Raw genomic sequence first — 144,179 nt, 5'->3', positions numbered from 1 at the left:
TAAGAATTTCTAGAAACACTGCAATGTGTGATTTTGTGTACCTTACACAACAAATTTTGTATAAATACGCTATGAAGTAATTAAAAACTTAATAAAAAAGAAAAATATTAAACTTTGGGTTAAAATTTGATTTTGTATTTGGGAAATTGTTTGCAAATGGGCTGTTAGTGGGTTAGTACTTATTATTATAGTAGGTATTCTAATTAACAGGATTTTCTGTGCATTGAAGAATTACAACTTTTTTTTTAGGATCTGACAATGCAAAATAAGAATACATTAGATAGTTATCAATTACAATTGTTATTGCAATGTGCTGGAGAATTTGGCTATGGCAATTGGGAAGATATGTGTAAACAATATAATACAATTATACACATGGAATATCCAAGAGGAAAACGCACATATTTATCAGCAATGAGTAATTTATTTTTATTTAACTTTCTTGGCATATTATTACAATATTAAATTTAAATTATGTTACACCTATCAACAGTGGCACAACAACCGGAATGATGGCAATGCCAAACATTAAGGCACCTGGTTTTCAAAGGGTTCTATGTCCTTTTATTGACACGAGTAGACGATCATATTTATACAACATCAAATTTGATTTATACTTCTATTTCCAATTAATTATCTTACTCTTAACTAAAAATCTATACTTTATACACTTTAAATGAGTCTAGCGGCAAATCCATGATGGCCGGGGGGGAGGGGGGCAAGCACTGTAGTTGCAATGATTATTATATAATCTAAGACCATGTTTATGAGACTTTTGTAGTGGATATCAGGATACTTTTAAATTGTAATAATTTTGTACCGTTAACATTTTTGTGGTGTTATCGCTTTTCACAGAGTTATACGCTCCATGTGCGTATTGTTTTTCTATTTATTAAATTAAATTAAATAAAGTGGGGAGAAGATAGAAAGTATTTAATAGGTAAATTTTTTCGAAATAAGGACTTAATAACATCATACTTTGGGAGGAGGGAGATTGATCCACCCTCAGGTATAAACCTAGTTTGGAGGCAAAAAATATAAAAAAAAAAACAACTTGCCTATATTGACCATAAGTTAGGAATGTATTAAAATGTTAAGACCCAGGCTTACCTTTTCAAAATTCAAATTGCGCCACTGTTTCTTTCGAGGGTACAATAGATTTTTTATGTGTGTAAATAGTTAAATTAATTGCTTCTATTTAAATATTTTATTTCTAAGTACCTACCTTAAACTTCCTTTTTTATTTTCCTAAACTAAACTTATAACTTTAAAATAAGAAACAAAATAATAAACATTAAATCAACTTCAATATTAAGAGTATTGTTTGATAAAAATGCTTACTATTAGTTTTACATATTAAGGCAATTTGTTAAAATTAATATTGATAAATATTTATAAATAGAAATTAAAGAGGAATATGTACTTCGTTTTATTCAAAATCCTATTTTGCGTGGAACTTGGTTACCATCCTCAATTACAAGACCTCAAATACCTGATCGAACAAAACGTATTGAAGGACCTAGATGCGAATATGAACATGTTTTGAAAGAAGTAATCAACTATTTTTTTTTAATTTTATGTTTATTTAAAATATTTTTGATTATATCTTAAATGATCATCTACTTAATTATTGTTTTCAGCAACTTCCTATTGAAGATTTGGATATTTTTTTTTATCCACCTGCACTAGATGATGTAGATGAATACAAATGTACCATTGAAGAACAAAACATTGTAGTAGATGATTTATCTGAAACCAAAAGTAATTTTAGTCACAAATGTCTTTGTTATGTCAAATGAAATGTCTTATCTGTCCTAAATCCAAAAAAAATTTTTGAGGAAATTTAAACTTTATACTTTGATGACTGTATGTACTAAATACTTATAGTATACCTAATATAATAAGCTCAAAATTAGTTAACAATTTTTGAAAATTATTGTCTTAATGTACAAATAACATGAATTTTATTCAAAATTACATCTTTATTTTAAAAACCAGGTTTATGCTAATTGCTTTTTAAATATTGAAATTATTTTGTGCTAGAGAAATTACTAAGAAAATGTTCTATCATTTAGTTTTCCTTCTAGGTCTTTTTAATTAGTTGTGCAGATGCTACACAAAACTTTTGAACCACTGTCCCACTAGTACCGAAAAATGTAATTACAAAGGAGGTACACACAATTCAATATAAAGAATTTAAACTTCTTATATTACTATTACGTTTCCTTGATCTGTAGAAAATAAAAATATCATTGATAATAATTTAGTAATTTTTGATTACATTAAATAATTTTATATTTATGCAAGGCTGGGAATTAACGAGTTAAAAAGTTAATTTAATTTAAAATTTTTAACTCTCCTACATAGTTACTTTTGGATTTTCATTTACTTAGAACTATAAATTTACTAAATTTATTTTTGAATTAATGTGGAATTCACAAATTAATTTTTTATTTTAAGAATCAAGTTAAGTTAAGTTATTTTATTTTGTTTTCAATTGTATTACATTTAACTATTTCAGCCTATTTCGTTTTTATGCCAATAATATTTAAAATGAATGTTAATGTTGAACATTTTATATTTTTTCAATCTAATTTATTAGTAATAATAGATAGATAGTAACTATTGTTCTTTTATTTAAAAACAAAAACTTTAATGAAATACATACTATATGAAAATACTGTATAACATATAAACACTATAGTCTATAATTTAGTTTTTGGTTGGTAAGATGTAAAGAACATTAGCGTTGTATAAAAAAAAATACATAATAAATAGTTCAAAAAAATGTTTAACTAAAAAACTAAAATCTTACTTACTGAGTTTACCAAAAATTAAATTATCTTTTAACTTTTCCTTATTGATGCATATTATCATTTTCCTATTTAACTAAATAAAAAAAAATCTTATAAATAACTTAACCAGTCGTGTATTTATAACACTATAAAAACGTAATTTTTTTTTGTTTTAGGGAAGTGTTTAGTTTGTACATACTGTCAAGATGAATTTGAAGTTATTGGTTATCGAACAGACAGCCATAAATTTTCAAATTACAAATTAATTACTGTATATACCTGTTGCTCAAATAAACAGACTTGTGAAAATTTTTATTTATGTCTAGTGGTTAGTTATACATTTATTTATGCATTTATTTGTTACATACATGTATATTAAAATAAAATTATTCTACATGCTTGTAGTGTTTTGCAAGTGGAGCTGAAATTGGAAAACATAAAAATAGTCATGGCTATACTTTGATAACTGAAGTGAAAGTTTGTATTTTATTTTATTTTATTTATTCTCTTAATTATGTTTTTATTTTATTTATTTCAGACTTATTCTAGTGATGTTTATTTTCAAGGATCCAATTGGACTGCTATAGAAGAGTTATCATTTTTGTATGCCCTAGAAGAGTGGTTAAGTGAGCACTCTGATAAATTCATAGATCCATTAAATTCTGAAAATTGTATTACAGATTGGGATTCTGTTGCTCAACATATAAGATCAAAAAATGTTACTGGTAAGCTAAGAAGTATTTTTAGAACTACAGTTTTTTATATTTATTAAGAACTAAAAAGTTAAAAGTAACAAACTTCTAAATCATAGGTATTTTAAAGTTAAAACCAGAGTGTGTAAACTTAAATGTCTCATTTATATATATCTACCTAAAAAATGTGCTGGTTAATTGCTGATTAATTTTTTTTTATTGTAATCCAACTATTATAAAACTATACCTATTTAAGAAATAAATTGAAGATTAATATTTTTTGAACTTAAATTTTCATTTCACAATCTGTAAAATAGATAATGAACAAATTATTAGTATGATACCCATGAAAAAAATACATGTTTCAAGCAATAAAGAATCTTTATTGAACATTTATCCTACAATGTTATGTGATATAAACAAATATCTAGCTCGTTGATAACGCAAGTGGCAAGCCACATTCAAATTTTTTGTTGCCAGTCTACAACCACTTCTTTAAAACTATTTCAGTAACCTTCAGAAAAACTTTGAAAAAATAGTTGAAATAATAAAAATAAAAATAAAGATAGCTGTAATTTTAATAAATCTCACGTAGAATTGTTTTTTTAATGCTATTATTTATTATTTATCATGGCTTTCAAACATAGTACACTATTATAATAACAGTTCTTTTTAATTATAAAATTTATTGTATTTACAAAATGGTTTTGAATCATTGAAGATGTGTAACTTAATGTGTAACATAGAAATACGGGAAGTAAAAAAAAGTATATCCTACATTTAGCAAATAGTGGTTGATGTATTTTAATATTTTTTTAAGAATTTGTTTATATAAATTTATTATGTTGGTTTAAATTTGTGATGTATATTTAATATTTTATATATTTTATAATTTTATCCATATAGAAGCAAAAACAGAATTTGAAAATTTAATTTTAAATCAAAGAATTTGGCAATTTCTTGAAACATATGCCCATGTTGAACCTTTAATTACATATGAAGATGCAGTTGAGATGGGATGTTTCAAAACTTCAAGTGTAAGTAAATAATATATATTTTTGAAGTGAAATGGTGAAATTGGTGCCCTTCTTTACAGAGGGCACCAAAAAGAAATAGATTATAAACCATTACAGTCGGTCGCACGATATATACAATAGCGTAATGATCAGTACCATGAGATATCAACCACAATGTTGCGAGTTTGATTCCAGTCAGGGGAACTAGCTTTTTTGGCTTTTTCTCTGAAAGAAGTTTTACTTCATCAGTGGATACTTGCAACACTCATTTTTATTTATCTGTGCATAAACTTTGGATTTTGACAGTATTAAAATTTTTAAGCTAGTTTTCTAGAATTTTTATTTTATAATATTTAACATACTCATAACTCAATTCAAAATTTAAATACCGCAAAAACTACAAATGATGCTCTATATCAAGCGTGCCCAACCTTTTTCAACTGGCGGGCCACATTAAAAATTCATATTCATAGTTTTTTTGTTCATTCTGATAAATACAATACAATGTATAATATAACCTTTGTTCACTGAATATTTCCACGCTAGTCGCTAGCTAACAATTTGTTTTTATCATTAGAAACTACACAATTCTAAGATATTTTATAATTCTTAAAAGATTAATAAAATAAATTTTTTTTTTAAATTATTATTTTTATTTTTATTTATACTGTTAACCTATTACAAATTACCTAATTTTATAAAATTTTCATGTGCTGTTTGGAATACTTCCGAGAGTTGGGCACGCTGCTCTATATTATATTATTATGATTAGTTCTACTGAACACAAATTTATTATGTTTTAAATTTTTAAGAGGGAGACAACATGTCATGTTCTTCTCTTAAGCATATAAAATATAGTATGATTTATGTTTAAAGCCAAAACATTGGTTGATTTTTGATTTTAGCCAAAATTATAATATGATAGTCAATAGTCATACCTTTTTTGAGTAATATTGTACATTTTAATGATTTTGACGTAGTTATTTTATGTAGGATAAATAAATGTATTTTGGACACTCAAACATACTAAAATTATGTTCAGAGCTTCTGGCCGCCATTTAACATATTCCCCCCCCCCCCCACACACACACACTCAACCTCACACACTCACACTTATAAAAGATTTGCATATAAATTATTTTATTTTATTTTTAAATTAACAATATTAAATAAGAAAATAGTCAACTACATTGATATTTATTAACATAAATTTACATAATAGTCAATAACCGTTTTAATCAAATATATAGTACCAACAAAGTTATTAATTTATTACATTTTCTATAAACCAAGAATATAAACGTTATTTGTTTTGTATTTTTGGAATATTTGTCTTCAAGTTAGAAAATATTCTTGTTTATAACAATTCACTTTGGATACTTTTGTATTTGACACACAAAAATGTACTATTTTATAAAACTTAATAACATTATACATTAAAACCTATAAATATTTAAAATAATAAAACATTGGGAAAAAAATATTTTTTAATTTAATTCAACTTTTCTTTAAATAGTTGATATTTTTCTTATTAACAAATAAATATAATAAAACAAAAAAAGAAATGCTTAAAATTCAATTTAATAAATAAATTTATATCATTACCTTTCGAGGGTGTTACTTCTAAATAAAAATAATATTTGTATTGTTATTATTAAATTAAATAAATAAATAAATAAAAAAAAATACATTTAAGAAGATGTATAAATTAAGAATATAAGAAAATACAATTTCCCCAACTAATTGGATTTATGTTTAAATATTTGCCGAACTTAAAGATTTTAAATCATATCTCTGTCTAAAAAGTTGTCGATAATACTTCTAAAAAATGAAATGAAATAAAATAAGTACTTAGTTTAAAGATAATATAGACTTTTTAGTTAACTTCAAATAAGATATATGATTTTTATTTAATGTTTTTTTATAATTGTGTCAATAAACAATAAATTTTATATTATTAGATTCAAATTTGATCGATAAATACCAACAAATGTTAAACTTCTTATATACTACCTAGATATTCTTTCAAATAATTATGTTATATTAAAACCTAGGTTACGAACTTACAACTTTTATTAATATATGAATATTAGAATTAAGTAAATTAATTTAATTTTGTATAATTATAATAATAAATAACTCAGCGTAGAATTTCTAGAAGTTCTTGAAATCCGTGAATATGATTCATGAATAATGCTGGTAATTGTTAAAAACCGTTAAATAAGCTTCAATATACATAAAATAATTAAAAATATGCAAAATAAAGCTTTATAATTAAATTCTCTGTACTTTGAAACTTATTTTATACCACTCTGCTATGTTTTACCATATCTATGATGGATATTCAAATGCTATAAGTCCCAAACCCCGGTACATACTTTATTTATACATTGTTAATAAAAAAAAATATAGTATGTATAATAACATATTAAAATAACATTTTACATTTTATAACTATTATACATTTTAATAATGTAAAATATTTATGGTTTTAAATATTATTTAGTCTCAATTAATGATGTATACATCAATAGTACTATTTTTATTTGAAGTTGATGTATATTTTTATTGTTTATAATGTCTCTTGAACGTCAACAATAATTTTAGATTCTGAAATTAATTTAAGTTTCAGGTCCAGTTGATATTAAATGTCTTACAAAGCACTAAGTTGCAGTGCAATTTATCGTCTTATATATGTGTCTTTATAATCATTAATTGATGTATTTTTGTAATGACTTAAATTTACATAATTAATTTTTTGATGCTTGAGAATAATGTTAAATATAATATTAGGTAGGTATTATAAATTACATTATTGAAACTTGACTAACCTGTGTTTTTGAATGAGTATAGGTAATTTATTTTCAACTTTATTATGCATGTTTGCATGTAATTTGGTTTTTAACCTTATAAGAATAATTTAATTATTGCCTATTTTTTGAGCAACGTACAAACAATTAAAATTTAAAAATGTGTTAAAATCCCAGTTTTTTTAATATTTAATTTTTCTTTCATTAAAGCATAATATATATTATAAACTTCCATCAATGCCTGGAACACAATTTGATAAACTCAAATTAGTTTTAAAATGTATTCTGAATTTAAGTATTGTAATGTTACTTAGCTTATTAAATTTACTATGTTTCAATTTTTCCATAAACTCAATACAAAAATTAATATTTTTATTATTAATTTTATTAATTTTTTTTTTATATTTTAACTAACAAAATATAAAGTCTAAAAATATACCTACCTTTTTAAGTGTTGCATTAAATCTCTATATTGGTACTGATAGCTAGTTATCTAATTATTTTATTGGTAATTGTTTAATAATTATTATGAACTTTTAATTACGTGTAAGACTAACTAATAATTTATTTTATAGATAATAACAGATACAGGAGAAGGAATTATAGTTAATGAAAAAAATATATGGAATAAATCAGATTTAGAGTTATTATTAGATTACACGGCTATATATGGTTATGGTAATTGGGAAAAAATTTCAGAAGAATTTAATAAAACTAATTTTTATGAACATTTTGGAAAAGTTAATTATTTTATAATAAGAACTCCTGAAGGTATAAACTACATTTTTTGTTAATACTTTTTTGATAAATGTTGACTGTGTATATGACTATTTGATTTTTTAATATATTTGGTATTATATAAATATATTATATTTAAAAAAATGTATTTTTAATTATATGTTGAAACTAATCGCAGAATATTATTATTATTCTAATTTATGTATTTATGTTTATCTAACAGAAATAAAAAAAGAGTATTTACTTCGATACTTTGATGATCCAATCAGGCGAGGAACTTGGAAGCCACCATTAAATAAGCCAATTATTTTAGATCGTACATGGTTTTTTAAACAACCTGTTGAATTAAAGTACCCCGTAGTGGATCATAATTTATTTGCTGATACTAGTTATAATTACATTACTGATGAATTTGAATATGTATGAAAATGTCTTAAAAATATATATTATATTTTATTGTTACTGATATAAACTACTTTAAGCTTATTATTTTGATTAGCCTTACATGAATATTGCTGAATCTGCCTTGGACAATGTGGAAGATTTCGAAACTAATTTAGACGGTTATCATTCAAAACTTTCTATGGAAAAATATAATGGCACTACAAAAGATATGATGGATACTAAAGATACCTTTGTAAGATATACCATCATATAAATTATAAAACAATATATTATTTATATTATTCTACTTGAAATAAAGGTGTTCTATAGTACATTTTTATTATATAGTATATTATATACTAATATAGTAATATACTCCTATAACTGCTCTTATATGAGTCTCAGATTTATTTAAAAAAAATGTTTTTATAAACATTTAATTTAAATTAAATATAGGCAAGTAATATTAAATAGTGATTAACATTAAAAGATATCATTCAGTTACATAATTTATTTATATTATAATTTATATTTATCTTATGCAATTTTTTAGAAATCAAAAGATCTATGTACGAGCACACTGTTCAATATTAAAAAAGGTAATGTAGTTGTTCATGAAACATTTTACTTAACATTTTACTAACTCATTAATGTTACTAATGTAATTAATTATGTTACAGTAAAAGCATTAATTGCTTTAGAAAGGTATAATGATATTTTGTGGGATCGAAGAATAGCTAAAAAATGTGTTCACAACTATAGATTGATTGAACATTTTGCAATGTACAAAAATAAAGATTTACCAAAAATAAAACAATTGTAAGTGTGATAATTTATAAGTATACCAGAAACTTAAAACATAAATTTAAATACAAATATAATATGATTTTACTTTACTAAATAAATTATTAAAACTAAATTTACCTGTACTTTAGGTATATCATTTCCAAAAAATTATTTTAAATTTTATATCTACAAATAAAATAATATCTATTACAATTATTGTTTATTCTTTCTCAGTGGCACTTAACCATAAATTATAGTTAGATATTTACTAAAAAAAACTACTCCTAATTTATAAGAAAACATTATTTTTATAAGTTTTGGCCATTATAATAGGGTCCGAATACATTTTTAAAGTTGCATTGTATCGAGTTTTAATTGAAAATATGTTTAGTATTATATATTTTTTTACATTTTTAGTTCTGAACAAACTTTTGTGGAGCGTTTAGTGAAAATGTCAAGATTTATGAATATTGACACTCATAGGGCCTTGATTGAAGGAGTAAAGAATGAAAAACTGCTGAGACTGCGATTAAATGAGTTAAAATATTATAAAAAGATTGGTTTAACAAAACTATCTGAACTCAATAAGTTCAATAAGTTTCAAAAACATATATGTCAAAAAGTTAGTGAAATTTTTGTAAGAATTGTAGCACTTTTTGATCAATAAGATAACGTATATTGAACATCATTATTTACTATTTTTATTTTTTTAGAAACTGTCAACACTTCTCCATACTGAAGATTCATTGGATCTTGGATGTCAAACATTTAATGAACTTCTGACTCCCTCAGGATCTAATGGAAATGGGTAATTATTTATTAAGTCAATATATTCAATATTGGTCAAACAAAAATATGACTATCCATTCTTTAAAATTTTTACTACGTATATGGATCAATATTATATAATAATAGTATAAAATATATTTTTTAACTAAAGAGTAGGGCTTGTCGAATTTGAAAGCAAATGCTTTCAAAAAAAAAATTATAGATATATTTACATAGGTAACTATGTACAGATGTGTTTTTCAAATTTTATAAAAATGGAATAAATTTTATTTTATTTTGCTTTATTGTTTTTTTATTCTTATTTTTATATTTTGTGTTATTTCCAATTTATTACAATAATTGTGTAGGTGCAAATGTATAAGAGTTAACAATGTTTGATGTTATTTTTAAAATAATATAATTAAAGTACACACATGCATCATAAATGTTGATAGATGTATCAGTAGTATTAGTAGAGTACTTGTCAGCTACAGGCTTATTAAGCTTTATCACTGTACCTATATTATATGGAACCTAATGTTATAATATAGTATTAATTGGTAGATTATGTTGAAGTACAGCGGTTTTCAACCTTTCTGTGTTCGTGACCCAAGATATTCACCCAATTCTTCGTTGTGGCCTTTTTGAAAATAATGTTCAATGGGGTCTACCCACTCACTCAACCACCTTATTTTTTTCAATAACTATAACTAAGAGAAACTATTAATCTTAACTTATTTATTTATATTTTTACTCATATTACTTATATTCATAACATTTTTTATAACTAACATTTAAGCAATCCATTAAAAATTATTTGCGACCCTAAGATTGAGAACCATTATTGTATTTTATTGATAGTAGGTACTACATAGTCAATAGTTAATTATTAAAAACATAATACATTTTTTTATTCCTTAATTTTACATACAAAATTACTGCTAGTTTTAAGTGTCCTTTAAATTATTCGTTTTCCCCCAATATCCAAATTTTACTACGGGTATGAATAGTTTCATTAACTAGTATTTTTAAGTAATATAAAATTCAATGGTTGCTTATTTATTAATTTTCAATTATAGAAGTTAACAATATAAACTTAAATTATTTGTTTATTACAGCATTTCTTCACCAAATACTAAATTAGTTACAAATTTTTAAAAAATAATAAATTATACAAAATTATTTACTTAAATATAAATCAATTTCAGTATAATACATTATTTATTACTTATAATTTGTTAGTTATTCGTATACGGCAGGCAAGCCCAACCCACTGCCCGCGGAAGTATTCCAACTGGCCTGTGACCATTTTATAAAACTAGAAATTGTTACAAGTATAGATAAAAAAAAAATAAATTTATAATTAAAAAAAATAATGTTATTTTAATAAGCAGTTAAGAATTATAAAATATTTATCAAATTTTAAGTATATTAATAGTGTATATTTTATCAAAATGAACCAGTGTATACAGCCCGCAGTATAAATATACATTTTAAATGTGGCCCGCAAAATGAAAAAGGTTGGGCAGATCTACTATACTGTATACATTATACCCTTACTCATTTCACATATTTTCAATTTTGTATAAATTTTATCACTATTAAAGTCTAGAAATAGTGCAAAATACATTGAACATTTTATTTTTTTATACTATTCATGACATTTTTTAAAATGCACCTATTAAATTCTAGATGTAGGTCTTAGAATAGGTAAATATTTATAATTACTCAGAAATTTTTATAAATATTAGAATAACATACAGCATATGTCGCTTGATTCTTAATTATTTAAAAATAAACATACAGTTTATACAATATGAATTTAATTTGTGGATGTACAAACTACTTACTATACGTTATTATATTGTACATTATCATTTTCAAATTATAATATTATGAATGACGGATACAAAAGCATGCCAAATATGTAAAACAAGTCTGAAAATAGCAACTGTAGTTTGTAACCCATTAAAAGTTTTGAATTTGTATGTTAATTTTTGATTATTAATAATGGAAAATTCATTTTATAATTGATAATTTCTATATAAAAAAATTGTAAGATGACCCTCAAAGTTTTCATCCATAGATTTAACTATTTGAATAAATTAAAAAAATTATTACTGATTTCAAGAACTTAAAATGCATAATATTGATTTGATATTTATAAATATTAACAGTGTTGCAAAAAATAATCTATACTCCGACCCACGAGAGTCTGACCGTAAACCGCACATCGATACTGATGCTCGTGAGGTTTGCTAGCCAAATTTTCTCCCACCATGGTACCATTCCCACTACTCGGCAAGCTTAGGTTAGCTCAGGTTAGCAAGGCAGGACTGATGCGCAGCGACAGACGTGTTTTTGTGGTCGGTTTACGGTTGGACTCTCGTGGGCTGGAATATAGTATTAAATATCTATCTTATTTTCATAATGTGCATGTTTATTATTTCAGTTATATTCATAATACAACTTAAATACAAACTATTATTTGAAAACAAAATGTGAGATACTAAACGTAAGTACAAATTGTGTATATATTAAATCCAAATGTAATCTTCTGATTGTAATAAATTAAATCAATTTAAATATCATCATTAGTACCTAGTGTAGTAATATTTGTATTTATATTGATGTTATAATAAATTAATTTTTTTTGACGTTTAAAATTTTTGAATAAACTTATTGTGTATGTTAATTATTTTATTTTATGTTGTAGACTTTAATTTTGGAGCTTAAAAATATAATAAATAGAAAATACACCATTTTTTTTAACAACAGAAATAGGTTTTTGGTTTTATAAAATATGTCAAATAATCTTCACATGATATCTTCTTTGAATAAAAATTTAAATTGTAGTTATAAATTTAATATTTATTAGTCAAAAAGTTTCTATTAAGCATTAGTATTTTAAAACTATCGTTTGTCGTTGGTCTTTTTGACCGGGGTTATTTTTATCTTGATTATTATTTAATGGTATATTGAAACAATAAAATTGGTTATAATCCAATACCTATCATACACGTGTAAAATTAAAAAATATAAAAATTATTAGTCCATAGTTTGTTTATTATTATTTATTTAGTTTGTCTAAGAGTATAATGCACCTTTACCTTCAAAAATAAATTATTTTGTTATATTATATTCTTTTTTCGCTAGTAAGGAGAGGATTGGGCTTTTGGGAGTAGTCCTTAAGGTCTGAGGGTATAGTATATAATAATATGTAAATTGTATAACCAAGTATGTTAATAAATTAACTTTTCAGGATTAGAAAAATAATTTCTAATTCGTCAGTTAAAAAGACCAACAAAACCCCTCATCAAATATTTTAACATGGCACCTCTCCTGGGTCAAACATGGTTCTTCAGGAAGATTTTATAAAAACCAATTCTATTATTTATATAATTATTTATTATTTCATATAAATTAACTGAAAGTTCTACAACCAATTTTAAAGTCGTCATAGAATGTAAAGTTAATTATATCTATAAAATTAATTTATATATCTATGAAAGTATTTCTTAAATAGCTACTTTTTACTTTCTTTTTTTAAGTTCTTTTGGAACTTTTGATAGAATTGATAGTTGTCTATGAACAAACCTTATAAGTTATAGCTTATAATTGAATATATTATAATCTCTTTATAAAAAAGTATTGGGTATTTTATCTTTTGCTAACTATAATTCTATAACAATTAAAAAATAATAATACAAAAAAATAGTAAAAATGATGGTTGGAAAACAAAGGGATAAAGTCCTCTAGTGTAATACAAATTAGTTAATATTATCAATTATTAAACTTTTTTTTTCTAAACTGCATTGTTTGAAATTATTTCTCAGTTATGAGTACTTAATAGTGGATTATATTTTTATCTTGTTTGTTATTAAAACCATTATCATGATATTTTTGTTATGTTATAAAATACATTATAGTTGTTAAAAATTTAACATTTTTTATCATGTTGTACAATTAAAATGTATGATAGTAAAAATTATTGAATTAATTATAATTATATAGGTATAAGTTCTATTGCCAAATATATTATATTAAATGGCTGTAGGTATAACTTATAAATAAGCATAATTGAATGGGTACTCCTCACAAGGATTAATTTTGGTATAATAATAATGCAATTATTTACAATATTGTTGTGTTTTATTAACACAAAGATTGAATTATATTGAAATATAGAATAGATTAAACAATCAAAATAACTTTGATGATATTATTATATATTGTTATTAATTTAATTGAATAACATCTACTGTAAGAGGTACAAATGCGATTCAAAATTGGTTAAAATTAGTATTTATATTAGTAATTAATCAACACATTACATTATATAGGCGAGTTAAAATAACAATAAGTACCTATTAAAATTTTATTGTTGATGATTGAAAAATAACAAGGTGTATTCATATATATTTATTTTTATTTAAAACTTACTTACATATAGTTATGTGATTGTAGATATTGTTTTTATTCTGTGTGAATTATTTTTAAATGTATTATACCTTCTATTATTTTTCTTAAAATTTGTTTTATGCTCAATTTCACATGTGTATTCTCCTATTTGTTATTCTATTTTCTAATTAATTTCCATTGACATGTAAAATATTAAATCCATACTATACATCCAATATCAATACAATATAATCTAGTTTTTTATTTCAATGTATTACATTTTTGAATCAATGAGGGCTAAATTGATACATGGCAAGGTAAGTATCTAATTAAATAAGTTATTATATACTATCAAAAATGTATCCATGTTTAATACCTACATCAGAACGAAAATATAATACATTCAGAGTTATAGTAAGGGCTTGGCGAGAATGGCTCAGGCAAGGGGTGCAAAAGTCAGAACAAAATATATCTATGTTATTATTAATAAATAATAATTTACATTTTATTTGGAATATTCGCGAAATTGTTTAACTCTTATAATAGCTATACTAAGAGTGACAAATTATTTTGACGCTACGTGCCAAAAATTACCTCTTTTTTTCTAACGTGCCATTATATTATGAAAAGAGACATAAAAGCAGAGCATTCCGCTATTTATCGGTCAATAACGATTATTCAATTGTATCTGTAAATATTAATACATAGGTACGTTATGGTGTAATTTATTATTAAAAATAAAAATTATATTTAGGTATATATTAATTAATATATTATATAATATATAATATAAATATTTAATTTTTCGTGTGCCGTCAACATTTTTTTGCATGCCACCCCTCAGGCACGTGTGTCATGAATTTGCCATTCCTGAGCTATACTATTATAGTGTATAGTGTATTTTGTATAGGTACATATTACGATATTTACACGTGTTGACAGAATTGTACCCTACACCCGCCTACAGGAGACGATGACAGGATAGGATGATGGGTGGTTGAAATACAAACTTAAATGCAAACTGGTTTAAATTTTGACTGTATTTGCCGTTTATTTATACTTGCACAAAGATGTTGCAAAAATTTAAAAGATAAAGTGAATTAGACTACCTAGACCAACGAAGTTTGCTGGCTGTTAGAAAATATACGATTGCTTGGATATTTTCTAAGTCCCGAAAAACCCCGTTGATCGAAATAATCTAAGCCCAAAAATGTGATTTCTATAGAGGTCTGGTATGGAGGTGCTCGTCCTGACTATGTGGAATCGCGTCTGAAGATGGGCTGTTTCGGGTCTCTACTATATAGAGCGAACCCTCTACTTTACTTGTCCCTGCAAATTGTGCCGCCGTTCCCACATTATTGAAACAATTATTTGGATTATATAATAAAAACTTCGGTCCAACCATTGTAAACTGTAATCAATAAACAATAAACAAAGAACAGTGTAATCTGTCTAATATAAAGTACTAAGTAGGGTACATGCAAACGCATGAAAATAAATAATTACATACTATTTAATATAGTATTGAATGTACTTTTTTGAGTAGATTCATGGAATAATTGTCGTAGACATAAAATACTCAAAATTGCTATCTTCAAAAGGCTACCTTGGAACTAAGTCTGACCAACAAATTCTGATTGCACCATTGTACTTAACTCGTTGAAATATAATATAGGTAGATGTTTTTGAAAATATTATTTTATATAGTTTCAAGTCGTTTACAAAACAACGTTTTTATCAAAAAAAATATTTTTTATCCTTATAATTTTTTAAGTAATTTACTTTTTTGAATGATAACATAGAGTTTTAATTTCATATTCCAAAGCAGAATATTTGTCTAAGTATTTCGTGACGTCATGGATTCATTCGCCGCGGCGGCGGCCATACATAGCGCACAGCAATATTTATCCATTTTTTGGTTTAACGTAAAGTAACTGGTAATGAACTTATTGTTTTTCGAATAACCTAACCAAATGTGTTTGAGAGTACCTCATAATCTTTCTATTCGTATAATTATATCACATTTTGGTCTAATATTAATAAAATAATAACAATTATAGTATTATAATACACCACTGTCATAACTATTTATAAGTTTATTTTTAATTTTATATGATTTTATGGATGTTTAGTTTTCATAACAATATAGTCATAGTCGTAGTTATAAATATCTTTATGATTATAATGATATTAATATCCTTTATTTCGTGTTAGTAGTAAGTAAAGTGTCACAGTATCAGTATGAAATGTTAATGTGGTGCTTTTTATTATTGATTGTAGTGCACAATTTAGTTACACGATCTAATATAATATATTTTTTAATGGCCCTTTTTTTTTTGAACTAACAGTGGATGATCTGGGAACAGATATCCAACCACAATTATTTTATATAGGTACCAAAAGTATTTATTTATAAGACTTACTGTTATCAGGTGTACGAGTTGTTATTCCAGCCTGTGTTGTAAAAATTATTAGAGACAAATATCCAGAAATGAATGGGGTTTATGTTGGATTCAAAAATGGAAGTAAATTACCCAATTAGATGAGAAACATTTTATTTGTTATAATTTTAAATTTATAAAGAATGTTTTGATTTGATTTTAAAATTACATCTTGGTATGTAAAAAGTATTCAATGTATTTTATTTAGTTTTTAGTACAATAGTAATACTAATAAATATTTTTTATATTCCAAATTATAATTGTGTATATAACTACAACATAGGTAACAATAAAACTAGTGCTTGTAAGAACTTTACTTAGTACCTACTTAGAATAATATTATAGAGTATAAACATAAACATATGATCCTTAAAATATTTTTAGATACAATTTTAAAATACATTTAGATACAAGTATTGAAGTATTAGTGTATTACATATACATTTCTTTTGTTTAGGTATTAAAACAATATTAAAACTAAAATCTTTTTTGATTATTATCGTTGAAAAATCGGGAATATTTTTTTGATCTCAACTCATTTATATCTGGTTTTGGAGTAGAAACAATATTCTTAGGTACAGCCGGTAGGGGTATTAATTGTTCTTCTTGACTTTGGAAAATTAAGTTTTCTTTAGCCTTTTCTTTAATATTTTGAATTATTTCTGCACGCCAATCATTGGTTGTAGATGAATATCGATTTTTAAATGTATAACGCCCCAAGGGTTTAGATGTTACGGACCTTGTCAGTTTTTAGTTTTTTTTAATTTTTTTTTCTTTTATTGTTAATTAAATTTTATTTGTTTGGTAAAAATGCGTGGACAATTAATACTAGGCTCCTGATATATTGTTACAATAGCAGTTGAAAAACATTAAAAATACATAGGCACAATTTTTTTTTTATGAGCATTGAAAGTTCGAATTTTGACAAAATGTATCAAATTTAAAATGCAATAATTATTTTGTAGTTAAAAATATATAAAATGTTCAACTTTTATATCTAAGGATTGAAAATTTAAAACAAGGATCCACGTAAATAAGTTATATATAAATTACTTTATTCACAATAATATCATCAAATATACTTAGTAATATCAGAGGCTAACTGACCTTCGTCGTCTTCGCTCAGAATCGTTTTTCTTATACCATGATATTATATCATTAAATTCAAATATAACACCATCCATTACAGTGACCAACTTGTAACCTACTGTACAGCAGAGTGACACCCACTTGCCCACCTTTATTATATAAAAAATTATATGTTATATATTTATATAAAATTATTTAGTGAATGCACTAAAGTTTAAACAAAAGTACGGTAAAATAAACGAATGAAAAACACAAAAAAAAGATATTGTTTCTTGGGTTTAAAAATCAATATAGACCAATCATAAACCTATGTATTTAATAACTAAACCGAAATATCACAAAAAACCTACTTATGAAATGCTTCTTGAAATTTTAAATAATTTAAAGGAATATTGCATTATGGATAAATACATGGTTTAGTCAAATTAAATTGGAGTATCGTTTCTAATATAATACAATTTATTTTTAATGACATGGATATCAAAATAACTATCGACTTATATGAACCAAATACAAATATTGTTTCCTTAATTGAACCAGTTAATATAAAAATCCTGCAAGCACTGGACAATTATTTAAAAAATATAATATCCACTTTAGAAAACCCCGAATTAATTGATATAAAATGGCAAGAGGATGCAAAGTCATATAGGTATTTTACATAATAAAAACGGATTAATTTACTATAAACAAATAATTAAAGGCATTCCTAAGTCAGTATCTATTAGCGAGATTCCTCTATTCCAAGAGTACTTTCTAACAAGTAATATAACATTTTCATGATAGTAAAATGTGCTCATTTAGGAGTTCACAAAGTTTATAATAAAATTAGGTCGAGATCCAATTGGCCTATTATGCACAATTAATATATAAAATCATATGTTACTTCTGTGTCCTTTGTCAAAAAACGAAAACCAGATACGAAAAATGCTTACGTATCATATTAAAAATGGGGGGGGGGGTGGTTCCATTTCCTCTAAAAACGAGATACCGTTTACCTCCACTGTCCATTTTCTTCCACAAAAAAAAGGTTGGTTTCCATTTTCCTCCACATTATTTTAGACTGAAATTATGTCTATTTTTCTCCAATATTTAAGCCAGTGTTGTAGTACGTTCCGTATTATAAAGACAGAGTAAGGCTAGGATCCAGGGCTTGCAAACGTTATAATAACGTTTTATTTGACAAAAAACTATTGAAATTTGTAAACGTAATTATAACGGAAAGCGATAGGTAATCAAAAATAATTAAATACCACAAAACAAAACATAACGATTAACAAAATATATAATATATCATTGAACAAAAAATAACGCCAAATGAATTATTTTAAAATCTATTTATTTAAAAGGTCTATTGATTTCGTAGAAACATTTATTTCATGCGACAATCTAAGAATTGATATATATATATTATATTTTGTATCCGGGCCATTACCTACCCGAATTAGTTATTATTTTTAAATTTTAGAGGTATTACACTGTTTTAAATAACGATAAACGCGAAACGTTTTAATTGTGAATAACATAAAACAGAATTTTTCTTTCAAATGCAAGCCCTGCTGCTAGGATCACATTTTCGGTTGATACATTCTGGTATTGGCTATATATCTATATCATCTATCAATTAAGCCTAATAAAGAATATTTTTTTATTTTTTTGATATGCATAAATTATTTATATTGACTATTTTATTATTTTATTTATTTTGGAGGGAAATGCACAATGGAGGAAAACGGTATCTCATTTTGGAGGAAAATAGCTACGGCCAAAAATGGAATACTTTTTTCGGATATAACAATTGATTATGTCGGCCCCTTATAATGACTTCTCGAGGTTTCCAATATATATTAGTATACTTGTAGGGTGACTAAATACTGCGTAGCAAAAGCATGTAGAAATGCGACAACAGCATTCTAACTAGATTTATTATTATCTTACGGAGCAATGAAAGTAGTCAGGTCAGATAATGGCACTCATTTCACTGCCTAAGTAATTTCTGTCATTTTAACCACTTTAAATATTAAGAAAACAAAATGTATTGCAGCTTATAGTACGACAAGTCAGGGAGCCGTAGAAAAACAAAACCCAGTTATAATCGATATGGTAGCTCCATTATGCAGAATAATGAAAAATAGGCTGACGTTGTAAAAATAGTTTTACACGTTAATAATTCAGCAATAATTACTGGTTATACTCCATTTTATTTGCTCCATGATTATGAACCTAGTTAAATTTTTGACATTGCAGTTATTCCGAATTCATTAGAACACTCATTAATCGAAGAATTAAACAAATTACAGAAAGTGCGTGACACTATACCGGAGGTATTAAAAAACTTTTGAGAATCAAAAAATAAATAAAGATAAAAATAAATCACTGATCAAACATAGGTTTTAAAGAAGGCGAACAGGTCTTAGTAAAACGGCAAACATACATTTTTCGATAGATATGATGAAAAATAATATCCTATAATAAAGAAATGAAATACAAATTCATATTTAATAAAATTACCTAAGCGTGGTAAATAATAGATGTGCCAATTCATGTACAACAAATAAAAAAAATGTATCGATAAAAGACACCAAACGCAAATACGTATTATTATTCATAAAAAAAACCCTACATCGGCATAAAATAAGATGATATAATATTACACCTATGTCCTATAGCGTGTTTGTCATATTAAATTACATACAGATTAGTCTCACGACAACCATCAGTCAAACACTATTGTTCTTACATTTTTAGTATGTGAATTTTTTTATTGAAAAATTATTTAAATGATATTTTAAATTTAATTCATCCTTAAATTAATATAAACTTTTTTGAATATCATTCCATGTTGGACAATTCATCAGTTGTGTCCAACGAAATATTTTTAGTTCTTCAAATGAATTTCCCCACTTCTCAATATACAACAAAAATGTGTCATAAAACTGGTTAGTTTGCTCTATAAATTGTTTTTTCGTGCATTTATTTTTGTCTCTAGTTCTAAAAGCATCAAGTTTACACTGGAAGTTAAAAAGTTTTGTGTTTTTCAATTTTTATTTTTCCACATAGTACTTCTAATTCTTCTGATACTTCACATGCAGATATGTTGTCCCCTTCTATATTTTTTATAGTGTTACAAACGACTTTTAATTGACTTTGTATAAAATTAAACCATATTATTGCAACGGAGTCACTAAAAAATGATTTTAAAATGGTTGGGCATTTGTCCTGAGTGTCAAAGTACAATTTTAAAGCTGGGTACATTTCAATAATTCTGGAGACTGCTGGTTGTAAGGATAGCCATCTTGTCTTTACACTTCCAAGTACGTTTTTGTATTGTGTATTTGTAAAATCACAAAATTCTTTTAATGCTTCCACTCTCACAGTATAAATATAAAAGTATCAAATATTTTATTAACGATACATTCGACATCAATAGGTAAGATATCTGTACTAGTTTGCATAGCGTTGTGCAGAATATGAGCTGCACAACCAATTCCAGAAATGTTAGTATTTAAATTATTGTTTAAAATCGTAAAAACATTTTTTGTTCCCCTCCTTGCAGCACCACCAAAATTAGTGTTACAGTTGTCACCGGTAAATGCAATAATTTTGTGAGATAATTTATGTTTTGTTAAAATTTCCATAATATATGACGACAATATATTCGAAGTTACTCCTTTCAAATTTGTGAATTCTAGCACTTTTATTTGAACTCCTGTTTTAGGATCGAATTATCGAATAAGAATGGGGACAATTTTTAAATTCTTATGATTTGAAGTGTCAATCATAACTGTCGCAAAATTAACAGCTTTTAGTTCGTCTATTATTTGATCCATTGTAAAAGGAGCCAATACATTTAGAATAATTGATTCACACTTGGTACGCGCACAAGAAAACTTTTTTTCATGTAACTTTTTTATTAAAGTAGTAGTACAATCCATTGACCTAAAAGAATGGTTTTGTACTATAGTGTGAAATGCGAACATTCCCTCTTTTGCTGCAATTTTTGATCCTTCACTAGTTAAGCCAGCTGGCCCTTGTTCAATAAAATGTGAGGTTACCTTGTCACTTTTTGAAGCACTAGATAGGGCCGACGTATGTTTTTTCTTTTCCATAATAATATGCTGTTTGATATCTGAGCGTCATCTATGTTCGATTGAAAATACTGCCTTGCTCACCGTACAAACACTTTTCCAATTTCTTCACATTTTTTTAGGAAAGTAAATTCAGACTGTAAAGATACAGTGAATGTACATCTCCTCTTTGGCATTAAAAAAAAAAAAATAAATAATGCACCAACTCACAAAAATTGAAAGAAAAAAGACGATACGTATAGTGATTAGTGGCTATAATAAACTCAATCGCTTTACTGTTCGTACGTTACTATTCGACATATTTTGTTGTTCTACTTTTTGATTAAACAAATCAATATAATAATATCTAAATATATCATCGATTATAAATATTATTATATATTTTAGTTCGTAATGCATATGCTATACGACGTGTATCATGCTTATCTTATTTTATTATTACTATTTGTATTGCTCGTCGGCATCGACACTCGACGTTCGTTCCACGGAAATTTTAGTCTGTTATTTATAACTTTGGTTTCAAGTCTTAAAAATAGACTGTTTTATATTTGGTTCATACATTTATTTTATACTTTTACAAAAATTCATAAATTATAATTTAATTATATGAAAATAACGGGATGAAAACGGGACTATCTTCTAAAAATGGGATAAAAAGTGTCCCGTTCGAAGTTTTTCGGGACAACGGGACATAATGATAAACAAAGGGACAATCTCGTTTCGGGATGTATGGTCACCCTAGGCTACATACCAGACGTTTCGGAAATATTATATTACCAAAAATAAAAATAAAAAACGAAAAAATTCACTTTCATACAAAATAATGTAATTACACAAATTAAACATGTATTCCAATTTTATGAGAATGTTTTTTACTTCTTTAGTACTTGTCATCGTAGAAACAGGCAATAATAAATGCACAGACCATAAAATACACTTCAAAAATTAAGTTAACCACAGATACTTTTAAGTTAATAACCTTCGTCAACACCACAAACTATGAAATTAAATATAACGATTTAATTGAAATAAATAATAAGACAATGACATTTTGCATAGATAAATCTATAGGAAACGCATCGAAAATTTGTCAACAGTTTAATGGTCTAATAAACAACACAATTGCACAACTAAATAAAAGATTTATTACTTATAATACTCTTAAAACACATAAAATAGCCAAAAGAGGTTTAATAAATATAGTCGGTACTTTTGAAAAATGGGCCTTTGGGATATTAAACGAAGATGATTTAACCGAAATTGATGAAAAAATAAAAGCACACACTGGACAAAATAAAATAACATTAGATTTAATTAATATTAAAATAAGAATAGTCCAGTCAACGCTAAATAATTTTAACAACGTAACTAAAACAATAAATGAAAACAGTGGCGTATTTACGGGGGGGGGGGGTCAAGCGCCCCCCCCCACATTGACTCGTGCCTCGTACATGTTAAATGTTGTGTTTTTACTTGATTAAGAAAAACAAATTTTATCATAAGATACAAAGGATTTTGTAAAAATATTTCGAAGTTTCAGTTATCAACATTTTCAATTAATATCGTGATTTTTTTTTGTTACGAGTTTGGTACCGAAAATGGTTTAAAAATACCGAGATTATTATTTAGTTCAAATATTTTGTAGTTTTGAACATTGCCAGTATGTACCAGAGAGATCTTTTTCAACCTTAAAATCCTCAAACCTTTAGGAAATATTTTTTATAAAAGTTATAAGTTATAACATAACTATATTAGATTCTGAGCAGAGTGATAAAGCTAGTGGTTTTACTATAGTGTTAATTTTTTTTTATCCCGTATACAACATTTCTACCAGAAGGAGTGCTTCGATTTCAATACAAGTACCTTATATTTTAGCAAATTGGATCAAGATGGTACTTAAGGGAGGTGATTTTTTGATTTTCTCAATAGTTATTTAATGCCACGGGAAAAACCACCTAAAAATGGGATTTTAATTTCTAACGCTTTGTTTATCACCATAAAAACAAATGAAAAAAACAATATATTTCAATATTAATTCAATTTTCAGGCTATAATAAATAATAACAATATAAAATATCCAGACTGACAAACCGTCTCCGCTCAGAATCGTTTTTCTTAAACAATGATATTGTATAATTGAATTCAAGTTTAATACAATCCATTATACATTGACCCACTTATAACTTACTGTACAGCAGAGCAACGTCCACTTACCAGGTTTTTTTAATTTTTTTTTGTACATATTATTATTTAATAATTTAAAACTCAAACATTTTATATCGTCTTATAAATATGATATAATTATTTAATAAAGAGTAATTGAGTGGTATGGGGGGCTTAGTCTCCGTGGCTCTGTTTTTTGAAAATTATCTGGACCCTCCCTATGACAAATTCCTAAATACGCCTTGAATGAAAATACTATTAAGTTAAAAACAACGTTAGACTAGCTGATATGTGATGTTAATAATCGCATAATGCAGAATATACAAACGATAGACATTTCGGAGACATTAACACAACATTTAATATTTTTCAATATAATATTGACCGAATTTAAATTTAATCAGAGATCAACAGCTGTGTGTTGGTAACCCAATCTACCCCTTGGTATTTCAACGTGATTTAAGATTTCTAGCGTTATCAAATATAGTCCTTCATTTTACAAACAAACTTTTTTACCCCAGAATCTCCATCTATCTGAGTTTGTTCGCTATTTCGAGATAAGATGCTAATTTGGTTATTTTAATCCTTAAATTAGAATATATTGGTTTATCGTATCCGTATCATGTGAATTAATTATTATATTTATACTTCACTTGATAACATTTTCAAAATATTTTAACTCGTTTTGAGCTGTTTATAGACATTTTCAATTTTTATTATTTTTTGTTTTTTTTTCTATAAATGTCAATAAAACTATATTCTTTTGGTCAAAATGACATTGTTACAATATCAGATATACAAAAGTAAGAATTTTTTTATAACCATTTAAATTTCAAATTTTGACAACATTTCGACATCATATTGAATATTTACAAATTATTTTGCAGTTAAAAATGTATATAATACTCAATTTTTATATCTAAGAATTAAAAATTTAAGGTAAGATTATATGTAAGTAGTTCATACTGTGACCAAAAAACTAGAAAATATATACTCTCAGTTTTTTTTATAGTTATTTGAAGTTTAAGTTTGGTCGAATTTATATGTTGAAACAAAGAAGAACGATTTAAGTTTTGTGTTATAATTTGAAAATATTACTCGTGGGTGCTTGAAACTTCTAAAGTATATTATTATATACAAATAATATTAATTCAACTTACCGTATTAATAATATCTATATATTTAATTGGACAAGGTGACTGACTGACTGATCTATCAATGCACAGTTTAAACAACTGGCTTCTAGTGAAACCACAACCGTCAACCATATACTGAGCTTTCGTTGACCGTCGACGGACGGTACAGAACGCGTCCACAGGTTGCGGATGAGTCCAAGTCGGAACGCCCTGCAAAGGTCCGTCCCCGGCGTCGGCGGATGAGTCCAAGTCGGTCCGTCCCTGGAGGACAAGCGCATCAGTAGGGGTAGAGCGGGAATACTTGAATACCGCTCCGTGGACAGCTACGATTAAAATATAACCCGTAGGCTCGGACAAGATACCCATCGGGCCGGGTCATGGTCACCCGTGGGGCTACCGACCCCGCGGGTGGTGTTCCCGACACGAGTCGGGGACACAGGAGTCGGGGTTTACTCCATCCCACAGACGTGCGTCTCAGTATCAGTTAGATCTGTTCGTGTCTCCGGGGTACAGTGGTTCCGTTCGGACCTGCTTCTGATGGCACGTCTCCTTAGAGACTTAGAGTCACGTGGGTGGCCGTCGAACCATGTCGTACCTTTGACGGTTTATAAAAGGTAGCAATTTCAATTAATTTTTTTTTTCGGCAAAAATGTATTTAACCTACTGTAGTGCTAATGCGTTTTAATAGTAAAATAAATTACTTTACTCACAATAATATCATAAAATATACCTACGTACTAAGTAATATTATAGCGTGCCAAACAGTCTTCACTCAAAATCGTTTTTCGTATATAATGATTTTATATCATCAAATTTAAATTTACCACATTAATTACAGTGACCCTCTTGACACAGCAAAGCGTTACCCACTAAGGTACCCAACAGCTTTATTTTATCATACATTTTCAATGAAATTGTTATCGAATATAAATAAAACACTGATTTGCAGTAGTTTAAATAAAAATTCATTTTTTTGTATTAGTAGTTAGTACCTATACTTATATCGAGTTCATTACCAATATTATTAGATCAGTTTATTTTAGAGGATGTTACTAAAGGTAAATAATTTCAACTATTTATAACAATGCACTTAATTTGAAGATTAACCATAATAAAACTATAAAAGACAAGTTGCAGAAACTTAATATGAATAAAATTATACATTATATTGATAACAAACAGTTTAAAAAAAAATCTTATCTTATACAACGAGTGTGAAATTTGTATTAATTTCTTCAAGTGGCTTATTAATTACTTCTTTGCAAACTTTTTGTGCCCAATCATTCTCCACTATAAACAAATCAAAAGAGTACATTAAAGAACAATTAATATTACTAAATTGTAGTTTAATAAAACAATAACCACATATATTAATACACGGGTAACAGGATAAATTATATAAACAGCTAAGAAATATCCTAATCGATTATATAAGAATTGCATACGTAAAAATGTTTAATTACAGCTGTGACTAATTCTGAGTACATTTACAATTTAATAAATAAATTCAAATATAATTAACTATTTTATAAATAGATACCTAAGTACAGAAAATACTTAATTTATTCAGTTCTAAGATTTTTTTGTCACCAACATATTTTTCAAACTAAGTTATGGAAATTTTGAAATTTTAATTGATATTTTTTAGAAATGTTCATCTATAGGTACTGCGACACTCAGAAACCACTACAGTCTTACTCTACTATAAAGTGATGTACCTAAACATACGTTGTACTGTATTTGAATTTAATATTAAGTTTATCTTTAGACTATAGTTCAAACGTTTTATTTAGGTTTAAGCTTTAAAGTTGGTATGTTAAGGCAAAGGTTAAATAGTAAAATCAATTTTATTATTGTAGATATCAGCTAGGTCCTAACAGCGGTTCCCAACCCTGTGTACGTAAAATAATCTCAAGATGTACATGGGAAAAAATTGGGTAATGGCGGAAAAATGTTTAATTTGTTATATTTAAATCGATTCGGTTTGGAAATATGCAATTAATTTTATTAAAAATGAAGAATTGTATCTCACAAATAAAAACTTAACCATAAACTTATCTTTTAGATATTGAGTAAAGAATGATTATAATGAAGATTATAGAATTCTATGTGTTTATAATAAAATAATATAGTAGGTTAGGTGATTGCGTGCATTGAACTTTGTCCGATCGGGAAGCGATAACAATATTATTGTCACATTTGTATACCCGGGTAAAACCACAGATTATAATAATTGGTAAAACTCAATTATTATAGGTATCGGCATATAATCAGTTCATCAATTGCTTAAAAATGTGATTATTCTATGTGAACGATTCTTATTTTTATTATATATTTATATAACTCGATATTTTCATCGTTTTGAAATTTTTTATCGGAGGTTGATTAATATTCATTTTATTTTATTGATTTTTTTCGTGTGTTTTAATACAAAATATAAAAATATATTCATTATTACATTGTATTGTATAATTATTATTTTTTATTTCTACATTTTAAGGGCAGTTATGTGAAAAAAGTTTAAAAGTTATAATGAGGGGTACATCTATCAAAATTTTAAGCTTAGGGGATATGGCAGACAAAAAAGATTTGGAACCGCTGAGAATTGAGATAGGAAACTAAACTTTAAAGTTAGCTTAACTGAAAATAATTCATATGATATCACCATTTTATAAATATGATTCAAATTTGATATGTCAAAGCTTATATTTCCTTTTTAATATTTGTAATTATGTTCTAATTCTCAATAGTAGGTTCCTACTATTCATCATTAAAAATCTATACAACGCGATATTAAGTAATGATAACCCAATAACGAGGTACAATCAATTGTTTGTTGTAATGTATTCTGAAATTGGTCGTTTGGAAATTTAGTAGTTTTCAAATAGACCCGTGTTGAAAATTATTATAAATTAAGAAAACTATGTGTGAAAATAATTATAAGTTATGTATATATTAATATTCTACCACCTATTAAATATGTTCCATGTTTTATTTATTCTATCAGTGGAGTCTTTATATGATATGTTTCGTAACAGCTTATTATAAATAACAACTAAGATATAAAATAAAGATTAATTATGATTAGCATTTTATTACCGTGTGCAGGGAATTGTTCTGTTTAGGTAAAGTTACATTATGTTATTAATACGTATAATTAGATGAATTAAAATACGGAGTTCCTGCAAATTATTTTGATGGGGTGGGGCATTTAGTAGGAAACAGATTCACGGGGGCCTTGCTCCTATACCCCATATCAGTCATATGTCTTTCCAATAAAATATTTTACCTTTTTATAGAACTTTTTGTTATGTTGCCAGACTGAATAAAATGAATAAAATCTTTTACGAAACTAGAAAATAACTTTATTAAAGTACCGTCCACCTTCAATTATGGCGTAGTTCTTGTAAAAAATAATTAGGTACAAATTGTAATTTTGAACCATACACGTACTAATGTCTAAAAAGGTCAATTAGGTCAATTTTTCCATATTAAGATTTTAGAACCGATTATACCAAACATCTAAATCCACATGTTCCATCTCTATCTGTTTTTTATTTTCATAAATATTCAGTCGTACATTTATTTTTGTATGCGTTTAATGTTTGTTTTTCAATATTTTCAAAGACATTTGTTAATTAGTATTATCGGAGTTATGAGCAATTATATATACATTTTATGATTAAGAAAATGTGATGCTTTATTCGAATTTAACATTCAAGCTTAATTGTTTAAGACAATAGCACTTAATAAGTAAATATCTCAAATTTAAAAATAAACTATTATGATTTTTGAAAAATGTTCTGTTTTAAGTACCAAGCTGAGGTTACTTTTGATCTATATAGAGGTATAGAAGAATTTTTTGGACAAGTATATTTATCCAAAAACATGTACACAGAATAAACGTAGAAGAAGAAATAATTATCCTTATAGAACTAATAGATCCCTACACTTAGAATCTAAAATAATACTTTAATGTATATTTTATTTAGTCATATAAAAAGGTACTTATTATTTTTGATATTAATTAGGGGACTAACACCCGTGAGTCCCCACCCCGATCTCTACCTATGTACGTATTTCATATTATACAATGTGTTCCGGGGTGAAGTGACCAGTCGACGACATATGAAAGTATACCAAAAATAATGAAGAAATACCCTTTTTTTCACCTTGTACACAAAATTTCTACCAGAAGGAGTGCTTCGATTTCAACATATAGTATCTTATCTTTTAGCAAATCAAGAAGGTTCTTTAGAGAGGTCATTTTCTGATTTTTTCAATATTTCTTTGCCACGGGAAAAATCATCATCAAATTACAAAAAAAACACTAAAATGGGATTTTAATTCCAAACGCTTTGTTTTTCAATTACCACCATAGAAACGAATAAAAATAAAAATAACGATTTAGTTATTTTGTTGTAATCTATACTAATATAAAGGTGTAGAGTTTGTTTTTTTGTTTGGACGTGCTAATCTCAGGAACTGCTGGGTCGAATTGAAAAATTATTTTTTTGTTGGATAGTCCATTCATCGAGGAAGAATATAGGCTATATAACATCACGCTACGATCAATTATTAGAAGTGCTCAAACCAGGATTTTGATATTTACGATGGAAATATTTGTTATTGGTTTATTAAATTATTTATTTATTAAATAGTTGCTATTGGTTATAGGAGGAATAATTAATAGAAACAGTATTTATTTATTATTGGTTTCCATTGGTTAATCGGGCAGATCAGGTACAAGTATGCATCAAATCATATTTCGCACATTGCCTACCAGGGTGGCTGAGTTGCACTTACTACAGTGAGTTACACCAAAAAGGAGTTGAACACTCACAATTTTTTTAAGAGTTGTCATTTTTTACGGGCCATGAATTGAGCAGGATCAGCTATATTATATATAAATTAATGTTTGTGTGCAGATCTCTGGAAGAAGATATACTAAATTAAAAAGGGTTAAATTTGGTTTTTTTATTCATCAGTATTTAGTACAGTTAGGTTAGGTTAGGATTATGTATTAATTGATTATATTAATCCACTGTATTATATTATCAAAATAAACTTGGTATAACTTTGATACTTAAGAGTTAAATTATACACTTACGTACAAACAGCACTGGGTCCGCGATCTACCGCAGATAGATTGCCTACCTGATATCATACTGCTGCGAATCAGAATTTTTATTCCAGGCAACAGAAAAGTTAAGATAAATTCTGAACACCATACACCGAATATTAAATAACGAATTGAACAAAGTTTGAGTCATATAGAGTTGGTACATTTAACGGGCAACGAAGTGCACAGGATCAGCTCGTTTATAATATTGATTCAACTAACAGGGTATAATAAAATATAATAATAATATATAATATCCGGACTGACAAACCACTTCCACTCAGAATAGTTTTTCGTATACAATGATATGATATCATTGAATTAAAATTTAATACAATCCATTATAGAGTGACCCACTTGTAACCTACTGTACAGTAGGGCGATATCCACTTACCCGCTTTTTTTATTTTTAAGTTAATATGGGCAATTCATTTTTTTTTTATCAAAACCATACGTATCACGCATTTGTTTATGTATCTTAAAATCTTTTCTAAATTGTTATCTAATTTTTTTTTTTTTTAAGGTTGTTTAATTTTCCCATGAACCAACATACGCAATTGAACTAGAAATGTGCTAATTATTTTTATTAAATTTAAAAAGTAGAAAAAGTAGACAAAAATTAGCTTTAAAGTAAAAAAAAAAAACCAATCTTAAGTGTTTTAATTTTTCTTCATCAGTTTTGGTATACTTTCATATAACGTTGGCTGGTCACTTCACCCCGGAACACATTGTATATCTATTTTTATGTAGTTACTTAATGATTTATTAATTAGACTAGTGAATTGAATTGTTGTGTTATAAAATTTAACTGATAAAAAATAAGAAAATAGAACATTATATTATTTATAAATGTATAATATTATATTTTAAACATACTCAAACATCCTAGAGTCAAAAGAATAATTCAGTATATTAGTATAGTAAAAATGTTAATTGTATAATATGATGAATTTAGCACACCTCCAACTATTTTTTAAATATAACTACCTATGTTTAAACTTGAACATATTATTTTCAAAATAAATTTAAGTTATTACATTTTTTTTTATATATAAAAAAATTTCGTTTATTTTGTGAAAATGTACAATTTGTACAATAAATGGTACAATAAGTAAATTTGCATGCATGAATATAAAATGAGGCATTGGTTAAAAGACAATGAATAGTAGTTTCACATTAGAAATCCCTGGACATGGATGGTAATTTTAGAGAGAAATACACGTTTAGTGTCATGTACGGTGAGAAGATCTCTGGGCCATTCGCGTTTCAGACGTCTGGCTGGGTTGCCCAGAAGAGCATTGGTATGAAGTTGAGCGATGCGGGTATTTGAGTTACGTTCCATACTGGAGTGTAGGCGTAGGTAATATATATGTGATAGGTAGCTGTTTGTTTTATGGCGGAAATTTGAAGGTCATTAATCAGAGCAACATTTGTGACACACAAAGAGGCTTAAGCAATCATACGAAGGTAGATGGCTTGGAATGCTTGTAGGTTAGCTGTTCAGATGGGTTTGAAGTAAGCTACTTGCTTCGAGGGTGTCTTGAGAAGATGAAAGGACTGCGGTGTCGTCGGTATAGGTCCCTATTAAGATGTTATCCATTGTAGGAATGTCAGCTATGAACAACGTGTAGAGGAAAGGAGCGATGTCACTTCCTTGAGGGACACCGGCTTAAAATGTTTTGTGTGCTGGAAAATGAAGTTTTTCATTTATCTCTAATTGTTCTGTTATTTAGATATGATTTTAGAAGTAAATAATATGGTGCCGAGAATTTTTTTTGGGTTTGAATAATAAGCCGTAGTGCCAGACGGTGTCGAAGGCTTGATCTGCGTCGAGAAAAATAGCTGAGCAATATTTTTTAGTTTCAAGAAATATAGCAATGTGGTACTACGTGGCGGAGTTGGTAAATAGTCACATATTTGGCTCGGAAACCGAATTGAAAGATTTGAAGGGCATTTATTTTAAGGGCAATAGTCACAATTGTGTGCGTTTTTGGATGAATGGGTGGATATAAACATTTGCTTGAATTTTGAGGATGAGTGGTGTGGGTCGCTTAGGTTAGAAATATTTTTATGGATATGATTGGAGAGGTTAGATAGAAAAAAATCAAGATAGTCACTGTGCTGGTTTACGTAAGTTGGTCAGTAGGTGGGGGGAGGCATGAGAAATAAATGTAGAGCACTTGTTTGTTATGAAGTTGTGTAGAGTGTGACCTCTGGTGTACTTTGAGCGACAGCCCGATGCTTTGTTTTTCACGTTAAAGACGGCACCAATGACGTGTGTGTGATTTAGTGTTTGAAGGAATAGTGACAGATATTCTGCAGGAAAAGGTGATCCTGAGGGAAGTAGGCAGATGCAATAGAAATAGGTATGGAGTTAATATATATAGATGTAGCGACTATCAGTCATTGGGGTTATTGGCTTGGAGACAGTCGTACACAAACATTTTAAATTTTGAGCTTGAGGTTCATTTCATTTATTATTCTATTTGAAACATTGTTTAGATATTTATTTTTGATATTATTAAGAAAGATAACATGCATTAGTTTTTGACTTATTTTTGAAAAACTATTAATAATCAATAAAATTACTCAATTTAAACATTTTCAATAAACTCAATGATGATTATACTTTATCATAATCTAAAATAAAACTATAATTGCATATTACTATTATATCTCGTTCTTACTTGCTAAACCTATAATAAAAGAAAAGATTAATATTATCGTATTTATAAATTATTTGTATTTTGTTTAATATTTCTAAAAATATTTTATTTCACAATATATTTTATTCTACATTGTAACAATAACTAGTACCTATGAGGTGTTAGAACTACAGTTTAATGTTTATAAACATCACTCTATCAAACTAATAGTGAAAATTAAACAACAATTAATTTAGATGCTCACTTTATCAATTTTTTTAATCAGACAATACTATAGCAACAGAACTTTATAGATTGTATGTTTATATTTTATAAAAATATTTTAATATTCACAGTTAAATTTGTGAAACATGATATGAAGAACTTGGTAATCTGTTTGGTATTCGGGTACATACCTACTTTATAATCAAATATACTATAGTCACAAACCTCCACACTAAATTACTTATAACTATAGGGCTCGTATTTTAATGTAAATTTTTTAATTTTGAGTAATCTGTTATACAGATTTTATCCTATTCTTTACATATTCTATAACATTTAATCTATAACACCGATAAAATAATGACTAAAGATCAGCTACGCTGACGAATAAGCTATAATATATAATCAATAATTTAAAATACCTAAAATTATCCACTGCAATCAAGATATTTAATGTTATAGATACTAATAGGTTCTAATTCAATATGTTTGTATGCTTTAATATAAATGTATTTACATATTTCAACCATTTTAGCATGTGTTTTGGTGCACTAAATATATAATTTAGTTACATAAATACATTCACATTCAAGCCCTACTTATAACTTATCAGTTAGGTATCTATATATTTGTATGTTATCATTATATTATATTCTTACACCATTTAGATGGGCCAGTAATTAAATCACTGACAATCACTGAAACAAATTATAATTATTGAATTAAACGAAAATGAAATATTTGTTTTATTGTCATTAATTTAATAAAATTGTAAGTTAACTGTTTAAGGTAAGTATAACTCATGGGGGGAATCACGTTTGTTCTACGGTGACTGGGAAGTCATGTTCAATCTACCAATGGTAAAAAAACGTTCTGGTGACAGTGGTGATACTCTGTTGTTAACCACTACTGTTTCTCATACAGTCAACGGATTTTTTTTATGTCTTCGCCACACCTTTAAAAAATCAGGAAGGGTTCGGAGAAACTCATATATAACTGGAAGGCTGGTAGTTAGTCTGAGATCCAGAATGAATTCCTCAACTGGGTCATCCAGACCCACTTACGATCCGTCCTTCGGGTTTTCAACACTTGCCTTAGCGATGTTACCTTACTGGAAGATGATAATTCTTCTCAAGAGGGCTGATCTATCCTTGGACATTCCCTCTAATTGTCTACTCTACACTCCGGGCAACATATTGAAGAATCTACTTCTCTAGAGGCTTCATGGTCACCTTTATGCTAATGAAGGCCACCGGAGAGTTCCTAAGGAGTTTGTTATTCAGGCATCACCATAAAATGTGATGTTACCTTCGTCGCTGACATCACTAAAAAAATGATGGTGTGTCCTGTTCGCTTTAATAATCCGTGTAAGTCAGCACAATAACTGTAACATTAAACTCTAAGTTCAACCTTGTATAACTGCCTCAATGAATAACTGCTTTTAGAGTGCAAGATGCCTATAGGACAGTTTCTAACGAGACCTCGCTCCTGTTGGCAGGCATGCCTCCAGTGGATCTCCAGGAGCAGGATATAGTCTGGGACAATCTTAGGCACACCCGCCAGTATCTCTCAAAATACTTGCAGAAAAATCAAGACAGAGGAACGAAAATCAACCTGTGGTAAAGCAGATGAAGGTCTTCCACCGTGGACACATTGTCTTATTTCAAACATTGCTAGGGAGCTGAAGAAGATAGTCCCTAATATCCTTCTAATCGATCATGACGCAGGTGATTTCTGAACATGGGTGCTTTCAGAACTATCTTCATCACGTGTGTACGGTGCCATGCACAGCCCATGTTCGACGGAAACTATGTACTTAGTTCTTCTATTTCAATTGGGTGGTGCTTAGAGTGGACTTTGAAACCCTCTTTAATTGTCCAACGTCTACATCTAATACCCCGGAAATTTTCTGTGAGCTGGTGCTTAATAACCTACCAATTAATATCACCGAGAAGAAAGCTTTCCAGAGCGAAACAAAACAAACGATTTCGATCTTTTATCTATTCAGTGAAATAAAATTTAAATAAACAACATTGACGCCAAAATACAAAACGTATGAACTTGACGATCCCACGTCATTTGGTCGCAGTAAAATGAGCGTGCGTCAAAAGAGCGCAATTGGTCGCAAGCAATTTAATCAGATAAGCAAAAAGAGCGCATATAATAAGAGCGCTAAGTTAATTAAAAATACAATTTTTATAAAATCTAATCAAAAAACCAAAGTTATTATAAAAATACAACTTTAATAAAATCTAGTCAAAAAATCAAAATATTATATTTGTAGTTGAACATTTTCAGCAATGCCTCTTAAATATCCGTCAATAGGTTTAATTTCGAATTGCAATACCAAGTTTTTAATCCGTAGAGCTGAATGTTTATATTTTCTTTTTTTAGGAACTGAATATCCAGCAATAATTGCTTATTCAACTTTGAATTGATTTAAATTATCTTCTTTTTTCAATGCGTTGATAAATGTCCATATTGGACGGGTGGACTGCATTCAACATAGAATTAAAACCATTATGCCAACCTTCTATTTCATTGGGAGGAATGTCGTTTTGGATTAATTTATGACGTCATTAATTAATAAATAATGCAGGTCTTCTATTACCTCTCCTGTTTGATCTACCAATGTATGCATCTTCAAAATAATCTAGGAGTTCAGTTAATGAGTTTTGATTTTTTTCGTATAACTCTGTACTAATTAATGACTTAAACCAATCAATAACTTTATTTTCCGGGACATAAGCTAATGTCAATAATTTACGTAAACATAATGAAAATTCTGGGTTTTTTGGATATTTTTTTTTTAGTCCCAAACTTTGGATATGACGCCAAAAAGATTGATTTAAGCGAAAAAAAACAACCCTTAACTTGTTTTTCAGGGTAAACATGTACTACAGCATTCATGGCAGCCATTTTAAAATCTAACATAAAAAGTTTTAGATTAAGATTAGATTTAATCGAATTTAATGCCACATACATTCAGTGATATGTATCTTAGGATTTATCGTGCAAAAGAACGTAAACTTATGGTATCACATTTGCATCTATAATACTACTAGCTGATTCCGTGCATTTCGTTGCCCATTGAAAGTGCCAACTATAATATTATGTTTTATTTTATATAATGAATTACTCGACGTTTCCCGCCGATCAGTAACGATGCATTCCTTCGTGATTCGTATTGCGTATCCTTCGTCTGCGCAGGATTATGTCTGCATAGTTTATATTAGCGTGACGTATAAAATAACTAACTTTATTTCATTTAAATTATCACATAAATAATTTTTAAGTCGCGTTTGAAAAATGTAATAGTCACACTATAATAATGTAACAATATTGTAAACATAAGAATTACGGTAACTAAGCCCTGCAGAGCCCCATAATCATAGGCCTATAGGTAGCTACTGCAGTATGCTTCTATAAACTATATTTAACGATTTTTTACCTTCAGCATAAACATGCAGAATTTCCGCTTTTGAAACACGTGAGTAAAACATATAGAGCTGACCATAAGAAAAGCATGGCGTTCTCAAATGTATGCCTGCTACCTTCAATGTTTGACCTTGCGATTTGTTGATTGTCATTGAAAATGTGACTTTTAATTGGAACTGAAGGCGTTTAAAATTGAATGGGTATGATTGGTATGTACGTTATAAAAACACTGGCTCCCTTGACTTCTCCAATTAAAATTCTGGCCTTCACAATGTGCCTTCCTAGTTCGGTAACTCGCAACCGAGTACCGTTGCATAATCTTGGCGCGTTCAGGATACGCATTAGCAAAACTGGTACACCTACCTTTAATTCCAACTTGTGTGAAGGCACCTCGGATAACTGTTTAGAAACTCTACGGGATAACTTGTAGTGTCATCGGTTGACATAACTATATCAATGGAATTATACACTGATGTTTTGCTGTTTATATTGGCCAAGATTTTTATATTTATTTTCGCAACAGTCTCATATTTTGGTGCCAGTATGGTTCTTTCACACAACCAATAATCGTCAAGAATATATTGTTTCAGATTATGAAACACTTGTTCAATAAGTTTGTCTTCTGTCTCCACAGCATGACGAAATTGCTGTGTGAAAATAACCGTGCCTTCTTGGTCTTGTATCTATATTGCCTTCACCAATATCCAGCAGTCTTTAAGCATATGTAACCGATTCGACATCGCTGAATAAATGGACTCACATGTTAATGGTAAGATTAATCCTTTCAACTTTAGACACATATATGAGGCTTTTAGATATGCGTTAATTTCATCTGCTGCTGTGCCTCTCTCGATAACAGGGAAAGTCTGTCTTAAATCTCCCGCCAATAACACTACCACACCACTCATCAACTTAAAATTGCTTTGAATGTCTTGTAAAATACGATCAAGCACCTCAATTGTCCGTTTGTGTGACATTGTGCACTCGTCCCACACGATCCGCTTACATTGTTGCAACAGGGCGCCGTGGGCACTGCTCTTACTGATAATGCACGTTGGGGTTTCTGCGCTTGCCAAATTAAGAGGTGGTAATTTTAAAACCGAATGTGCCGTCCGTCCACCACTTAGCAATGTTGCAGCGATTCCAGAAGAAGCCACCGCTAATGCAACATTACGGTCCTTACGAATTTTTGTTAGAAGCAAATTAAGCAAAAATGTTTTACCCGTACCGCCCGGGGCGTCAAGAAAAAAAGACCGCATTCCCTAAGCTCAACTCATTGTAATATTTTGTTATAAATGTATTTCTGCTCGGGTAGCAGTCGTGGTTCAGTTTCTCTGACCTGAGAGTCTAATAAAGCGGTATAACGGCTCTTTGATCAAATCGGTCGACAACTCTCCTCGACGCTGCGGTGTAGGCATACCGAAGTTGGACAATTTCTTACCGGAAATCGTTATTATTTTGTCCTCTATATGTCTCAATGCTTCATTCAAACAAAGATCATTGTTGACGTTATCCATCCTTTCAAATCCATGCAAGATATCCTTCGATAACGCAGCTTTATATTTATCCCATAGTTGAAGAGGATTGGATAAACCGCAAGTGCATATCAATATTGCAAATAGTTTTCTTATTTACGAAGGATGGCGACACAGCACGGGCTCTTCCATTGTGGCATCCCAGTAGCTGTCATTTTCCAACAACCACAACTTCTCACACGTTTGTCGAAAAGTTTCAAGTTCTTGGCCGTCAACTGTTTTTAGATCCAAGAAGTTAGTGGGGCCCTGTACTACATTCAGCAGCATTCGCAAACAGTAACATTCGAAGTTACTAACATGTACTGTGTAAATACGCCAAAGAGAATCTCCAGCCTTCACACCTGGCCAGCCGTCTACAGGTGTTCCTTGCAAACGACGTTTCCATTGTTTCGCCAACATGTTCCATGTATAGTAGCGTGGTACGTCAACATAAAGTCATGTTTTTGCAAATGCGTCATTTTGGCAAAGCAGGAAAAATGCAGTTTGTGCCGTCTTAGGTGGTGCGGCCATTCTCTCTCTAAAATTGTTTTCAGTGAAGTAAATCCGCAGACCATTGGGCAGATGAACCAACAAGGTGATTGACTGTTGGGTGTCTCTCATGCAGAGGCAGACCCAAGATCTGCCATGCTGCCTCGTTACTGCTAACATACCTAGCGGCTATAAACGTTTGCACCTCATCTCTCGGGTTAATATTAATATTCCCTTGCTTTCAAATGTTAAAAATAGTCTGGTCGTTGCCTTTGTTTATATATTTACAAATATATTTTATCGCCGGTACCGTATTGCAAAACTCTACATTTATATGAAAATTAAAAATTTTAGAGAGAAGAGGAGAACATGGGACAATCCAGCTATTGTCAAACAATACCTCCTGTGTTCCACCTCTGGTTTTTATTGTTATCGTACGGCCGCCATCTCTTGGTGCTCTACGCCTGTACAGAGGATAGCCTTTTTCGTTAGTGTGAGTATCTTTTAAAAGCACCCTTGGATACCTTTTGGTGCATTTTCCTTCCTTCATGCATGGTGATAAGGGATTTGGTGCACCACAGGGACCGTGAATCATATTTTTGGTTTCAGTATCGAGGAGTTTTCAATCACTTTCTGGGTTTGGTATCTTCGCACTTATGACTTCGTCAATTTGGTTAAGGCGTAATTTTTCTATCAACCACAGCAGTAAGTGCACATGAGGCAGACCTCTTTTTTGCCACTCGATCAGTACATGTAGCAGTTCATGTCTCCAAACATCTAACCTTTTGTAAGTAGATCAACCAATTTTTGAACTTTTATTTTAAATAATCTGGCTGTTAAGGCATGTCTGTCCGTTGATTTTTGACCTAGAATGAGCTCTTTAGTTATTTCTGGCCAAGCGGGATTACATGTCATTGTAATAAACAGATCAGGCCTCCCATAGTTACGCACGTATGTGAACGCATCCTGCGTGTACTCATGATAATATCTCGGGCTATTTACAAAATATGACGGTAGTATTACCATTTGACCCAAATTGTTTGGATCTAAATCCGCATCACTCCTAACCGCGTCTTGTAAATGTATATAGTTTTCTGCTCGCAGTTTTGTTTGGTTTAAGGCAATAAACCGTAAGCGCTCACCCTCCACTTTGACATACATGTCCACCAAAAACTGTAGAAAGAGGAGTCTACATCTAAGCAAGAAATTAAAATTGTTGCGACGTACCATCATATGATACGCATAAAAGTCTTTGCATGACACTTTTTTGTTTGGTATTGGTTGTTTTGTAACTGGGTTTGTCTGAGGAATATCAAAACTGTACCCCTCCTGTCCTTTCCAAAAAATTATCGGGTACTCAAGAGCATTATAAAATTTATTAGTGTCCGGAACTCTAGTGAGCCGGCCATTGTGCGCCTGAATAACAATGTCCCGAGACGCAGTTTATTCACTACTAACTACTACGGTAGCTATTTCGTTTGTTGTCAGAGCATTGAATCGTATTTCATGTTCACCACGTGGTACACGATCTGGGTGTATCACAACCTTGTAATTATCGCTAGTCATTCTATCTTTAGCAATTTTATATTCTTGCACTAAAACGTTGTGATTATGTAAAACTTTTTGTATTTTTTGAACTGTGTTTCTTTCCACGCCTGGTACGTACTCAGAACGTCTATCAACTTGTGCTTCCTCATCACCCATGAAATAAATTTGCAAAAATTTTGGTTGCGTATAGCAAAGAGCCAATTGTGTGGTATATTTGCCCCTGGATTGTAAAACTCGGGCAAAATCCTGGCATCGACACAATGTTATCAGCTCCAAAAGATGTCATATGGAAGCATGTATTGTGTATTTTCTTATGTTTTTTAGAAAACGGCTAGACTCTTCTGTTTCATTTGAAAAAAGTTCTTTAAGAGGTTCAACAGGCTCGTCTATTGAAGGAATAGTTACTTTTTCTCCCAAAATACACATGCGTGAAGCTTCCTCTTTCCATTTAAGAGCAACGCAAAATCTGCATTCTTCATTCATTACTTCTATTTTTATAACCTTGAGGCTTTCGTAATCAATAGTCTCGTCGTCCTCAAATGCAGCTTTATCGAATACCCCCCACGCGTTTCTTGTAAATATTAGTCGTCGCCGTTGTGCCTTTTCAGCAGCAGGGCGTCAACGGTTTCTGTAGCTCTTTGAGACGCCATGTAATACGCCTACTGAAGACGCCGAGCTGGATACTGTTCGGGTGTCTGTGTTCTGCAGCCCATTGAGATGCTAGATACTTAGCTTGCTGTCGACGCCTATCTTGGGACAGCTCTATGAGTTGTCTCACGCTCTGCCTGTTCAAGCCTTCGCAGTTTGGCTTGTGGAAACATCTCGTTAAGTCTAGCTACTTTCATAGTTCGAGCTTTATTAGAGCTTTGAGAAAGATTAAACTTACGCTTTCGCGGCATAATTCTTAGTACGTGCTTTTTCTACACTTCCGAAAAATACAGTATGGTGGTTATTATTATATTTATACTTTAAAAATGCTATACTCGCAAACAATTCTAATTTACTAAATGGAAAACAAAATCACGCTTCCGTGATTGATTAATTGTTTTTTTTTTGCTAAACTAAATAATTATAATAATTAAATTTTGTTTTAAATTAAAATATGCAACTTCAGGCATCTAGAATTAACGCAGTATTAATGTATATAATGTGTTTTTTTTTAATTTAGTATATAAATGGAAGGGGAGTTTTGTAGATAAATATAATTAATTGCCATATTATCTCATCGATAAGATTAGATAAATAGGTTCCTCCATAATCATACGTAATTAAGACCCTTAATATCGACCATTATCCAATTTGATGGCCTAATTATTTTATAATAGTAGATAACAATTCTAAATTTGAAGAATCAAGTAATTTCGAGTAACAAAATTAAAATGTTTTATGATAAAAATGTCATAATTTATCAAAATTATACAACATTTTGTATATTTACTCATTAAATATTTTCAAGAATAATTTTTTTCTATCACTTTTTGTTACGATCGTATTGGTTGAGTAAGCAGGGAACTTATTTGTCACCATTAGGTGAAAAAATAATAAATATAAATATGGTTTTTTGGCCAGCTATTTTCTATTTTAAAACACTGTGGGCGTCCGATCGGTATGCTTGGGTATTTGGAGAGGGGCCCATGCTCGGTGACGGACGAGTTCTACGGTCATTATGCACACATTTACACGACCCGCATGCACATACATAGAAAATTGTATAATATATTGAACTCCTTAAAAACGGTCGGTAATTGATACCACTTAAGAGGGCGCTACGCCGCATGCGTTCTCTTTATCTTACAAACGCATAACATAGCAAATTTTACGCTAAACAGATCACACTCACTTCGTTCTGTTAGTTTAAAAATTAAATCGAATTGACCTCTTATACAATTTAAAAGTAAGAATATTATCTAATGAACCTCGTAGGTTTTTTTATATTTTAATTTTAAAGCATATTATAAGTATTTTAAAATTGTAAATTGTTTGTCCGTTTTAAAGTACTCAGAACTTGTTTCAAAATTCAAATATAAGAAAATAAACTATGAGGTTCACTAGACTATAATCTAACTTTTACATTTTATTCATTCTAATTTTTTAATTAACAGAGCTAAATGTGATGGGCTGAGCGTACAATTTGCTATGTTAAGCGTTTGTAAGACAGAGAGAACGCATGCGGGTGTAACGCACTCTTAAGAAGTAGGCAATACTAATTCCTATTGTTTACAGATTGCCTAGTGATTTACATACAATTTTATAATTATTTATACATCGTTATAGAATATTCTTTTTATAGTATTTGGTCTATAGTTTTTTCACATTAAAAATTACGTACATTCTTTAGCCGCTGTATTAATATACTTGATATATTCCTCTATAAATCCTGAAAAAACAATTGCATATGAATTATTTTGTTTGGTCACACTAAAAAGGATTATTTTTACTCAAGAACCAATTTCGTTTTCCATACTGTAGTATAATAGCATTTAAAAAATGTTCCTACTAAGAGTTAGTTAGAAAATGAGTAAAATGTATATTTTTTTGTAGTAACAGCAGCTTCTGTTATACTAAACGACATTAACATATCATCGGTGCCGGCCCAATGGATTTCGGGTCCCTATGCAGAATTTTGCAAGGTCCCATATTTATTTATTTTTATATTATTTTATATAGTTTAAGGTCTAACCTACCTAACCTACTTAGGAACAAACAATATACGACGAGATACTGAAATATTCGGTGTATTAAGTATAGCTTTTGTAAGTAAATTTGAAAAAAAATATTAGATATCGGCTATCTGTCTTGTTTTTAAAATGCAGATAAGAATTTTTTAATGATTCTAACATAGAAAAAATGTTGTAATCTATGAATAAATGTGAAATTTGGTTTGGTACAAAATAATATTAAATTTTTAAAATATTTATTTCGTATATTTATAGATAAAAGAGATGCGCTTGACATATCTAATTGTAATGTGTATTATCATGTGCGTTACATTATGCATGTATCACTATCGGGGACATACGGACGTATCATCAAGTCAAGATATTAAAATATCGTTCACATATTCCGTAATCCATGGTCAAAAATATTTATTTTATGTAGGTATGTATGTTAAATTTGAACGAAATAAAAATGATAAATTGAGCTGCTCTGTGTCCGTACCGCTTGCCACCACCCCTAGGGCCAGCACTACATATCATAATCATACATTATAAGAACATTTATTTATTTTTGTCACAAAATGACTCATCAAATCTTTAGGGAAAATGGCGATAAGTTGCCAAGTATGTAAAATGTATGAAACTAACTTGTAGATAATCTGATCAACTACCTTATTCTATACTGTATTTCTGATGCTAATTTTATTTGTGCTTAACACCCTTAAAATATGCTCTGAATATTCCATTTAAAACTTTGTAACATGATACAAATTTGTTTTTTGCTAGAAAAAGTAAATCTATATATTATATATTATATATTGTTAAAAGTTCTTTGTACTATTCTTATGTTGAATCTGGTTTGAATATTTTGTTCATTGATAAGCGATTTTATCGAGCTCTGCATATCATAGTCCTATAGACTATAGAGGACCAGAGTGACTAAGGCTACAAATTTAATTTCAAAATTATTGAAAACAAAAAACAATAAATCTCAATGTTTTAAGCAATGTAATGAACGATTTTTAATTTTTTTTTTTACTATACAGATTTTTATTTGCAACGAAAAAATCCATACTAGGAAAATAGACATCAATGATTTTTTTCCAGACAACATAATAATATTATAAAATATAAAGAATAGACTAATAGTTCTCTAGAGCCAAAATATGCACAGATATGCAAAATACATTTTTCTTCAAATTCTACAAAAATTGTCTTATTGTTTACCCCCATTGAGCCTCCTAAAGATAATAAATAAATGTGAAAACTTAAAAATTTGCTCTCTTATAGTAATTTATTATATAATATTCTATATTTCAATAGGTACTCGGTTATTAGGAAAATTTATATTTTTATCAATCTAAACATTTAAGTTAGATAATAAATTAAAAATATTCTTAACTATATAAATTATAATTATGTAATAATGTATTTAATATATATAATTGCAAACTGAAATATAAATTCAATTATTTTAAACTAGTTTATTATACGTACGGGTTTCAGTCGTCAAAAAAGCAAGATTCTCATCTCCTGTACGATCTAAAAAAATGATTTTTCAACAATTTACACTATACTTTAATGCTTCTAGACAATTAAGGTAATATATAACCCATAATATAGGTATTTAATTACTTCATTATTAATATAATGATTGATTATAAATTCTTATTTAGGCCAATATTGTTATTATCTTAATTCATTATTATACGAAATTATAGACATACATTATGTATTATTAATTAATATAAAATTATCAAAACGCATATGATACTTACTAAATCCATGAACTATTAATATTCCTATCATTACAATTAAACACATTTATTAGGTACTTAATACTTAGTGAGTAAATAAAATTCTTTAAAATACAAACGTAGGTAGCTAACACTATTTACTATTTAAAAAAACGCTTGCCAAGTCAGGGATCGGCATGTAAACTTTCTTGATTTTTATTTTTTAGAAATGTATTAACTGATAATCACACCCAAGCGGTATAGCAATTTAAATCCAGAAAAATGCCGGTGTGAACAGCCCCACAAAAAATCATTTTCATTTTCATTTAGTGAGGTAGATTTCCAAAATTGGAGGACGGATTTTGTTGTTTGGAGTCTTGTTAGATTCACATTGGTTAGGAAAAGTGCAGTAAAGATTTTCAGAACTTTATCTTTAATAGTTAATTCATTACAGAACATTGAAAAAAATTAAAACAAATTTTATTGGATGTTTTTTGATGTTTTTCAGCTTTGTAGTAAATTAACAATTAGAGATAAAGTTCTGAAAATCTTCACTGCACTTGTCCTAGCCAATGTGAATCTAACAAGACCCCAAACAACAAAATCCGTTCTCCAGTTTTGGAAATCTACCTCGCTAAATGAAAATCTAGCGAAAAATAACTCTTTTTTTATCTGTGAAAAATTAAATATTTAAAAAAAAAAATTTAATTCAACATTATATTTATATACGGTTCGTAAAACAAATCATAAAATTAAAATTGTGATATTATCAAAAAAATATTGTAAATAAAATAGAAAAACGATAAGATCAGTCCTAGATAGGTATATCGCAGTGTTGGGAATTATCTAGATAAGATTTTTTGAAATAAATTATCTTTTAAAGTATCTAGATAATTATATTACGATTTATCTAATGTTTAGCTTAGATAAAAAATGGGCTTATCTAGATAAATATTATAGTGCCCCAAAATTACAAAACTATAAAACCAATGTTACTAAAATTCTAATATAATATGAATAATTTATAAAATTAAAAGAATATATATTTCTTGTTATTATTTCCAACGACAATATTACGATAATACGAGAACCTGCATGTGGGCTTGCGCTATACATCGTTCTCTACTAGTTGTTCGATCCTTTTGACCACGGAGCTGCCGCCGTCGGCGGTCGCGCTGGGCTGACCGCCACGGTAACCTGGTTCGGGGACACTACGCGCCATCGGCTGTAATTTTGGACAGACTGTCGCGGTCGCCGTTACCGGCGCTCGGCGCCGGCGAACCCGTCCGTTAGCATTGTATCCTGCTCCGGTGTCTACGTGTGTGTGCGGTTTTGCTCGTCCGTACAGTTTTTGCTCCAAAACCACGTTTTTGTGCTTAGCTCGTTGCCGCCCATGTTCGACGGCCATTACCAGTGATATTGGGTTAATATTTAACGCCCCGTTGTTCGACGTGTTACTACTGTTGCTATACAGACTGTCGCGTTTCGTTTAACCGTTACGTGCAACCGAATCCGTTGCTCCTCAAGAGGTTTGGCTGTTGTCGGCAGCTCCGCCACACTACTCAGCGTTGATCCGCACCAGTCCGGTACACACGGTCGTGAACGTACTACGACCACCCGAGATATCCAGCAGTTCAGCCGTCCGTCGCCATCTCAAGCCGTCACCTCAAGACCACATCTGGCAGCAGCTGTGCAGGCCAGTCTGTGATCTCCGCCCTTTTACCTTGTGTACCTAATAATATTGTTTCATATGCCCTGGTATTAACATAGAATATTAATACACACGTATATCTTTACCCTTTATATAAACTTTGTTAATTATTGAACATTTGCCCTACCCACAAACATCCCGAGGACCGTGTGTCAGGCGACAACCGGAACACAGGATCGCCGGGGCAAACACTAGCCATAATAAGCATATTAAAATTAATTAGTTATAGGTTTATTTCCCCATTCATTTTAAAAATAAATTAAAATTAACTTCGTAGAACTGTATTTCAAAGGCTCAATTCGTTGTTATTATAAATATTATGTCATTATACTGATATAAATTTAATAATACAATATTGCTAAAAAACAATAAAAATAAGTGTAAAAAAATTATATTTATCTAGATATTTATATAGATAAATGTATTGATGTATTTATCTTTATCTAGATATATTACATTTATTTTATCTTTATTTTTATCTAGATAATATTTTGTTAAAGTTATCTTATCTTATCTAGATAATTTTTTAGTTATCTATTCCCAACACTGGGTATATGTATATTTTTTGCTCCGTAATAATTGTTTCCATGTATATTGTATATTAATTGTATGTTATGTCATATTATGTGATGTTATGTTATGTAATGTTCGAACATTTTAATAATTTATACGTTAATACTTTGTAAAATGTATGTTTATAACTTTTATTTCATAACCAGTAGTAGATAATAGATATACTAAATACTTGTAATCGTATGCAATATCTTACCAACACACACTAAAGAAATAGAAATTAGATTATTATTATTTATTATAATTTTTAAATTATTTCACGGAAATTCAAGTATTACTAGTTCAGTGGAGTAATCCCAGGTAATACCACAGATATAACAAAATCAAAGACCACGAACTCTTGTTGATGACTTCAGTAGTTCAGAATAATATGACGTAGAAATATGGTGTCCCATCGCCCGGTGCAATAACATCACGATAGCCTACCCAAATTAACCATATTATGTATCATAATTAAGGGCAATAGATTCATTATAAGCCGATCGTAGCATGACAGTGAGTAAGCCAACTATCGTCCAGATCAATCATACTTGTAAGAAAAACTTTTATCTGCAACGCTTTGACGTAGAAAGGAGGGTTAGGTACCATTAAAACCAACATACATCATGTGTGATCAAATTAAATAGGCTACTGGTGAAGACGCAAATAATAATATTATCTTAAAGAGTATTCCAGCAAAATACAAATAATATTGGTAGAAATGTACACAAATATACGAAAGGAACATATTATATCTAAGCCATTACTTGACAGTTAGTCTTCACGAAATAATGAACGATAATTGTATTAGACTAATAGACTTAGCTACCTACCAGAAGATGACTTAGGATTATGAGGACCTAAAATGTTTCCCATAAAGACTTACAAAATACACAAATTTAGTATATGTTAATACACGATGCGGTGATCTATGACTGTTGACAGTTATTATTAAGGTGACCTTTTTAATAACACGATTGCAAACGATTATAGTATAACAATCCCTCGAAAACGACTCGATTCCATTCCTGAGAATATTATCTAAATGAAACGTAATTACCTATAAATATACCTTAAACCGTCGTGTATTTGATACTCACACGAGACATCTGCACAATAAATCGATCATAAAATTGATAATCAGTGGATTCGGTAGACTGCGTTGCAGAATTTGAAAACGTTTCACTACATTTCGTTCAAAAAAGTGTCATTTTTTGAGTACGAAATAATATCATTTATCATATAGTAATCGTCCACAATCGTGTTTCGTCCACTTAATGATGTAGTGCTTGGAAAAAACATAAATGGAAATGTCTACATTTCCTAGAACTAGTAGATACTTTAAAATAAATTCGAAGAAGTCGAAATAATATATTTGCTCAAAAGTCATAACGTTTGAAATCAAACAACGAGCAAGAAGAATAAAAAGTACTTATAACAATATTAATGGTATTTACTAATTATAGGTAGGTATTTCCCTTACCATCAAACAAGGTTTTTTCGAATATAGCCGGATCTGTGTACGAAGCTAAAAATTAAATTACAATTATTACTCAACAAAATAGGTATATAAGCATAATATATACGCACATCTTCTTATTCTAGAAAATTTTAATACAGAAAATTAGTTTTAAATTCTACGTCGTTGCCATTATTTTTTACTCATGTACAACAAGGTGTCATTTCAACTTTTTGATAGGCATGCTAATACTAGGCAGGCCAAAAATATTTCAGCAGGTCAATGTAATATATTTTACTACCTATATAGTTATTACAAACAAATGTATTAATATATTTCATCTAATCATCTGATATAATATTATGAATATAGTGTACCTAATAATACTAAATAAGTACTTAAATATTCCAAAAAAAAAAATTAGAAGGGTGTGTGAGCCCACCATTACTCTCTGGGGAAGTAAAACTTCTTTCTATTAGAGCTAAACAATCTAGAAAGACGCAGCTGTTCAGCCTTAATTATTGTACGACACATATTACCTTTTCTTTTCATAGTAAAAAAAACAACAACTCAAAAATATTAATGGAAATAAAAAACTGTGATTATAGTTATTTTTATTATTACGGTTTTATATATTAAGATACATATTGTTGTAACCCTGGGAACCTGCGGTCCCCACAATTTTATATATAGGTATATAATATATATATATATAGGTGTACAATTTGTACGTTTATTTTAATTAATAAATAACTCAAATGTTAACTATAACTTAGACAAATGTTATTGCGATAGAAACCTTCTCTGTGATATAATCTTTCATTAAAAAAAAATTAAGACTATCGGTCGAGTAGTTTCCGAGAACATTAGCATCAAAATAAATAAATAAACACGTGTCGTTTCATTTTTCGTTACGGTTTTTTTCCACCCACAACTGAAGAAAGAAGTTTTACTTCAAAAATGAATTAATATAGCCTCCTAGTTTCGGGAATAAACGCCTTGTCGCACTGCCAGCTGTGATAGCGTTGTGCTGTTATCTGACTGATAGTATGCAGCGTGCGTATTTCAACGGTCATCATTTTTGTATTAATTATTTAATGTATTTTAATTTTTTGTAATTCGTTCGTAAAGTTTTTGTACAGCTTTCAGTGCCACCGAAAGTCTGTATTTCGACGGTTTAAATGTTTAAGGTGGTACTGATAGTATTTTCTTTATTTATGTGGTTTTTCATTGGCTGTCTAATTTTCATTTTATAAAAATTCAGCTAAACCTCAAAATTCATTTTTATACGTATACAGTAAAATTATTCGTCTGAGCTGGTGGCTGGTTAGTCGTACGTTCTCGGGACTGTCACAATTTTTTATTATTAATTATTGTATTTTTATTGTGTAAGTGTGTGCATCCCGTGACGGTAGCGTTTGGTCTGAAGCCGCTAACGGACACCAGTTCTACAGGTAATCGGCTGACAAGCTGTACAAATTAATTTATTATTATTCATTATCAAGCTTCAATTATTATTATTCAATGGTGGGTGCTAAATAAGCATCTCACATTTGTGCTTTAATACATTATTACATACATTGTATGCTAAATAAGCATTTGTTTTTATATTTATACTATATAATTTATTGCAACCTAATCAAGCATCTCACATGTTATGAGTGTTGGGAATTATCTAGACAAGATTTTTTGAAATAAATTATCTTTTAAAGTATCTAGATAATTATGTTACAATTTACTAATGTTTAGCTTAGATAAAAAATGGGCTTATCTAGATAAATATTATAGTGCCCCTACAAAATTATAAAACCAATATTACTAAAATTTTAATATAATATAAATTATTTATAAAATTAGAAGAATATATTTCTTGTTATTATTGCCAACGACAATATTACGATAATACGAGAACCTACATGCGGGCTTGCCCTATACATCGTTCTCTACTAGCCATAATAAGCATATTAAAATTAATTAGTTATAGGTTTATTTCCCCATTCATTTTAAAAATAAATTAAAATTAACTTCGTAGAACTGTATTTCAAAGACTCAATTCGTTGTTATTATAAATATTATGTCATTATATTGATATAAATCTAATATTACAAAAATACTAAAAAACAATAAAAATAAGTGTACTATATTTTTAAATTTGGAATTAAAATGTATGTTCTGACAGATTCATTGGGATTTGTTTTAAAATGTATAATATTTTATTCTGGTTCAAATGATACTGAAGTTGGAGGTAAAGGTCATGTAACTAATGTTGTGAAAAAATTATTAGAAGGCAAATTAGGAGTTGGTCATAGCATATACATGGATAATTATTATAATAGTGTGGAGTTAGCTCAATACCTTTTAAACAATAATACATATTGTACTGGCACTTTGCGTGCAAATAGGAAGAATAATCCTCAAGAAGTAATTAAAAAAAATTTAAACAAAGGAGAAATGATTCAAAGGTTTACTCAAGAAGGTACTTGTATAATGAAGTGGAGAGATAGGAGAGACGTACTTGTAATATCAACAGAATATGATGGAACTTTGGTGGAAGAAATAATTAATAAAAAGGGAAACCAAATTACAAAACCGAAAGCTATACTTCAATACAACAAGTTTATGGGGGGCATAGATCATTCAGATCAAATGTTATCCTATTACTCATGTGAACATAAAACTATAAGATGGTATAAAAAACTAGGTATTCACATTCTCAAAATTATTTTAGTAAACAGCCATAATTTATTCAACAGATATAGTGGATCAAAACTTAATTTATACGATTTTCGTTTGTCTGTCATTGAAACATTGATAAAAGAAGGACTGGAAACTACTTTAGCACCACGTTTTACTCCTCAACCCAAAACAGGAAATCACTATCCTAAAATGGTCGAAAGAAATGAAAACAAAAAGAAAAAAGTTCGTCGATGCCAAGAGTGTATTAAAACCAAAAAACATTCGGAAACTGATATCTACTGCCCAACATGCCCAGGTGAGCCTCTGTGTGTACCCATGTTTCAAAAACTACCACCAATAAATAAAATTATTGTTTTAAATGCTCTACAAATTAAGAAATTGTTATGTTTTTTTTAGGTTAAGAACAAAGGTACTTTTTATTTTATTTTGAATGTTGTAATATTTTATTTAAAGGAAAATACAATAAATACATTGAAAGTTATAAATGTTGTTTTTGCTGCTAATTGCTAACAAGAACAGGGTAGTTCCAGAGACTTGATGGGTTGGAGGGGTTCAATAATAGTCAATAGTTGTAATATGTTTATAATATTTTTTTAAAATATGTATGTATAGTAAAATATATATATATATCAACATAAAATTTTTAGAAATGTGGCTAAAGGTAGGGGGGGTACGGACCCAAGCCCCCCCCCCCACCACCCTGAAACCACCCCTGAATATGTAATAACCCTTTGAAAATAAAAATTACGCCCTTTCCCAGAAATATTTATGAATAATTACATCACCAAGTGCGCCTGTCGGCGATATCCGATACTAATAAATTGTCCGAATTGGTGGCACGCTCCTAGAGAAACATCGATATATTTTGTGACGCATCGAACGTGTCGCAACTAATTATTTGACGCAGTGAATGTGTTAATAATTATTTTGAAGTTAAAGATTTATAAAATGTTCAACTTTTATAGCTAAGGATTGAAAATTGAAAACAAGGCTCCACGTAAATAGGTTATTTATAAATTATTTTATTCACAATAATATCATCAAATATACTTGATAATATCATAGGCTGACTGACCGTTTTCGCTCAGAATCGTTTTTCTTATACAATGATATTATATCATTGAATTCAAATTTAACACCATCCATTACAGTGACCCACTTGTAACCTACTGTACAGCAGAGCGACATCCACTTACCCACCTTTTTTATATATAAATATATTGACAAAAAATAATAATACAAATCAACAACCATGCCCGATTAACCAATAGCAACCAATTTATAATATATAATATAATATATAATATATAATATATATAATATATAATATAATAATATTATTATTATTTTAATCTGTAACAATAAACTAATTTTTTTTTATTATTTAGTTTAATTTTTTTTGACAGATGGTGCCACTGTTGTATTTTTGAGACCCAGATTTCCTACTTTTCCTTAAATTTTCTTTCACATAAACCTTCTCCGTTATATACTCTTTCATTTAAAAAAAAAATCAAGAAGATCTGACAAGTAGATCTAGAGTTTACCCTGTACAAAGATTTTCATTTCACATTTATATAGTTAGATTAGATATAATATACATTTCATTTAAATTTATTTAAATGATACATTAATAATATCACATGGCCATATTTCATCCATTAATTGATGGATACATACATTTATTTTAAACTTTTACCTTCGAATTTTTCTCTTGCTTCTTTCGAATATCCGTGCATATAACCTAGTAAAAATAATATAATATCAATTTTTACATCACGATGATAGCTCAGTTATTTATTATCAACCTTTGCGTGTCTTATACCATTAAGTGAAAATCTTACGTACATAACCTTATGCATATTGTTGGTTGTTACGTAAGCAGCAACAAAACTGTGATTAGCAAATTCGGTCTTTTCCACTACTCTAGATAACCGCACCAGTTCGTTGACAACACCTCGCCGTTGCCGGTGTCATGCGACGTGACTATTGTCGTTTTATTCTTCGTTTTCCGTGTTTTTTGTTGTGCGTTGTGTACTTGTGTCACCGTCGTTAACCCCGTCGTTAAGTCACTGTCGAAACTACTGTCACCGAGGTCAACGCACCACCACCGGCATTGTCTACGACCTACGTCTTTGTATAAAACTGAGAAACTGAGAATTCTATCGCCTTACTTATTCTATACAGTATCTTGGCGTCATCGGACCTTTGTCCTAAATAATAAAATCATAGTTTTTTAATTATTCAGCTTCTGTAGATTGAATTTGGATAAGTGACGTGGAGTCCGAAAAAATCGGAACAGGCAATCCAAGCACATTATGTACAGTTTTTCCATTAGGAAGCGATATTGCTGGCACACCTGTAAATGACATAGTACAAACCTTTTTACCTCTACCTTTTAGAATATAGTAAAGAGAGTCGTGTCAACAAAAGTTTTCCCTGATCCACTTGGTCCATTCATGTAAAAAAATGTACTGGGATATTTAGATCTATCTTCCGCGAAAACTATCTCTATAATTTTATTAGCAATAACTTTTTTCTTTGTGCTTAACTACATATAGTGACGCTGTCCAATTTCTTAGTAATGTTGAAGGGGTATTTCGTCCATATTTGGATTTATCATCACTAATTTCGTAGTCAGTCGCTGATGTTGCGACTATTGTGAGACAGTACATTATTTATTTATTATGAGAATTTGAAATAAAATGATTTCATTGAAAATCTTGTGATAGAGGATATTTAAACTTTTCCCATAGTTCTCCCGGACTATTTGGGTGACAGTGTACTAAAATACTTGCAAATAAACATCTTAATTGTCGTGGCATCATCCATATTTCCCCTTCGGTCATCACACGTTCCCATTCTCGATCGTCTTCAATATGGCCTAGTTCTAAACATGATCCATGAAATGTATCACAGATTTTATTGGTGACTGTCCTTAATTCTTCAAAACTCGTAGCTTCTTTAACTGTTAATAACAACAAACGAAGATGAGACAGTTTTATTTGACTTGGACTTATTAAATACATCAGTCCAATGACATTAAATTGGAATACGTATTTGCCATTATTTTTTCGAACTATTAGATTCTCTTTTAAAAAAATAATGTGATAGAATCTCAGCATACGTGAGCTGTTGTGCTTCTTGGTCACGTAGATTAAAATTAAAATATTCCATAAGCATAGTTTTTTTTCTAGTGAATTCATTATAGAATGTTCTGTGGCTTCCTCACTAATGATAACAGATTGTTGATTTGATAAGTGTACTGGTAAATGCATGATCAAATGGCTTTTTTCTGAAAGGGTCTGCCCAAAATTCGATCGCATCCTTCAACATGGCTGAATTTACTGGTATTTATTTCATTTTGAATTTTGTCATGATTTACAAAGCTTATATTACCTTCGGTTCCATCAGTGATTATGTCCGCCGAAGCATCATGACATTTATACAGTGTGATCACGATAAGTGGAAACACTCAATTACTATGTGCAGGCTTCATATATTTCAATTCTGCTTTTTTGGCTAAATAATAAACATTATTATACACATTTTCAAATAATTAGACTATTTTTGTGACAGTTCATTTTGCGCATGCGCACAATAATTTTTTTTTTAAACGTCATGACCTATATTTAACCACAAGTTATTTTTTTTTGTATTTTTTTAATGAATTTTAGTGGTTGAATTTCTTTTCTAAGTTAAAAAATGGCCGAGTTATGGTAATTTGATTTTATGTTATTTGTATGGGTATAACCGATTATAAAATACGTAGTTAATAATAATAAATACATAAAATAAAAATACAATCATGCAAATAAGTAAAAAAACACTGTTTGTACCGTTCTGGTTAACTATCCAATTAGAGTTACGTATTGAAACGAAGTATTTAGTATTTTAATACATAAAAAAGACGTACGCTTGGTTGAGTAGTTAGTACACCAGTCATCAGCTAAAATACAAAAAAGTAAATATAACATTTAAAAAGATACCCTAATCGAAGAATTAAAATATAGTACATATTTTATTTCGTTACTCCTCTTTTCCTACAGTGTGTGGTGCTGCCACCATTAGGCCATGATATGACGTAAATTGAGGAGTGACAAAAAGTAGGTGTCTACTCAAAATAATGAGTACCAGAAATACTATGTGCCTATCGATAATACTAATGTGGTAGCTATAATAACCTATTTCAATTTTTTAGTTATATTAAAATATAAAATATTCAAGTTTTTCATACATGTGTGACAAAATTGAAAATAAATAATAAAATCATTAACCAACTTCATTGCATGCATAATACATTTTTAAATCTATAATGTAGATTTATTTAATATAAATGATAAACCCAGCGAAATCTTCTCAAGCTTCTGTCAACATCTCCTTGTTTCATACATCTCAGTTTTTCCAAATAATATTCACATTTCAGACACATTTGCTGTCTCAAACAAAGTTCATTGCATAAAAGGCACTTATTATATTTAGAACGAAACTATGGTTATAATTATTATATATAGATATTATAATAAAGGTAAACATTATAAATATAAATATTGGAGTATCAAACATTTTGGCGAGTGTGATATTTTAAAATATTTGTATTTTATGGAGACTGGATTTTATTGCCAAAACGAATAGTTGTTGGTCACAATTTATTCCAAATAATTAGCCTAGCTAAATAGTTTAAGGGGTGATTTGTAAACTTTTATTAAGATTAAAAATTAGATTCTGGTTTCTATTAGAAATACTATGGTCTAAGAACCAACATTGTAAATTTTAAATGTAATTTAGATTGTTTTGACTTATTTTATAATCAAAACCGGTTACAATAATTTTCCATGAATAGTTTGGGCAAATTATACTAATAGTCTCATTAATTTTATTCCGTCACTTATATTCTCAACCTTCTCTTTTGCTTTCTAGTACACCTAAGATATTTGCTTCAATTGTTTCATTAAAAAAATATAATTTTTAAATTCTCGTAAATCCAATATTTACTTAATTTTCTGCAAAACTGATGATACACTATTAATTTTGATTTTGTTTTATCTGATATACCATTTTTTTCTCTTTCATTAATATTCCTAAAATCTCCTCTACTGCAATATTTTATAATTCACAGTGTGTTTACACTCTATTCAAAATATCTGTAAAGTTAGGTAATAAATATGGATAAAAATTATATCTTTTTTTATTATCATACGACTAAATATCAACACTATCCTACTTTACAATAAATATTTTGTGAACACTTCACTGATCCTTTTCATAACCATTTGGTACCCATAACTAACTTTTAGATCTTTTTTTCTTCTAGGGTATCCAAAGAACTTAATGAAGTATTGCATAAACAAAGTTCAAATCATAATTTCAGCATGCTGATATTTGTTATCAGTTCCGAGCAATATATAAATACTAGTCTAAGAAATGTTTAAAACTAGTGTTAAAAGCATTTAAAATTTTTTTATCTCTGGCATCTAAAAAATTCTAAGATTTTGTACGGAAAATTGCTCACATTATATAGTTCTAAAAATATTATCATTAGATGGCTCAATATTAATTCTTGTGAAATAGAAACATTTAATATTTAAAGATATATAATTTTTAATTTACTATGGCTTCATTTTTGTAGATCTTAGGATATAAGTACTTTTCCATTATTATTAGTATTACTCCTATTTTAATTAGGTAGATTATAATCTGAAAGCGCATTCTTGGTTACAAAACACAGGCCTATTAACATAAAGGATATTCTTCGTTTTGTTTTTTACTTTCAGTAAGTAAAACTACCAACTATTATAATTAACACATAGAGACGATAATAAGAACAATATAACCGTTCTAACAAATAAACAAATAAATCAATGTTAAATTCTTAAGTGGACGCTACACCCACATATGTTGACTCTGTATTACATACGTACATCATAACAAGGTTTACGTCAACGTCGTCAACAGTAATCCATTTTACTCTGTTATTTTTAAAATTAGAAGGAATTGACCCATTGTAAAATTTAAAGGCAAGATTATTATCCAGGGCATCTTGTAAGGTTTTATTGATATTGTTATTGTTAAGTAAGTTATGATCATTTTAAAATGTACAAACAATAATGTAGAGTTCCTAACCTGCGAGATGCTCTAGACTCTAGAGTCTAGAGTCTAGATAATAATCGTAACTTCAAATGTGCAAACATTTTTTTTTTGGTCAATTCAATTTAATTTTAAAAATAACGGAGTAAAATGGATTATTGATGACGTAAAATTTGCTGTGTTGTACGTTTGTAAGACCGAGACAATACATGCGAGTGCAGTGTTCTCTTAATACAATATTTATACGAAACAATTGTTCAGCATGACGCCGTTATAACCTAACGTTACAAACGAACGTTACAGCCAAAAGTCACAGTGTTTTTTTCTAGGTACCTACAAAAAGAAGTTTCACTTCAAGACAAATTATAAATAAATTTAGGTTAGGACCATGAGTCAATATATTTTATTTTTATTTTTTGGCATTAATATTAATAATACGTACACGTTGTAGGCTTTTTCTGAAGGTCAGCAGTAAAATATTTTAATAAAGCTGAAAATAATTGTATTTTTAATTTTGATAGAATATGTAATTTTAAGTCACTGAATCTGAAACTAGTATTATATAGTATATAACTGAGAGCTCGCTACTCTAGTGCGTAGATATTAGATCTGTATCTCTACACGCTATAACAATCTGTAATTTACTCAGATAAATCATTCAACGGATCTGGTTGCCGGAAAAGGTATTTAACTTATCCGAGGATACATCATTGCTTTTATATATTAAATGAAAACATATTCGTAACGCGTATTTTTTCTTTATACAAAGATATTATACTCACAAGGTTGTTTGTTGGAAAAAGCATAATTAGTTATACCATGCCTATCTGAAAAATAATGGTATTAATGTTTTTATTACACCTATAGTAGTTTAAAATAGCTATTAAAAACACACATTTTTAGACCAATTTATTATTTTTAAAAAGAAAATGCGATATATATTAATATATTATTAAATTTAACTTCTTTATTTTAAATGAGTAGTTACAGGCCCGTATTTAGTGGGGGGAGTCAAGTTAACCATGTTTCCTGGGCCCTCGGGGTGGCAAATTGTTTGGTCCATTCAGGGAGTGGCAAATTTATATTGACATATTATTATTGTGTATTAATTGTATGTACTAATGTTTAATATAATAATACTTTCAAAGTTTAAATTTTCCTTGGAAGTTATGGTTAAAAAAACATTAACCTTTAATAATCTGGTTTTTAGGTTTAAAATACCAAAAACAAAATTTTTTTTTATTTGTAAATGTCTATATTCATCCTTAAAAATTTGGTGATCAGAAATTACAGAATTTACATGTCGTAATTACTTTTTATTTCATTGTTAGGTAATAGAGTAATATTTAACGAAAAATCCCAACGATATGTGAACGGCTGGAAATACGCAAACCCATGGACTTGGTACTTATGTAAATTATAAACATTATGTTTTTATTTAGAATTGACTAAGTACTTACAAATGAATCCTCTCGTTTTTAGTTCTTCTATAATGACAATATTTTTATATTTTACTAGTGATTTATTTAAATTAACTATTTTAATATAATATACTAGCTGTCCCTCCCGGCGTTGCCGGGGCATAAGTCACCTTTGTTACTTTCGTTACCCATTAAATGTTCAAACTGTATATGAATCAAACTTTGTTCAATGCCTTATTTAATATTCGGTGTATGATGTTCTAGATTTATCTTAACTTCTCTGTTGTCCAGAATAAAAGTTCTTATTCGCAGCAGTATATTATCAAGTAGGCAATCTATCTGCGGTAGATCGCGGACCCCGTGCTGTTTGTATGTAAGTGTATGATTAAACTCTAAAGTAAAAAAAGTTGTACCAAGTTTGTCGTTTTTACTTAATTCCAACTTAACCTAACCTAACTGTACTAAAATCCGATGAATAAAAAAAACCAAATTTAACCTTTTTAAAATTACCCTATATTCTTCCCAGAGGTCTAATCTACTCACAAATATTCATTTCATTCACAATGTTTCGAATCCTAGTTCCATTACGGCTTTGACGTGAAGTATTTTATCGTCTTGGTCGTGGGATGGTATTGTTAATGAGAATTTCGGCACAATAAAACAAAGTCGTACGTAGAAAATGTGTGATTGTATAATTCAGCGTTTCTTAAACTTTTTTATCCGTGGAACCTTTTTTTATGTCCACTTTTATCGTGGAACCCCTACTTTTTTTTAGCTTTCTAGCTCTTTTATTTAGTTTTCAACAGTAAGTTATTATAGCTCGACAATGATTATGGGTTCTACTTTGTTTCAATAGTTTTAATATGTCATTTTGACAATAGTAAAAGTGCCAACACGGCCTTTTGTGACAATGCAGGATATTAACCTTTTGAAATGCACCAACATTTAACACAGAAATCGATTTTGAAAAAAGCATTTAAGTTTCGCGGAGCACTGAAGTGAACTCTTCGGAACCCTGGGGTTCCGCGGAACACAGTTTAAGAAACGCTGGTGTAATTATAATACATTTATTTTATGTTATTTTTTTTTTTTATTATTTAAATGGTTGCTATTGATTACAAAAAATATTATAATCGCGGACAATTTGCGACAACATATCAAGTAGGCAATCCACCTGATATAAGTGCAACTTAGCCACCTTGGTAGACAATATGCAATAATTCGATTTGATGCATTCTTGTCCGAATAACTTATGTCCAACAACAATAAATAAATAATAATTAGTACTTTATACTAATTATTTCTCCTATAACCAATAGCAACCATTTATAAACAACAATTTCCATCGTAAATCTCAAAATCCCTGTTTGAGCACCTCCCAGGGTTGGGCTTAATGGGTCCAATTGTGAATCTAAACCATTCAAGGATCCACTCAAGCACACACAACGAATTTCATTCAATACCGTCCAGCCGTTTAGGAGGAGTTCAGTGACATACACACTTACAGTAGAATGATATATATAAAATTGTCGTGCCACAGTGTTTGTTATTGATCTCCTTCGAAACGGCTTGACCGAAACTAAATAATTTTCTTATTATTAATAGAGGTGTATAAATCTCTATCGAAATGGATCAAGTATGATAGAAAAATTCGGAATAAACATTTACCAGACTTAATACAATACTTTCGGTTAATAATTGTTTCCCATGAATTTTTGAGTGTACTGTTGATAAAGAACCACTTTTGAAATTAAATAATAATTGTAACTACCTATATAATATTTGTATATTTGATTTTCTTATTTTTTCAAAATATATTATGTTGATGGCATATTTAGATGAAGCTTATGCTGTTCATACAGTCCTTGGTGCTGAGTTAGAAGCACCAAATTTTACTTGTTGCAGTATGTTTTAATTATGAGCAAAAGATCCAAACACCATCTTCCTCTTTTGTTTAACATAATCACAAATCAGTGGAAAACTATACCAATAATTATACCACTAAATAGTTATGGTGAAACTTATTTACTCGATGATGGTTTGAGTAAAATATATGACCGGATTTAAGAAAATATTAAGAATTACTCTTGATACCACCAAGATCAACTATGCCACCATCATCGAGTAAATAAATTAACCATAAAGGTAGCTACACACTATGCGCGTATTCGTTGTTTGTGGTTCTCGGTTCGCAATTCGTATGAATTCGTGAATAGTGTGTAGGAGTTATTCGTCATTCGCCATTCCTCTTTCATGGCCCAAAATTGGCCCAAAACTATTCACGTATGATCTATCGTCTAACACTATTTAGTGGTATAATGAATATCTGAGAGAATGGTGAAACGACCAATGTTGGTCGCGTCTTCTTCAGTAGCGATGGCGTCACGCAAGTGGATGTACTCGACTGATCGTAACTTTGACTGATTGAAACGAATGAGATTGAGACGCTCCATTAATATTCAAATTAAATAAAAATAATAATAAATAAATATTATTCTCAACTCCTATAACCCATAGCAATCATTAATAAACAAAAATTAATATCGTAAATCTCAAAATTCCCGTTTGAGCACCTACCGGGAGTGATCAATTCCCTTTTTAAATTAGCCTTTGACACTCACAAAGAATGTGGCTTTCTATTGGTGAAAGAATTTTCGATATCGGTTCAGTAGTTCCAGAGATTACCCTCAACAACGGTAACTAACAACTCCTCTTCATATAATAGGATATATAATAAATGATGATTGATTAGTGTTTACTCTAAATTAGTGATATTATATAAATTATGATTAAAAATCAAAACGTTTAAAGCGCAAAACAGCTAAATCCAGTAAGAGTTTTTTTATATCAAAAGGATTTGTTAAATATTATGTTAACATACTAATATATTCGAGGCATTATGATATTCGATTTCGACGTACCTACCTATTGTGTATATTACTGTTAATGTGATAAAATGGGTTCAAGGCAATAACCAAATAAGTCACATTTTACCACTGACATAGATAAGAATATATTAGAATCACGGCTATCTAGAGTAGACCTAACGTAAATTGTTCGACAAATGCACAATATAAGCAACGTTTTCATAAAACATTTGAAATTACATATACTCCTCGAGGGGTCTGCAATCCACCTCAGGTTAGGTTGAGGTTGAAAAAAAGGTTGGAAACCCAACCTAACCTAACCTCAGGTGGATTGCCTACCTGGAAATATAATGCTCGCAAAATCACACGCGTGCCTCACAGGTGCCAGTCCGCAGTCGGGATGACTATTATATAATATAATCAAACGTGTCCTGACTGACTCACTGACTAATCAACGTAGAGCCTAAATAATGATAGTTTGAGGCTTGCAATTTGCATGGTACATTCGTACCACAATTTAAGTGTGCCCTAAAAAAGCATCTTCCAAAATTCACATTTTATAAAGCGGTACTTGCACAAGTATTTTGAGATTTAAGATGGTCGATGAAAATGTTTAAGTTTTGAACACCATACACCTAATATTACCTATATAACGAATTGAACAAAGTTTTAATCATATAGAGTTGGTACATCTAACGGGAATTTATTATATAAATATATGATAATTAGTTATTTCAGTTTTACAGTATAACATGTTGTATGATAAAACATATTGTATTGCCTAATAATAATTATAGGCATAGGTTTAATTATTATTTTTAAAAAAATTTAGATGTATTATTTATAATATATTACATCCTACCTTTACACGCTATAGAATTTTTAAAAAAAAATTCAAAACTTCAAATTAAAATGTATATAAATGATAATAAACAATTAACATATTATATTAGACTTACACTCTTCTGGATTGTCTCCTGTTGGACCACCGTTTTTCTTACTGATTTGAGCTATTTCATTTAAATGCAGAATGTTAATTTATGTATTTATTGAATATCAAAGTTAAATCGATAAGTTTCAGCATTTAAATAGTAACAAAGCCAACACAAGTGTATGCCATGTAATATTATATTGTTTCATTACTTGTGTTGGATGATTAAAGTGAGTGGTATAATTGCCAGGAATGTGTAATATGGCAAAGGGAATTATTAACTGACAACTCTTAACTGTTATGATATATTGGAAAAGAAGTGATTTGTCTAAGATATAATGGTTTTGTATGAGGAGATTTCACAATTTAGAAATTAGATAAAAACAGAGGTGAATACAATCAAGAGTTTTGGATGTGTGTTGATTAGTACTGAACATATGGATCACCGTCGGTCCGAATGAGTCATGTATGAATCTATACGTTTAGAACCAAACATCGTGTAATAATAGATCATAGATTCTTCATCCAACCATTACGTAATCATTGGTTGGTTACCTATCACTATGTTGTGTTGTATGTTGTTGTTGTAAACACTAATCAAAATGTCGAACGATAAAGGCATGGGTTGCAAATTAAAGTGCTGACGCATTTCAACCAAAAACGATGTTCATGCTTTTTGGTATTTTAATGCTTCCATCGTAAAGTCGACGGTCGGTGGCCACCATAGTGAGCCAGCTACTGAGATCCTGGTGACGACAATTAGAACATTTTACCTGTCAGGTGGGGCTGTGTGACACGGCTGTGTAGGGCACTTATTCAAAGCTAGGATGAATGCGAGCTGATACCACTGACACACAGCATCAAATACGAAGTTGGTGAAATCGTAGTAACGATTGCAACAGAATTACAAAATAAACATAGATGGCCTTTAACCATTACGGACAGATCCCATGTATCATGAAGAGATTACTGCAATGTCACATACCGCACAATTTAAGTCTCGGAGATTGGAGAAAGGCAATACTGGTAGTAGTGAAAATGAGTAAAAAAAAGGAGAACCGAGCAGTGATCAAATATGTTCACTATAAAATGTATTATATTAAGTACCTGCATGTGAATTACACCAAGTATCTGCGTTATCCATTTTAACTAAAACGGTATAATATTAATACATAATACCCATATTAATCAATGTAATATAATTGTAATGATAAATACTTATGTAACTATTTAAATTCTATACCTAATATTATATAAATAAGGATAACGTTACTGCCTGATCTATCAAAGCACAATTCAAACTACTTTTTTATAAGCATCTAAAGTTCAAATCTTGACAAAATACGGAAAAAACACGAAAAATTGCAAATTATTTTTAGTTAGAAATTCCTAAAAAATATTCTTTTTAAAATTTTAAAATATAATACAAGATTCTTCATAATTATGTCTACCTTTATTAAATTAAATTTTTATAAGCGTTTGAAGTTCATATTTTTTACAATATTTACCCGATTACCCGACATTTACCCGATTTCTCATGTAGCGGTTGTGAGAATCCGGAGCTTTTTAGGGCTCCGTAAACCACCCACGACAAAAGGGGAGCACTTTTGTCGCGACCTGTGAGCCGCACCGCGTGATGACCCGAGGGCCAAGTCGGTGGAGCTCACAGGCTTTGTACACGCAACGACAACTGAATGCCGAGGATTTAATTAATTTAGGGGAAATGATATCAAAATAATAATAAGAATGACGCGAAGGTTATGAACGAGATATATTGGCACATGGCAATTACAAAATCATATATAATTTGTCGCATGTTTTCCCGGCCCACGGGAGGCGACGCACCATATCACTCATGGTGGGTCCTCGCAGGGTTGCCGGGAAAACGTGCTGGTAAAGGGGGAAACAGGGGAAATTAGGTATATTACGACTTGATGAGCGTGTAGCATGCATGGTCAATGTTGACAGGAGCTGTCGGCCGCCGCCCGGGCCCTCGTGGTGGACTTAGCCCATCATGGAGGATGACTATAGGCGTCGAAAATGTTGATGGCAGTTGGTGTATATTCAAGAAGTCCGTTGGTGGGTCGAAAAGGCCTGTGTGCCGCGTGGTTCCTGGGTGGTTGTGTCGATTGTCGAACAGACGGGTAAATGGTCTCGACCGAGCAGGTGTGGAGCCACCAGTACCAGCCAGGTAGAGCGTAGGTGACAGTGTATTGAGACGGAGACCCGGCGACGGCGGTGGTCTTATGCCGGCGGCGGAGCTTTTTTGTGTTGAGTGGGGCAGGTCAGTGTCGTCATATTGCGGGAATACATCAGATTTTCGGGGTGTACAGTATTGTTCCGCCGGTGCGGTGCCGCCGGACGCGACGAAAGCGCCGATGGCAACGGCGGCCGTGTGTGGCGACATGTGGACACCGTACACTGCGGGTTTGTGGGGGCCAGGGGACAATTATTACATAATACTGCGGTCACTTCTGCATTAGCGCGCGATAATCATAATAATATATAATTAAGGTGTGCTCATTAGTGGCAATATGGGTACAGGTATGTTGGTGATATAATAATATTAATGCAAAAAATGCTGTGACGTTACACGGTTTTGTTATTTTGTTATTATTCAAAAACGAACCACTGTATGGATGCATGCAAATTTGACTGAATGTTTATATTTTCATTTTCTATACACCATAAAGTTTTGAAAATATTTTGACTCTTTTTGAGCTGTTTACGAACATTGTTAGTTTTAAATTTGTTTGGTTTTTTTTCTACAATTGTCAATAAAATATTATTTGTAGATGAAAAAAGGGTGAAAATTTAATACAAGGCTCCTACTATATTGTTACAGTAATATTTGAAAAATATTAAAAATCCTTAGTCACAGTTTTAGATTCTGAGTGAAACGATGAATGTATTGATTTTACAATGATGTGTGTTTTTTTTTTTATTTTTTTTTTTATTTTTTTTTTTTTTTTATTTTTTTTTATTTTTTTATTTTTGTGTCTGTGTACACGATAAGTAGTCGAAATAATGCTTCGATTTTCGACTTCAGTATCTTGTTCGATGGGAAAGTGAATATCGTTGGTGCATTGGGGAGGTCAAAATTTTAATTTCCCAGTAGTTTTCAAAAGCGATGTGATAAACAAAAGAAAAATTAAGGAAAAACGGGAATTTTTACGCAAAATCGATTTTTAACAAAATCGATTTTGGTTATTGGTGTAACTCTAAAACAAATGACCGTAGATGCATGAAATTTTCACTGGTTGTTTATATTTGCATTTTCTATACACAATACAATTTTGAAAATAATTTGACTTTTTTTGAACTGTTTACGGACATTGTCAGTTTTCAGTTTTTTTAAATTTTTTTTCTATAAATATCAATAAAATTTTATTTGTTGGGTAAAAAAGCTTGAAAATTTAATAGAAGGCTCCTAGGTTATTGTTTCAAAGGCAGATGAAAAAAATTAAAAATCCTTAGTCACAGTTTTTTTTTATACACGTTTAAAGTTCAAATCTTGAAAAAATACGGAAAAATCACGAAAATTTGCAAATTATTTTGAGTTAGAAATTCATAAAAAATTTTCTTTTTAAATCTAAGATATTAAAATCTAATACAAGATTCCTCATAAGTTTGTCTAACTTTATCAAAAAAAAAATTTCTACAAGAAAGTCAAATTAAATTTTTATGAGCGTTTTAAATTCATATTTTTACAACATTAGATATTCACTCGATTTCTCATGTACCGATTTCCTTATTTTCTTGTAATTCAAAAACGAATAACTGTAGATACATGAAAATTTCACTGAATGTTTATATTAGCATTTCCTATACACCATACAATTTTGAAAATATTTTGACACTTTTTGAGCTGTTTACGGGCATTTTCAGTTTTCAATTTTTTTAGTTTTTTTTTCTATAAATATCAATAAAGTTTTATCTGTTGGGCCAAAAAGTGTAAAAATTTAATACAAGACTCCTGATATATTTTTACAATAGCAGTTGAAAAATATTGAAAATACATAGGCACAGTTTTTTTTTATAAGCATTTAAAGATCAAATTTGGACAGAATTTATCAAATTTATAATTTAATAATTATTTTGTAGTTAAAAATTTATAAAATGTTCAACTTTTATAGCTAAGGATTGAAAATTGAAAACAAGGCTCCACGTAAATAGGTTATTTATAAATTACTTTATTCACAATAATATCATCAAATATACTTGGTAATATCATAGGCTGACTGACCGTTTTCGCTCAGAATCGTTTTTCTTATACAATGATATTATATCATTGAATTCAAATTTAACACCATCCATTACAGTGACCCACTTGTAACCTACTGTACAGCAGAGCGACATCCACTTATCCACCTTTTTATTTATAAGCATTTAAAGTTCAAATCTTGACAAAATACGGAAAAATCACGAAAATTAACAAATTATTTTGAGTGGAGAATTCATAAAAATTTTTCTTTTTAAATCTAAGATGTGATATTGTTACAATAGTAATGGAAAAAATACATGGGCACAATTTTTTTTATAAACATTTATAGTTTGAATTTTGAGGAAGTTTATCAAATTTAAAATTTAATAATTATTTTGTAGTTACAAATTTATGAAATATTCAACTTTTATAGCTAAAGATTGAAAATTTACATTATATACATAATTTACTGCGGACGCGGTTTGCTTGATAATAACCGGCGTTGCCATGAGAGCCACGACGCACAGGTTGAAAACCACTGCTTTATAGAATTGTTGCACCACAATACATTTTAAGGTTTAACTATTACGCATTATTTTAATATAGATTATCAACAATTAATAATAATAACAGTGATAACAGTGATAATAGAAAGTGATTATGATCGTTATTTTTACTGACTATAAATTAATTTAACTATGCATATTCCTCGCCTAGGTTATGCTGATCCTCGACTATAAGTGTGCCTTCGCGTTTGTTGTGTTTCGTTTTTACACCATAGTTCCAGCGTTCCAAATTATTGCTCCTTAGTAAGTCAATTTTTTCACTATCTTGCGTTTGTCAAAGGATCAGCTGTTTAGCCGTGGTTCCTGGCAGATTATAATAAGGAACGTTCAAAAATAAAAATAAATAGTGACGTCACTGTTTTGATTCTCCATTCACGAAACCCTGGTCAACTTACCTACCTATATTTTCAGTTACATCCAATTATATCTCAAGGAGTAAAATTTAACTGTGAACTTATCAATAATACTATACCAAAAGGCAATAATCTATAAATAATGAGTGGAACTTCTCAAAAATCGTCCAGCTCATATGGAAACTAGATCGAGTATTACTGCTTCCAACAAATCCCTCTCGTCTGGTGAATTTCATAACGTCATTTCTGAACTTCGTACTACTCAAGAACCTACATTAGCATAATGCAAAACTTTATCTGGGTCACAAAAAAAAACTATTTGAAAACTTAAAATCGAGCATAGATCAATAAGTTTTCCAAATTAATGATCTGAAAACTGAAAATGGTCTCCTTCGGGATGACCTTGCCACACTTAGAGAAGTTGTTTGTCCTTAAGTCAAATTCAAACTGTTCTACTGCCTATCATAATTTCGATGTTGTGCCTCAATCCTTCAACTCATACAGGAATTGGTGTATCGCGATAAATGTTCGTACAATGCAATTGTACATGGACTTCCAAAATCCTATTCTACATTGACAAGAGTTCTGAATGGTGTGAAATTACTTAACTAAATGGCCTATCTTTGTCGTTACCGTCTGAACTCAAGCTGTTCAGATTGGATATCAAAAACTTTGTTAAATCACGTCCACTTAAAGTTATTTTTACATCGAAAGAACTAGCTCTCCCATTGGTAGGTGACTTCAATACTGAAAAATGCTCCAAATCAACTGTAGATCAGGTGAGTTATATTTCTATTGTGCATGACCGCACATAGCTAGAACGTAAAGAGATACGCCATGCCTACTGCCAACTTGATGAACGGAAAAAAAGGGTAAACGTAACATAGCTGTCCGATATAGAAACGGTGCCCCTTATGTCTCCCAAATCCGAATTACTACAAAGGCGAACGACCAACACTCTCAACACTTGTCTGGTATGCATTCAAAAAACTAATTCTTTGTGAATCTCCTTTCATCATTGATGACTGTCAATATAATTGTTTATACTTTAACCCCCCTATATCTTGTGTACCCGAGCCATTTAAACTTTAATTTCCTACTTTGTTTTTATTGTTAAGTTTTAAAAATCTGTTAAAAATGTAAATACTATATCTTCTACAAATAATGTCAGACATAGTTTGAATATTATGTGCCAAAATGTACGGGGACTGAGGTCTAAGTTAGATTTGGTTAGGGCTAAGTGTTCTATGTTTGGAAATTGTGATTTGAAGTGAAACATGGATTACACCGGATGGCTGATATTCATAATTCTGAACTTGGTCTAACCAATCTTACGGGTCACAGACTTAGCAGGAGTAACTATACTAATGATAGTTCTCGAGGGGGTGGTGTGCTGATAGCAATCAAGTCCACCTTTAATTCCTCGCCAATCCGTATGAGCATTAATAATGTCGAACAAATCTATATTTTTGTAAACATTTGTTCAATGAAATTTATTTTTGGTGCTGTTTACCTCCCTCCAAATAATCCCGTTCAGTTATATGAGTCACATATATCTTCAGTTGAGAACATCCTCTATTTGTATTCCCTGCACTCTATCATAATTTGTGGTGACTTCAATTTACCTAAAATCAACTGGACCCATGTCAACCTCGGATTTGTTGTAACTGAAGCCTCAACACCTGCCTCCATGCTATTAACTGATTATTTCTCTTTCTTTAATTTTTTTCAATATAATACCATACATAACTCCATTGGAGACCTTCTCGAACTTGTTTTTGCTAATTCAAGGGATCTATCAGTTAGTAGCGGTACTTTCCCATTAGTGCCCATTGACTCCCCTATAATAATAAAATGCTCTCTCACCAAGTCACCAAAAAAATGTGATTCCTTCTCGTACCTTGATTTTAAGAACGCTGAATACTCTAACATCGATACGTTTTTTTTGTCATTTAATTGGGTTGATACTTTTGCTTAGTGCAATGTCAACGACTCTGCATCAGTTTTTAATGATGCTTTAGTACAATGTATAAATAGGTTCGTTCCTCTTAAAACCATTAAATGCTCTTCGTTTCCACGTTGGGCCTCTAACGAACTCAACAATTTAACTGTTCAGAAAAAACAGGCACACATTACATTTAAAAGATCTTCTCCAACCAGTGACTACAATAAATTCTCAGAATTAAGAGCTAAATGCAAGCGTGTTTCTAAACTTAAATACCAAGTCCACATTAATTATGTTGACAACTAACTCTCTCACTCTCCACGTGATTTTTTGAAATACTTCCATAATCTCAATCAGGACGCCTTAATTCCTACTAATGTTCATTACTGTTGAAAGTGGAGCTTGACGGACTAATGATGTTAGCATTAATATAATAAGTAATAACACGACAATATGATTATATATAAGTATAATATATATAACGTACAACTGGACAATTAAACTGTGACTATACGCACACACCGCGTACACTCGGTATGACGGCGTCTGTGCAAGTGCTTATTACATACATCAAAGGCCCTATTTATATGAACAATCGAGGCCATCCCGTATCCGTATATAATATAGAAAGCGATAGTAAAGGTGTTACACAGCTATATCGGAAATGCATAAGTATCTATTAGAAAACGACATTGTACACGCACGTGTGTTTACATGGTTTGAATACTAATATTAATTGTATATTTCAACACCCTCCCTCAATTAATAATTTCTTTAATTGTAGTCACTCCTACAGCTGACCGCAACTTCTCGAATCGTTCCTTAACCAAAGGCTTGGTTAGAATGTCCGCAATCTGGTCCTCTGTTCCAATGTACTGTAGTTGAAATTGTCCTTCTTCGTATTTCTCCCGTATGAAATGATATCGTACGTCTATGTGTTTTGTCCTCTTATGAAACTCCGGATTTTTAACTAAACGAATAGCACTCTGATTATCAATGAATAATGTCGGTTGTTTATCACCTGTTTTTGATAAGCTTATTATCAACCGCGTAATCCACATGATCCCTTTTACAGCTTCACTGGCCGAAATATATTCAGCCTCTGTCGATGACAATGACACACAATGTTGTCTCTGCGATGTCCATGAAATTATGCTTGACCCGTATCTGAATAGAAATCCTGACGTTGAACGTCGTGTCTGAACGTCACCTGCGTAATCTGCATCGCTAAATATTTCTAATGACAGTTGTGTATTGTGATTAAAATACAAGCCATAATTAAATGTTCGTTTGACATATCGTATAATCCGTTTTACCAAGTTCCAATGAGCTTTAGTTGGTTTTGCTAAGTAACGACTAGCAAAGTTTACTGCATATGCTATATCTGGTCTCGTTACCTGTGATAAAAACAGTAAGCTACCTACTGCCTGCCTATAAGGTATTTCTTCACTTAATATCTCCGATTCTTCCTTTTGTTCAATAGTATGTGATTTGTCTATCGGAATTGAAAGTTCTTTGGCGTCCAGCATATTAAATTTATTAATTATGCTACATGCATAATTTGTCTGATGCACAAATAATGAACCATTTTTCATTAAGTTTACCTGCATACCTAGAAAATATTCTAAGTTTCCCTTTTTAACCTCAAACTCTTTCTCCAAGTTTGTTAAAAGTTTCTCTATAATATCTTCATTATCTGCCGCGATTAAACCATCGTCAACAAATATTGCAAGAATAATTTGGCTGTTATCAGCTTTGAATACACATGCATCCGCTTCGGTACATTGTAAACCAAATGCATTCAAAAAATTCTTAAAACGTATATTCCAACATCTTGGACTTTGTTTTAAGCCATATAAACTACGCTGAAGCTTACATACTTTATTCGATCCATCTTCGTATCCTGGTGGTTGTACCATGTATATTTCTTCCTGTAGTTCTCCGTACAGAAATGCTGTCTTGATGTCGAATTGTCGTAGTATTAATTTTTCCACAGCTGCTACTGCGAATATCGCCCTAATTGATTCGTATCTGACCACTGGCGAAAATGTTTCATGGTAATCCATACCATATTTCTGTGAACAACCCTTAATGACCAATCTGGCCTTAAATTTATCTATACTACCGTCAGTTTTATATTTTGTTTTGAACACCCATGCATTTCGTAATGCAACTTTATCCTGTGGCAAATCGACTAGAGTCCAAGTCTGATTTTCGTGTAATGAATTAATTTCGTCGTTCATAGCATTATTCCATTCATTTTTGTTTGACCCAGTAATTGCCTCATCATAATTCAATGGACTGACACAGTTAGCAATAAAAGTCTGAACATTATACCTGTCCGGCTTCTTAAGTGTATTCCTGTCACGTAGAACCATAACATTTCTATCATCGACTATGTTTTCGTCCTTCTCACGCACGCCCGTTGAATTAATTTGAGTGTCTGTAAACTCTATTGTGTCAGCAATTACATTTTCATAATTATTACATTCGTCTTCGAATATAATGTCTCTGCACACGGATATTTTATCTGTTTTCGAATACCATACACGATAACCTTTCGTGCTGTTCGAATAGCCAACAAATATTCCTTTTTCACTTTTTGGATCCCATTTCTGACGTTTTTGCTTTGGTATGTGTGTATATACCGCAGTACCAAAAACTCGTAAATGTTTAATATCTGGCACGACTTTATAATATAACTCGTAAGGTGGCTTACCATTCTGTGAACTCGTCCCGGTTAGATTAAGTGTATAAACGGCTGTGTTCACAGCTTCTGCCCATAATGATACGTCAAGATTTTTCGCACATATCATTGTCCTGGCAGCTTCTACGATTGTTCTGTTATCACGCTCGACTTTCCCGTTCTGTTCGGCGTATATGCTACCGTAGTTTGGTGTCGTATGCCATATTTCTGTAGAATACCTGTAATATCCTTGTTTACAAATTCTAACCCATTATCAGTCCTTAATATTTTGACCTTAGATCCTGTTTCTGTTTTAACACTTTTTATAAATGTTTCCATAATATTTTTTACTTCATATTTATTTTTAATAAAATATACCGTTCTGTAACGCGAGTAGTCATCTCTAAATAATAAAAAATATTTTGACATACCGATAGAGTCCCTCTGCATCGGTCCACATAAATCCGCATGTATTAAATCGCCGACGTTAAAATATTCGGTCCCACTTTTACTGAACGATTGACGGTGTTGTTTCCCGATTATGCAGTCGCTGCATACAAATTGATCGTCCTTGGTTGAATAATCAATATTATGTTTTGCTAAACAATTCCTCACGTATTGAATATTCTGGTGAGCTAAACGCTTATGCCATACTTCTAATCGTTTTTCTACTGCAATGTTCGCATAACATTCAGCTTTCGACGGTGTTTCGACTTTGATCTGTAATTCAAACAACCTACCGCATCTTGTGCCTATGCATACAGGAATCCCATTTCTTTTGAACACACACGTTTTATTGTCTGACGTTAGTTCTAAACCTTTGTCCAACGCTGACCCGCACGAGAATAAATTAAATTTTAATCCCGGCACGTGCAATACATTTGCCAAGTAATTTTTATTCCAATTACCGTTCACGTATGATAATATATTAATATTACCTTTTCCTGTTGCGTACAGATTTGTTCCGTCACCTATTGTTACCTGTTGTGTATATTTCAATGGTTCATAACTTGTAAACCATTCTAGGTTAGCGCTCATATGATCCGACGCGCCTGAGTCTAAAACCCACGTTTTTGTTGTAGTTTCATTTATCCTTGACTCGCTTACAAATGCATTTAAATTTGTACCTGTAGTACCGGTTTTCCCACCTTTCATACTACTTAGAAAATTCTTACAGTTTCTTTTATAATGACCAATTTTACCACAGTAATAACATTTAACATTACTTTTATTAGTAAATTGCTTTTTACCTTTACCATAACTGCCGTTTTTTCCATCGGATCTGTTTTGAAATTTGGCTGGAAATGCACTCGATTTCTCTTGTTCACCAACTTCACCTTTGATCTGGATAACCCGTGATTCTTCAATCAACAACCGACTAGTTAAATTATTTATATTTTTACTTCCCGTTGGGACTGAATCCCAAGCACTGTAAAAATGATTATATTCTTTTGGTAATGTCATTAGTATTTTTGTCATAACCATGTTATCCGTAATTGGTTCACCCGCTACTCTCAGTTTCCTTCCTAAATTGACCAATTTAGAAATATGCGTCGACAAGTCATCTGTCGACTCCTTTGAATAACTGAAAAATTGTTGTTGAAGCAAATGTATACTTGCCTCAGACTTCTGCTCGTAAATACTCAGCAGTTTCTCCCACATTTCCAATGCAGTCTCACAGTTAATCAAATATTGTAATGGACCATCGTCCACTGAGGTAACTATTATTTTCTGACATTTACCGTCCGCTTTTTGCCAAGCGTTTGTCTGCCTTTGCCAACGTGCTTTGGCATCCTCGTCGGTTTCTCCTGCCGACTTCTTTATAGGTAGACTTGGTTTCGTCCATTCACCTGAAACTATCTCACCTACTTCCAAGGCATTTAAAATGACCTTCATCTGGAACTTCCATAACGACCAGTTTTCCGCACATAATTTTGTTATCTTCACCGTGTCTTCCATGACCGATGATTTCCCGTATACTTTCCTGTATAACAATTTATAACAAAACTTTACCTATGTACACTGTTCCGCCGTTTTCAGAAATCCAGGATATCTCCGACTGGTTGTAGTTTTCTGCGTTAATACAGATATAAAAATACTTCGATCACGAATCCACTAGACTGTATGTCTTGGTTTTTGACTGGGCTAATGTCCTGGGCTATTGTCCTGGGCTATTGTCCTGGGCTATTGTCCTGGGCCCATAACCTGTTGAAAGTGGAGCTTGACGGACTAATGATGTTAGCATTAATATAATAAGTAATAACACGACAATATGATTATGTATAAGTATAATATATATAACGTACAACTGGACAATTAAACTGTGACTATACGCACACACCGCGTACACTCGGTATGACGGCGTCTGTGCAAGTGCTTATTACATACATCAAAGGCCCTATTTATATGAACAATCGAGGCCATCCCGTATCCGTATATAATATAGAAAGCGATAGTAAAGGTGTTACACAGCTATATCGGAAATGCATAAGTATCTATTAGAAAACGACATTGTACACGCACGTGTGTTTACATGGTTTGAATACTAATATTAATTGTATATTTCAACAATTACGGCTTATCCAAGGCTACTAACAACATGGAAGCAGCTACTCTTTTCCCTAAATATATTGCGTCTGTTTTTAAACCTCTGAATACATCCTGTGTTTCTAACAACTCTTTTAGCAAACCTTACTCACTTCCGTCTAACCGTAATTTTTCTCCTGATGATGTTCTTATGGCCCTTCATAAGTTGAAACCTGTTTTGTCCAATGGCCCTGATGGAATCTCAGCTCAGCTACTATTTCAATGTCGCTTCACACTATTTTTTTCATTATTTATTTTATTCAGTAAGTGTATGGATAACCCCCTCAATCTGGAAAATCACCTCCGTCACTCCAATCTTTAAATCAAGCGATCCATCCTCTGTTACTAATTACAGACCTATTTCAATATCACCTCATATTTCCAGGATGATGTCATTCTTCCTGAATTTTCAAAAACATTTGACACTATACCTCACAATATACTCTTTAACGATCATGATCGTATTGGGATTGGCAATCCACTTTTGTCATGGTTTCGTTCCTACCTCTCTGACCGGAAACAATTCATCAAACTTACTGGTATCTCATCTAACTTGGCTTATGTAACTTCTGATGTTCCTCAGAGTTGCCATTCAAGCCTCATTTGTTTTGCCTTTATGTGAACTCTATCTCTAATTATTTAAATAAAGCTCAACAATTTATGAGCATATGCTTAGATGGATTGTCGATCGAATTGGTGACATCGATTTTCTAGGCGTTGACTGCTACATTAACGACAGCGACGTTATTGTCATCCGTGGACATAACGGAGCTTATGAAGTTACTAAAAAGTTTCAAAAAATGTTGCTACAATACCCACCAAAAGTTCCAGTCAACGTTGCCGCCCATGACGACTATGTCGTTGCGTTCACGTCTGCTGACAGTCAAACTCAGCTTGTCGGTATAAATGGTTAGAAATAAGACGTCATTGCGCGAAGAAAAGAACTAGGTGCTTGCTCAAGTTATTTTATATTTTCGACTGCGATGATAACGATGACAACATAAGTGGGTCCCCTCCACTTGTGTTATTCTTTTTGCCGCTTTGTACATCCGCAATTCATACCATTAAGCCGATGCTTTGTACATATATGCGGCCAAAAAAAAGGCACAGAGTAGAGGGGACACACGCAGACGTGGATCCAGAAGGGGATCTATAGCACCCCCTTGGCATATTACTTCCTGAAAAGTAATATTCCACACAACATTTTTTTTCAGTAGGCTGAGATATTCCTAAACAAAATTGTTTACAAAAATAAAAATTGAGTTGCCCCCTCTCAAATATTAGGCACATTCATTTTGAGAACTAAAAACAAGTATAAAAGTCTTGCCATCAGGATGGAGTATATAGAATATGAGACATTAACCTTAGCACCCCCCCCTCCCTTAAAAATCCTAGATCCACCACTGGACCCGCGTATCCATATGGTGTCATCGTTGTCGTCGAGGTCGAAATTATAAAATAATTTGAGCGTTTTGTATTGCGTTTATGTCTCTTACACATTTTCCATTATTCATTGTATTACATACTAGTATGTTGCTTTACTTTCACGGCTACACCAGTGTTATCCGAAGACAGCATCATCGTATTCCGGTAATAAGTCAAATTAAATAATATTAACCCTAGTATTACCGTTACTAGATGTACCCTATCTCACCTACAAAAACGCCATACAGACCAACGACGCGATATCTGTTCAGCGCTTAAAATTGCTAAACTTAATCCTCTGTGTTCAATTTTCCATTTCTCTACTAAATCCCCAAAACTATTATTCTATTAAACTAATTTTGTGAACATAATTTTGATAATGATTAATGAATATGAATAATTGTCATAGTGTTCTTTTTACTTTATTCCATAATCATTATTCAAATGATCACCATATTTTATTATTAGGTATTGTTAAAATAATCGACTAACTCTTATATATCATACATATTGTATTTAAAATAAAAAGTTGTATGAAATTCTCCGATATTATTGGGATACGGACATCCGGCCGAATCCAAACGGCCGACGGCTATATAGGCCGACAGTCAGATAGCTGAAAGTATTGTAGCCGACGAGGTCAAAAGGCCGACACCACGAAAAGCCGACACTAAAATAAATTAAGTATAAACTATACATTTTCAATTTGATAACGTAATGTTGTCTTTTGATTCGTTAACCACGTCGTTGTTGTCATAATGTTATCGATAACTTTAATTTAACGATACCTAATACCTATAGCCTGTAAATATAACTATAATCTACAGTGGATATTGCAAATTCATAAATACTAATTCAGTTGATTCGTTAACCACGTCGCGTCATTTCATTAATTTTTGTGTCGTTGCTTAATTTAATTTATGTATTTGCATTAAATAATTATGGAATATACAAATGAAATTTTTGGAACAAAATTATTAATTGACAATTTTATCATGATTAAAAACAAAAACCGTAACAATAAATATTATTAGGTATGTGAAAAGAGGAAACATACTAAACGGCATAATAGTAATGCCTATCTCAGCATAAAATTGCTTAATAATTGGCCATTTTATATGTCGGCCTATTGCGTGTCAGCCAAATGTCTGTCAGCCGATTGTACCACACCCGATATTATTATGCTCTTCTTTCTATAAATTCAAAATGTACTATATTATTTTTATCATGTAGGATATAATTTTATTATTTTATATCTACAACCTTTTACCTCCTATTTTTCTAAAATTCATGTACAGTTTTATTTTTATTATTATATTACAAAGTCAAAAAGTTCTGTCAACTTGTCCTGATGGATATCATTCGGCTCAGAATGTAGCCTGTAGGTTACATTGGAACACACATAATAAGGTACTTTTAAAAATGATAATACATACTTTTAATTATTTCTAGTAACATTTGACGCATGTATAACTGATCAAGAAAATCTAAAAAAAATATATATCATTTTGGGTAGGCTATTATTTTGTTTTCAGATTTTAAGTGGAACAATGAATATTAAATAGATTGGTTTTACGATGATAATATTTTAACATAGATATGTTTTTGGGCTGGGTGCAATTTTTTTTTTAACCGATTTTTGCAAGGATTATTTTCGTAACACTTTGTGTATTCCCGTAGAAACTCAAATCAACAATAATAGTTTTAAAAAGGTGAGTAAGTGAATGTTGCTCTGCTGTACAAGGTTACAAGGTTGTGTAGGTTACAAGTGGGTCACTGTAATGTGTTAAATTTGAATTCAAAGATATAATATCATTGTATAAGAAAAACGATTCTGAGCGAAAACGTTCAGTCAGCCTATGATATTACCAAGTATATTTGATGATATTATTGTGAATAAAGTAATTTATAAATAACCTATTTACGTGGAGCCTTGTTTTCAATTTTCAATCCTTAGCTATAAAAGTTGAACATTTTATACATTTTTAACTACAAAATAATTATTAAATTATAAATTTGATAAATGTAACTAATAAACTTTAAATGCTTATAAAAAAAAATTGTGCTTAATAATATGTATTTTTAATATTTTCAACTGCTATTGGAACGGTATATCAGAATCCTTGTATTAAATTTTAACGCTTTTTTACTCAACAAATAAAATGTTATTGATATTTATAGAAAAAAAAACTAAAAAAATTGAAAACTGACAATGTCCGTAAACAGCTCAAAAAGAGTCAAATTATTTTATCGTGTATAGAAAATGCTAATACAAACATTCAGTGAAATTTTCAAGTGTCTACAGTCATACGTTTTTTAATTACAACAAAATAAGAAAATCGTTACATGAGGTATCGAGTGAATATCAAATGTTGTAAAAATATGAATTTCAAACGCTCATAAAAATTTAATTTGACTTTCTTGTAGACGTTTATTTTTTTTATAAAGGTAGACAAACTTATGGATAATCTTGTATTATAAATTTTTATGAATTCTCAACCCAAAATAATTTTCTAATTTTTGTGATTTTTCCGTATTTTGTCAAGATTTGAACTTTAAATGCTTATAAATAAAAACTGTGACTAAGGATTTTTAATATTTTTCAAATATCATTGTAACAATATAGTAGAAATCCTTGTATTAAATTTTCAAGCTTTTTTAACCAACAAATAAAGTTTTATTGACATCCATAGAAAAAAATACTATTAAAATTGGAAACTGAAAATGTTCCTAAACACTTCTAATCAAAATATTTTTAAAATCTTATCGTGTATAGAAATCGCAAATATAAACAACCAGTGAAAATTTCAGGTATATACGCTCATTTGTTTTAGAGTTACACCAAAAACCAAAATCGATTTTCTCAAAAACAGATTTAAAAATTCCAGTTTTTCCTTAATTTTTCTTTTGTTTTTCATGGCACTTTTGAAAACTACTGGGAAAATTTTACTTTTGTCTCCTCAAAGTACCAACTAGATTCATATTTCTATCATTTCTATCATTTTCTATCAAAAAAGATACTGTTGAAGAAAATCCAAGCACTTTTACTGTCCTAAAAGGTGATGACAGACACAAAAAGAAATAAAAAAATTAAAAATTAAAAATTAAAAAATACCACACATCATTGTAAAATCAATACATTCATCGTTCCACTCAGAATCTAAAAAATGAGAAAGTGGGTGCCGCTCTGCCCTGTACATTAGTTGTCAAGCATGTCATTGTAATGGGTGTGTTATATTTGAATTCAATGATAAATCATTTCTTACAAAAAACTATTATGAGCGGAGACGTTGTATCAACCAAGCAATATAGGTACCTACTTGTATAAATACTCAAATTGAATAGTTAAAAAAAAAATAAATAAAAATCGAAATAAAAAAAAACTTTAAGAATTTCTAACCAAAAAATAATTTACGAAATTTGATAAACCTCTTATGGCTTAAAATAGCTTAAATAGAGTAAAAATAATTTGATAGTTTTACCATGTAAAGAAATGGTCATTTCAACGTTTGGTGAAAATGTAGAGTGTTTACGATTATTCGTTTTTGAATTACACGAAAATATCAAAAATGTATGGATGAATATTCCCTGTTAAGGGGATTTTTCCGGGTGTTTTTTTTATCTATAACGGAAACAACAAATACTAGTTTTATGTCCTCTTATTTGATCCTTGATTTTCTGTCTTTGTCCAACACACGCGTGACATAGGATTTTAGAAGTATTCTTTGCCAAACATGCTAATTGATCTAATGAAACTATAAGAATTCTAAAAACATATTTACATTTGCTGACAAGTCTACTTTAAATATACTTTCCTCCGTTTTTCGTGCGAAAGTCGATTTTAAGTAACAAATTAAAATATGTTTTTAAAATTCTTATCGCTTTATTAGATCCTTTGGTATACCTGCTTGGCAAACAACATGCCTAAAATCCCATGTCACACTTGTGTTATCTTTAATATTTTTAAACTTTCATTAATGTAACTTATAAGGAATCTTGCATTACATTTTCAAGCTTTTTAACTAAGTAAAAAAGTTTTTTTTATCAAGAATAATTTTCAAAAATTTCCAAAGAAATCGACATTTATGAACTAAAACGTTGAGTCATCACAAACGTTATGAAATGTATTGTCAGCTTACGACAAAGTTAACCAGAAAAAATATGCAAACACTAAAAAGTCTTTGCTTTACAGTCATTGAATAGTCATTGAATTGTATCGCCGGTATATTATTATATTTTATACACACAATGACTTTTTCAAATGAAACTTTTTCGGTAAAAATTAATTTATAGCATAGACGTGCGCAGACAGTTTTAAGTTTTAAATAAATACAATTTTGCAATCTACAATGGTAATATGTTATCAATTTTATTTTTAAAGACATTTAATTTATTATTATTTATTATTATTGAGTATCAATGTTATTTTTCAGCTACCTATTTAATGTTCTATGATTTAAAAAATCAAAATCGTGGTGTTTAGATCATGTATTACTATATGTATACAAATATCGGTACGTCTCGCAGGGTGGGCCACGGCCCACCCGGTCCCCTTCTGTGCGCACACTTATGCCTATAGGTACTGTTGTACTAATGCCTAATAGTAAAAACTTTAATAGCTTACAATAAAATATACTTAGTAATAAAGGCTGACAGACTGTTTCCACACATCTTATATCATTGAATTAAAATTAACACATCCCTTACAGTGACTCTCTAGACGCATAATACATAAGAGCGTGCGTTACCCACTTACTAACTTACTAATATCTTTTTCTTCTACTTCGGCAACTACAAAAATTAAAAACAAATTACGTGTTAGTAAAAATAATATACATTCATTACTAGCCTACATATTGGATACTGAGTTGATAACTTATATGCTAACTTAATTATGAAACGTATTCAATAAAAAATATTTCAAACTTTAATTATTTTCAATTAAATTTTTAATCCTATATAAAAACAATTTAATCCTATTATCCTGAGTTATCCAATGGTAGAATGAATTTAAATAAAAATTAATTAGTAATTTAAAATCATTCAAAATGTATGTTATCATGAAGTAAATATAAAAAACAAAACCCATATGTAGGTATATGATATTATAATTGTATGTTTCATGCATAGGTAGGTACTATTTGTAAACTAAATAGGTATATTATATTTTATTAGTTTAAAAATATATTTAAAATATTTAAATAGGTACCTAATATGTTAAACATATAATCAAAAGTCAAGATGTATATTTTTAAAATTAAAAATATCTTATCAGAATGATTGTACTTACAAGAATCTAAAACAAATTTGTCAAATTGTGCTATACCTTTATGATATTTATCGACTAAGACAAAAACATGAAAAAAACTTATTCATTAATCATGATTATTGATTAATAATGTTATGTTTTTATAATAACAATATCCGATAATAATAAAATATTATTTTTTAATCATAAAATTTATTTTGAAGAAATGTTAACACTATTTAAAATAAATGTATATTTTTAGCTAATGATTTATGAAGTTTTTAACTTCTTTATAGAGACCCCAGTTCAGACAACCAGTAGGATCACACTTATACTGTTACAGTGTCGCTACCAATATCTTAATAATTAATTTTAAAATGCTTATATAAAAACTATTTGTTATGTAGTTTGGTAATCAAAATATTTATATAAAAATCTTAAAAATCCTTAATATTACATTTTTTTAAAACTCATAGTTTACTAAAAACATTAATGTTTTTTAATGTCTTAAACCAATTTACTACTAAAATATATTTTTAATAAATCTTCTATGGCTCTATTAGGTTTGATTACTATTTACTAAGTTACTTACTAGGTTTGAATACTATTTACTAAGTTAGGTACTTACTAGGTATCTTATTTTAATGTTTATAATTTAAAGGTTATTAAGTTTATAATACCTACTTACCAAACTTAGAAAACAAATTAACATAATTTGCTATACCATCATCTTTGGCTAAACCCAATAAACCATTGAAAATTTAAAACTGTACTGTATGAATTAATATTCAATACGTTAAATATTATTTTTTTACCTTTTATCTAGTTATTACTTTTATTATATTATTATTTATTGTATTTAATTTGTTTTTTAAAAATGCCGCATAAACAATAATACTCAAAACATGCTATATGATAATTTGCTATTATTCCATTAAGAGGACGTTATACCCGCATGTGTTGTCTCCGTCTTACAAGTACGTAACATAACAAATTTTACGCTCAGCAGAACACGTGTAGCTCCGTTAGTATAAAAATTAGAGCGAATTAACCTATTATAAAATCTAAAGTTAAGATTATCATCTAGGCAACCTCATGGGCTTTTTATTATATTTTAATTTTAACGCGAGTTATGAGTATTTTAAAATTGTAAATTTTTTATACATCTTAAAATACTCATAACTCAGAATATATATTTTTAAATGTATTCGGAATACTTTAATACACATTTATTCAAATACGTATTTAAAAAAATATTCTTTGCAGTACTGTTGAAACGTGTGTGCTAACAAAATCTTAGGGGGTTCACACTACATCTAAGTACAAGCAAATGATTCAAAAATTACTTTTTGGCAGCAAACGAATTGCATCCCAAGATCCCTTTGTCATACGAATTGCGTCCCTATAATATTTAACAACTACACTAATTGCGTCCGATGTAAATACATTATTTTCCTTCGCATTTAATATAGACTTAAGACTGTCAATAGCAACATAAAATATTATAAACCTATAGGTAGGTTAAAAATATTGTTTTTAATTATTTCGTAAAAATGTATATCAAAAATATTGAAATGGGCAATTTTTAAATTGCATGCATGCAGGTCTTATAAAATGTGTGAGTAGTAAGTTATTATTAGTGTGTGTGTGTGTGTGTAAAAGAAATAGCTGAGCACTCCCGCACGCGCATGGACAATTCATCGTTCGGCATTGTACAAGTGAGCAGTGAACAATTTATGCTCAATTGTATTTACTTTTGTTCCATCCTACTGACCGACCTAATTATGCGATAATATTTTAGAAAACTGATCTGAATTCGTTATAATGTCTACTTAAGATCGGCCAGTCCACATTTAAAGATTTCTGATTTAAATTCCGAATGATAAAGTTTGAAAACTCTGAAATTTTAAAATATTCAAATAAAATATGTATAGTAGTTGTTTATTTTCGAAGAAGAAAAAAGTCGCTATCATATTGCCAGCGACCACTTTTCGTTCTCCCGACTAAAGGACGTTAAAATATTTCATTTTTATCATTTAACTTTTAACGCTGTATACAGGATGATTATTTTATCATAAAACACTCATTATTTCAAAATGTATTAATTTTTTTGAAAATATTTTTTTACATATTTTCAAGTTGTTAAAAATGTTTACTAAAAAAATATATTTTTAAATATTTTGTATCCTTATAGTTTTTTAAGTATTTTACTTTTTTGAATGACAAGTGACAACAAAAGTTTTAATTTCATATTCCAAAGTAGAATATTTTTCCAAGTATTTTGAATCATAAAAATCAAATTTAGGGCGATTAGTTTATGAGTTATAAGTATTTAAAGTTTAGATGGGTAGAGTGGAGTGGTACGGGGTTATCCCACAAAATGTTTGTCCACTACTCTGATAAACTAATCGTCCTAAATTCGATTTTTATGCATAAAAATACTTAGAAAAATATTCTTCTTTGGAATATGAAATTAAAACTATGTTGTCATTCAAAAAAATAAAAAACTTAAAAAAATATAAGGATAAAAATATTAATTTTTAATAAAAACGTTGTTTTTTTAATAACTTGAAACTATGTTAAAAAATATTTTAAAAAACATTAATATTTTTTGAATTAATGAGTGTTTTATGATAAAAGAATCAACTTGTATAATTTTTTAAACCTAAATTTATAATCGTTTATACAAATTAATGGTATATTATTTTCACCACTCATAACATCATACTCACAATTAAACTCATGTTTAACTTTCAAGAATTACAAACAGAACAGTGCATGATGGCACACAATCAAAACACATATTATACGTATTATGCTACATTTATTCCATAAGTACCTATACTCATATCGATTATTTATTCAGATACCATAGGTATATCAGATAATCGGGATTTGGAACGCAATTAGTCGTATAGAAAACCCGGGCCTCGATTCGTATGTCACTAATCTCAATTTTAATATCGGGGACGCAATTTGGATGTAACCGATTTCTTTCAGTATGGGTGGGCTATAATGGGACTAATACCAAATTATGTAGAACTATTGTATTGAAAAAATTAACTTTAAACTCGGTACTTACAATAGTATCCTTCTTTTATTAGCTTATCTGTAAATAAATGTTTTAATTACAATAACTGTAAGGTGTAGTGTGGGCCGTGGTTATATTTGATTTCGGAATTAATATATATTGTAACTAGTTGAGGCCCGTTGTTCACAAACCAATATATTTATACTATTTTATGGTTTAAAATTAATTATGGTATATCAATATGAAAACTTGCTTATACATCCTGTAATATCTAAATAAAAATCGTAATGACTGTTGTTAATGATTATTATTTATTAAGTATACACATTTCGAATGCAATTAACTATTCGACTATGAGGAATATAGGAAGGTAATGCATTGCTTATACTCAACGCCATAACGGGGGATCTGTTAAATTTTTAAAAATGGAACAAGAGTTTTATATTTTGAACGTAAAAATGAAAAGTGTCCAGTATCCATATTTAAAAATGTTGAACTCCCTTCTTATATTCACAACAATTCTATAGCTAATATTAATTGTGCAGTAAAATAATAAAAATCAAAAATTTACTAATATTAGCATTGGTATCATCAAAAACTATAAAAATTCCAATAGTAATTATTATTAATTTAACTTTTAACAAATACATGTTGATTATTAGTGTAACACAGAAAAAAATGAATAATAATTCCAAAATACGACTAACAGAAAATTATGTTTCACTGGGACTTATATAAGTTTGTTTGTTTGTTATTGTTGTGTTAGTAACCAAATCAAATAAGTACAGTTGTTGTTTATTTTAAGGCCAAAAATTATGTGAAGTTGAACACATGTTGTGCTGTAGGTATCAAAAACAATATGTGCAGTAGCATATTATGTTAAAGTATGCAGCTGCTGTTCAATATATTATGTTAGGTATATGGTACCTATATTATGTTACTGTCTTCACAGCCCATAGGATTGTATTAACTTATACTATTTATATTATAGCAATTATATTACACTTATAATGTTTACCTCCTACAGCAGCGGTTCTTAACCTGTGGTCAGCGGCCCAATGGGGGTCCGAGGCAGCCTTAACACAACATCAGTCAATACGTGACATAAATGCATTATTACAATACTGTTGGATTATTTTTTTTTTCATATATGTATAATAATATATCTTATTATATAAAATATATACCTATCTTATCTTTATTACACCGATGACAAGTTATAGTGGAATTCGATACAATTAAGTATTTACAGTGTTAGATTCAGAGATTCTACATCTGATAATTTTACTATTAATATTTATTTATTAGTTAATAAAAATCCACCCCCACCATTGATAAAAATAAGCTATTGCAGTAGAAACAAAGTTAGAGATATTCTTCAAGTTTTTCAACAGATATTTTTTTAGATGATTTAAATACTCCATAGGATCAGGGGTGTATTTACGGTGATGGGAGTGATTGGGTGGATATATCCCGCCTTGGTGTTTTTTATGTATTTTTTCCATTTTTGTAAGTAGGTATAGACTATAGACGTATAGTAAGAAAAAAATAATAAATTGATAGGTAATAAACAATAATCTAGGTAAGTACCCCTACCTCGCTGTTATTGCGCATTTGCTCCGCCACCGCCAAAACTCCGTGACAAGCTAGTTGAAAGTACAGTCGAAAATTTGTAATATAAAAACAAGACATTTAATTAATTTATTTATTTATTTTAGATTAAAATACCAAAATCCAAATATACATTTTTATTAAATTGTATTATATTATAGTATATTTCACGTAATCAGGCTATCGGCAATCTTATTTGTTTAGAACAACAACATTCGTGTTTTTAGACGAAAAACAAGCCGATTGTAGTTAATTGTACTGGGTGACTATACATGTTCCCCACCACTAATACGATGTGGTCTTTGGGGGGTAAAAATATTCTAGGCTATAATAACCGACCAGGTGAAAATATGAGTGTAACACGATTGCACCCATTGTACCTTTTTACGTGCAAAAAACGCAACACGATTCCGCTCAACAATTCGTGCCGATTGCACTCCAGTATCTCACGTATTGCTCACGGCCACTCGGGTGAAAGTTTGTTAATCCAAATGTACCTATTTTTAAACTATTTTTGAAATATTAGGAAAAAATTACTTAGAAGAAAAACAATATTTTAAGAAAAAAATAATTACTTTTAAAATATAATCAGGGTCTTGCTATAATACGATTATGGTGTTGATAATATACAAGAAAACGGCTGTCAATTCCAACTGCCAATTTTTATCTTTATTGTAAAAGTTGTGCCAAAATGTTAATAACAGCAAATTTATTTTTAGAATTGGGCACTTCATTTTTGGAAATATAAACATTGATAACATGTTTTGTGCATTGTAGTTAAATTTTAATGAGTAATTAATTTAGTTGCGTCCGTACATTCGTACTTACAAGTTACAACCTACTGTATCTCTTATACCTACATTACATAATACATTTGTTTCCTGTATGACGTATGGTGTTTACTGGTTGATGAATATTATAATTTAATCCACCCGATCTACGGCACTTAGTTAGAAGTGTCAATAAGTGTTTAATGAATAATATTTGATTGTTATTTTCATTAAAATGTCTGAATTACATAAGAGTTTGGTTTGCTTATTCGGAAAACAAAAATCGTTAAAACGTTACAGAAGCTGAAGGTAAGGCTAATTATTTTAGATTCTGAGCGAAGCGATGAATGTATTGATTCTACAATGATGTGTATTTTTTTTTTATTTTTTTTTTTATTTTTGTGTCTGTCATCACCTTTTAGGACGGTAAAAGTGCTTGGATTTTCTTCAATAGTAACTTTTCTGATAGGAAAGTGAATCTAGTTGGTACTTTGGGGGGTCAAAAGTAAAAATTTTCCAGTAGTTTTCACAAGCGACGTGAAAAACAAAAGAAAAATTAAGGAAAAACGGGAATTTTTACGCAAAATCTGTTTTTGAGAAAATCGATTTTGGTTTTTGGTGTAACTCTAAAACAAATGACCGTAGGGACATGAAATTTTGACTGAATGTTTATATTAGCATTTTCTATACACCATAAAATTTACAAAATATTTTGACTCTTTTTGAGCTGTTTACGGCCATTGTCAGTTTTCAATTTTTTTAGTTTTTTTTTCTATAAATATCAATAAAATTTTATCTGTTGAGTAAAAAAGCTTGAAAATTTAATAGAAGGCTCCCAGGTTATTGTTTCAAAGGCCGATGAAAAAAATTAAAAATCCTTAGTCACAGTTTTTAATTATAAGCATTTAAAGTTCAAATTTTGACAAAATACGGAAAAATCACGAAAAATAGCAAATTATTTTGATGAGAATTCATAAAAATTTTTCTTTTTAAATCTAAGATTTGAAAATGTAATATAAGATTACTCATAAGTTTGTCTACCTTTATCAAAAAAAAAATATCTAGAAGAAACTTAAATTAAATTTTTATGAGCGTCTGAAATTTATATTTTTACAACATTTGATATTTACTCGATTTCTCATGTAACAATTTTCTTATTTTATTGTAATTAAAAAACGAATGACTGTAGATACTTGAAAATTTCACTGAATGTTTATATTAGCATTTTCTATACACCATAAAATGTTGAAAATATTTTGACTCTTTTTGAGCTGTTTACGGACATTGTCAGTTTTCAATTTTTTTAGTTTTTTTTCTATAAATATCAATAAATTTTTATTTGTTGGGTAAAAAAAGCGTGAAAATTTAATATAAGGCTCCTGATATATCGTTCTAATAGCAGTTGAAAAATATTAAAAATACATAGGCATAATTTTTTTTTATAAGCATTTAAAGTTCAAATTTTGACAACATTTATCAAATTTATAATTTATTAATTATTTTGTAGTTAAAAATGTATATATTTTTAACTTTTATGGCTAAGGATTGAAAATTTAAAACAAGGCTCCACGTAAATAGGTTATATATAAATTACTTTATTCACAATAATATCATCAAATATACTTGGTAAAATCATAGGCTGACTGACCGTTTTCGCTCAGAATCGTTTTTCTTATACAATGATATTATATCATTGAATTCAAATTTAACACCATCCATTACAGTGACCCACTTGTAACCTACCGTACAGCAGAGCGACATCCACTTATCCACCTTTTTAAATATTGTGTTGATGTTCTGTTGTATTTCTATTTTTTTTAATACAAAAGGAAAATGTGTGTGCAACTCATAAATATGACTGATGTGAGGGTTAATGCCCAAGAGCTAAAAGGTAGTAGGTATTATATTTAATAACTATTAAGTACCTAAACAATTAGTGATCAAATATTTTGACTTTTTTTGAGCTGCTTATGGACATTATCAGTCAATTTTTTTTTTCCTATAAATATCAATAACATTTTATTTGTTGGGTAAAAAAGCGTGAAAATTTAATGCCAGGCTCCTGATATATTTTTACAATAGCAATTGAAAAATATTAAAATACATAAGCACAATTTTTTTTTTATAAGCATTTAAAGTTCGAATTTTGACAAAATTTATCAAATTTATAATTTAATAATTATTTTGTAGTTAAAAATTTATAAAATGTTCAACTTTTATAGATAAGGATTGACAATTTATAACAAGGCTCCACGTAAATAGGTTATATATAAATTACTTTATTAACAATAATATCATCAAATATATTAGTAATACCATAGGCTGACTGACCGTTTTCGCTCAGAATCGTTTTTCTTATACAATGATATCATATCATTGAATTCAAATTTAACACCATCCATTAAAGTGATCAGGACCGGCTCAAGGGAAAATAGTGAACTAGGCAAAATCAAATTGTTCCGCCCTTAACAATAGAATATTATCAGTATTTTAAAAATGCCGCCCTCTTACTTATGTGCAACTTAAGTGCCGCCCTAGGCATGGGCCTATGTCGCCTACCCCTTGAGCCGGGCCTGAAAGTGACCCACTTGTAACCCACTGTATAGCAGAGCGACATCCACTTACCCACCTTTTAGATTCTGAGCGAAGCGATGAATGTATTGATTTTACAATGATGTGTGTTTTTTTTTTATTTTTGTGTCTGTCATCACCTTTTAGGACAGTAAAAGTGCTCGGATTTTCTTCAATAGTAACTTTTCTGATAGGAAAGTGAATCTAGTTGGTACTTTGGGGGGTCAAAAGTGAAAATTTTCCAGTAGTTTTCACAAGCGACGTGTAAAACAAAAGCAAAATTAAGGAAAAACGGGAATTTTTACGCAAAATCTGTTTTCGAGAAAATCGATTTTGGTTTTTGGTGTAACTCTAAAACAAATGACCGTAGGGACATGAAATTTTGACTGAATGTTTATATTAGCATTTTCTATACACCATAAAATTTACAAAATATTTTAACTCTTTTTGAGCTGTTTACGGCCATTGTCGGTTTTCAATTTTTTTAGTTTTTTTTTCTATAAATATCAATAAAAATTTTTTTGTTGGGTAAAAAAGCGTGAAAATTTAATATAATAAGGCTCCTGGTATATCGTTCTAATAGTAGTTGAAAAATATTAAAAATACATAAGCACAATTTTTTTTTTTTATAAGCATTTAAAGTTCAAATTTTGACAACATTTATCAAATTTATAATTTATATTTATTCAGAATCGTTTTTCTTATACAATGATATTATATCATTGAATTCAAATTTAACACCATCCATTACAGTGACCCACTTGTAACCTACTGTACAGCAGAGCGACATCCACTTATCCACCTTTTTTTATTTTTGTTTGTAAAAAGAATGTTATAAAGATCATACTACCAATGAAGTTGAAAAAAATATTAACAATACTAAAATAAATGGTAATGCTTATATTTATTTAGTATGTTAAATTTGCATTTTGTATGTACCTACTGTACATACACATACTTTTCAAAACTGTTATAGGTACTTTTACAATACCTATTTTATTATGGTTTTTGTGAATATTTTTTAGAAGCAACCAGTGTATGTAATGTCAATATTATTAGCGAAAAAGTGTTGGACACTGATGTTACCATCATAGAAGGTAAAACTTTTATTATAAATTACTCGTATACATTATTGAGTGTATTGTACAATGATCAATACTAGGAACATCAACATTTGTTTGATTTTAAAATTTAATTATATTTATATTATATTTTAAGTGCCTGTGTCCATTAATTATGCGTCTAATACTAATGTAATGAATGAGACAAATATATCTAGCAAGGATCTCAACACATACTCGAGACAAGATTGTATGACACCATTTAATACTAAAACAGAAGGTATTATAACAAATATTTACATTTTTTAAAAGAACTATAACACATTTTCTCAATATTTCGCATATGTTTGGAATGTGTGTATAGTAAAATAAAAATACATACACACAAAAGTTCACGAACAATCAAACTTCTATTTTTCTATCTCTAGTTATTATAATTTTGTATTCAAATAAAATAACTATTACTATCATAATAGTTTGTACTATGGTAATTTTACATGTTAGAGTAGGGATAGGGGTACTTGTCCCGAAATATCATGGGAGAAAAAAAAAAGAAAAAATAAAAAAAAAAATGATAAACCAACTTAGCCAACCTCAAATAAGTTCAAATTTTTCAATACAGAATTTAGTATTCATAAATTCACCACCTTGAAGTTCAATATCAATTATGTATTTAATAATTCCCGCCTTTTTATTATTCTATTGTTGTGTTTTGTAACGGTTTTTGAGAGACGTTTTTCCCAGTTTCCCACCGCCTAGCCACCTCCCACCATCACGATTATCGAAGGATGTGCTACCGCACTAAGTCGAAATGATTGAACAACGACTCGCCCTCGAACTCTACGTCTACGGAATTATTTCGCTTCTATACACGCACGACGCACCACCGTTAGCTGTTTAAGTTGTTCGTTTGTTCTTTGAAACGTTGACATACTTGATTCTGCCGACTTTGTTTGTGCTTTCGCACGTCACTCTTTAAAACTTTGACCATAGATCATACCTAATTCCGCGGACTGTTCGTGCTTTCGCACGTCATTTTTGAAATATTGACCATCGGTCATACCCGTCATTGACTTGTTCGTGCTTTGTACGTCGCTCTTTAAAACTTTGACCATAGGTCATACCTGATTCCGCGGACTGTTCGTGCTTTCGCACGTCATTTTTGAAATATTGACCATCGGTCATTGACTTGTTCGTGCTTTGTACGTCGCTCTTTAAAACTTTGACCATAGGTCATACCTGATTCCGCGGACTGTTCGTGCTTTCGCACGTCATTTTTGAAATATTGACCATCGGTCATTGACTTGTTCGTGCTTTGTACGTCGCTCTTTAAAACTTTGACCATAGGTCATACCTGATTCCGCGGACTGTTCGTGCTTTCGCACGTCATTTTTGAAATATTGACCATCGGTCATTGACTTGTTCGTGCTTTGTACGTCGCTCTTTAAAACTTTGACCATAGGTCACACCTGATTCCGCGGACTGTTCGTGCTTTCGCACGTCATTTTTGAAATATTGACCATCGGTCATACCCGTCATTGACTTGTTCGTGCTTTGATTGTACGTCGCTCTTTAAAACTTTGACCATCGGTCATACCCGATTCCGTCGACTTTGTGCTATCACTTGTCTATTCAGTAGTAATTTGAATAATTTTATTTTGTTTGTATTTTCTGTGTTTCGTTATTCGTTGTAAACTGCCTACCTGCTATTCATCTGATATTATTTGTTATAATTAATTAAAAACAATTACTTTTTTTTATCTTTATTTGTGTATTTACTTTAGCATATAGGTTTGTAATAATGATGAACAACGAAGAAATCGTCGCTCTTCCAGATCATTTGGTGGACCATGACTACTTTTTGCCAGTTGTGTATGAAGATGATCATATACTGCATGAAGAAGAAGAGGAACTAGAAGATGAAGAAGATGAAGAGATTGTCGTTGTAGGAGTGTCTGAAACTTATTCTATAATTCCTGGAGTTCAAAGCCGATCAAGGATTTATGTGGACAATTTAGGATTTAAGTACTACAAACGTGAAGCTCGAGGAGGCCGCGTGTATGTATAATAGTATTATTTTTTAATTTGTATATAGTACCTATTCAATTTAATTATTAATTACCCAACTTTATTTGACCTTTATTGTTAACTTAATTAACATTATTTTATATTATGTATAATATAGGTATATTTGTTAAATTTATAGGTATTTAGTATGCGAACGGCAGAAGAAGCGGAACCAGTACTGTCATTCCACTGCAACTGTAAGTACAGATTTGAGGGATAATAGGATTCATCTACAGAACTACCACGATCACCAACCTGCAGAGATTGACCTGAATGTGCCGTTTTTGAGAGAAGCCATTGGTGAAAGAGGAATTGATCCAGCAGTTACAACTTCATTTATGAGAACATTGTATAATAATGAAATTATCAAGTGAGTCATATTCAAACTTATCTATATAATCATATTCATATTATTTATTATTTGTTAGTACTTATAAATAATGAACAAAATAAATTAATTTTTAACTACTTTGTTGGTATTTTTTAATTATGTCTGTTAGCCACCCAGAAGCAGCTCCCAACTACACATTCCTTCAAGCTCAAGAACGAGTGAAAAAGATGAGACGTAGAAGATTCCCACTACAACCACTTGACACAGGACAACTTGCTGTTGCGCTGAATGAAGAACGTAATGCCATTTATGCTTCTACAGTTAAAAATCCCCCATCTAGGTAAATGAAATTGTTTGTAATAAGCTTATAACTAATAAACTATTTTATTATAATTAGTCACATACATTTAATATATTAACAATATAATATCAGGGGGGACAAGGTGGCCGAGCGGTCAACGCGACGGATTCGGCACAGCCGGTCCGAGTTCGATCCTCGACCACTGGGCGGCATTTTTCTCCGTGCAAGTCACGGTGTCCGGAGAACAAGTGCCGCCATCCCCCCACCCCGGGGCACGGCAGAAACCTACGGGTGCCCCATTAGAAATTCTGCCAAACACAACACACGTGTATCAACCTACCCAATATAAAACCTACAGTGCCCTCCCCACACCCAATGGCCTATGTTGCCGCGGGTTACCCAATAAAAAAAAATATAATATCAATATGTGAAATGTATATTTTATTCAATTTTAAATTAACAATTACTGATAAAAAAATGTCTAGTAATTTAAATTGAGATTAATAATTGGACCTCCAGGTAGATGCTTATATTTTTATCAAAACCTTTAATAATATTTTATGCCTTTATGGACACATTTGTGGTTATTTTTTTCCCACATCTATGAATAGTATTTTTGTGTATTTAATCTCTATTTATCATCAAGTAGTTAAAATATTGCTTTTAAAGGACATTGTCTGTTTATAATAATTATTAATATGATAAGCATTCTATACTTAATGCTGTTGACATAATTATCTCTTAAACAATTTCACTGTAAATTTACAAATTTTAAGTTATCAAATTTAATATTTGACTCATTAATTATTATTCACAGTTATAAAAAACAAAATTATATCAAGGTATTTGTAGTTGTGAATACATCATGTTTAACCTTACAATGACAAATTGAATAATACATTAAATTATTTTCAGTTAGAATGTTCAAAATTATTACTTTTTATTTTAAAAATTGGTATTAGGTTCTTTCAACAAGCATTAGTGGTCAATGGAAGGAGTGTTGGACTGATCTTTGCAAATATGGCTGCAATTGAAAAATACCGAGAAGACTTGGCCACGGTGACATTGGTTGGGATTGATGGAACTTTCAAGACTGTGCCTCGTGTTCCAGCAGATTTAAAATGTTTCCTAACAGTCCAGGTGGTTTTCAGAAGTGTAGTAAGTGTTTTATAATTTTTATTATGTATACATAACCAACATTATTTTTCTTGATATATTTCTCATAAATTTTTTTTTTTTTTTTAGTCGTTTCCAATGGTCTATGCTCTACTGGGGAGTATGACTGAAGAAGTTTATTCGGCTCTGTTTGATATTGTACGAAATATTTTACCATTAAATTATGAACTTGTTTGTTTTATTACAGATTATGAAAAAGCTTTGATGTCAGCTGTTCAGCAATCATTTCCAGAAAGCCAATTAAGATGTTGTTGGTTCCATTTTACTCAAGTAACTATGTTATAAAGTGTGTGTAATAAGTGATCATTGTATTTTAAAAAAATTGTTTTTTTTTTTAGTCAATTGTACGTTATTGTCACCGAAGGATGAATAGTGTTTTGGACTTGGTTCGTACAAACCCGGTAGCAGCTCGAGTTCTCAGAATGGTAAATAAGTTTGATATTTTTATTAAATTATGTATTTTGTATTTCTCTTTCATACTTCTCTATTGTATTATTAGGTTTTGGCATTACCTCATCTACCCGCTACTAGGAATGACCCACGCTGTCCACAATTTTCCATGACTGATGGTTTCAGGGCTATCATTCATTACACTAGACAATTTCCTGAGATTGAACGAGGCATGAGAAACTTTTTAATTGGCTATGTAGAATCTTTTTGGTTGTTACAGGTCGGTCCAGATTTAATCAGTGTTTTTGGAGAAGAATATAGAACCAACAACTACTTGGAGTCTTTCCACGCTACACTTCTTGTTCAAATGCAAAGACACCCTAATATTTGGAATTTCCTTCGTGAGTTTTTGTAGCACATAGTGTGTTCATGTTGCATCCCCTTGTCTTTGTTTTTATATATGTATTATATAATGTTGTATTTTATGTTTCATGTTTAACCTAATAAGAAGTAGTACTTCCAAGATGTGTTGCTTGTCTTATATGTTTGTGTTTATGTATAACTATATGTGTTTCATGTGTAACCTAACAAAAAGAAGTTATTGGTTAGTAATTGGTAAGTAAATGCGTAGTTTAAAATTTGATTTTCAATTAAAATGTTTGATTTTTATCTTTGGGTTTGGTATTTTTATTACATGTGTCTTATTAAAATAGATATTAAATATTGCAATTATTTATTTCATACTGATCAATAACTTTACTTACAGAGAAACTGACTATCATTGAAAATCAATATTTCATTGAATTTGAACAAGCCAGAAGAAACCTCAGGGTGATTATTAATTTTTAATTATTTTTTTTAACTTAATTATATACCTAATAATTACATTTCAGATTAGAGATGGTGCATCAAGAAGGGAACGAGAGAACACCACAAATATCTTAGCTGGTCATGTGGAGCAACTGAACCAAGATGGGGACCTCATAGGATTTTTGAGAAGGGCTGGACATCGTAATGATGGATATGTACAAGGCATAATCGGGCCATATCCACAGGTAAAAATATTTTTTAGTTTTAATTAACTTTGTAAATTACTTAATATGATTTTTTTGTTTTTACATAGGTTTGATAAGTTGTATCTTTTACAATCAGCCCGAGATTCTATGGTCAACTATAATTAATTTCATTGTTAATTATATTTATAATATATTTTAAGTTTTTATAAACGTTGATCGTTCTAAAATATTATAACACTTGTTTTATTTTGTTTTATCCATTAATCCTAACAAATTGTTCTACGGTAATTTTGTATTTATTATTTTAAACAAATAATTATTAAATGTTCTAATTAAAATATAATGTTAATTGTATGTGGGCAACAAAACCCTAAATATAAGTTAATTTAGTTTTGTATTAATTATAATATAAATATTCATAATTTTAATAGTTTTTGTATAAAAAATACAGTGAAACCTCCACTAACGGACACCTCCCAATAGCGGACGTTTTTTGGGGAACGGATGAATAAATTTCAAATATGTAACCCCTCTGAATAACGGACAAAATTTTGGTGACCGAGAGTGTCTGCTATTCGGAGGTTTCACTATATAATTAATGTTTTGATTCAATAACTACTATTATGTTAAGCTTGTTTTTTTCTCTACTAGTAATTTATATTATAATAGCTATATTGTTCTATTATTATGTAACATTTCAATTTTAAATTTATTATATGTATACTATCAACGTTGTTCTATTACCATTACTTACTGTTATTTTTCATATAGATTTTATTTGACTACTTTCCTAACTTTCTTTTTAGCACAAGCTTTGCTTTTGAAAAGAGAACCAAAAGTTTTAACCTTTATATTGTACATATTTATATTATTTATTATTTTATAAAACTTGCAGGGTATTATATAATTTAAAATAAAAATTTTCATTTAATGTAATTCAAACGAATAATGTAAAACAACTCGTAAGAGAGACATTACCAATTTAATTAAAACCAAGTGGATAATTCAATTTTTTTATTTTTTACATTCTTTAATCAAATTTTTTTTTTTCTTAGAAAAATCACAACTCGAGAAAATAATAAAATATGCTTTTTTATGAACAATAATTGAATATATTCGAAAATATGACAAATAGGCTAAATATTCTATTATATCCAAAATATTCTAGAATATGCAAAATAAATGTTTTCCTACAAACTCTATGATGGATAAATCGTCCACATTTTTCATCCTCGTTAAGCTGCATAAAGCCAATAAAAATATGTAAAAACCTAAAGATCCACGCTCTAGTTATAACAAACAATTTGAACCATTCCACATGACTCACCATTTAACAAGAGGCTAACGCTGGGTAAGCGTTGCACAGGTCGAATGAGAAGTTCTTGTAGACTCTGTCGACAACATTCGGGTCTTGTCTGACCGACCTTGAGGAAAGCATGAAAACGAGGTTTTGTTTGATCACACTGCAATAACATCTCTCTTGTTTTTTCAAAAAAATTCACAAACGGTGGATAAGCTTTCACTAATTCACTGGACTACAACATAATTAAAATATTAAAAAATGTATTTTGATTGCAAAATCCAGTGTCAAATGTGTGGTATTACATATTTGAGAAAAACACTGCCTATACTACTATCTTCTTGCCATGATGTAGCAAGGCATTTGAGCTCTTCTAACATTTCTTGATGCACTTGATAAATAGGTAAAACATTTCCAAAAATAATTTTAATTTCAGTATTATTAAGCAAACAGTCTTCTTTGTCTATCATTTCTTCTAATGGTTCTTTGTACACCTATGAAAAAAATGAAAAACTGAATAATTAGGTGAATGAAGGATAGAAAATATCTGTGGTACAATGAAAATTGAAAAAATAAAATATATATATATTATGAATTATGAATTAAGAAAAAGTTCTCACAGTAATTATTGTCTTTAACACTCCCACATAGTTAATCTCAGTCTGTAATAATTCAGAGAAAACTTGATATCGTGGACTAAATGGTTTATCTTTTATAACTATATCTGGATCTGGAAAAGATACATTCAATCTAAATTCAAACACACTGTTATTATAATATTATCATTACAAAACACTAACCTTTTGGGAGTTTAAAAGGTGATGGATGATCTGGGCTGTTTGTGAAATTTAAAAATGATCCACACGACAACCTTAGGCCATCAAGGGTGTTGGCAGCTGATGACCGTCGTTTTGACGGCCCTGAACTATTGGTTGGTGATGTTTCTCCAATAGTTGCTACAGGTGTTGGACTAGGCCTTAGCAAAGAACCCAAACGGTCTAAATGCCTTTTTCTTTTGCGTGCACGAGAAGAAGAACTTAGTGTCAACGTAGATGACATTACACGAGCAGAGGTAGGTGTGTTGGTCACATTTAACTAAACCAATTGAAGTTGCATAAGTATAAAACAAATTACATATTGAGAAATATTAAAATTAGTTCTTACATTGGTTAATAAATATTCTTTTGTTAAGGCGCAACTCTGATATTGCACAGATGTCCAGAACCATGCTTCTTTCAGAATTTTAGCATTATTTTTCTTGACAGGAGGAATCGAATCTAATGAAGATTCATTAACAACCTAAAATAAATAAAATGTTATAAATAACACATTGAATATGCTGACTATCAAAAATAGATTTTATTATTATTGGAGAACGTTTTTTTTTTATTTATTAATTATAGAACAAAATAAAGTTAAATACTTTTAAAAATAATTAAGTTTTTATATTTTTTATTTATCTTTAATATTTGAAGTTTTTTTAAACTTTTATCTCAAAATTGAACTAACAAAATGTTCTCTTTTTGCCTCCTACAATGAACTCAAATACACACACACATTTCAATTTTTCAACCATAAATATTTTATACAGAATTAATGATTTTTAAAGACAACTTTGTTATGGATACAACATACAATATATCTCTGTTATTAGGTATTATTTTTAACAAAATTTGAATTTTCATAATTGTTTAAATAAATGTAATTTAAAACATTTTTATTATTTTTTTAAATTTGTATACATTTATGTTAATGATGCGCCTTCCGTCTTTGGCCCCAATAACAATTTTTATTGTCAAAAAAAATAATAATGATCATAATTCAAATTTACCGTTTTGGGTAGAAAAAACCAATAACCTAAAAAATTCAATTCAGAAAAATGGATTTAAGTTCCCCCAAACTTTTAAAAAATACGCCTATAGTAATTATTGATTTAATAAATAGGCTAGGGACACCGCTGTCTTAATGATAGGCATATGCAAACAAGTGTTAACGGTTTACAGGATTTTATTGAATGATTTTTAATAATAATAATTGAGAAAAACACAATTTGTTTCTCAATTATAATATCAGATATCAGATATTTACAAAATATTAAAAGAAAAACGGTTAGCAAATAAAAATGTTTTAATGAAAAACTACATAAAATGTTAATTTGTGTATGTCATATAATATACACCTATTCAGAAAGAATTAATTTTAATTTTGTGTTAAACTGTAAATGTAATTCAAACGAATAATGTAAAACAACTCGTAAGAGAGATTTTCAAAATTTCGAAATTTCCTATTTTCATTTGCGTTTTGTCCAGAATCCGAAGGTGCTACGAAGATTTCCCTCAGAGATCAAATTGATCTCATCAGCATTCTTTAGTAAGTCTAGCTTTTCGTTTTTCCGAAATGTTGATATTTGATATTTTTGGTTTTTAAAAATCTTGACTACCTACTTGTATCGATGTCTAAAAAATCTTAAATTTTGATATTTTCGAAAATCCAAAATATACGTTTTGTGGACAGTGGTACGAGGAATAAATCAACTCATATGCTTAATGGCCTAAAACCGTACAGTTTCCGCGTAAAACAACTCGTAAGAGAGATTTTCAAAATTTCAAAATTTCCTATTTTCATTTGCGTTTTGTCCAGAATCCGAAGGTGCTACGAAGATTTCCCTCAGAGATCAAATTGATCTCATCAGCATTCTTTAGAAAGTCTTGCTTTTCGTTTTTCCGAAATGTTGATATTTGATATTTTTGGTTTTTAAAAATCTTGACTACTTGTATCGATGTCTAAAAAATCTTAAATTTTGATATTTTCGAAAATCCAAAATATACGTTTTGTGGACAGTGGTACGAGGAATAAATCAACTCATATGCTTAATGGCCTAAAACCGTACAGTTTCCGCGTAAAACAACTCGTAAGAGAGATTTTCAAAATTTCGAAATTTCCTATTTTCATTTGCGTTTTGTCCAGAATCCGAAGGTGCTACGAAGATTTCCCTCAGAGATCAAATTGATCTCATCAGCATTCTTTAGAAAGTCTTGCTTTTCGTTTTTCCGAAATGTTGATATTTTAAGTTTTTTGAATTATACAATAATAATTGTACCACGCCATAATTGTACAATAATATTTGAATATTAAAATAAATTTTTCTCATAAATATATAACTAAAATTCTTGGATTGGTATCACCATTTGTATAGTTTGTAGGGAATTTAGGTTTCTATGTTGGCACACATGGATGAGCTGGTTGGTTTTTTTTTAATTTTTTTTAATTTTTTTTCTCCCATGAAATTTCGGGACAAGTGCCCGAGGCCCGTTAGAGTATGTTTAATTATTATTTTATTTGACCTTGTTTTTTTGTTTATTATAGAGTCAGGCCTGTATTTTTTGTGGGGGGGAGCAAGGTGGGCCATTGCTCCTCCTGGTGGTATTTGGGGGAGGGGGGCAGTAAACTTTCATGAACTTTTTTATTATTAAACCAACATAGTTATAACTTTGTAATTATGTAAAATGTTTTTTTCCTTATGTGTTGTGATTTGGTGGAGATTTCTTCAAGTTTATTTTAGGATGATATTCTCTCAAATTCTTTTTTATACTAACAATAATAATTCCTTGGATAACTGATAACGGGGCATGATTGCAGCCGAAGCTAGCGTTGTTGTAAATAAGTAAAACACGACATAATAATAATGTTTATTTTACTCAAGGCCGTATTTACGGGGTGGTTCGGGAGAGCTATAGTATAGGTACCCTGGCATATGTTAGGGGGCGACTGTAAAAAAGTAAAACGATGTTTTCGAATATGCAATGGAACATTAATATATAAAAAATATGTGTTCATATATATTATATAATTGTTGGTTACAGTATGAACTTCAACGTCTTTTCTTGTAGGAAAATCTTGGTACTTTAGGTAGTCTAAAGTAAAAAATTCAAAATAGTTTTCAAAGGTACAGGAAATAATAAAAAAATTGAGGAAAAACGAGTAGGTACTAGTAGGGTTTCTGATTTTATTTAAGGTGAAACTAAAAAACTAATAACAGTTGATACTTAAAATTTTCACCAAAAGCTTATATAATTATTCTCCATTAATGATAACATTTTCAAAATAATTTGGTTTTTTTTTTAGTTATTGTCGAAAAATATTTTTTTTCATTTGTCAAAAACCTTGAAAATTGAATACAATATTCTACATAATTTTCTATTTATGTAATTGGAACATAAATTTAAAACATTTTGTCAATTGTTTGAAACGAATACAACATATGTTTAAAACAGTATAATAAAACCAAGTGAATGTTAAAAATGAAAAAATAAACCAACTGTGCGTGTGTATCCATATAATAGTATTTATCGATGTATCAGTAATATAACTATATAATTATTTATTATATAAATATGAGTAGGAAATTCAATTTCTAATAAAATGTAAAATACATAACATTAATAATGCACTTTATTATTTACAATTACTAGGTACTTACTTCAAAAATTAAAAAATAACATTACATAATTAAAGATAATTAAATGTTAAACAAGAACTGTAAGTTACGTTTTTTTAATTTAAATTTGTCAACAATAATTTGAACTAAATTTAAAAAATGAATTTTCTGTCTATGTATACTAACTACAAATCGTCAAATTTGAAACAGCCATCAATTCTTAAAATAATAATAATATAATACTAGTGCATTGTGCATACCTATCATAAATATTATATTATTATAACCTTATAAAAGAAAGCGGGTAAGAGGATGTCGCTCTGCTATACAGTAGGTTACAAGTGGGTCAATGTATAATGGATTGTATTAAACTTGAATTCAATGATATAATAACATTGTATAAGAAAAACGATTCTGAGCGGAGACGGTTTATCAGGCTGGATTATTTTAATTTTTATTATTTATTATAGCCTTTAAGTTGAATCAATAATATAATAATATAATTTTTATTCGTTGCTGCGGTGATATTCACTTAAAATTAAAATATTACTAAAAAGTTTAAGTAAAAACCAACGTGAGAGAAGAGATAATGTTCTCACATTTAAGTTTGACAAGAGTAGTATAAAATAGAGAGTACTGATGGCTGATCAAATGATCAATATGATCCTGGCTGATCAAATGATCGTAATGATCCTAATGATCACCGCTCACGTGTGCGACATGAATTCCCCCCCTCCCACCACCTTCATATCTCATCACTCATCCCACCGCCCGCACCCTTATCCTCTTCCCGCTGCTTGCGTACGTGCGTTCCCCCCCCCCCACCATCTTCATCTCACAACACTCATCCCACCGCCCGCACCCTTATCCTCATCCCGCTGCTTGCGTACGTGCGTTACTTATATTATTGTTATCACACGTTATCATATTTTATCACATGTTAACGTATATTATCAATGATATCATATAATTTTCAGTTGTCGTGAAAAAAACTGCAAAATAACCGCCCGGGATTCGACCCGGACCCACCAGCTCCAACGCGAATTAATTACCAATAGGCCACCCCGACCACTTGAGTACTAGATGTTATTTTTACCCATTTAACTTTATAAATAAATATAAAAATATTTAAACCGCAGTATACTGGTCATATTATAATATCATTAGGATACTTATAACTTGCAGCTGCGTACACACATAATATCGATGAATACACCATATAGGAGACATTAAGTAGGCATTAGTGAATAACCGTTATTAAGTCTAATAATTGTCGCAGGTATTGACACGTCAATCAAATAAATACAACAATATATTGCCATTAGATAAAATGCCATTAGGATTATTCGATATTCGCACGACTCGTGTCGCCAGGATGTGATATACTTATTGATATTAAAATAAACATTTATTACACTAAAGGTTTTATTTAATGAATGTTAAGATATTAATATATATTATTCACCGGCTCCGTTCTTAATAGCCGCCTCTCACCATTGTCACCACTAAGCGGTAGACATTAGTGTCAACTATATAGCCACCATATGATGTCTATACAATATACATCCGTTCACTAACAAAATCGTATACTCTTAATATACCCATTACTCATTAGATGATATCCGTAATTAAAGAAGAATACATTAGTGAATAACCGATATTAAGTCTAATAATTGTCGCAGGTATTGACACGTCAATCAATAAATAAATACAACAATATATTGCCATTAGATAAAATGCCATTAGGATTATTCGAAATTCGCACGACTCGTGTCGCCAGGATGTGATATACTTATTGATATTAAAATACCTATTTTAGTGAAAAACACATTATTGTCCGATATTAGTACCTTCTGCCGGACGTAGTCTAATATCAATTAAGTATCAATACCCCTACTACCTATTCAAATTCGTCTTTATATATTCTGAAAGAGCCAACAGTTCTTCAGTACGTTATTAACCGTTGTACACGTATACGCTCCGTCTCTAAAAATTTTAGTGAGTTTAAAATTTTTACAAGTGTTTAAACATTTTATTATTTTTCTCTTCGTTTTAAACCGTTGTACACGTATACGCTCCGTCTTCGAATATTTTCCAGTGTTTAGTTTTTAAATATTATTTCGTTTTAATCATGGCTGGTTCAATTGGAAACATGGCTGCCATATACAAAAAGAAGACGTTCGCGTACGTTCCTCCATCACCACCGGCTGACCTCATCGAAGCTACAAGCTACACACTGGATTTTGCGAGCCGTAAATTTATACTTGTCGGTATCGATCCGACAGAACAACATCAAACAGTTGTTCTCTTATTAACATCATCACGTTATGTGAAAATAAGTATAGATTTTCTAAGACGGATATTCTCACTTATGGGTAACGTACTATCATTTATATTAAACATACCACAGTCCAATAAACGGATCATTTTTCTCGAAACCGATGCTTATAAAATATCAAGTATGGTGTATAACGGTTCAAACGTTCTGGTAATTGAATCCAAGACTGAAGATGGATGTAGAGTTTTATTAAGTCGTTCAGATTTAATAAAACTCCAGGAATTAGAATGGTGTATTACTGCTAGTATTAATGAAAAAGAAGAAAAAATAAACACTAATTCACTAATTTGCTTAATAATTACTGGTTTTATTTTTTCTTCTTTTTCATTAATACTAGCAGTAATACACCATTCTAATTCCTGGAGTTTTATTAAATCTGAACGACTTAATAAAACTCTACATCCATCTTCAGTCTTGGATTCAATTACCAGAACGTTTGAACCGTTATACACCATACTTGATATTTTATAAGCATCGGTTTCGAGAAAAATGATCCGTTTATTGGACTGTGGTATGTTTAATATAAATGATAGTACGTTACCCATAAGTGAGAATATCCGTCTTAGAAAATCTATACTTATTTTCACATAACGTGATGATGTTAATAAGAGAACAACTGTTTGATGTTGTTCTGTCGGATCGATACCGACAAGTATAAATTTACGGCTCGCAAAATCCAGTGTGTAGCTTGTAGCTTCGATGAGGTCAGCCGGTGGTGATGGAGGAACGTACGCGAACGTCTTCTTTTTGTATATGGCAGCCATGTTTCCAATTGAACCAGCCATGATTAAAACGAAATAATATTTAAAAACTAAACACTGGAAAATATTCGAAGACGGAGCGTATACGTGTACAACGGTTTAAAACGAAGAGAAAAATAATAAAATGTTTAAACACTTGTAAAAATTTTAAACTCACTAAAATTTTTAGAGACGGAGCGTATACGTGTACAACGGTTAATAACGTACTGAAGAACTGTTGGCTCTTTCAGAATATATAAAGACGAATTTGAATAGGTAGTAGGGGTATTGATACTTAATTGATATTAGACTACGTCCGGCAGAAGGTACTAATATCGGACAATAATGTGTTTTTCACTAAAATAGGTATTTTAATATCAATAAGTATATCACATCCTGGCGACACGAGTCGTGCGAATTTCGAATAATCCTAATGGCATTTTATCTAATGGCAATATATTGTTGTATTTATTTATTGATTGACGTGTCAATACCTGCGACAATTATTAGACTTAATATCGGTTATTCACTAATGTATTCTTCTTTAATTACGGATATCATCTAATGGGTATATTAAGAGTATACGATTTTGTTAGTGAACGGATGTATATTGTATAGACATCATATGGTGGCTATATAGTTGACACTAATGTCTACCGCTTAGTGGTGACAATGGTGAGAGGCGGCTATTAAGAACGGAGCCGGTGAATAATATATATTAATATCTTAACATTCATTAAATAAAACCTTTAGTGTAATAAATGTTTATTTTAATATCAATAAGTATATCACATCCTGGCGACACGAGTCGTGCGAATATCGAATAATCCTAATGGCATTTTATCTAATGGCAATATATTGTTGTATTTATTTGATTGACGTGTCAATACCTGCGACAATTATTAGACTTAATAACGGTTATTCACTAATGCCTACTTAATGTCTCCTATATGGTGTATTCATCGATATTATTTGTGTACGCAGCTGCAAGTTATAAGTATCCTAATGATATTATAATATGACCAGTATACTGCGGTTTAAATATTTTTATATTTATTTATAAAGTTAAATGGGTAAAAATAACATCTAGTACTCAAGTGGTCGGGGTGGCCTATTGGTAATTAATTCGCGTTGGAGCTGGTGGGTCCGGGTCGAATCCCGGGCGGTTATTTTGCAGTTTTTTTCACGACAACTGAAAATTATATGATATCATTGATAATATACGTTAACATGTGATAAAATATGATAACGTGTGATAACAATAATATAAGTAACGCACGTACGCAAGCAGCGGGATGAGGATAAGGGTGCGGGCGGTGGGATGAGTGATGAGATATGAAGGTGGTGGGGGGGGGGGGAAATTCATGTCACACACGTGAGCGGTGATCATTAGGATCATTTGATCAGCCAGGATCATATTGATCATTTGATCAGCCATCAGTACTCTCTATTTTATACTACTGACAAGTCTAATATTTAAGTTAACACTACAAAATTGAAACTGCTGCATGGACGTATATTTTGGTATATTACGCGTAAGTCCCATAAACAGACTGAAAAGTTTAAATCAGTCACACATATTTTACAGACAAACATCTTAAGATTGTGAATAACATATTATTAACCTCAATTTCTGTTAAGTATAATCTCATAAAACCTAATGCATAGCAAACAAACTATTGTTGCTTCATTATATTACAGTGGCGGACTGGAAGTATTTCGGCCCAGCTGGGGAAGATTTTAGCTAATCAAAAAATTGACAAAAATCGTGCCTCAGGACTGTATTTGTATAATATATTACGTAAAATCAGTCAATCATTCACAATGAATCTATTATTGTTTATAGTTGTAAATTACCAATTTTGGATAGTTAATTTTACAATATTATAATATAATATTTTTTTTATTATAAGTATAGACAGGACGAAAACGGAAAAGGCCTCTCACGATTGAGCATAAAACATATTTTTTGGGACACAATTTATCAAATTTGTTAGCGTATGTTTGTCTCACTTAAAAATTTATAAGGACGTAACATGTTATTTTCATAGTAACTATAATATTAATTTTATCTTTTATTTTGTTTAATTATTGATAATTTGAATAAATATTTTCATTTCTTTAAGAAATTTGTTCATTTTTAATGTTTATAAAAATGTATTTATATATTTTATGTTTACTGATATGACAATTGATAATATACTATAGAATCGCGGACGTTTAGTCCCCGTAAAAAAATGAACCTCTCTTTTAGCTTAGAGCAGGAATCGAAAAATAAATCAAAATTATGAATTTTATTATAAGTTGTTGGTAGGTGACACACCGGAATATTTGTGAAGTAGTTGCTTTTAGAATGTATTTTGATTTATTAAATCAAATTTAAATGTTGTGGCCATCCCCACATATTAATATAAATTATATTGAAATTGTACGTTTTTTAAAAACAATTGAAATTTTAAATTAAAAAAAGCCACCTAAATTTATTGATTTAAAATAACGGGGGCCAAACGTCCTGTGGTTAGGTAAATAACATCATATAATTCCCGGGGCCCAAATGTCCTATATTAATTATAGACAAGGACGAAACGTCCGTGGACTCGCTTTTTTGACGAGGACGAAACGACTGGGGCGAAATGTCTTTTTACCTATTCTATTATGTTACTGATGAGTTTCATTTCATAGCATTTGAGACGCTTTATTAAATGACGTAAAATGTTGTGTTACTCTTTAAACTTACCCAATACAATACGGTGATAAACTGACACGGTGTATCAGACATCAGTGTATAAGAGTGTTGTACTACTATACTAAGTACCTAGTATTTTAAAAACATTGTTTACTATTCAAAAGCTCATATTATATATTATGTATTTCAAAAATAGAATATATAAAAACTACTTTGATTGTTTTAAACAAATGTTAAATGTGTGCTACCTACTTGTACATATAGCACTACCGTCTACCTACAGGGAAAAAAATGACTATAATACTATAGTTAAACAAATTATAGTAAATATAACTATTTAATAGGTAAAATAACTAAAATGATTTACTTATTATTACTATATAAATATAGTTATTATTTATGGTTAGGTTTACTATATTTTATAGTTAATGCAGTTTTTAATGTTTGAATTAACTAAAAAATATAGTTAAAATAGCATATTTCAGTTCGAATAACTATAATAACTTGACTATAATATTTTAGTAAATCTAATTAATCTTATAGCTATAGCAATTATAATGTACAGCCAATCCTCCTCTTTTTATAGTACAAACAACTGTTTTGTTTTTTCCGTGATAGTAGCATGACGTATAAGAAAAATATAATAAACTATATATTTATATAGGTTTATTAGTGACATTTGTGCTGTTTTGGCATGAACTAGAAGAAAATTGATTCACTAGGTTTATAGTTTTGCATGGTTAAAGAATAGGGGTTGTCAGACTGTCTCACAAGGGTTTATATATAAAAACTGCCATCGCTATATGCTTATTTTTTTTTTGCGAGCGCAACGGCCTTTTTGGGGATCAAGTGTTGGGGGAATAAAATCGAATAAATAAAATAAAATTGTACCAACATCAATAATATAATATATTATATTAAGATTATTGTGAGCGCGTTTTCGTATTTCGTAGGCATGTTTGTCTTTGATATTTTTTTTTAGTATAATGACTAATGGCTACCCATTATAAATTATAATATGTATGTATGTAATACTATATGTATGTACAGTTCCGCATTTAGACATTTTGCGCCCTGGTGCAAAAAAAAATTGCCCCCCCCCCCCTGTAACAACGGAAAATATGGGAGATAGATGAACCTTTTAGATTTTGAGCAAAGAAAAGAATATTTCTTTTACAATAACGTGTGATTTTTTTTTAAATATTGTTTGATAATTAATAAAATAAATTGTTTTTTAATTAATAACGGCCCTGTGTATGTATTTTCTGCTTATAACGGATACCATGTTTATGTTTATAGGTACCTACCGCGGTTAATGACATTATACCTATGTAGTATGTACCTAAAAACTAAGTAACTAATACCTCTAGACGCTGTATACCTACCTACTTATAACACTTACCGAATTTCTATCTGTACTCTATAGTTAATTTTATAGTTCATCAATAAAACGTATATAAGTACTAGTATACCATCTTTAACTTGTTGAAATACAAAAATATTGTACTATCCCAAAACTGCAAAATGAATACGAAATTGCATTACAATAGTAAGTATCAATAGGTATCTATAATATTAATTATTAATTCATCATGCTAATAAGTAATAACAATGTTCTTACCTTATATATATAGGTAATCATAGTTCTGTGAATAGTAAATTTAATAATCGTTCATATCAATGAATTTTATTCTGAATTTAAAATTAGAGAGACATACATTTGATTCTAATTTCCAGACAGCCATTTTAAATACAAAATTGTATTTTTCATATTTTAACATATTTTAGACGTTATATTATGGCAAAGTCATAGTGCATGTATAATAAATTCCGTGGCACATATAGGTAATAGGTACATAGAATTTTAGTAAGTACCTACTATGAATGATCCTAGCTAACAAGAGGCCACAGTGTGTATATCATCAACGACATCGACCATAACTACTATGTATTTACTATGCGATTTACTTAAGGGGGCTTGAATCATACCATGATGTTTTCAGGAGTAATATTTAGGCAATTCATATGACATGTCTATTTGAGTTGTGCCAATATGTGAGTAAAATATTAACAGTAGTGTGTTATCTCTTTTGTCAGTTGCCGCTGCCAAAATATGCAACTCTCTCACGAGCACGCACTTGTAAATACGTCACGGAAAATAAAATATATTTTTGTTTGCATAACTGTAAAAACTACTATAAAAGCGATAGGAAATTGTACTGATAGTAATTTCAAAAAAAAAAAAGGTTCTTTAAAATTTAAAAACAATTTCCTAAATAGACTAGGTATTTTGTCAAAGATTACACATTACGCAGTGGCTTACTTAATCACAAGGTACACTCAACGACTACTGTTCAGCAGTGGTAACTAACCTTTTTTTTAATTAACTCTTAAATATTCATAAAAAAAAATTGTTACCTATCTATTCGATTATTATAGGTATGTACTTAGGAACCTATTTATTGCTATAAGCCAACCCTAAATATATTTCAAATTTTTATTTTTATTTGTTTTCAAATTTTAAGATATTGGAAATGAAAGAACGAAATTAATTTTAGTGCGAATAGAAAATATAATTCTAAATGTCGTCAATAGTTTATGCAATAATAATAAGCTCGTGATTAATTTAACTAAACTGTCATATTGGTGAGTACCTAACCTACATAGAACAAGAAACATAAATATATTGATATACTAATTGGCTATTAATCTATATCCTACGCATATAAATTAAATATGCGAAAATTCGCTAATATAATTTTTAGAATGTTTTTGAAAGACTTCTGTTTATATTAATTATATATATATCAATTTGTTTCCTGTAGGTCTAGTTGCGTTTATGATAATAAAAATCATATGATAACTAAAACTTTACAATTTCAAACCAAACGAAGTCGAATTAACTTCACAATCATAATTTACCTTTTGTCAAAAATTTATAAAAATTTAATGACAAAAAAATCATGTACAACAAGGTAAAGTATATCACAATTAATAATATTTACTTATGTAGACACTTATTTGACTTATTTAACAAGTATTTTTTTTTTATTTCAAGTATGATATAAATCCATTTGTTTTATGATACATGATTTTTATTTGAAAACTTTTTGGGAGAGTGAAATACTGAATAATATATATTAAGTAATATCGTGCAATATTCATTGTAACACAACAACTGTAGTTTAGAAAATTTCTTATATTTAATATTAAAAACCTATGAAAGTGTGGCCGAGCGGACTAAGGAGTCGGTTCACCTCGGTTATGGGTGACACTTCCCTCCAGGCAGACATCTGTCTAGAGAGAGAGGCCACCATCCCCCGGACCGGGCATGCCAGATACCTACGGGTACCCAAATCAAATATTCTGCTAAAACAAACACACCCGTGTAAACAAATCCACAGTACCACAGCCTAAAGACCTATTAGTAGTTGAAGCCTTAACCCTAATAAAAAAAAAAATACCTAGGTACAAAAAATTTAGAAAGTGTAAAAAATATTCTGAAATATGGACTATAGAGTGGTATTATTATTGTTAAATATAATATATATTTTATTTAATTGTAATTTCAATTATTTCAGAGAACTATACTACGGTGACACAATTCTATTCAAGCATAGTAATATTGTAAGGAAGGCACTTATAGATATATGTTGTTTATTAGGTGCAAAATCTTGGGAACTGGGTATTACATTAACGTCTAGTGGCTTAGTAGCAGGAAATCTAAAGATTTATATGTCTAATGGAAAAATTCTTGATTGTTCCGGTACCACTGAAGGTAAAGTATTAAATTCTTAGTCCTTTAAATTTATCATTTTAATAATTTGCATTTTATTTCAATAACAATTAAAAATTGGTGATTATCATAGCAATTCAAGTAGGTAATAAATTCTAGCACGGTATTTTTTCTAATATAAAATATACCTATGCAGCTGAATACTACTTATTGTTTTTAAACTTTGATAAATGGTTTATTTATTGGTAATTTATTTGGTAGGTTTCATTTACTGCCATAAACTTAGACACTCTTACTAACTTTTAGTTTTGAACTTTAAAACAGGCTATATTTACTAGTACCCATCTACTGAATATTATATATGCCTAATAGGTATTTTATGGTTTTAGGTATACAAATACCTCAGGATATTTTTGATATAGATAATTTTGAATCGAAAGCAAAATATATTCTAATAGTTGAAAAAAATGCATCATTTCAAAAAATTATCAATGAAGGGTTCTTGAAAAAAAATATATGTAAATTTGTCATGATAACTGTAAGTTATATAAGTACTATAATTATTAAATAATATACATTTTATTTATTTTTAATACAATTATTTTAACTAAAAGCTACCTATATTAAAATATTTTTTAGGGTAAAGGATTTCCTGATATTAATACCAGGTTGTTTGTGAAACAGTTGTCTTGTAAATTAAATATACCAATATTAGTCTTAGTGGATGCAAATCCTTTCGGTATAGAAATAATGTGTGTTTACAGATTTGGCTCTAATGTAAGAAATAAGTAACTACCATATTTGCTTTATAAAATAATATATATATACGTTGGCTTAATAAATGTAGGTAATAAAATTGTGTTTAATTTTGCTAATGATTGTTAATTTTTTTTTTTTAGTCAATGGTTCATCAAAACGAAATGCTTTGTGTGCCATCAATAAAGTGGCTAGGAGTTTATCCTACAGACATAGAATCACTCAATTTACCAAGTATTGCATTAACAAATTTGGACCAAGACCGATTGAAATCTCTTTTAAAAAGATCTTACATAAATTCCAATCATAAGCTTTTGCAACAGGTATCACTAAAGTTAAATAATACTAAGCAGGGATTAGGGAGTTACTAGGTATTATCATTTGTTATATTTATATGTATAGTGTATTAGTGTATATAGACGTATAAAGTATACAAAATATAAATATTACAACCTAATATAGTTATTCCTATAATGGTGGATTATAATTTATAGTTAAGGGGATTTGATACCGCGATTTCCTGTTTTTGTCTAACATATGCGCGACATAGTATTTTAGACGTGATTTTTGCCAAACATTCCAATTGATCTATTGAAGTGATAAGAATTCTGAACAGATTAGACTTTGTTGTCAAGTCTACTTGAAATCGACTTTCCCACATGTTTGATATTATTCCCCAAATTCCTATAAATGTCATATTAAAAAAGAATATTTAAAAATGTCGTATTTTAATTTTTGGAGAAGTTAAAATCAAAAAATCAAAAATGTGGAAAAGTTGATTTCAAGTAGACTTGACGGCAAATTCAAATCTATTTTTAGAATTCTTATAGCTTCATTAGATCAATTGGTGTGTTTGGAAAAGAATCAGTCTAAAATCCTATGCCGCGTGTGTGTTAAACATAAACAGAAAATCACGGTATCGAATCCCCTTAATAATGGTTTTGTGTTTAGATTCTTTAATTCTCAGTAGAGCTTTAAATTATTTATATAATGTTTACACACAACTTAAATTTTGATGCAATAAAAAGCTCTTTAAGTGTCATCAATCATCCAATCATTTATAAAATATAAATATAAATAATAATACAAAATGTAGTAATCAAGCATTCAATTTTAAAAACCTGTAATTTGTATTGCCTACTTATAGTTTATTGATAAATGAAATTTAAATTTAAATTGTTTTTATCTGGGTTCAATCCTACAATTTTTTACTTCTATAGCTAAAATTATCAATGTACAAATAATTTCCTGAAATAATAACATGAATCAAATTATGAGTAATTTATTGTTTAGGTATTATTATTATATCATTTAAACAGAAAATCAGAAATTGAGTCATTGACAACATTCACTCAAACATACCTAACTGAAGTTTATATTAAAGAAAAAGTTCTTACTCAAGAATTTATATAATAAAAGGATATTCCTACAAATAAATTATCTAATTATATATCAGTATAAATAGTTTTTGATAAGTATTTAATAGTCTAAATAATAAAACTCAATATTCTTAATAACATAATACATATGTACTTATTTGCACAACTTGCCAAAAATTATTTTATATATTTTCACAATCTATTTCTGGTTGTATTGAAATTGAAAATGTTAACCGTCTGATACTTAAGTGATGTTAAATGTATGTAAGCTTATTCTAATGTATATGGTAATATGACAATATAGTATAACATGAAAAATCTTTCAACATCCATTAAAAAAAACAACATAAAAATGGCTAAATATATTTATCAATATAACTATGTATACCTATCAATTTTATTTTATATTATGTACTTTTTATTATTTAAAATATTAAATTTGATGATAATTATAATACTAGGAGTAAAAAAATCAAGTATTAAATTTATTTTATGTTCTACTACTTTTGGCAAATGTAGCCCAATTTGTTAATGTAGGTATAAAAAACCAAAAATCTTTTCAATTAAATATTTTATAATTTAAGTCTTTTAGACAGTTTAAGATACATGTCTAATCTTTATCTCATTAACAGGACCATCTTGACGATTGGCCTAAAATGTCATTATCGTCAGTTGGTAGTTGCATTTATTATGATTTATGCCTAGATTAAAGGGGCAACGCGCAAATAGACTTAAAATATAGTTGGTACCTTGTACTTACAACAATATGAATAGGTAAATTAATTAATAACACAACACATCATATATTTAAACTTAATATAATAATATTGATAATTGAATAAATCAACAAATATAGTGAGTACCTAATACTGTAATATTTGAATTCAATGATAAATCATTGCAAACAAAAAAATATTCTGAGCGGAGACATTGTACAGCCTAGCATACTCACTCGTATAAATAATCAAATTTAATAGTTAAAAAAAATTATCAAAGATCAAAAATATCCCATGGCTATAAATAGCATGATTTTCAGGAGAATCTTTTCTTTTTGATAGAGGTACAATGATTTGTTTGGAACTTCCTATTAAAATTTTATAAATTTCTAACTAAATAATTTACAAAATGTGGAAAAATGATCAAGGCTATAAAACGCACAAAAAGGGTCAAAATAGTTTGAAAATTTTACCATGCATGGAAAATGCTAATATAAATATTTGGTGAACTTTTCAAGAGACTATGGCTATTTGTTTAGGAAATACAACAAAATATCAAAAATCGATTAATGGAAATTCGATAATTTCCCGCTAAATATCAAATATCATAAAAATTTTAAGTTCAAACATTCATTGAACTTGTTTGCTCGTTTTAGTAAACTTTTTTTTGTTGAAGGTAGAAAAACGTATGTGAAATCTTCTGTTAACATTTTTAATCTTAGCTATGAGAAAAAAAACTTTTCCAACTTAAAAATAATTTATAAAATTTAAAAAATATTACCATGTATGGAAAATGGTAATTTTAACATTTGGTTAAAATTTAAGGTGTCATTACAACAAAATATCAAAAAGTGCTACATAAAAATTTGTTAATTCACCAATGAAAATCATATATTTTAAAAATGTTAAACGCTCATAAAAAATTTATGTTACTTTCTGGTAAAGGTTTTTTTTAATAGTGTAGAAACCATTTTTGGGCAATCTTCTATCAAAATTTCCAATGTTGCTATGAAAGAAAATACTTTTGTAAAAAGTCAAACGATTTGAACTTTAAATGACTATGAAAAATAATTGAGACCAATAAGGTACTTAGCATTAAATTGTCAAGCTTTTTTACTAAGAGAAAAAGTTTTTATCAAGAATAATTTAAAAAAGTTTACAAGACTCAAAATATTTCCCAAGGCTATAACTAACTCAAAAAGATTCAAAATATTTTGAAAATGTTACCATTGATGGAAAATGCTATTATAAATAATTGGTAAAAATGTCAAGGTTCTGCGGTTATTAATTATTAAATTACACCAAAAAAATAAAATATAATTTTTTCAAAAACTAATTTGCTTAAAAATTACCATTTTTTTGGTTAAGATTTTGACCGAAAAATTCCAACTACATTTATTTTTCTATCAGAATTGATGCTGATCTCGATTGGAGCATTTTAACTACCCAAAATATTGCTGACAAAACAGAAGAAAAACACACAACATTGTTAAATCAATACATTCTTTCACTCTGCTCAAAATCTGATATATTATAAATATAATATCCTAAGTCTTAAATTAGCAAATGTGTCGATAATATCTTTTTTTGGGACAGAGCGCAATTGGTATTAAAAACTACAACATTTGAATATATAAATTATGATACATTTTTTTTGCTCATTAACTTGACTTTTTTTATTGTATCCATAAAAAAGTGGAGCCTGTCAAACTGCGGCAAAGGCGAGGGCCCTGATGGCCCTGTTCTAGGAATGGCCCTGGTCAGTGTTTAGAAAGAATGTTATTCACGCGTTCACATTCATATTTAGTGAACGATACGTGAACTTCACTCGTCTTTTTCAAATAGAACGTGAACAATTTTCAAGACGTTTAAATGTATTTATTATTTAATAAATATTGATTGATAATACTATTATGATATATCACAAATTATAAAAATAAAATACATTAAATTCCAGTGGGAACGCCTGGACATAAAACAACAATAATATTATGATTTCCATGATTTTGTATTCGTATTTAAACAATACATAAAAATAAAAATACATTAAATGAATGACAAAATTAACGCATTCATATTTTCAAAGAGCGTGAAAATAAACGTGTTCATTTGAAAAAAAATATGAATTTGAAGATGAACGAGTTAGTTTTTTAAGCACTGAATGTAAACGTGGACGAATTCATTTTTTTAGTGAATGTTCTGAACACTGGCCCTGGTCATTAATCATACAATATAAATTATGTGTTAAAATATTAACTGTTCAAAAGATTAATTATTTTTTTTTTGAGAAGTGTTAGTTTCATTCTATTTTACATTTTCTTATTTTTTAGTTTTTTATTCAATTAAATTATCATGCGCTATTATAACATACAGGAAACAAACTCTTTCTTTGTAAAAGCTTTTATTTAAAAAAAAGAACCAAGACTTAATTTGATTATTTATCTATTATCATCTATCTTACATTGTTTTTTCGTAACATATTATTAATATATATATATGTTATTGTACAACATCTATACATGTATTTTCAATATAGTATTAAACCCATTACCAGAGACATATACACTGTCTATAACTTAGGTTATAGTCAATGATCTAAACCAGTTATTATAAACTCTAGTATCATATCAATCAATATGCAGCCTAGTTTATACTAAAAAAAATAGCAAAAACCAATGATATTGAAGCTTTAAAAAATGTATGGTAAAAATATTACCAACTCTAATTTTATTTTAATAACAAAAAAAAAGTTAGGTATTTACTATACGCATATATAGCTATAATATTTATTGAATACTAGACATCAGGAAAATTAACATAAAATTATTTTACACAACTCTTACACTAAAATGCTTAAATGTGTTAAAATGTTTTCATTAATGTATTGATAGATCAATCTTTAACTAAAAGTAACATTTATGTAACTAACAAACTAAAGGAAGCTTCTTTATGCATCCTTCACACTTTCACAGGATTTAAAATCAATTCCAAATTGTTCAATTCTTCTGTAATATAAAATAATAAACAAATATATTAGGGAATTGTTTTTGATATGTTTTAAGAATTATATTTAATCATAACATACATAATGACCATCAACAGTTAATATGAAAATAAGAGATTAAAATTCATAAACGCAAATAATTTATGTAACAATAATTAATAATAGTATAAAACTATGAAACATTTCTACTCACTTTTTCAACATTAAAAACTTAGTTAATTTAAAAGTACAAGAATTTATACCAGTTAACAAGAATGGAAATAAGTAACAAATAATATACAAAAGTAAATAAATCTCATTACCATGAGAATACTACAACACATTCCTAAGATGTACAATAATAGGTACTTAAGCGGATGTCGTACCATGTGTTGTCTAAGTTTTACTAACGCATAATATTCCAAAATGTACGTCCAGCAATACCAATTTTGTGTGATTAGCTTAAATCGGTGCTTAAAATTAAATAATATTAAACTTTAAGGTAAAATCACTATCTGTGGTCTCTTGTTAGATTTTTACGATATATTATATTTAAATGAGTTATGAATATGTAAAACACATAGGTTCATTAATTCACTTAAAATAAAAATATTGCTAAAAACCAACGTGAGAGAAGAGATAATGTTCTCACATTTAAGTTTGACAAGTCTAATATTTAAGTTAACACTACAAAATTGAAAATGCTGCATGGACGTATATTTTGGTATATTACGCGTAAGTCCCATAAACAGACTGAAAAGTTTAAATCAGTCACACATTTAAGTATAATCTCACAAAACCTAATTCATAGCAAACAAACTATTGTTGCTTTATAAAAAACTTTTTATTCCAATTCTTTTAAGAATCTGTACTATACACTATATTATTATAGTCTATATTTTATCCATAGGCGTGTTTACGAAGGGGCCTGGTGGGCACTGCTACCCCCCCCCCCCCCCCGGCAGACTGTGCCTCCAACAAAATCATGCTAGGATAAAAAAAAGTTGTGCGGTGTGTACCCTGCAGTACCTATAGATTTTGATTAATTGTAATTTTTTTTAATTATGCATTTATTAATTAGTGATTATATTATCTATAGTATTTTTTTAAATTTTTTTTTTGAAATAAATCTACAATCTATACATTCATTTTTGTACAATCAGTAGGTTTGACAAGTGAATAGTAAAAGGTTAACATGAATCGTGTGATCAGAGAAGATACCCAGTGGTAACACCCTATAATAGTCATATAATATAAACACTTTATTTTTATCAACAATTTACTTTATTATGTATCTGTTTTTAATTTAGTTTTAAATGTATTTTTATTGTTTTGACAATGGTCATACTTTTTGATCATAATTAAAAATATTCCTATCATTGTGAATTTTGTAACATAAAAAATGAATGTTTCTTTATGTCTAAAAAAAAAATAGGTCTCACAATTTAAAAATTTGTCAGCCACCAAAGTCTGTACACGCCTATGATTTTATCATACACTATAAGTTCACTTTAATTATAAATATTCTATTACAATTTTAGCTGAATTAGTCAATAATAAATCTATTCTACAATATGTAATTTTATGAATTAAAACTAGTTGTTTCATAAACAATAAATAATCTAATATTATAATTTAACAAATAACTTTGTATATTACCAGCAGCAAACTTAATTTTATCTTCAGATATTTTAATTTCTTTTACAGCTTTGAGCTTGTAACGGGTTTCTTTAGTTTTATCTGCATTATTTTGAAGAAAACTATGTTTAGTAGCTCCATAAGAAATGCCCAATAGTAGCAAACTCCAACGACCAAACTGCGCAAAATTATTTTTTTGATAATAAGTAAATATTATGTTTAATATATAAGATATAACAATAAGAAATTCTATAAAAAAAAAATCAATTTTTTAAATTGTTATTATTTACAGTATTAAAAGTATGAATTGTTTAATTTATAGAGAAATATTGTCACCAAGGGGTATATAGGATTACTTTTGCTATTCGATACATGTTTTAAGGTAGCAAGGGTATTATTTTGCTACCATAAAATAAATTATATTCAATACCTATTTATTATTCAAGTTTTTGATGAAAATGTATATTATATTCTAAAACCAGGCCACCGGACGGATCATTCTGTAATAGTGTGATAGTTGTTAATTATATTTTCCTGAGTCAATTGTTTCTGTAAAATGTCTTTAATCGTCATAAATAGAGTTACAACATTAACAGGCATACTGAATAATATTCAGACATTTCAATTTGTATTTTGTTTATTTACTTTAAACAATGTAATGAAACAAACTAATATACTGTCAAAATATTTCCAATCTCCAACAATAAACAATGCTACAGTTTGTATGTGTCACATAAATTGTAAATGACTTAAAATATAAGCCTCGATCTGAAAAATCCTTTAGTGAAGTTTGGGAGATTACACAAGGGATCATGATTTTCTACCACATAGAATGCCTAGCAAAAGAAGTTTACCAGTTAAAAAAAAATTGGTAGTGATTCAACTCACCCATAGTTTTTTTTTTACATTTTTTTAAATTATGATTGTTTTGTAATATATTATTTTAAGATATGTAAATAATAGTTTAAACAAATAAATATACTAAATAAATAAAAAATAATAATACACTTTTTTTCAAATAAACTAATAGCAATTGTTTGTAAATAATTTTTTGCTATCTGAAAATGTTGACTGTAGTGACGCCCATGCTGACATATTTTAAATGGTCTTGAATGCAGTTATAATTAAATATCTACCGGTATCTGATATTTATTATTTTCTCCACAGTTACCTACACGCGGCAACTAATACCAACTTGGTAATACTTGTAGCAGAAGTTGGGAAGAGTTCACAGGTGCTATTGAGACATAGTAATGGGTGTTGGTAATGAACTGAAATCAGCTTATTCGTACCCATTATCCGATTAACTGAATAATATAGTTGCATACGACTCATTATTTAGATGTTAACACACTCTCTGTACAGTTTAATTTTATAATATTCATATTGCTCTTTTAATTATTCATATCAACTGAAAGTGTTGATGTTTTATAGCAATTATCTGCAAACTGAGACTCTAAATACAGGAAGGCGGACACTCTTGGTTACTGACATTTTGTCTGCTATTCAGAGAGTTCAGTTTGTAGAAAGTTTAAAAATTGTCCGCTATTTGGATGTGTCTGCTGTTAAGAGGTGTCCGTTAGGGGAGGTTCCATTGTATTGTGTATTTAATAGTTAATTATTATTTCCAAACTTAACAACTTAGATTTTTAAGGACTTTTATTATAACATATATAAGAATACAGAGCCCTATAGGTTGCAAAAAATGTTTTCAGAAAAGTTTGATCAATAAAAGATGTAGAAAATTATAATATCAGGCAACTTACAATGTGTTAATGGCAAATTGTATTTTATATAAAGAATATAATTGTATGCAATGTACTTCAAATTTTTACATAATACATAAGCATTTCTTTCATCCTAAATCACCAAAAATATTAATTTTCAACAATTGCGATTTTTAATTGTATAAGTTTTAGGTACTTCTTATATCCCTATGTATTTCTTAACTTTAAAATAAGTCAATATGTAACAAAAGTAACTTGCCTTGATAAGTGGTGCGACATTTGTGGAAGGCTTAAAACCTCTAGTCATGGCTAAAACTTAAAAAATTATTTATTGATTTGATATAAAAGAAAAATTTAAAAACAATAAATATTTTTTATTATATAATTATTCAATATCATTGATATTAATATATTATTGCCACAATATAAAATATTATACAATATTCATGCCAATGATAGTAATATGACATAGCCTTAACACACAGCCTTACCTCCATAGACCTATATACAGGGTGCAGCAAAAAAAAACCTGGTTTGTGAAACTAATAAAAACCAAACTAAGACATAATAATACTATAGTATATCGAAAAACATTTTATATTTATAAATTGTACACTACACATCATGTCTATTTATATCAATTATTTTCAAAATATTCTATTAATTAACTTTTGTGTATTACCTAGGTATAACTTAGGTGGCAACCCTCATTTTCGATACACTGATCGAGTCATTCGATTCGAGTGCTTTAGGCTTTTTTTATAAGGATTCAAGAGAATGACAGCACACTATTTGTTTTCCCTTTACGATCCACTTGCACATAGAAAATTTTGCGTTCACAATTATTTTACAATAATGTTTATAATCATAATAATTTCTAAAATTAGAGGGAATTTACCTCAGATGTACATCTCAAAAAGAGAAAACAAATACCTAGTGCGATGACATCCTCTTCCCAGTAAACATAGCACGTATAATCTACGTTTATAATAAGGATAACTTTGGTGTATGTATATACGTAGTCATTATTCGTATAATAATGGTATAATATACATTGAAGAAGATAGATTTTACGTTGACAATACGTATATTCATATTCGTATATTTTTCGTGATAAAATTACGTTTATTCTACGTTGATGATATGTTGATTATTGGTTGGTCGAACTTACGTCGAAATATAGATATGGATTTACGTATATTTTACGTTGACGATACGTATATACATATTCGTTCATTTTTCATGATAAAATTACGTTTATTCTACGTTGATGATATGTTGATTATTGGTTGGTCGAACTTACGTCGAAATATAGATATGGATTTACGTATATTTTACGTTGATGATATGTATATACATATTCGTTCATTTTTCATGATAAAATTACGTTTATTCTATGTTGATGATATGTTGATTATTGGTTGGTCGAACTTACGTCATCGAAATATAGATATGGATTTACGTATATTTTACGTTGACGATACGTATATACATATTCGTTCATTTTCCGTGATAAAATTACGTTTATTCTACGTTGATGATATGTTGATTATTGGTTGGTCGAACTTACGTCGAAATATAGATATGGATTTATGACAAAATTTATCAAAATCTCAAAATGCCTATCCATACCTATTACCTAAGAATTGAAAATTTAGTACAAGTTTTCATAAATAACCTTAAAATCTAAAAAATAATTTAAAAATATTATTCATGGCCCGTGGGTACTTGAACCTTTTATCTAAAGTTATTATTTTATACACATAATGACTTTTCAAATTCAATGTTTTCGGAAACAATAATTAACGGTAGGTATATTGTATACTATTGTATACTAATAGTAATAAGAATTAATAATATATAAATAGTTTTTTTTTATCTCTTATTCTTGCATCTAGTGATCTAGATAGCCAAACTCAGACTGTGATCATTTATTAACAAGGCCGCCAAAATATTAAACCAAAATTGAAATAGAAATAACTTCAAATTTTGAAAATTTCAAAAAAATTGAATTTACATTTGCTAAAAATATTACGTTTGTATCATTTATTATGAATGAATATTTTCCATTTCTTATTGTCAATTTCCTACGTTCTTAATCAGACATGACCATGACGGGTCGCAGGCCGCAGCCTTATAAGTTGTATGTATATCGTCTAAGTATAAATTACATTAGGTACCTATCAATAAAATATAATATTCTATTAACTTAAAAGAAAAAGTTTAAATTCTGGTCTGAAAAGAATTTTTTTATGGCTCTAATTGGTAAAAAAGGTTCGTCACCAGTCATCACTGATCTAGATCCTAGAGCATTAGAGGAACAATATTCTAAATGTCAAATTAAAACATGTATTGTTGCTTATGAGTTATGAGAAATATAGCGATGAGTGAGTGGTATTTGACTTTTATATTAGCTATATATTATGGATTAAAAAAATTTTTTTTAAATGTTCAATATAAATTATTTTACTGTGTGAATAATGGATTAAAGATCTGTCGACCAAGCCATGATAAATATTACTACTAACAATAACATCGATAAACCTGTCGATATATAATAAATTATAAATCACAGACTTCTAATGGAAGTTATTGTGTAATAAATTACTACTAATGTACCTCCACGGCTACACCCATGATTAAAATAATAATAATATTATTTACATATTATTATTATTATTATAAATAATTAATATTATCATTGACTATAATATATTATTATATATAATATTATGTATTACACTATTACCATTTATTATAAAATATTTAATATTATTTATAATCAATGCTATTACGTGTTATTTCAACTATGCCTCCTCCACCCGAGGACGTCCCGAGCCCAAACGACAACCTTATCAAATATCAAGTGAAATCTTTTTGCCGCACTCTGTATAATAATATGCTAAATTATGCGTGCCACCATAGATAACAGCATCGAACAAATAACAATGGCATTGGTATTCAGCCATGGATTCGTACAATCGTAGTAATCGTACTCTATCGTTGGCCTGCTTGTCCATGAAGCCATGGAAATATTGATGAAAACATTGAAAACCATAACAATTATCGCCTAACGGGTATAATACATTTTGTTCTGCTGAACGCTGTACGGACGGGCGCCGGCGGGATTGACGACTGTCGTCTGCCAATTATTGCTTTAGATTTAATGTGCTTAAAATTATTATTAATTAGATAAATAGTATTGTACTATTCTATTGTATTTTGTTTATTCAGAGCGTCGAACAGATAATATTATTTTTTAACTTCCGAATAGAAGAAAGGAAAACGGTTGAATATTTCAGTAGAGATCTTCGTTTATGTACGTTTTATTTCGCGTCGAACATTGTAAATGCAATCATCAAATATCTCGAAACATAATAGTTAATGAACATTTTCTCGTTTTATCTGTTTTAACACTTCAGCAGATGATTGTCTCGCTCTGCAAAAGTGTATATTGCTGTTAAAACAATATTCATATTCGGGCAGTGGTATTCAGAATCAAGGTACCTATTTGTAATTATGTAACTTTTATACTAAATTCAACAAAATATAATTTTAAGCCTGCGCCTATACATTAAAATATTAAAAACCGATATTTTTATTGATTTTATAATTTTTACATATTAAGTGCATTAATAATTAAAGGTTCTAGAAATGGATGCGTGCTTAGCCGTTGATCGTGAGGTCGACAAAGTATTGTCAAGGTTTAAAGACATGAGTAAAAGCTATAATGTTGTATTGCAGCAATTGATTGATAGCCTGGAAGTAATACAAAATGATTGGAAAAATAATGCAATTAAAGACGGTAAGATTTTAACCATCAGTAGTTTTTTACAATTAGTAATGTCAGATAAAATATACAAATGTAGTGTATAAAATGCTCAGACTAGTTTTTACATTATTTTTATCAGCATAAATGTTGTGTACATTCAATATAATATGAAAATATTCATATATCAATATATCATATTCTATATTCATGATAGAATATATTTTATTTTAAGGAGTTAGATATTTTTTAAATTTAATTTTCTAAATCAGTATAATTATCTATTCATCTACAATGTCGACAGAATAGATAATTATTTATAAGTAATGTACCTATTAATACATATTTTTGTACTAAGCACATATGAACATTTTACTGAATTATTATTATATTGAATTTGTAACTAAATACAATATATTTTATATTTGTAACTAAATACAATGTATTATATATTCGTAACTAAAATAAATAAAATATAACTATTTCATAAAAGTACTATGAATAAAAAAAGTTGTGCGATATTGATTTATCATTTTTAAATTTAAAGTTATTTTGTATAACAAACAAATTAACATTTGAATATACTTAAAAAATATGAACATCATCCATCAATAAATTGTATTATCATTAGATGGGTAAATTAAATAAAAAATAAATCTCAAACAATTACATTCAAAAGAAAAATCCTTGACAAACTTATCATTGTGTTTAACGAACCACATTACCTGCTTAACAATAAATGCTGTTATAATGTATTTTTAATCTTATTTCTTTTTCAGAAAATAAAGAGTCATCAATTAATGATATATCAAATTTAATTTATAAATCAAAAGAAAAAACACAACAATTAGCCATTGAACACCGAGAACTACATAGTACTGTATCAAAAGTGGGAAAAGCAATTGACAGAGTATGATATTTAATTCAATTTAGATTAATATTCAATTAATATTAATTTTATTTACAGAATTTTGTATCAGATTTTGACGCAACTTGTAAAGAGGATATATTTGATGAGCCCAAAAATGTCACATTACTTAACTATATCATCTGTCAACATTTTTATAGACAAGGCAACTTGGATATTGCTGATGAACTTGTAATGGTTAGTTAATTTTAAATCATAATTAGGTATCTTTTTTTTGCAAATTAAAGAATAAATTCTTTATTGTATAACAAAAAGTATTACTTCACATTTAATATTAACAAATAACAATTTTATTTATTTCTTATAGGAATCTGGAATAGTGATGGAACCTAGCATAAGAGAACCATTTGCTAAGTTGAAACACATCAAAGAGTCATTAATTAACAAAAATATTTACCCAGCTTTAGAATGGGCAAAAGAAAATCGGGCAGTGTTAGATACTCAGGTAAATATACAATAATATAATTAAATAAATATAATGTTAATTAAATATTGGTTTAAATGTATAACTTAGGTTTGAAAAAATGGGTACCATAAATGTAATATCATACTTATATGCATTAATTGTAAATTGTGATAATTCTTTTATTAAATTAAATTTTCTAACATAATGTAGGTAATAGATTAAAATATTTTTAAGAAATTTAACAAAAAATATATGTTGAAATGCCTTTTTTTTACTTGGGAGTTGATACTATTTTTTTCATTATTGTTAATTGTTCAGTAAACTAAGGAAATATTTGTATTCATCTACTTGCTATTCAATATTTGGAAGTCTTAGAAACAAATAAAAGTATATTACATAGAACAACCTGTATAATAACCTTTCTACAATGCTTTAATTTAATATTGACTTAAATATAATAATATAAACAATTTTTTTTCGTTTCATTTTAGATGTATCCTCCATACCCATTGGTTAAAAGGATTTCATCGGCTTCAAATTTGCCTATTCGTATTCCATATCATGCAAAAAGAACCAAATTTTCTGGTGGTATAATGAAACCAAGGCCAAAGACAAAGAAAATTAAAAGAATGGAATTGGCAAAGAAAATATTACAACAATTTTATAAGGTTTGTAAAGAAATAAAATAATAATTAAATCAATTATAAAAAATTTAAACTTTGAAAAAGGTAATAATTTAATTTTAATATACTTGGTTTTATTGTTATAGAGTTCTGCTCTTGAGTTTAAGCTTCACCAGCTTGCGTTTTTATCAATTATTCAAAAAGGTGTAGAACATCAAACTGAAGCTGTTGCATATGCCCGAGCTAATTTTAGTCAATTTGTTGACAAATATGAAAAAGGTATTAAATTAAACCTATTTTACAAGAAAAAAATATATTAATTTTTTTTTCTATAGAAATTCAAACTATGATGGGTATGCTGTTATTTATTCCACAAGGAATCAATAAATCACCATACTCAGAAATGGTTCAAGAAAATATGTGGGACGAAGTTATTGAATTATTTACAAGGGATGCTTGTACTTTACTTGGATTAAGTTTTGATAGCTTACTGAATGTCAGGTACTATAGATATTTAAATTAAGTAATTGTATTATCTAGAACAATAATTTAGAATTGTGGCTTTACGTCCAAATGATATGTTATACCCTGTATCATATAAAAGTAACCTTAGAAAGGCTCTTGTACACTGCAAAAGCATCTGTTTGATTATCGAGTTTGAATAATAAAAGTGTTAAATGTTTGTATTCAATAACTAAACATATTTAATGGTATAATTGAAATAATAAAGATTTTATTTAGTAACTAAATTTAAATTTACAATATTTTTTAGAAATAATTTGCATTGATTAAGTTGTGTTATATTTAACTACCATACTAAGTATGTATTTACGTAAATATTTTTTTTAATGAAGTAATTTGTTATACATATATCTTAAATATTACCTTAGTATAATTATATTAACTTACATTTTTTTTTAGCCATTGACATTTCAACTTTTCTGATGAATTTCTAAATTGCATTTTCATAAAGTAATATATCTTTATATTTATCATTTGGCCTGTTCTAATAAAATTATCTAGTTTTGCCTCTCATAGAATAGTCAGTTTTAATATTTGATCGATATAATTAACTCTTGAACTCCAGGAAGATAAAGTTTGTGGTCGATAATGTACAATTATTTACGACTTAATTGTGAAACGGGGTTCTCAGTTTAAATATATTTTTGTTGATTATAATCTATATAAAGAATATTATATTAAAACTATTGAAACAAAGTAGGTGTGCCAACAAAAAATGTGGACTATTAAAGCTTCCAATAATAAAAAAAACATTGAAAAAACCTTAATTAAGTGGGGCGTATGTCCATACGTACACATTTTTTTTGTGCAGTACCTTTCCAATGATATCATATATATATTTGTCTCCTATTATATATCTAGGCAGAGTAATTGGTTCAGCAAAAAAGTGCTAATATAAATATACTAATATAGATTATTAAAAGATAAAATTATTAGATAAGATTTTATATTTATACTATAATAAAAATGTATCAGCAAACAAATATAGGTATAATATATAAAAAAAACTAATCACTAATAATTATTTAAATTTTTAAGTGTTAATGCTGGTTGTGCAGCTCTCCCTGCACTTTTAAATATCAAACATGTAATGACACAGAGGAAAGTAAACGATATTTGGAAAGGAAAAGATGAGTTGCCTGTAAGTAAATTTATTTATACGTAATAAGTTATTTAATAAAATTTTTATATGGTAATAATAAATATTTGCCTTGTTATTTAGATTGAAATTGATTTAGACTCGGAGCATAGATATCATTCAATGTTTGCATGTCCAATTCTCAGACAACAAAGTTCAGATACCAATCCTCCTATGAGACTTATTTGTGGCCATATTATATCCAAAGATGCTTTACAGAAATTAGGAACCTCAACCAAGTAAGATAAATTTCTTTAAACATATATCTTTTAGCATATGTAATAATTATTTAAATTATTGTTTTTAGATTAAAGTGTCCATATTGCCCAATGGAACAAAGTTCATCAGAAGCTAAACACATATGTTTTTAAGCATATTTACCACCAATCATTCGATTAAAATTATTTACTTATAATTATCGCTATAAATGTATGGATTAAAACTGAAGGATATACTTTTCAACTTAATAATTATTTAATTTTGAATATTACTGAACAGAAAAAATAGCATTACATATTATTGAAAAGTTTAATTATGATAATTGTATAACATATGCAATTCGTTTTTATAAAAATAAATAGACGACATAACTTTCTGATAATATTATACTTATACTATGTGCGCTTAAAGTTAATTAAGTTCATTTTATATCTCTTTATATTGTATAATTTAATATAGGCGCTAACATTTTTTAAATTATAATATCCCTAAAAATAATATTTTTGTTCCTATAAAATAAACATGTTGAGCGCCTTGTAGTAACTGACATGCATTGCCCTTTTAGCAGCGTCAAATTGGCCCGAAAATGTGTTGACATCCGGCTCCCAGGCAATGCTAAAATAAACCAATGAATAACCACGAACAGATATGAAAGCGTTGCCTTGTATCCAAGTAAATTATAAAAGCCGTAAAGATACCTATATAACTTGTCGACGCAGTCATGGGGGCAATGTCATAATTGTCAACCGAGGCACTCTGCGTGTTTAAGTCATGTTAAAATATTTGTTGGAAATTTCTTTACATATTTAAAATTCAACCATCGTATTACAATATAATAAGTGAATTATTTTTATTCTTTAATTATTATTTATTTTGTATGTTTCGTGTTACATAAGTAACTAATAGTTTATCATTTAAATATAAACCAGTGAGGGTGAAAGTTAAAATAAAATTATATTTCTGGAATCTTGGAAATCATATCAAATACTATTTTTTATACTATTATCATAATTCTATCTCAATATTTTCAGATTAATTTAATGTATTAAAAACAATTAAAACATAAATATTGTTTAGACACCAGAGTAATACAAGTTTGTTAACAAAATATGTGTATCAATGAATATTTTATTATCATAATAGTGAATATAATTGAAAATATATTATTAACATAATAGTATTTTAAACAATTACATTAAAAACAGTCGATTTACTTCAATATTATAGAAAAAGACTAGAAATAACAATGTGATGATACTTAAATATTTAGGTTTTATCTCATTAATGTTATACTTTGGTAGTCAGGTCCATTCCATAGTTTTATCCAATTTTGGTATTAGTTATTTATGGCATAAGCCAATCAATAGTTTCATCGGATACTGTTAGTATAATATTTTTTTTAAAAACCACAAAAGTCAAGATATATTAAACTAATGACATTTGGACAGAACTACGAATGGATTCAAAAATCCTGAAATCAATATTTACAATATATGGTAAAACTACTTTTAATGAATTACATGATAAATGTATTTAAAATTGGCACTCATGTGCAAACATTATTATTTATGACAGTCAAATGTATTATTATTTTTTATTCTTCTGATGTCTTCAAATCTTATTCGATTAATTTTTTTGCTTTGAAGTAACGCCTCAAGTAAAAGACTTGCCAAGTTGCTAACACAATAACACAAATCATACTGAACAAACTAAAATAGAGAACTCTCTTGTTTGTAGATTCTGAAATAAATAAATTTATAAATTTAAAAATACATCTCATATTATGTACGTATTAATAACTAAATACCATTTGTATTGCGCATTTCATCAGCACGCTTTTTCATATCTTTGAATTCTAGTACAATGGCTTCAGAAAAGTCTTCCAGTCGCTTTAGATCCATCTCGAGAGGTTTCAATTTAAAAGCTTCAGCAATCTATCATCACAGTTAATTAATAAAGACAACCATATACATTATACTAGCAAAATAATTAAGAAATTGTTAAAAACTAAGAAATTTTATAAAGTTACACAAAAGTATTAAATAATAATATATATCTATAATCAAAAGCAGATCTGTTGTTCCTAATGCAAATCAACAGTTTTTGACCAAAAGGCGTTCAATTTTTCATGCATATACTTCAGGCTCAGACGTGTCTTAGAATATTTTCATCCTAGAATTCAACCAAGTGTTGACTTACACATGTATTTTTTGTATTTTATTCGTTTATACATATATATATATATATATATATCGGTCGAGTGTTACTGCGGGGTAGCTACTCACCTACCGCATTCAAAAGCCATGTAAATAAATTCAGCACATATGCTCATTGTAAATATTATATTACAGATTGTATATAATCTAATAAATGTTAAAAAAAAAAAATATATATATATATATATATATATATATGATTGCAATTGGTTGAAAGATATAAAATAGTATTATTATCGTGAACTAAGATATCTTAATTTGTAGTTTTAATGATTGAAAATAATTTTCTGTAGTTTTATATAATTATTAAATAACTGTCATGGAAACTTAAAATAAATATAACCAATTTCAACCTAAATCCACCAAAACTATGTAACGAGACAATATAAATTCACTCTCAAGTAACACAGAGGCAACAATTCTGACAGGTGTGACTAAAGGAAAGAACATCATCATCCGGAAAACTCAAACGATAGATAAATATATAAATTTTAACTTGGTTGGAGTCGGGTAATACAGCTAGTTATATTATATAACAAAAAACTTACTCCTTCATAACTTTTAGCTTCTACTCCTGTTTTTATATCTACAAAAACCTCTTGTATAGCACCTTGATGATCTGTAAATTATAGAACTAACTATTAGGAATTTACAATTTATCTGATAAAATAACATCATTGCATTTGTTAAGAGGATGTCAGCGCACTATTTGTTTTCTCTCTCGGGCCCACGAGCAACATAGACAAAACGCATTTACGCAGAATAATTTTTTCTATGTTTTTAAGTTATTTTAGAGTAAAATCATCTATTACAAAAAAGATAGAGAATAATATTTTTGAGGAAATGAAATATTGTTTTGTCTAAATATTTTCTCAAAACAATTTAAATGTACAACAATTTTTTGTTTATTTTGAAAGTCAAATAACAATAAAATATAAAATCGATATGACATTTTCTCAAAAATATTATTTTCTATCTTTTTTGTAATGGGTGATTTTACTCTAAAATATCTTAAAAACATAGAAAAAATGATTCAGCATTAATGCGTTTTGTCTATGTTGTGCGTGGGCCAGAGAGAAAAAAATAGTGCGCTGTCATCCTCTTAAGTAACTGTATTTTTATACAGCATAAAATGTTGAGTGTAGGTTCTTGTATAAACCATTGTTTTTATCCATCGATTGAGTTACAAGTTATAACTTACATTCATCTAAAAAATATAAAACAAAAAAAATTATTTTAATTCATTTAATTCTATCATTTAAATATTTTATTTTGTTCATACTTACTATTTGAAACTTTTGAAGAAAAACATATTTCAAATATATCATAATTTTCTACACTAAAAGTAAACTTCCCAGAACTTATATCTTCTTTCTGTGACAATATATGATTATTTGAATCTTTAACCTATGAATAATATAAATATGTATCTATTTTATTTATCAAACATTTAATAATAATACATATTTACATTAATAAATCTCAGAGGGAATAGGAGTACCTATGTAAGTTTGGCTTGCAACAAATGTATAACTTTATAATATTTAGAATTAAAACTTAGGTACTTATAAATTAATATATATTATTTGTATACAGAAATTAAAGAAATTACTATTTTCTTTTTAAGAATTTTACTATGATTGAGACAATTAGGGTGATAATTAATAAATATTAGTTGGTATTAATGTGTAAATTGAGCTACCTAAACGATTGGATTATACCTAATTAGTTATTAAAAAAGTACCTAATAACTATAGGTAGGTAATAGAGTCATTCAATTTAAACAAGTCAATGTTTTTTGTACTACACATTTAAATTAATTAATTAAAGTAATTTAGTTAAATTGAAATTGTTTGCTACCGAAATATGTTAATATATTATATTTATGTATATTGATTAGAAATTTAAATAAAACAACTCAAATCAATAAGGTAGGTACCTAGTTGATTATTTAAATATACTTACAACATAATCTACTTGCTGATTGTCAACCTGAGTTACTTCATATTCACCCTTTACCAATACATTTTCCCTGAGTTCTTCTCTGAGACATTTTCGACTGTTGGGTTGCATATTCCATCTTATACAGTTCCCGATTGAGAGTATAGATAAAGAAATCGTCAAATGTACTATAAAGTTCATTGTAACAAATTAATTGTTGAAATACGTAATACAAATTATACAAAAGCGTGAACGATAATAATTTATGTAATAATATACGAGTTGTCAAACAATCATAGAACTGGGAAAATCGGTTTTTAATCCTAGCACTTCCGGCACTAAAAACTAGACGAGAAATCGAATATGAATTCCAGTACGAATCGTTGAAAGCTAATCCGCCATTTATAAATACATAGACATTAAGCAAACACCGCAGACATATAATAGAATATGCAATAAACCAACTTAAATTATTTGTTTATTGGCATAATATAATGTATAATAAAACTTAAATACTCAATACAAGCATAGCATTATACCATTTATACCACAGATAGATGTGATTACAATAATATAATATTATGAAAAAATAAATGTATTTAAAAAAAATTAATACATTTTGTAATTTTGTATAACGTGTATATTGATAAGATAAATATTACCGCAGCGGCAACATTATATTATTACATTCTATCCATGAGCGGCAACGATAATATGAGTATATGACTACCATGAAGTTGTGGACAATAAATTAAAACATGCGAATGAAACCTATTAGATACGTTTTTCGTGTTATCTACTTATCTGGTTGTCGGGACTCGGGGCGCACTGTCTACAACCATAGGACAGTCCGCGGAACAGTCCCTAAAGAAAAATTAAGAATTTAAAAGCTGTGTCACCATGAAAAATGCGTTCATGATGTAGCTGTCCGGCTGTCGTAACTTAATATAATATTGTTAATTGTAAAAAGACATTTCACGTACGAGTTGTTATAACACGAGCACAGAAATATTGATGTAAGCCAATATTTTAGTTCTACACAATTAAATTTGTTCAAATTTCAAGTTTATACCACTACGAAGCATTGCATTTTTTTCATTACACATTTTTTTTAACCCCCATACATGAGACGTATTAATGTCAACTACCATTACCTTAGCCACCTAATAAAGAATACAAATTTATACTTTAGTATAAAAGTAGCTGTGAAGAAAAAAATGTAAAGTAATTAATTAATTACGATTATAATAATAAATAATTACAATAATAATACTGATTTTGCCGATTTTGATGATTATAATGAACTATGTTTGACAACAAGTTTTTTTTTTTATGAGCATGTTATTAGATTACCAATTAAATTAAATTAAGTGTATAAAAGATAGTTATAAGAAAAAAATATTTAGTTTTTGTAAATTAAACCTATACCAATTATTTCAATTAAAAGTATTACTCAAGTTTAGAGGACCATAGTTAAGAAACTAGCTAACCAAAATTAATGATTTGAGTATCAACATTTTCAGAAAAAAAAAATCTTTACCAGAATCCATTAAAAAATATAGTGATTACCATTTGAAAAAATAAAGTTGGTTTTGCTTTTGGTACAAAAATTGAAATTGTTATAAAAAAATTGCATGTTTTTTTGAAATTCCATATAATCTATAATCGTTAAAAAACCTTGCGTACAATGACATAAGATACACTCTGTATAATGTCTATCAACCAAATAACAATTTAAAACGTGTAGCTTACCATTCTAAACACAGTTGACTGATGCCATATTTTTACAGTGTTTTGCTACTAGTAAATATGTTAACAACTAACCATAACTATTATCTTACTTACCTATTAATTTCATTGTACAAAATGTTAAAATGTTTTATTGATTCAATACAAATTAAAAAATACTCCATAATATAGTCATAGGTCGGTATTAAGAATTATCCATACACTAGTTTAGTTTAAAATACTTATCGTACACTACAATAATGATCATGAATCAGTATTTTTCTAGTACCCGGTCCTTAATTAACAGATTTAAAATGCAATGCCAAATAAACAAATAAAAATCTATTACAATTTATTTAATATATTATAAAATTGCAACAGATTAGTTCATAAAAGCTCATACACTATACAGATCATTTATAAATTCAAGATGACAAGACTGCAAAATTTTTGCAACTAACAAAAAAATAAAACGAGTTTAATATTCATTGACTATGAAAGATGTTGAATGATAATCATGCAACAATGAATGTTATCATAAGTTTATTTCACAAATCATCGTAAATGGGCGATGGGCCCTTGTAACATTTTCAACAGGTTACTATAGATTGAAGCAGTAGCTATCACTATTTTTGATACTAACCTTTAATGGTTTCAAAAATAAATAAATTACAATTATTACTAACAATAAAAAGTTATAACTAACAATTTATTGACCTTGTATTGTTTTTTTTACAATTATCTCTTCTCAATAACCATGACAAATGGAATGAAATGAAAACAAAATTTCATATACAAGTTTATATTTCAATAAGTTTTTGATTTGATTTATAGTATTTTACTAGTATAAAGAACATTTATAGCGATCAAATATAACATTATTAATGGCTTGTTTCCGTTTAGCACAAATAATTTGAAATTAATATATTTATTTTAAAAATGTTTAAAATAATTATTAACATTAAATAATGATGTATCTGTAAATTGATTATTACATAAAAAGTTTGTTTATTTATTTTAGTATTAAAAATCCATTTGAGGAATCTTCACAACAATTTTATTAGGTAACAATAATAAGTACATAAAGATAAAAAAATATATAAGGAATTAAAAAATACATTTTATACTCAATAATCAGGCTTGGTTCACTTACTTATATTATACAAGTTTAAACTAAATATTTTTAATAATAAAACAATTTTCATTTTGTGGTAAGCTCTCTTGTATAGGGATGAGGCAACAGTGATGTAATTCCATTTATAATTGCCATTGGCTTACGTTGAACGCACACTTTTTGAGACCAAGTACTACACAATAGAGCCAGCTTACCATAAATATTTTGAGCCATCTCATCTGTTTCAATATTATTTTCACATACATAAACAGTATCAAAATAAAATGTTGGTGAACAGAAAATATTAAATGTCTTTTTGTCTAGTGGTTCAATAATCGGTAAACAGTCATCTCTGTTATAAGTCATGATAACTCTAAATATACAATCCTTGTGAAGATTCCTTAGTTTACCAATATATTTTAACAAAGGGCCGAAATCATATGCAGCAACTTCTTCAGGTTTATCATTTTGAGCCAATATAGATGATAATTTTTCGATTACAACATTAATATTTGTTGTAAAATCCATAACTAGATTAAATGAGTGTGGAGTTAATAAACAAATACCAAACGAGTTATTTTGGAACCGATTCTTTTGTAATGCAAAAAATCTGTATGCCCTTCGAATTATTGCCACACTAGACATTGGATCTATATTGGTAGGACTGAAATCAATGTCAGTTTTAGACAATGCATACGAATCCATAACAAACAATATTTTCTCATCTGGTAAATTTTTAAACTCTATGGGTGTTTTTGTCAAAGTTTTTGATAGAGCATTTGCATAAGACATCGTAAAAACAAATTAACAATATATTTGAATTTACCAACGGAAACTTTTCAATGATCTTTTTGAGTCCAATTTCAATTAATTCTGGAACTTGTATGTGTCAAAAGGTCCAGTTGAATAACATCGATGAAATCCTAGAACAGAATTTAATTTGTATTAGTATAGGTATTATGAAACACAAGTATACAAAACAAACTGCAATAACAATTTGTTTTAATCTTGTAAAAAGCATACCTAAATAATTTTCAAGTGCAATAACAATTATTATTCGTGTCGGCGACTAAAAATGGTATACTAAATATGTTTTATAGGCGTCATAAGGTAAAAAATCTACACTATCAATTAATAATATTGTAAGTTTATTAGTATTAAATTTTATTGGCATCCCGTGTCAAAAATCGATAGACTAGGCAAGATGTTAAACACCTACCACAAATAAGTGTGTAAATTTACAAAATTAATTATGAATTATTATATTATAGTAAATCACAGAAATATAAAATACAAAATAATATTGTAAAAAATTATTATCACTAAATATTTTGTGGTAACCATTGTGGATTGATAATATCTACAACGTGTTATCAGTCCACCTCGGTGGTTACCTCAAATCGTTTTTAAAATAATCGTATGTTTACGGCCCGGACCACGGACTAAGATATATATTACTTATAAATCATAATAAATAATAATATAATATATATTATATCATATTATAATATCTAAGAATCCGTGGTTACCCAAGTACAGCTTGGCTTTGCAATGTCATATTTTAGAATCCCGGAAAAAAAGAACAATTTACAATTGTTTGGAGAAAACTACATTTTAGTTATTTTGTTGTAATTTTATAATATTAACCACGTTATACATTATCGATTATTATCATTATACACCACTGGCTATGATGATTGGTTAAGTTTTTTTTTATTTTTACCCATTACCCATTAGGTTTAAAATTTACATATAAAGTAATGTAACATATATACAGTAAAACCTTATAACGGAATCGCTCGGCACCAACTGATATTTCCGTTGTAATCCTTTTTAGGGAGACTAAAATATACGGGATATAAATTATTTAGGACTATTTAAGGAGGTTTTACTGTACACCTACTACTACTACTAGGTCAATAGAAGTATATTAATATGTACATTATAATAATTTTTTTTGGATATTATATACAATTTAAATATAATTAAAATTACCTTCATTACAAATGTACATATTTATACGACCATTTTTATTAATGGAAATTCCCTATGTAGAGATCACAGTGACCTTTTCATACTTTATCATAAAATATAACTAGTGGTTTAATATAAAGTAAAATAACTTTTTATAACTGAAAATTCCCTATGTAGACATTTTCATACGTTTATGCTATTATTTGAGTGAACAAAATTTAGTCAAATACGTGTTTTTAATAATATAAAAATTTTAAATGGAAATTTTTAAATCCAACAATTATATAACATATTTAAATCTTAGATTTAAAAAGAAAATTTCTTATGAATTTCTAACTCAAAATAATTTGCAAATTTTTGTCATTTTTATGTATTTTGACAATATTTGAACTTTATATGATTATAAAAAAAATTGTAACTATGGATTTTTAATCTTTTTCGTCTGCTTTTGAAACAATAACCTAGGAGCCTTCTATTAAATGTTCAAGCTTTTTTAAACAATAACTAAAATGTTATTAATATTTATAAAAAAAAAAAACAAAAAATTGGAAACTGAAAATGTCCGTAAACAGCTCAAAATAAGTCAAAATATTTGGAAAATGTTATGGTGTATAGAAAATGCTAATATAAACATTGAGTCAAAATGTCATGTACCCACGGTCATTTGTTTAGGAGGTGCACCAAAAACCAAAATCGATTTTTTCGAAAACAGTTTTCAGCCGACGTAATGTTGAAAATGACCTTTCATTAGTCGTTGTAGTTACAGGCAAAACTGACATTACACGTAACATTTTATGAACATTTGGAAATACATCTGCACTCATGACGAAAGTCGATAAATAGCAAACGTGAAGACTACACTATATTATATTATTATAGTATTGTACTATTATGTTATGCATTATTATTTATTACAAATAAGATTAGAAAATATTACCTATAGGTAATAGATCAAAATAAATACAAATTTTTTCTCACAATTTACGAAATATTCCAAAATATGCTAAATGGGTTAAATATTCTCTAACCCATGAAATATTCTCAAATATGAAAAAAAAACTTTTTCTAATCGAACGAATAGTCCACATTTTTTGCTCTCATAAGACTGCATAGATCCAGTAACGATATGTAAAAACATATAAATCCGGTCTTAACCTATAATAGAGACGTAAGCTCGGTGTAAATTGTATTGTTTTTATTTAACCTACTTACTACTTAAATGTATTTTATAGTGAAATCAAATGTCCGACTGTACAATACTATACTAGTATAATACTACTATACTACTACAGTGTACTGTCTACTGTGTACCCATAACGTAGGTATTTCGAATCATTCTGAATGATATACTGTTATGTGGAGTGTAGATAATTTAAATTTATAACACATGCAGACATAAAAAAAATATATTACGTATCATCACGACACGAAGCTGACATAATGTACATGTGGTGCGCTCTTGAGGCCGGGATGTCACCGTTTCTATTTGACACAATCTATAGGTACATTTTTTTGGAACATCGATGTTTTTATCATAGACATAATATAAATTTGTATGTCTATGGTTTTTATATTCACACGGATTTTGTACGTATTCGAAACATGAACTAAGATCGTACTATCTTAGTTAGTATCTTAGTTCATGATTCGAAACCAGCTGGGATCAATAATTAACATAAATCGACTACGTCTACCCAACCTTACAATATTTTCTTACTGATATTAAAAACGATTGACAATACATACTACATAGGCAGATACTAGGTACCTACTTAACGAAATTTGATATTGAAATAAAAATGTCTAAACTAACGACATTGAGTATATTATATTGTACAATAATATTATATAGGTACTCAATGCTAAAGATTATTCATCTAACAATTTTGGTTGTTTGGATGTAATTAAAAAAATATTATTATTACATATTTTTATAATTTGTTTGCTTTTACTGTTTATATTCTGAGTGGGTGGATGAACCATGAATGTGTATTCAAAATTGTATATCCCTACTACCATATAATTTTATAATCTGAGCGAAGACTTATCTTACAGACTATCTTCAAACTTTTACATAAAATAATTTAAAATAGGTAATCATTAGATTACATGCAATAAATAATAATATTAAAATGTGTCAAGCCTGAGGTAGTATATATTGAAACTGAACAAAATACAAAGATAGTTACTTTTGAAACTGATTTAAATATATTATAAAACATTAAATCAAAAAAAGTAATGTAATATGTGATAGGGATCATTGTAATATCGGTGCTCATACTGAATTTAAATCTGCATGCATACTGTAGTACTGTACAGTTCATCTTTCGTCATGTAAAATATTAATATCACATTGTGGACTACGAGTTGATTAAGATATTCACCACCAGGATTACCTGGTAAACAGCGGGCGTATATTTTTTGTGGTTGAACACGATTTAGTCGAACCGTGTTAAGGCCGGCGGTTGCCGATATATAAAATTGTGACCCACCAATCTTGGAATTCCGGAATAACTCGATTCTACGGACCGTGCACTATACGCAAATCTGGTATAAATTATTGTTTTCGTGTGGATTAGTGGATTACAAAGAACGGTGTGGTACATGGACTAAAGAGAGAGATATGATAATATAGTAGTAATAATATACGCTGATTGTTTCGAAAATTAGTCAAAATGAGAATTATTTTCAAAAACAAACACTCATTATCTATGAGACAACTGGATCTATTGTTTGAACGCGTTCCGATCGTGCCACAACCGTCGGAGAACAATAAACAACGGACCAATTTGATTATTTCGTGATGCTTTTTATGTTTTACCTTATAATAATGGTTCGGCTATCCGGCGACGTAGATCAGAAATTCGTTCAAGCTCTGGTGTTTCGAAAAACAGTCAATAGATAGCGTTCGCGAGCATACTCGTTGGCTAACGCGGTTAGAACCCGGGTAGCCCGGCATTTCGTTCGCGCTGTGACCATAAGTTTTCCCAGACGCACAGAAGTCAAAAGTTTGCACCGCACGCGTACTGCACGCGCACAGACCCTATCACGACTTGCTAACCGGGATAACGGTGTTGCGTGAACACCAGCCCGCTGCATGGCGTCGTGACCGCGCCGATTGTATATAGGGAACCGAACACCGACCAAACGGCAACTCCGGTTCCCTTTCAAATCGAAAAAATCTTTCGCCTTTTACTAAAGATTTCCGTGGAGGGGAGCACTCAAAGGAGTCTAGAAATTTAATTTTTCCAATTGCCTGATCTTCTGGTCGGGCTTCTTTCTAATACATCACTTGTATTTAAACCAATTAAGTTGCTGTTTAAACGATAGTTTGCGATTGCCTAAGTCGTGTTACGCATAGATTAAATATAATATGTGTACCAGTATATTCATTGATCTATGTGTTACAGTCACGCTTAGCGTGTAAACTACTAATAGGTAAATCTAGTAATCCGACAACATTTCAGGCTATACCAAAATAATACTATAATATTATTAGACCAAGTTGTACGAATTGTTATATAAATCGACGGACCATTTTTTTAACAAAATTGTATCATCACAATACAATATTTATTATCGTGCCCGCTGAATTCTGATTATTATTTATAGTTGCCTGTTTTAACCTTAATGTGAACAATATAGCAAATTATAATATATACAACTATTTCGATGGCGATGACGAAATGTTGCTCTCCACTTTTTAGCATATTTTAGTCTTGTACTATCGCATGTAGTCGCGGGAGATATAATATAATAGTTTTTATGATCTATATACTATATTGATATATAATATACATATTTATCCAAACAGTACGTTGTGTACATTTAATAAATTGATCATTATAGTTTATAGAGGCGCGTGCGTAGGTAATCATACATTCATACTTTCCACCATAATTTTTCAGGAAGTATAGGTTGTACCTACTGTAGAATTCCATCATATCGACATGTCGACATAACGTTAAATCTTTTAAAAAGTCCTATCGTGATGGTGTTCTAAGGATTCAATCCTTCATACCTTCTAATTGAAAAATCCGGCAGATCTAGTCCATCGGATCAAATCTCTTGTACCTCCACTAACCAGTGGTGGATTTAAGAGGGGGGCAAAGGGGCCCTTAGCATCTATAGGTTAATTAACTTGGTCGATTTTAAAGATTTGTGTGGTAAGACTTGGAAAAATACAATGCCCCCCCTCCCCTTAAACAAAATTCTAGATCCGCCACTGCCACTAACAACAAAACTCAAAAGACCGGGTCCGGCGCACGGTTAATAGATCTAAAGCATGACAAATTATAATTATAATTTATTATAATTTGTCATGATCTATATTCTATAGTATAGTAATAGTATCTCCGTGGGTCCGGCGGACCTAGATATCTTATCATTATTATTATTTATTATCATCATAAAATATCATCTGCTTACTTATCACTCATCAGTAGTTTGTGTTTGAGAACGTTTTTTTTTTTTTTATAAGCTTCAAAATTAACTAATAAGTAAAAACTACCTATTAGGTATATTATTTTATCTAGTGTCCTAAGTCCTTATACCCTTAGATTGAATTTTTATTTTTTAAATAATATTTGTATTAATTGTGTACAAGTCATGGAGTGGAGTAGGTCTGTAAATACAGAGTTCATTGAGTTAGTTCAAACCAAGTTTATGGAAAATAATTGTGGACAGCGTTCACTTTTAACATTTCCATTTTCGGGTTTCATCTCGTCAGACTGCGAAATTAATTTTTTTTCAAGTCATTATTTAAGCTATCTACTTATCTGTTTAATTAATTTGGCAATTGACAGTGACTGCCATTCTGAGTTGAAATTAAATCTAGTCACTTTAAGAGAACTATGAAATTTCCACCATTTTTGTGTCGAATTCATAGCTTCCCGAGAACTGGTCGATCGTGTTTCAGCCGTTCAATTGAATCAAAGCCGCGGAATTGGAAATATTTTTACCTCAGTTTGTGACAAGTTTACCTACTTGATATTGCACTAGAATATCGACAATGTTTTTAACAGCGTGTAAGTACATAGTATCATGGTATCCCCTACAGAGTTATCATATCCATATAGTTTTTAGTTGTAAATGTTTTGATTATAAATTAGAATCATGAACTAAGATAGTTCATAGTATCTTAGTTCAAGAATTTAAATACTTTGATTATTTTTTTATATCATTTTCTTATAATAAAATACTGGGAGTCGAGACGAAATCAAATATTAATTAGATTTCATAATTATATTTTCATAATCACCACAGGTACCTACGAATAATAAAATAGATTGCTAACTCATGAATCATGATAATATAGTTGAAATCAAAATCCACCATTGCCGTGAGAAATGCGGGTTTTGTCACCAGAACATTCAGGCCACTGTGGTATTGCTTATTTTCATACTACTTTGTCTACTTACAACTATCAAAAATAAAAGAATTTTGATTAATTAGATTATCATTTTTGTCATTATTATATTATTATTATATTATGATCAAATGCCTGTAGGTTTCTATACTGTTACTTTATTGGAATGAAATCACAGTACAAACTTTTCAAATGAAAATATCTAAAACCAATAAATACGCTAAATAAAATGTGTGTTAATTTCTTTTCTTATTATATTATGGCAAGTTATTTGTACCTATTAAGAGTTTTTGGGGAGTTATTTTTTGTATTGAGCCAGGTATGTTTAAAAAATAGCGGCATACCCTGCGAAAAAAGTCTGCGCTCGCCTATGCATAACATATAACCAAACACAATTTCATTTACTTTGAAAAATGTTTTTTTTTTATTGCAGGATAAGCTGAACATTGCTGTTTTGCTATTACCACAAAGATACCATGAGCTGAAAAATCACTGCAAGGTAGATTATTTTTTTTTGTCGTATAAAGAATGTGTTAAGACTACATAATAATATTGTCAGCTTAAGCACTTAAAATTTCAATTCGGTAAAAACATTGCATTGATGAAATAAACTAGTCTGCTTGTCACTATTGACTATTTACTTGGCGGTTAAAAGTAAATTTTTTGAAAATTTAAGGGCATCATAAATTGACTATGTTAAATTATGACATTTAAAAGGTTTTAGATCTATGGATAATTGTTTTTTTAATGGTAAATAAATTATCTTTGTACGAAAGCAAGTGTGTTGGCTTAAGATTGTTTAAATTAACTACTAACTGTCAATCTATATTATACTAAAGGTATAAATATAATTCTTACATTTTTCATTTACATGAATGGATGTCAAAATTAATAAATTATTATTGGTGTTTATGTGTCTAACTTATTGTGATTTGTGAAATGTTTATTAGGTTTATTTGATTTACTCATTGACTGTCCATTTATTTAATAATTTGTTTTGTTCTACTTTGTTAAAACTATAATACAATACGTCCATACACAACATCAATAATTACACATTTACAGTCAACAGATCAATAATGAATTTGGTTTTAATTGAATAAAAAGTATCTAGACCCTAATTGTTAGCACAAAAACCTGCTATAATAAATATATTTATTTGGCTAGTGATGAATGCAATATCATTGATTCTAAATACTAAATTATCATGATAATACAAATATTTTAAATAATAATACTTTCATTAATTAATTAGCAAGTTAACTAACTTACCAGTTACAATTAACAGACATCTTAAAACTTGTAACAAGTACCACAAACTAAAATGATTTAAATATAAATTAGGCATAAAATTTAACAATCATAAAAAATACGTATAATTATTTTTATATTCTCATGCCTAATTATTAGTAATAAATGGTGCAATAAATAATTAATGCATATATAAAAAATGTAATTAATATTATATTTTTTTAATGCATATTTAATGAATTATAGTGTTTATTAGCATTTTTACTATTGTGTTTTTATGTGCTTTAAGTTCAAAACCCTAGTTATTACGGTATTTTAAACAACATTAATCATTGATGTTTTTATTATTTATATTCTTAATTAAAATAAATGTCATTATTTGTTTCAGGTGCCGGGTGAGTGAATTGATAAACAACCTTCTATGTGCCATTACTTTTCAAGTCTAGCTACAATAAACATGGATACTTGTATATTTGAATCAGAAACAATTAAATTATGGCTTGAAGAATATCTACCAGAATAAAAATAAGTAAGTTAATTTTATTTTTTAAAAACAAATAAGTACCTACCTTGTTTAAATTATCTGAAACAATAAATTGATTAATAAAAATAAAATCACCAATGAAAAATTCAATAATAACAATTTAATTTACAAAGATTATCCAGATATTAATAAAGATACAGGTCCTAAAACAAGGTGTCATTAATTTATCGTATTTATGTATATTTATTTATTATTCATATCATTGATAGGTGTTCTACCTATATATTTAAAAAAAACTGAATTAGAAAAAAATCAAAGTT

At 29.0% G+C, this 144,179-nt stretch overlaps 10 protein-coding genes, 1 long non-coding RNA gene and 1 other non-coding gene across 19 annotated transcripts in view; 7 read left to right on the top strand and 5 right to left on the bottom strand.

Moving 5' to 3' along the window:
* Nucleotides 1-14,474, top strand: part of LOC132935978 (uncharacterized) — a 17,879-nt gene extending 3,405 nt beyond the window's left edge. For 3 of the 5 annotated variants that reach the window (XM_061002620.1, XM_061002621.1, XM_061002622.1), the window contains exons 8-22: nucleotides 250-418; nucleotides 1,403-1,551; nucleotides 1,641-1,761; nucleotides 2,972-3,123; nucleotides 3,201-3,272; nucleotides 3,334-3,520; nucleotides 4,394-4,524; nucleotides 7,889-8,084; nucleotides 8,275-8,471; nucleotides 8,551-8,688; nucleotides 8,989-9,034; nucleotides 9,116-9,254; nucleotides 9,639-9,843; nucleotides 9,935-10,029; nucleotides 12,442-12,655. In XM_061002620.1, the coding sequence (XP_060858603.1) occupies nucleotides 250-418; nucleotides 1,403-1,551; nucleotides 1,641-1,761; nucleotides 2,972-3,123; nucleotides 3,201-3,272; nucleotides 3,334-3,520; nucleotides 4,394-4,524; nucleotides 7,889-8,084; nucleotides 8,275-8,471; nucleotides 8,551-8,688; nucleotides 8,989-9,034; nucleotides 9,116-9,254; nucleotides 9,639-9,843; nucleotides 9,935-10,029; nucleotides 12,442-12,463 (2,019 nt within the window). In that variant the 3' untranslated portion in view covers nucleotides 12,464-12,655. Of the gene's footprint in view, nucleotides 1-249; nucleotides 419-1,402; nucleotides 1,552-1,640; nucleotides 1,762-2,971; nucleotides 3,124-3,200; nucleotides 3,273-3,333; nucleotides 3,521-4,393; nucleotides 4,525-7,888; nucleotides 8,085-8,274; nucleotides 8,472-8,550; nucleotides 8,689-8,988; nucleotides 9,035-9,115; nucleotides 9,255-9,638; nucleotides 9,844-9,934; nucleotides 10,030-12,441; nucleotides 12,656-12,705 lie in introns of those variants that run through there. The other 2 variants (XM_061002623.1, XM_061002624.1) reach the window with 2 other exon arrangements.
* A 12,034-nt stretch (nucleotides 14,475-26,508) lies between these two features.
* LOC132941485 (protein ECT2-like) lies at nucleotides 26,509-103,084 on the bottom strand. The gene is made up of 7 exons (XM_061009576.1): nucleotides 103,058-103,084; nucleotides 98,206-98,340; nucleotides 97,842-98,136; nucleotides 97,662-97,771; nucleotides 97,347-97,535; nucleotides 97,069-97,276; nucleotides 26,509-26,597 (listed from the first exon to the last, which is right to left on the bottom strand). The coding sequence occupies exons 1-7, from the start codon at nucleotides 103,082-103,084 to the stop codon at nucleotides 26,509-26,511; spliced, it is 1,053 nt and encodes a 350-aa protein (XP_060865559.1).
* On the top strand, nucleotides 90,703-96,897 carry LOC132936515 (uncharacterized). The gene is made up of 11 exons (XM_061003255.1): nucleotides 90,703-90,740; nucleotides 92,245-92,518; nucleotides 92,667-92,897; nucleotides 93,028-93,198; nucleotides 94,122-94,317; nucleotides 94,405-94,605; nucleotides 94,674-94,760; nucleotides 94,835-95,126; nucleotides 95,492-95,556; nucleotides 95,619-95,780; nucleotides 95,849-96,897. The coding sequence occupies exons 1-11, from the start codon at nucleotides 90,713-90,715 to the stop codon at nucleotides 95,852-95,854; spliced, it is 1,713 nt and encodes a 570-aa protein (XP_060859238.1). The 5' UTR covers nucleotides 90,703-90,712; the 3' UTR covers nucleotides 95,855-96,897.
* Nucleotides 103,085-103,514: 430 nt separating the features above from the next.
* On the top strand, nucleotides 103,515-104,081 carry LOC132933467 (uncharacterized; the record flags this gene model as incomplete). The annotated part of the gene is made up of 1 exon (XM_060999741.1): nucleotides 103,515-104,081. A coding segment is annotated over exon 1 (471 nt), but the record flags the coding sequence as incomplete, so codon positions are not given.
* An 8-nt stretch (nucleotides 104,082-104,089) lies between these two features.
* LOC132941478 (uncharacterized) lies at nucleotides 104,090-104,900 on the bottom strand (the record flags this gene model as incomplete). The annotated part of the gene is made up of 1 exon (XM_061009563.1): nucleotides 104,090-104,900. A coding segment is annotated over exon 1 (513 nt), but the record flags the coding sequence as incomplete, so codon positions are not given.
* Nucleotides 104,901-108,767: 3,867 nt separating this feature from the next.
* On the top strand, nucleotides 108,768-113,148 carry LOC132941473 (meiotic recombination protein SPO11). The gene is made up of 8 exons (XM_061009550.1): nucleotides 108,768-108,792; nucleotides 109,769-109,889; nucleotides 110,069-110,218; nucleotides 110,825-111,021; nucleotides 111,369-111,517; nucleotides 111,619-111,756; nucleotides 111,879-112,058; nucleotides 113,029-113,148. The coding sequence occupies exons 1-8, from the start codon at nucleotides 108,768-108,770 to the stop codon at nucleotides 113,146-113,148; spliced, it is 1,080 nt and encodes a 359-aa protein (XP_060865533.1).
* A 3,432-nt stretch (nucleotides 113,149-116,580) lies between these two features.
* On the bottom strand, nucleotides 116,581-120,631 carry LOC132934726 (ATP synthase subunit e, mitochondrial-like). Its single transcript, XM_061001064.1, has 3 exons — nucleotides 120,438-120,631; nucleotides 118,473-118,629; nucleotides 116,581-116,835 (listed from the first exon to the last, which is right to left on the bottom strand). Exons 1-3 carry the CDS (start codon nucleotides 120,483-120,485, stop codon nucleotides 116,789-116,791), a joined length of 252 nt encoding a protein of 83 aa, XP_060857047.1. The 5' UTR covers nucleotides 120,486-120,631; the 3' UTR covers nucleotides 116,581-116,788.
* A 2,466-nt stretch (nucleotides 120,632-123,097) lies between these two features.
* Nucleotides 123,098-128,644, top strand: LOC132934176 (E3 ubiquitin-protein ligase RMND5A-like). 4 transcript variants are annotated; one of them, XM_061000453.1, is made up of 13 exons: nucleotides 123,098-123,255; nucleotides 123,413-123,497; nucleotides 123,604-123,681; nucleotides 123,824-123,983; nucleotides 124,727-124,857; nucleotides 124,915-125,052; nucleotides 125,183-125,320; nucleotides 125,773-125,949; nucleotides 126,051-126,183; nucleotides 126,240-126,405; nucleotides 127,465-127,567; nucleotides 127,649-127,803; nucleotides 127,872-128,644. In XM_061000453.1, exons 4-13 carry the CDS (start codon nucleotides 123,833-123,835, stop codon nucleotides 127,933-127,935), a joined length of 1,356 nt encoding a protein of 451 aa, XP_060856436.1. In that variant the 5' UTR covers nucleotides 123,098-123,255; nucleotides 123,413-123,497; nucleotides 123,604-123,681; nucleotides 123,824-123,832; the 3' UTR covers nucleotides 127,936-128,644. The 4 variants fall into 4 exon arrangements, with proteins under 4 accessions (XP_060856436.1, XP_060856434.1, XP_060856437.1 ...); XM_061000454.1 differs by having other exon boundaries at nucleotides 123,129-123,346; XM_061000451.1 differs by having other exon boundaries at nucleotides 123,413-123,681.
* Nucleotides 128,645-128,893: 249 nt separating this feature from the next.
* LOC132934178 (transmembrane emp24 domain-containing protein bai-like) lies at nucleotides 128,894-132,688 on the bottom strand. The gene is made up of 6 exons (XM_061000456.1): nucleotides 132,628-132,688; nucleotides 131,965-132,128; nucleotides 131,286-131,406; nucleotides 130,548-130,618; nucleotides 129,591-129,717; nucleotides 128,894-129,523 (listed from the first exon to the last, which is right to left on the bottom strand). The coding sequence occupies exons 1-6, from the start codon at nucleotides 132,671-132,673 to the stop codon at nucleotides 129,402-129,404; spliced, it is 651 nt and encodes a 216-aa protein (XP_060856439.1). The 5' UTR covers nucleotides 132,674-132,688; the 3' UTR covers nucleotides 128,894-129,401.
* Nucleotides 132,689-132,829: 141 nt separating this feature from the next.
* Nucleotides 132,830-136,098, bottom strand: LOC132934177 (uncharacterized). Its single transcript, XM_061000455.1, has 2 exons — nucleotides 135,806-136,098; nucleotides 132,830-135,705 (listed from the first exon to the last, which is right to left on the bottom strand). Exon 2 carries the CDS (start codon nucleotides 135,572-135,574, stop codon nucleotides 134,870-134,872), a length of 705 nt encoding a protein of 234 aa, XP_060856438.1. The 5' UTR covers nucleotides 135,575-135,705; nucleotides 135,806-136,098; the 3' UTR covers nucleotides 132,830-134,869.
* Nucleotides 136,099-139,907: 3,809 nt separating this feature from the next.
* Nucleotides 139,908-140,031, top strand: LOC132937660 (U5 spliceosomal RNA). The gene has a single exon (XR_009663762.1). It is a non-coding gene; the product is annotated as a U5 spliceosomal RNA (small nuclear RNA).
* Nucleotides 140,032-141,206: 1,175 nt separating this feature from the next.
* LOC132934597 (uncharacterized) overlaps nucleotides 141,207-144,179 on the top strand; it is a 4,414-nt gene continuing 1,441 nt past the window's right edge. The window contains exons 1-3 of the long non-coding RNA XR_009663050.1: nucleotides 141,207-141,783; nucleotides 142,558-142,623; nucleotides 143,764-143,904. This is a non-coding gene — a long non-coding RNA (uncharacterized LOC132934597). The remainder of the gene's footprint in view (nucleotides 141,784-142,557; nucleotides 142,624-143,763; nucleotides 143,905-144,179) is intronic.

This window comes from Metopolophium dirhodum, chromosome 1 (assembly GCF_019925205.1).
Source record: "Metopolophium dirhodum isolate CAU chromosome 1, ASM1992520v1, whole genome shotgun sequence".
Classification (NCBI taxonomy): Eukaryota; Metazoa; Arthropoda; class Insecta; order Hemiptera; family Aphididae; genus Metopolophium; species Metopolophium dirhodum.
The sequence above is the reverse complement of the archived record's forward strand: the minus strand, read 5'-3'. Positions and strand labels throughout refer to the sequence as shown.

Coding starts and splice junctions, on each gene's coding strand:
- LOC132934177 (XM_061000455.1), bottom strand. CDS start 135,574: ATGTCTTATGCAAATGCTCTATCAAAAACTTTGACAAAAACACCCATA.
- LOC132936515 (XM_061003255.1), top strand. CDS start 90,713: ATGACACCATTTAATACTAAAACAGAAG. Junction 92,519..92,666: donor GAAGCTCGAGGAGGCCGCGT/GTATGTATAATA, acceptor TTAAATTTATAG/GTATTTAGTATGCGAACGGC. Junction 94,606..94,673: donor GTTGGTTCCATTTTACTCAA/GTAACTATGTTA, acceptor TTTTTTTTTTAG/TCAATTGTACGTTATTGTCA.
- LOC132934726 (XM_061001064.1), bottom strand. CDS start 120,485: ATGACTAGAGGTTTTAAGCCTTCCACAAATGTCGCACCACTTATCAAG. Junction 118,630..120,437: donor ATGTCGCACCACTTATCAAG/GCAAGTTACTTT, acceptor AATTTTGCGCAG/TTTGGTCGTTGGAGTTTGCT. Junction 116,836..118,472: donor TAAAATTAAGTTTGCTGCTG/GTAATATACAAA, acceptor TTTATATTACAG/AAGAATTGAACAATTTGGAA.
- LOC132941473 (XM_061009550.1), top strand. CDS start 108,768: ATGAATACGAAATTGCATTACAATA. Junction 109,890..110,068: donor TTAACTAAACTGTCATATTG/GTGAGTACCTAA, acceptor TGTTTCCTGTAG/GTCTAGTTGCGTTTATGATA. Junction 110,219..110,824: donor AAAAAATCATGTACAACAAG/GTAAAGTATATC, acceptor CAATTATTTCAG/AGAACTATACTACGGTGACA.
- LOC132934176 (XM_061000453.1), top strand. CDS start 123,833: ATGGATGCGTGCTTAGCCGTTGATCGTGAGGTCGACAAAGTATTGTCA. Junction 125,053..125,182: donor TTGCTGATGAACTTGTAATG/GTTAGTTAATTT, acceptor TATTTCTTATAG/GAATCTGGAATAGTGATGGA. Junction 126,406..127,464: donor GATAGCTTACTGAATGTCAG/GTACTATAGATA, acceptor TAAATTTTTAAG/TGTTAATGCTGGTTGTGCAG.
- LOC132941485 (XM_061009576.1), bottom strand. CDS start 103,084: ATGGGTATATTAAGAGTATACGATTTT. Junction 98,137..98,205: donor AAGAATATTTATTAACCAAT/GTAAGAACTAAT, acceptor CAATTGGTTTAG/TTAAATGTGACCAACACACC. Junction 97,772..97,841: donor ACCTTTTAAACTCCCAAAAG/GTTAGTGTTTTG, acceptor TATCTTTTCCAG/ATCCAGATATAGTTATAAAA.
- LOC132934178 (XM_061000456.1), bottom strand. CDS start 132,673: ATGGTAGTCATATACTCATATTATCGTTGCCGCTCATGGATAGAAT. Junction 131,407..131,964: donor ATCAGCAAGTAGATTATGTT/GTAAGTATATTT, acceptor TATTATTCATAG/GTTAAAGATTCAAATAATCA. Junction 129,524..129,590: donor TGAAATGCGCAATACAAATG/GTATTTAGTTAT, acceptor TATTTATTTCAG/AATCTACAAACAAGAGAGTT.